Source organism: Idiotropiscis lumnitzeri, chromosome 1, assembly GCF_059441095.1.
Source record: "Idiotropiscis lumnitzeri isolate Australia: NSW breed Sydney's pygmy pipehorse chromosome 1, RoL_Ilum_1.0, whole genome shotgun sequence".
Classification (NCBI taxonomy): Eukaryota; Metazoa; Chordata; class Actinopteri; order Syngnathiformes; family Syngnathidae; genus Idiotropiscis; species Idiotropiscis lumnitzeri.
The window spans coordinates 3,505,595-3,627,490 of record NC_142391.1 but is presented as its reverse complement, the minus strand read 5'-3'; the positions used below and the strand labels follow the sequence as shown (position 1 = coordinate 3,627,490).

At 40.6% G+C, this 121,896-nt stretch overlaps 4 protein-coding genes across 23 annotated transcripts; all 4 read left to right on the top strand.

Moving 5' to 3' along the window:
• The first annotated feature begins 237 nt into the window (after positions 1 to 237).
• Positions 238 to 30,106, top strand: pld1a (phospholipase D1a). The gene is made up of 26 exons (XM_088310951.1): positions 238 to 385; positions 10,401 to 10,607; positions 10,867 to 11,036; positions 12,090 to 12,232; positions 13,492 to 13,603; positions 14,478 to 14,543; positions 14,697 to 14,755; positions 16,103 to 16,195; positions 16,937 to 17,089; positions 17,168 to 17,317; positions 18,524 to 18,607; positions 18,878 to 18,959; positions 19,829 to 19,939; positions 20,029 to 20,214; positions 21,118 to 21,331; positions 21,442 to 21,570; positions 21,852 to 21,970; positions 23,153 to 23,266; positions 23,782 to 23,892; positions 24,400 to 24,488; positions 24,742 to 24,855; positions 24,948 to 24,997; positions 25,419 to 25,553; positions 25,732 to 25,885; positions 26,248 to 26,365; positions 26,866 to 30,106. The coding sequence occupies exons 2-26, from the start codon at positions 10,436 to 10,438 to the stop codon at positions 27,088 to 27,090; spliced, it is 3,153 nt and encodes a 1,050-aa protein (XP_088167077.1). The 5' UTR covers positions 238 to 385; positions 10,401 to 10,435; the 3' UTR covers positions 27,091 to 30,106.
• Positions 30,107 to 30,932: 826 nt separating this feature from the next.
• tnika (TRAF2 and NCK interacting kinase a) lies at positions 30,933 to 90,816 on the top strand. 18 transcript variants are annotated; one of them, XM_088310821.1, is made up of 36 exons: positions 30,933 to 31,349; positions 44,487 to 44,552; positions 61,967 to 62,023; positions 63,059 to 63,184; positions 64,528 to 64,638; positions 65,217 to 65,307; positions 66,429 to 66,559; positions 66,639 to 66,693; positions 67,527 to 67,605; positions 67,846 to 68,021; positions 70,301 to 70,367; positions 70,458 to 70,656; positions 70,908 to 71,024; positions 72,161 to 72,247; positions 73,045 to 73,233; positions 74,393 to 74,899; positions 76,521 to 76,688; positions 77,885 to 78,136; positions 78,223 to 78,329; positions 78,753 to 78,868; positions 79,682 to 79,779; positions 79,888 to 79,911; positions 80,284 to 80,352; positions 81,139 to 81,245; positions 81,404 to 81,509; positions 81,581 to 81,727; positions 81,924 to 82,020; positions 82,108 to 82,278; positions 82,353 to 82,496; positions 83,172 to 83,306; positions 83,415 to 83,515; positions 84,699 to 84,848; positions 86,012 to 86,029; positions 87,347 to 87,506; positions 87,901 to 88,040; positions 88,892 to 90,816. In XM_088310821.1, the coding sequence occupies exons 1-36, from the start codon at positions 31,293 to 31,295 to the stop codon at positions 88,973 to 88,975; spliced, it is 4,509 nt and encodes a 1,502-aa protein (XP_088166947.1). In that variant the 5' UTR covers positions 30,933 to 31,292; the 3' UTR covers positions 88,976 to 90,816. The 18 variants fall into 18 exon arrangements, with proteins under 18 accessions (XP_088166947.1, XP_088166956.1, XP_088166909.1 ...); XM_088310830.1 differs by lacking the exon at positions 72,161 to 72,247; XM_088310783.1 differs by having other exon boundaries at positions 70,301 to 70,656.
• A 1,982-nt stretch (positions 90,817 to 92,798) lies between these two features.
• On the top strand, positions 92,799 to 105,122 carry slc2a2 (solute carrier family 2 member 2). Its single transcript, XM_088310770.1, has 13 exons — positions 92,799 to 92,916; positions 92,982 to 93,077; positions 93,718 to 93,926; positions 94,795 to 94,919; positions 96,200 to 96,315; positions 96,395 to 96,557; positions 98,880 to 98,986; positions 99,068 to 99,148; positions 99,490 to 99,594; positions 101,347 to 101,448; positions 101,515 to 101,718; positions 103,206 to 103,440; positions 103,524 to 105,122. The coding sequence occupies exons 1-12, from the start codon at positions 92,875 to 92,877 to the stop codon at positions 103,410 to 103,412; spliced, it is 1,557 nt and encodes a 518-aa protein (XP_088166896.1). The 5' UTR covers positions 92,799 to 92,874; the 3' UTR covers positions 103,413 to 103,440; positions 103,524 to 105,122.
• A 456-nt stretch (positions 105,123 to 105,578) lies between these two features.
• LOC148342692 (eukaryotic translation initiation factor 5A-1-like) lies at positions 105,579 to 112,115 on the top strand. 3 transcript variants are annotated; one of them, XM_088310757.1, is made up of 6 exons: positions 105,625 to 105,672; positions 107,209 to 107,356; positions 107,628 to 107,797; positions 107,902 to 108,006; positions 109,460 to 109,591; positions 109,762 to 112,115. In XM_088310757.1, exons 3-6 carry the CDS (start codon positions 107,636 to 107,638, stop codon positions 109,822 to 109,824), a joined length of 462 nt encoding a protein of 153 aa, XP_088166883.1. In that variant the 5' UTR covers positions 105,625 to 105,672; positions 107,209 to 107,356; positions 107,628 to 107,635; the 3' UTR covers positions 109,825 to 112,115. The 3 variants fall into 3 exon arrangements, with proteins under 3 accessions (XP_088166873.1, XP_088166863.1, XP_088166883.1); XM_088310747.1 differs by lacking the exon at positions 107,209 to 107,356 and having other exon boundaries at positions 105,579 to 105,672; XM_088310737.1 differs by lacking the exon at positions 107,209 to 107,356 and having other exon boundaries at positions 105,582 to 105,672; positions 107,625 to 107,797.
• The last annotated feature ends 9,781 nt before the right edge of the window (positions 112,116 to 121,896 follow it).

Sequence of the window (121,896 nt, the reverse complement as noted above, 5' to 3'; positions counted from 1 at the left end):
TAATCCCAAACTTTGTGGACAAAACAGACACGAGTTGAGGCTATGACGTAATTAAAGCGGGCCCAGTCTTCTTCTTTTCGATTGTCTCCTCCCAATTCCTCGGCATTTGACTCCCGGGAGGAATCACTCCTCTCTGATTGGCGGAGACTCGGGACGAGCCCGCCTTCCCGGCTCCGATTGGCTTGGAGTTTTTCGCCCCGCCCACATTGAGAAATCTCCCGGAGTTGACTCTTTGGTGCTTGCCACACATTTACAGTTACTGACGTTCACAAGTGGAGGAGCGACGTCGCTCTCGTTGATTTCTTTTTCGTTTTGCCTCGTCTCTTGTCAACAAGTGGACCGAACAAACGCAAACATGTGGACTTCACGTCCACTCAAAGAGCAGGTCGGTGACGTTTCGCTCGCTTTCTCATTCTGGCGGCGCTGTTCTATTTGTGTCTTTTTTTGGGGGTGTCACTACGAGCACTCAAAATGGACACCTTTGCAGCCCAAAATTTATGGTCATCATTGTTGAGTCGCCGCCGCCGCCGCCGCTGCTGCTGCTGTTGCTTTGAGATTGAAAGAAAGAAAGACAGTTGTGTAAGATTCCACAGGTGTTCGCTTCCCACCCACGCACGCACACACACACGCACGCACGCGTGCGCGCGTGCACTGGGGAAGTTAAGTTGCTGGAATGTCATGGGAAGGCTGGAATATTGTAGTAACACATTCTTAATTCACCCTCAGGCCTTTATATTTGTGTGCGTGTGACCGCGCGTGCGCGCGTGTCATTGCAAGTTTTAGCCCAATAGCATCACCCCCTGCTATTGCTTTTTTTTGTTTTTTTTTTCCAATTTCTAGGTAGGTGTCACAGTGAAAAAGTGGTGAGCACACAAGCCTCACATTTCCGAGGCTCAAGGTTCAAATCTGAGCTTCCTCTCTGCAGTTAGAGTCGTTTGGTTGCTTTTCTTCCTTCCTCGTCCCCCAAAAAATTCTTGTTAAGGTTAATTAAGTTACTGTAAAATCATGTGAATAACACACATCCATCTTTTTTTTTATATTATTCACAGGATTTTACAGTAAATCTCGATAGTTGTCTAAGGTTGTCTGTCTATATGTGCCCTACGATTGGCTGGCGACCAGTCAAAGGCGTCGAGCCAAATGAGGACAAACGCAAAAAAATAGGATGATCTGGAGACGTGCAACGCTGGCGTTTCTGTGAAGTTCATAAAGGCAACGTCAATGTATTCCAGATGTGCGACTGCAAACTCCGAGCTGCATGCGCAATAATTGAGAGAGCTGTTCGTCCCCCCAAAAAAAAAAAAAAAGACAAAAAAAAAGAGTTTTGGCTCCGCAAGGGAAGCTCGCCGCGACCCCAAAATGATTCGCTGGCGGTTTCTATCAAATTGTTTTGCAGCTGTGAGAACCAACGAGTTCACAAAGCGTCTTGAGAGTGTGAAGAGACGTTAATGAAATAAGGTTGGATTGTTTTGCCAGAATCTATCTTTCTAATATGACAAAATAAGACTAAAAAACAGCAAAACAACTCACCCTTAACATGGTTTCATGTAGCTTGAAAGACACAAATGGCGGAGATGTTTATATCTTTTCGCCCTGTAAAGGTTTGTGAGAACTGTAAAATTACATTAGACAATGTGGTTGCACAAGTCTACACACCCTCTTATAATTTGGCATGTGGCTGTCAGATGGGGGAATTGTTGTCACATGTACAAAACAGCTTGACCCGACCAGAAATTCCTGCAGCTCCTTTCTTGTTGTTGGCCTCATGGCAGCCTTCCTGACCGGTCCTGTTCTTGTCCTTTCATCCGTTTTTTTGGAAAGATTAATGATGGCCGTCTTCAAATTCTTTTCTAACCTTCCTCTGGCTGATGCCTTTGGAAAAATGAGTTCTCTCCCACGCCGTGGCAGCTCCTTGCGCACTTGTGTTCTAAGGTGTGACGGCACAAATGGCAAGAAAAGCCTCCTAGAACAGCTGAAGTTGATTTAGAGTTACGCAGAGGCACTTGAAATGGTTCTCATGTTTGAATGTGATTGGTTAATGCCCAGTTTTGAGGGTGTGCACACTTGTGCAACCCCATGATTATTTTTTTTTCTTTTAATTTCAGACTTGGAAAATATGTTTTGCCTTTTAGTGACTTTTTATTGAATCCAAGAGCTTTTCATACTCTTCGCCGTGTTGACGGTAACCAGGGAGGGCCCGTAAAGTGGTCAGGCTCTGAATTTTGGCTCCGGTCACGGTCACGATGACATAAGCGAGGACCACCACGGCGACCGAGAAGACGCCCCCCCCCCCCACTGGCACAATGGCGCCTTGTGTTTGCGGCGCTACGGTGACGAGCATGACTGCTCCCTCGTTGTCGCTGGCGCCTGCTGGAGCGTCCCTGTCACCCTGACACCCCCCCCCACCCCCACCCCCCCAAGCAAACCCTCCAACCCTCTTTTCCCGTGGATTAGATAATAGGCAGCTTTAGTGTGGGCAGAGAGAGCGAGGTGTCACAGACTTTCTCTCTTTCTTCCATCTTCTTCTTTTTGTACCATCTGCGCCACGAGGAGCTTGGCACGGCGCGCTCCGTTAATGCGACATTGACGAGCTGCGCATCGACTCAACATGCGTTTGTGCCGCTACGTAAAAAAAAAAAAAAAAAAAAAAAAGCACACTAAGGATCCTCTGTGTTCACGTTCTGAAGTCGTCCTACGCTTTGAAACACGCAGGTCGTCGTCATTTTAGCTCAAGTTTTCCGCCAAGCGAATCATCTTTGGCGGACAGCGGCGACGCTTGTTCGGCGTGGAAATTGTCCCGTTAAACCGCCGTTTGGTTTTGGTGAGTCAAGTCTAGGAAAGCGTACTGTACTTCGAGTCTCCAGCTGAGATCGTGTAAGTAACTAATTACATGATTCAGCGGAGGTCAAATGGGGTCATTGGGCAGTTTCACTTCGGGGTGTTCTCACTTTTGTTGCTCAGTGATGATTTCAAGAAATAGTTGGTCAAGCCCCCCTGGGGAGGTTTGTGATGCTGAGCGTTTGACCCTGGGGAACATGCTTTTTTTTTTTTTTTGCTGTACTGCAATAAAGTGTAATTGCACATCCACGCCAGTAGATGGCGGCGGCGCTCTCCTTCCTCATTGTGCGCAGCGAGTATTAACTTGACGGTGTAGATTTGTTTTGCAACAAAAATGCTGTTATTTAGAGTTGTGGCGGAAGAATGGGTGGTGGGGGGGAGGGTGCGAATTGTTTTCTTCTTGCTAGGGCGGCGAAACAGAAAATAATTGAGAAGCACTGAGTTAAACGCACAAACAGTCGTCATGTTGGTTTGATGATGATTTTTAGGGATATTGCCCCCCTCATTTTCAGAGGTCGTACCCAAAAAAACTCCTCTTGTGTAATCTATGCATTTGCCGCCAAATTTGAACAAAGTATTTGAGATAGAAGACAGTGTTCGAGAGAGATAGTCGACCCTGAATTGCGAAAGTTGTGGTCGTGTCACGATATGACGCCTCGATTGTTGGGCAAATATTTGCACGCGTGCGTATGATTAACACAGAAAAGAAACGAGGCCGTCAAACGCTGAAATAAAACCGATTTCAATTGGTCGTACTCGAACTAACTTTTTCCGAGGGAACGCGGCCGAATGAGCTGAAATGGGACACTCGACAGAAAAGCCATGATGCATTTCGAATCATTTCAGCCACCAAATGAAAATTTAGCCTTCAAGCCTGTTCAGTCAGGAACAACCCAAAAAAAAAAAAAATTCTCTAAAACACATACTCAGAAAGACATAACAAGCCTGTCATTTGGGCTAAAAGCGGCTCCCTTAAAAAACAAAAATTGGGCCGTGAGCTTTTGCCTAATTGTTGTTCTTTAGGACAACCAGAGCAACATATTTTGATTTTGTTGGCTTCGAAGTGAAATGACTCGGCACCCTCCAAACATCCAAGCGTCGGCAGAATGCCCTCAAGCAGAATCGCAAAGTTCAACTCCGTTGATATATCAACATTCTCCGCCCATCTCTTTTGCAAGAGAACAATCCCGCTGTTTCGCACTCCCAATTCTGGCCAGACTTCCGCTAAATATTTTTGATCGAGATGTACTTTTGTGTTTTGGAAAAGATAGCGTGCCATGTACACGAGTTAGCCACACTAGGGCGGCTCGATTATGAGGGCGGGGGGGAGATACACGAATCGCGATCATTTTAGTAATAATTGCAATCACGATTATTCAAACAATTATTGCTATTTTGGTGCAAAAAAAAACATCATAAATGGAAACAATATTAAGAAAAATGAAATGTATTTGATTTTGAAATAATAATTTTGAAAAAATAATTGCCGCAGAATTGTCGTAACATTTAAAAATTCTAAAATTTTAAAAAATATTTATATTATAATTATTAGATAATTATAATTTCAATAGAACGCTAAAATTTTGAACCCAAGTATTCTCACTGTGGTATTAAATATTGTAAAATGAGTACTATTTTAACGAGTTTATACATAAAAATACTCGATAGAATAATCACGTTTTTTTACGATGATGCCAATGTTGTCCCTGTTTAGTGTAATAATTGTAATCGTAATTGAATTTCAATTAATTGCAGAGCCCTAAGCCACACTCTAAAAAAAAAAAAAAAAAAAAAAACCTCAAAATTTCAAGGCAATAAAATTTTTATAATAATAAAATTGTTTTCAGCGCATTTCACAACAAATATGAAAGTACAAACAAGAAAAATAAATTGTTTTGGAACAAACTGCATGTGCCAACTAATCTTGTTGGCGTAAATGTCAGTAATTTTAATTTTTTTTAGTTTTAAAGTTGTTCCAACATAAATTATTGTTTTCGAAATTAAAAACAAAGCAGCATATTTTTTTCACAATTTAAAATGAAATAAAAGCAATTGTTACATTTTATTCTGACCTGCAGTCCATTTCCAAAAATGTCAAATGAAATTAAAAGTGTCCAACCGTCTCAATCCGTTTTAACCAATCAGAAGTCATTTCCTGAAAGGAAAATTAAAGGTCAAAATGTCCTCTTTAACTTATTAAATTTAGATTATTATTAAAATTGAAATTAAATGTCATGTCACGGAAGGGTTAGGTCTGGGGTGGGCAAACTTTTTGATTGGCGGGTCACAATGGGTTCAGATGGATGGAGTGTTTTGGTCACCTCACCTCATCGGTGAAAAAAAAATGAATCATTTTAAATAAAAGTGAACAAAAGTCATACAACAAAATATATATGTCTTTGAAAAAAACCCCCACCGTATTTAGAAAATAAAACATGAACAAGGTTGATTCATTTATTTTTTTTCAAGTTCGGCGGGCCGGATTAAAACATTTGACGGGCCGCATGTGGCCCCCGGGCCGTAGTTTGCCCACGCCTGGGTTAGATGGTTAGCTAATGGATGCTTGTAGTTCTGATTACAAAATATTTGTAGCCAATCAGGAGCCTGAAGAAAGTGATTTGGGGGAAAAGACCTGCCAAAATGTTGTAATTTTCACACGATATGCGTCCAAAAAGGTAATTATGGTCAGCATGACGTCATCGTGGTTCTATCGGTGTTTGTGTAGCAATATGTTTGAAAGGCTCTGCAGTGCACGGCGAGAGAAAAAGCTTCATTGCTGGCGTGCGGCCATCCTCCACACGTCTTCTTCACCCACACAACACACTTTTTTTTTTTTTTTTTTTGTTTGTTTTTCTCCCTCCTCTCCTGCTTGGAGGATTTCCACCGCGTGTGCATTTCAACTAAATGACATTTAAGAAGTTTTGTTAGTTTTCATATGTCAAGCTGCTTGGCCGCTCTTTAAACATCACCAAGACAACGGGGGACAGGAAGCAGGAAGTCACGGAAGGGAGCGACAACTCGCATTTATCTCCACCGCCAGGTTGCACGGCGGCATTTTTAGATTTTTTTAAAATGTTATTTATTTAATTTTTTTTTATGTGTGCGTATAAACACTGAGACGTCTTGCGGCATTCTAGCAATCTTAAAGAAAGCTAAAGCGATCGACCCCTGCTTCGTCCTGGTTAAGCCACGCAAGTTATGCGCTCTCTCGTCCTTCGAGTTATTCAGTTACACACGTGTTACTCTTTAATCTTTACTTGCTTCGTTGTTCTCCTGCACAAAAATATTGAGGAATTGGAGCAGCCTCTCTTGTCCGGCTTTGTAATCAACTCCCGATTGTGATTATTTCACGGCTGACGGGGAGGCGTTTTTTGGGGAAAGGCCATAAAAAGACGGAAACAATACAACGAACAAAGAACACTTGATGCAGCGACCAGGACTTCTGCGATCAACATCGACCCAAATTTACGAGCGCGTACAAACAACAAACGCTCCTAACAATTGCAAATGAGCGCTAACAAGAACTACTAACACACGCTAGCAACCGCTAACAACTTGTTACACTGTTAACAACAACAACAAATTCCATTGTTTTAACAATTGCTCACAAATTGAGGCTAATATGACCTGCTCCTATTAACAATTGCAAACAATGACTTCCAATAACTACAAATACCAACATCAACACGCAATTAACAGCATTTCAAGCTAGCTACGAAGTACGAAAAACAGATGCTAACAACTGCAACGACATTAAGCGCTAACAGTTGCTAACAACGACTTACAACACGTTCCAGCTACTGTTAACAATGCCATCAGTAACCGCTCACTAAAGCTAACTACAGCTAACTAACTGCCAACGACTGTTGCTACGCTAACTGCTAACTACTACAAACAATTACTAACAACTACTACCACCTGCCAACAACTGCTAAGAAGGACCGCTACTGTAATAACTGCTGACAAAAGCTACAATAGGGCTGTGACGATAATTCGATATCAACATGTATCGCGATAGTTGGGTGATTGATATCAATAGAAAATGGTATCAATAAATTATCGATCAAAAATAAATAAATAACGGAGCAGATTCGACCTATCACGGCCCAACTCGTCACAAACTCCCTCCCATTTAGGAAATACAACCTGAGGCTTACGCATGCGCCGCTGAGCTAGCGGGACTCAAAACAAACAACAAAGCGGCGAAAGGTCGACTTACCGGCCGACTTGACTAAACGGCCCGTAGCTCCAGCCCACGATAGCTCCGGAGAAGCGAGGCCATCGTACGTAGCAGTTAAGCCGCTAACAAGCGCCCTCCGCGTACGCGCATCGCGTGCGTTTGACTTTTTTTCGAGTTCATTTTGAAGGTTGTATTAAAAATAATAATAATTCGATGTATATTGATATAGATAAACGCTAGTTTATTTTCTCTCTCTCTCTCTCTCTCTTTCTCTCCCTCTGTGCTGTGCTCGTGGCCCTGCCTGCAGAAGCAAATTGTCCCGCCCACAGGTTCCTTGTAGCAGCCAATCAGCAGTAAGCGGCCTGTTTGCTTTTTTACCTCGAGTCACACACACTACGGGGGAGGTACCTCGGGCATAGGAAGCAAAAATGTCAGTCTCCTACAACTCACAACGAATAGAAAACTTTTTGCCGGAGTCAACTTAAAAGAAATGTTTGTTTTCATCGAACTACAAGACATGCAGTTGAGCTTTTGGAGCTCTGTGCACTTTTTGTTAGACTTAAAACTATGTTGTCTATTGTTTACCAAAAATTCTTTTTAATAAATACCCGCTTAAAGGCATTTAAACTAAGTCAAGTTTTGGAGTTTTTATCTTTCAAAATGTTGTAATGTTTTACCCCTTTTTTTTTCCAGCAAATGAATATCGGCTTCAAATATCGGTTATCAGCCTCCATGACTACTTATAATCTTTGAATAGACCGAGTGGTTGAACGAAAACGCTGCACATGCCAGACTTGTTAACTCTTCAAACAGTCGCCGTCGACGTGCCCGAACGTGTCCGGAAGTCTGGAATGTTTCCTGTCAAGCTGTTTTCTCTCATGTGACATTCACTGGTATATATTATTATTTTTTTTACCAGTTCTCCGCCTATTTGCTTTGGAATGGCCCGAAAAGGAATATGAATTACGTGGCCGCTTTTCAGGTCATTCACGACAGATTTCCAACGTGGAAATGAATATGTGTCGTTACAAACATCACTCCTTGCCTCTCCCCTTCCCTTCGCATTTAAAAGACTTCACCCTCCTTTGTCTCGTTTGTTCCCGTCAATGACACTGACACTTAATATCCTCCCATATTCCTGCTACTTTTCCCATGAATCTCACGTGTTGAAATGGCGGTTGGTGCACATTTCACAGACAGAACTTATGGAGGTCGGCACGGTGGACGACTGGTTAGCACGATGGCCTCACAGTGCAGAGGTCGTGGGTTCGATTCCTGTGTGGAGTTTGCATGTTCTCCCCGTGCCTGCGTGGGTTTCCTCCGGGTACTCCGGTTTCCTCCCACATTCTAAAAACATGCATGGCAGGCCGATTGGACACTCCAAACTGCCGCTAGGTATGAGTGTGAGCGCGAATGGTTGTTCGTCTTTGTGTGCCCTGTGATTGGCTGGCGACCCGTTCAGGGTGTCCCCCCGCCTACTGCCCAAAGACAGCTGGGATAGACTCCAGCACCCCCCGCGACCCTTGCGAGGACAAGTGGTAGAAGATAATGGATTACTTATTGAAACACTCCTTCTGAATCAATTCATAGTGAGAGTTTTCATCCAATCAGAATGCAGCTAGCTCGTGTTGCCAGGCAGATTTCATAATGCCAGGAGCACGCTCTATTCGTCCGAGGCCTTCAGATACAATCATGCGGCGTCTGTTCTGTGTCTCAAGGGGGCGTTTACAGGTGACAGACAGTTGCGAGAGCCAATCAGATCACAAGTTGGTTTCAGTGAGGCCTTCTCGCTGGTCTTACGCTGAAGTTGATGAACGTGTCTTGTGATTGGTTACTCACTCGTGAGGGGGCAGCGCGATGCGGAATCAACACACCCGTAAGTCGTAACTGGCGACCGTTTGAAAATCTAAAATATATTCTTGATCTTTTTTTTTTTTTTTTAAACAACAATGGCCAAAGGAGGGAAAAGTGTGGATTTAATTAAATAAATAAACAAGTACAAGTAACGATGCGCAATGAAAGCCACACACCGTCATACGTATGTGCGGAAAGTGACTGATGCATGAAGACTTGAAAAGCGTCGCATGTGAATTGCAGTAACGATTGTCCTGAAGAAATACTTGCTTATTCTTTTCTGGAAGTATTTTTTTTTCCCCTCCTGCTGAGTCAACTGCTTTTCCTTCTTTTATTAATGGAGCGACGCCAACACGGGGTTGTCTTGGATGACTGTGCATGTTGGATTCTGTAATGCGGGTTTCTTTTGAAGGTATTAAAGAGAGAGAGAGAAAGAAAAATCAGGTTGAGCAAGTTGGAGATACTGTTTGATGTAATTGGTGTCAGCGTGTTTGCTAATATGAAAATGAACGGAAGCTCTGTTCAGGTTGTGTTCGTGTCTTTTGAGTGCCTTTGAAATGTCAGCGACAGCGTCAGCAGTTTTCAAGTGTCAAAGTGACGACCTTATTGATATTGAATGTCATTATTTTAGATTTTATGGCCATTTTCTTGCACGGGAGACCAATTTTGAAAGCAGGAGAATGGAGAGTATTCATATTGTTTTTTAATTTTGAAAAAAAAAAAAAATAAATTCTTAAAAAATTGTGTCAGAAAAAAATAATAAAACTCAATCACTTTGGAATGATTTGTTTTTAAAGTAAAACAAAAAAAAAATGAAGTCAGGACAATCTAGTTCTTTGGGATGAAAATTTCAAAAATATTTAAAAAATGCTAAAAAAAAAAATAATAAAAAAGTCGACAGGAGATCTTAAAAATCAGTGAAAATTAAAAAAAAGATTTAAAAAAAAAAAAATAGAAAATAAAAGAAAATCAGGAAGGAAGGCTGTCTTTGGACAAAGAAAAATAAACAAGAATTCACAATTCCTGTCAGTAAAAAGGCAACATTGATTGCTTAAAACAAATATTTAAAGGAATTTTAAAATCAATTCAATTTTTTTTTCTTTTTTTTTTTAAAATTGTGGTCTTAAAATAAAATACAATTAAAAAAAAAATACGTCTTCCGTGGCTTGAAAAAGAAAAAAAAAAAGAAAAAAGAACATTGCTCTGTCATTATGTTTTTAGCAATGCCATTAAAACAACAAAGGCAGTGTCATCCTAACACTGCCCAGTGTCAACACACACTGCAAATAGATCCTCGTACCGTATCGACAACACACACGTGGGAGAACAAGGCGGTAACACTGGGCGTCTGTTAGCTTGTTGATGACTCCGAGCCATCAGCGTGCACATGATGTCGCCCCAATGACTCATTTGGGTGCAGCCCTCAAACACGCTAGATGACAAATCCTTAAAACGTGTCGATTCATCTTCAAATTGTTATTTATAAGTTTTTGGGGTCACCGTCATGTCCGTTCTCGGCTCTTCTCAGGCGCGTCCTGCTCCGGACGCTAACGGTTGCTGAGCATGCTGGCCAAGGCTCCGCCTACGACCAGCAGACTTGATCTGGTGAACGCCGAAAGTTCGGACGCCGCAGTGGCTGAGGGAATCAAAATGGCCGACCTGGTGGAGAGCTTGGATACCCGAGAGCTGGACATCGACGACGGGGAGGACGTGGACTACGACGGACACTGCCTAGGTACACTATGCGAAAGAATATTTGTAGAGTCAGTAGTATCGGTGTTGTAGTATCTGAGCATTTTCTTTCAGTCCGTGTATGTATGAAAACTGTAAAAAAAGAAAAAAAAGTACATTTATCCGCAACAGAAGCACAGAAATTTGGAGATCAACTAAATGTTGGAAGGAAAGCGAAGATTCTCCAGCGTGGCATCCCACTCGTTGTTCGCCTCCCACCAGCACGACTCTCACCCTTGCCACCGCCCTCTTTCTGCTCGCAGGGGATTGCCGCATTCCGTTCTCGGCCGTGTACGGCACGGTGGGCTTCAAGGAGGCCAGCGCCAAGGTCTTCCTTCCCACGGTGCCCATCACCGCCCGCATCCTGGAGGTGGAGCGCTTCACCACGGCGCAGGATCGCTTCAACCTGTCGCAGCACAGGAGCGTCAATAAGGTATATACACGCCGACTTTTGGATTAGTTACACGTGTATCGTTTCGTCCCCGTCGGAGAGGAAATATTTTTTTTTCAACTACCGTATTTTCCAGACTATAAGCCACTACTTTTTTTCCTCGATTTGCAACCATGCGGCTAATACAACAGTGCGGCTTTTCTGTGGATTTTTCTTTCACCACTAGGGGCGCTCTAGAGTTGAGAAAATACACAAAATAAATCTCGTTTTTTTTTTTTTTCTTTTTTCTTTTGGGTCAAAGTTGTTGCCGTCTTCAAAGGCATTGTTTTAACAATCTGTTTATGTGCATTCAGAGTACAAAATTGTTCTGTTCATGCAGTAAACAGCTCATTTTTCAACATAGAAAACGGCGGCTTATAGTCTGTTATGGCTTGTATATCTTTTTTTTCCCCCCCAAAAAAACAGTTGCTGTGGCTTATATACGGGTGTGCCTTATAGTCCGGAAAATACAGTATTCCAAATTTCTGGATTAGATTTAATTTTTGAAAGAGAATGAATAAAATAAAAAGTTTCCCAGTTTAATAGGAATGTAACGATTAATTGAAAATGATTGAAATATGCATCAAGGTAAAAAAAAAATAAAATAAAAGAATCGATATGCAAATTTTTATCGCAAAAAGGATTTGTAATGATTACCGTGGAATCTATTGTGGATTTATTCATTTTAATTTTGAGTTCGAGCACAAACAAAACATAATAATGGAGTTAAACAGTCAGATTCATTTATTTAAATTTTTTGGGGAGTTACAAAAACTCTTTGTAACAAGGAAAAAATGCAGATGTTACAATGAAAACATATTTAAGTTGAAAAAAATAAATCAAAGTGAATTGAAATCAGGAACTGAAAATCGAATGGAATCTGCTTGCGTGAATCGTTACATCAATTACACTTTAACCTTTAATGGAATATTTCTAATGCAGTTGTCCCTTACGTTTTGCAAATGTTTCGTCCCTTTTTCAGTTAATTCCCATCCAATCCCGCAAAAAAAAAAAAAAGAAGCGTGTAATGAATTGCTATCAATTGCCTCGTCGCAGTCTCTGCCCGCCATGTTCAAGATCGAGATGAAGCACGGCGAGTTCACGTGGATGGTGAAGAGGAAGGAGAAGCACTTTATGGAGCTGCACCGAGAGCTGCGCACGTACAAGACCTTCATGAGGATACCGCTGCCGTCGCGCAGGTCGGCCACGCCCACCTCATTTGCATATGGCAACTGAAACGCTAAACGGGACTGGGTCTGGAGTTATTTTTAACTCATTCAATCCATAAGACGTATATATGCGTTTTCAAAATTGTAGTCCCCGCCTCCCAAAGACGTATTTTTACGTCTTAGCCTTTAGCATCAGAGCTCCATGTTTTTATATCTTTAGAATACAATATTCCGTAGGCCTTGCAAAATCAGTCAAAAGCCATAAAAAAGCGCAGTGATGGAGGTGTTTCCTCTTGCGAAAACGTTTGGGAGTAAATGAGTTTTAATTAAGCTTTTTATTCTTTTGTAAGACGCATCCAAACGGGGGGTCTTTTTTTTGTTTTAAATAGATTTTATGCATTTTAATCAGCATATTATTAAATAACATCTTGCGTGTATGTTGAAAAACATCAAACAAAAGAAAATATTTTCTTAGTAGGAGGCTGTAGTACAGAGCGGCATTAAAAAAAATATTTATCAAATTGCTAGTCATTGTTATGCAATATATAAAGGGTAATAAAAATCAAAATATTTACACGAAACAAAATAAAATTTTAAATACACGTAGAAGCAGTATTTGTTCATATTTGGAATAGTTCTCTTTCATTGCAGAGGTGCACTTGAAAATATTGTTTTTTTTTATTTGCATACTGTTCTTTCTTAAATTATAGAATTTAATGCAAATTTAAAATAACATATAAAACTCAAATGATTCTTTTAATAATGCATGTGGAGCCACGATTTTGGTTACATTTTTAATCTAAAATCCATATTAGTGACATTCTGGATGACTTTTCTCACATCCCGTTCTATTTGAAGAGCATGCTAATGCTAACCTGTATTTATTCATAATTATAGACTTGATTTAACAAACTGGCCAAACTTGCTTTTCCAATTGCCGACGCTTTCCGATGGTGTCATTACATTTATGTACAGTAGATCCACATGTGCTGTTCTTTATTTATTTATTTATTTTTTAAGGCAGCCGAAATGTGCACACTTACCACGACACCTTTCCGCAGTTTTCCATCCCACTAGCTCCAAAAAAAAATAAATAATAATGTTAAAGACTTTATTGCATCGGTGTCACAGTGTGACAAAACATTTACATACGCAACGCTACCTTCAAGACTGACTCACCCCGCAGTCAATTTATTCTCGCTAACCACATTAGCCTGCGTAAACAGCTGCGGGGCCGGGCAGTGCACCGCAACAATGTTTTGAATGAGCAAATATAATTGTTGTCACAGCCACACGGTGAAGAGGAGGACGGTGAGGAAGAGCGAGGTGAGGGAGATGCCTTCGCTGCCCCGAGGCGGAGGCGACGAGCTGGTGCGTGACGAGCAGGTGTCCAGCCGGCGGGTAAGGCGCGTCGCATGATAATCACACACTCCTTTTTTTTTTTATTTATTTATTTTTTTTGTGGTGATTAGACGCAAACTTCGTCAGAATATTAGGAACACCAGCATGGTCCAATGCAGGGGTGAGCAAAGCATTGCACATTTTTTTTTTGTCTGATACGGCCTACTGAGCGGAAGCTGTGTGTGCGCGGGTGTGTGTGTGTGTGTGTGTGTGGTTTGGGGGGGGGATGTACATTAAAACAACAGGAAAAAAGGCCCACCTCTACTTCGCGTAAATGTAACCTATCACTTGCGAAAAATAATAATATAAAAATAATTTAAAAAATAATAAAATAAAAAATAATAATTAAATACATAAAAAGAATTATCAAACAATTTTTAATAAAAAAAAGTGGCCAAGTGCATGCAAAAAGAGATTTATTGAGCGTATTTTCTGAACTATAGACCGCCCCTAGTGGTGAAAGAAAAATCCACAGAAAAGCTGCACCGTTGTATTAGCCGCATGGTTCAAAATCGAGGAAAAAAAATAGTGGCTTATAGTCCGGAAAATACGTTACAATAGATACGAGAAGAACAGTTCTTAAAAACCTTGAAACAACGGATATTTGATCATAAGGTGTAGCAACACATGTAGACAGACAAGATACCAATACTCATGCATACATTCTTTATCCTCTGCAAAAGAACGACAGGTTTACTTGTACGTCTTTGTGTATTATACTGCCGCCTGGTGGCCAAGGTGCGCCTAACAAAAGATTGCTCACGTTATTACTAGGGCCCGTCTCATTTATCAGCCTGGCAATTTTTTTAAAAATGTTCTTTTCCACATGAACACATTTCCCAATAAGACAAAGTTTGCACGTGTGTTCATCCAGAGACAATTGGAGGACTATTTGAACAAGCTGCTGAAGATGGCTTTGTACCGCAAATATCACCACACGGTGAGTATCCCGTGGCGCCAGCAAGCGGCCGCCGTCGCTTATGCTTTTGTAATGTGATGAGCACATTTATGGCGACATCAGGAGCCTCGTCTCGCCTAAGCGGGACGCAAATGGTCACACGGTGTGACGCTGTCGTCTGCTGTCGTTTCTCAGATGGAGTTCATTGACGTCAGCCAGCTGTCGTTCATTCACGACCTGGGCCCCAAAGGACTGTGAGCGCTTGCTTTTTCGTCACTCCAATGCACTGTTGAATCACATTTTTATGATTATTTTTTGTTTTAATGTACTAATTAAATTTTTATTCATATTTCAAATTATATCCATAATTTTTCTTTTTAAAAAAAAAGAAATATTATTATTATTGTTAAAATAGCTATTTTTCCCCTGCGTGCCAAAGATGTTTTAATAAATAAATGAAAAATGAAAAAAATTAAAATAAATAAAATAAATTGATTAAATTGACTAATGGTTTTAATATTTTTTTATTTGCTCAAGTTAATTAAATAATTAATTACAATTTTTATTTGCTCACGTTTTTGAGATGTTTGCTCATTTGTGTTTTTACAATTTACGATGTGATCGTTACTAAAAGTAGTTTGGAATATGACGTCACCTGTTTTTTTTGTTTTACAAAAGATTGTTGTTTGCCGCTAATTTTTCCACGCAATTTTTGCTTGAGTTTCACATGAAACGTGATTCGTCTATAGAAAGTACACGTAGATCAGCCTTGACGTCTTTCACCATATCGAAATCAAAAATGAAAAAGGTTGCAGCATAAGGAGGATACCGTTGCCCTAACTTGTGTATAAGTAGAATTTGGAATATGGAATATGTCACAAACTAGAGCCAATCCAAAATATGTCATCATAATTTTTGGATTCAGATGCATGAAAATATCCTAAAACCGTCAACATTTTCCTGGCACCACAACTTGCGTTGCACAGCATTCTTTGTTTTTTATGTTGTGTTTTTACGTATTAATTTACATTTTTTTTTGTCATTTTTACCCAGCTGTTATATTTTCTTCGCTTTTTAGGCGCACTCTTATTTTTGTCTTTTTTTTTTTTTATTCATTAATTCATCCATTTTGTTTTGATTTCTTTGACTTTAAATTTACTTTTTACTTTCTTCCGTGTTATTTTCAATTGTATTAATTTTTTTTCCCCGTCAATATGTGCATAATTTTTTTATTTTCTTTTTATTTGGGTTATATCTTCATACTTTATGAGGATATATTTTGGTTTTGTGACTTATTTTTACTCTTAACATTTGAGACATATTTGCATTCCTAGATGTACCGTATTTATATCCATTTTGATTGATATTTAATATTAATTTCCAGATGTATTTATATTTATTTTATATTTATTTATATATATAATTTTTTAATTTTTTCTTTTTTATTGATCCATTTTGAGCAGTATACCTTAAAGGTAATGATCCAAACCAACTGTGCGTTGACGTCTCTTTACACTGTTTGTATAGTTATTAGAATGTGTGTTGTTCTTATCGTGCGTTTGCGTGTGTGTGTGTGCGTGTGTGTTTGTGTTTGTGCGCAGGGAAGGGATGATCTACAAGCGCTCCGGGGGTCATCGCATCCCCGGCATGAACTGCTGCGGTCACACCCAAGCCTGCTACCGCTGGTCCAAACGGTTTGTGCGCTTTTTCGTAGCTAGTTAGTTAGCATGATGACGCAACATCAGCATTTTTGTCGTTCTTTTAGCGTGACCATCTCAGGAGCCATGCGTTTTTTTGAACAAATCCACCCCGTCAGCATGTATTGCTCCTCCAGTGCTTCGCAATCATTTTATGTTCCGCCCCCCCCCCCCACCTAAAAGAAAACAACCCCCCCCCACCCGGTCAACCCGACCACGCCCACCACCGCCCACTCTCCGTCACAACTATAAATAATAGCATTTTGGTTGCAAAACAAACCGACACCGTAGAGTTAATACTCGCTGCGCACAATGGGCAAGGAGTGCGCCACTGCCACCTACTGGTGTGGAAGGTCAATTACACTTCACGTCTGAAAAAAATTTTTTTTTGAAGAAGCACTACTTTGCAATGATTGTCTGTTTTTCAGTGTTTTTCTTTGGTGCCTCCTACAATGTTTTTGTGTGCGTGTGTGTGTGTGTATTCACGCTGCCTCCTTCTCTTTATCACAGCCAAGTGATTATATGAGCATTTTTACAATGTATTGCGAGAACACACGCACTCATGCACAAACAATCCCACACATTTGGAAGGCTCCGTCAAGCCACCTACGGCTCCGTGATGATTTGCTTCCCACAGTCCAAAAAAAAAAAAACACGCGACATAAAGGATGATCACATGTTGATGCCAATCCACACGTGATGATGATGATGATGATGAATGTTTGTGTTATGTATTAGGTGGCTGGTGGTGAAGGACTCGTTCCTGCTGTACATGAAGCCCGACTCGGGCGCCATCTCGTTTGTGCTGCTGGTGGACAAAGAGTTCAGCATCAAGATGGACTCCAAAGACACGGAGACCAAGCACGGGGTCAGGATTAACAGTCTTTCCAGGTGTGTGTGTGTGTGTGTGTGTGAGCTTGTTATTTTTATTTTTTTTTCTGTTCCTCATGTGACGTCATGTGCGCGCAGGACGCTGGTGTTCAAATGCAGCAGCTACAGACACGCCCGCTGGTGGGGTCAGAGCATCGAGAGCTTTGTCAAGAATCACGGCAAGGCCTTCCTGCGCGAGCACCGCTTTGGCTCCTTTGCGCAGGAGCAGGAGAACATTCCTGCCAAATGGTCAGTGCAAGCATGCAAAGTGGATGCGTTTTTTTTTTTTTTTTTTTTTGGGAGGCATGCATTGGTTTGAAAAAAGCACGACTCAAGTCCTTGCTTGGACATTTTTTTTTTAATTTATATTTTTATCTGTTGGGTTAGATTTTTATGTCGATTAAAACTAAAAGTGGCATGCAGATTCCAAAATTTTTCCTCTGCGCATCATTTTTTTTTTCTCCACAGCTTATCATCCTGATAAACAAAATTCCTACGATGAGCTTTAAGTAAGACTGTCGGAAGAAAAGCTGATTGCAATCGGACTCATTTGCATGCAATGTGACAATTTGTCCGTGCAGTGACAATTAAGATGGGTTGCTGAGAGGTGTGTGCGGCTCCCAATAGAAAGCTTGTATAGTAGGAATAAAGAGGGAAAGTGATTTATTTTTTTTTCTTGACCTTGTAAGTTTTAAGTTCTATTTTGTTTTATATTGTTTTAAAGCTTGCAACTTTTCCATTTTCGTGTATTATTTACAAATTTAAGATATTTAATTCCGTCCTTTTTAAGAAAACGGGAATCCGGTAGCTTATAAACTTGACGTGATAGAGAAATACTGTGATCAGTTTTGGACCCCGCACCCAAAAATGTGTTAAAAAATAGCCGTCAGACGTAACTCAACAAAAAAATTGTGTTCCCAAGTGTTTTTTTCTGCGACAAATGTGATCTCATCAGAATTATGATATATTTTTTTTTCCACAAAATGTGTTAGATTTCACACGATTTAGTTTTTTCCCTTCAACAAAATTTTAATTAATGAGAATGCCATGCAATTTTTTCTCTCCCAAAGTTCTACTTTAATTGAATTTAACACAGTGACACAAAAGAAGTGAATGAAACAAGTCCGTTCTTTCTGACGCGGCTGACGATTCACTCAGGGTCTCAATCTGCCGCAGTATCGCAACAACTCTGCAGCGGCGGACTTACTCGACATCAGTTTTATTTATTTTTTGCCTTAAGTATTGATGGCTGCTATCGGCAGCCTCCACGAGTACCCAATATTTTAGAATTAGGCTGGTATCGTTTCCGATACCAATTCCCTTGGATTTGCTATTCGCCCATCCCTAATAATAATTCAAAGATAATAAAACTTCATTTGTATGGAATCTTTCCCAAATATAGTCAAGTACAGCAGAAAAAAAAATAAAAATAACTCTCGTAACTCTGCCACACAGGTATGTGAATGGAAAGACGTACATGGAGGACGTAGCGGATGCCTTGGAGGAGGCCAGAGAGGAAATCTTCATTACCGACTGGTGGTGAGTGTCGTGGGCTCCTAAAAACCAACACGGCAGCTCGCAGGGATGCTAACGCTAAAATCAAAAGAAACTTGCCAATGTCACAACTCACCGTGCTTACGGACTTGGCGGTTTTTTGAAAAATGTAAACATGAGCCAGCAGAATTTGACACGAGAGCAAATGCCAGCATGAGTCTTAGACGGTGACGGGCCACGATGTTAGCAACATGCTACGTTTAGCAAAAATTCCGAAGGAATATGAAGTCTAATAAATGGCGTGTATCGGTACAGGCTGAGTCCAGAGATCTTCCTGAAGAGGCCCGTGGTGGAGGGAAACCGCTGGAGACTGGACTGCATCCTCAGGCGGAAAGCGGTAAGTGAGGATGCAATCGCTTGCCAACAATGGAACACGTTTTCACAACTGCTCGTTTCTAGGTGCACTTCATAGGGCACGTGCTAATCGGACGAGAATAATGTTGCATTTTGTTGAGAAAAGGGATGCGTTTTGTAAAGGAAAATGTAAAAAAATTAAAAAAATCTATTTATGCAGGTTATGAAAATTATTCTTCAAATGGTCAGACTTTTTACAAGAATATCATATTTTTCAATAAAAGTCTGAAGATCAATGTAGTTTTGTATTTTTTTGTATCTTTTTTTGTATTTATTTATTTTTTTCCGCACTGATCAGTTTTAAAAAAATATTATTTTGATCTCAAGGAAGATTTTTTTTTTCTTTGAGAGTGTTGTTTTTTTTGACAAAAAAGGCATATTTTTAGGAGGAAAAAAATCGCTTTACCAAATGAAGAATTCATATTTTTAAGGAAAAAGAAAGAAAGAAAAATTCCCATTTTAGAAAAGTAATGTTTTGGATAAAACAGTACTGCAAACAGTAATTTCCTAATTTTCTTAATTTTTTCAGAATTGAGCATTTTCTATTTTTTTTTTAAGAAAAGAAACTCATTTCACGAGAAATAATTTTTGTTTTTCTTGAAGAAAATGGCAGCCTTTTGAGGGCAGTGCTGCGTTTTTTTCAACAGTTCCGTATTCATTTTGAGAAAAGAAAAAAGCTGATGTAGATGCGCTGACTATTTAATTTTTCTCGAGTATAACGTGACAAGATCCTGGACAAGACTTTTTTTTCCCTCCCTTCATAAATGAATGTTATTCTTGTAATATTACACTTTGATTTCCTCAAAAACAATGCAACATTATTAAGATCTTGATCTGCGTGTGTGCCGGTAGCAACAAGGAGTGCGCGTCTTTGTGATGCTGTACAAGGAGGTGGAGCTGGCTTTGGGCATCAACTCAGGCTACAGCAAGAGAACCCTCATGCACTTGCACCCCAACATCAAAGTAAGATCAGCCATGCGCCGTACCTAATGATATGGCCGGTGAGTGTGTTGCATCTACAGCGTCATCTGTGTGTGTGTGCACGTGGTCAGGTGATGCGCCATCCAGACCACGTGTCCTCCTCCGTCTACCTGTGGGCGCATCACGAGAAGATCGTCGTCGTCGACCAATCGGTGGCCTTCGTGGGCGGGATCGACCTGGCGTACGGTCGCTGGGACGACAGGGAGCACCGGCTGACGGACGTCGGCAGCGTGACGCGCTCCGTGGCGCTCGAACAGGTCAGACACACACGAGTCATGCAAATGGTATGTTCTGGGGACTTTTTCAGTTTCTTGCTCTTCTTAAATGATACAACTAAAAGCACAGGTTTTTTTTCGACAAATATAAGGAGGTCAACAAATATTTTAAGATTTTCTATTGTTTTCTTGTGAGGACAACTAATAACGACTCATTGTACAACCAAAAACTTGGCTTAGACTTTCCAAATTGTCTTGACTGTCTCTTAGGCACACGATACACTTTAAGCATTAAAAATAAATAAATAATACATCACATAATTGAAGGTTTATGCTGTTGGTTGCGAAAAATAAGAATCTAGATCGTCATAAATTGATTTGTCAGGCTTTTCAGGATCTGTGATTGGCCAAAATATTGTGATTTGTGCAACCCTGAAAAAAAATATTGTAGATTGTCGTTTTCCTGTGAAAAACATGAGTAAAATTTTACATATTTTTTTATTTTTATGTTAATAGGGTTTCCACATTAGACATCTTTTAATTTATTTATTTGATTTATTTTATATTTATTTGATTTTCATTTTATTTTTTTTATTTTTATTTTTATTTTTATTTTTATTTTTATTTTTATTTTTATTTTTATTTTATTATTTAAATTTGCACTGGCCAGGGGAGGCGCTCTAATCTCGTTGTACACTGACTACAATGACAAAAAAGGGCATTCTGATTCGGATTCAGATGGAAAAAAAAAAAAAAGACCAAAATGTCCATGCATATTTTCACAGGACCGCAATAAGATATATATTTAAAGTATATTTTTGGAAATAGTCAAACTCTGGCCTCCTTTTTAAAACTACAAATATCAAAAATAAGTTAACCATTGGAAAACGTCTTCATTTTCACCTGCCCGCTCCGAAACATATCAGCAGTGGTTTTGTCCTTCAGACCGCTTCAGCCAACGCTCAGTCTATTAAGGCGGCCCCGGCTGTCGACGGCGTGTCACAGAGCAACGGACGGGGGACGCCCACCGGAGACCCCGCCGACCTGCCCAAGCTGAAGGGCGTCGGCCGCAGCCGGCGCGCTCGCTTCAGCTTGTATCGGCACCTGCACAAGCACACCTTGCAGCACGCAGACAGCGTCAGCAGCGTGGACAGCTCGGGTGCGATGCAAACGTTCAATCGCCCCCCCCCCCCCCCCCCCCCCACGACCCGTTTGTCCATTTTTTTGGCGCTTTTTGCCTGAGTGTGTCGTGTATTTGTGCGTTGACAGGGAGTGGCTCTGTGCAAAGCCTCAAAACGGGCGTGGGGGAGTTGCAGGGAAACACTCGCTTCTGGCACGGAAAAGACTACTGCAACTTTGTCTACCGGGACTGGATCCAGCTGGAAAAACCTTTTGATGGTGTTTATCAGTTATTAAATATGAACCAATAATGACGGCAAGGAAAAATACAGCGAGAGAAAACAAATGAAATGTTATTGAAATGGACACGTTTTCATTTGTTCCTTGGCAGATGTTTTTGCCCCCTTCTGAACTTTTAAAATGAAGTTCATATTTTTTGGGGCGACAGAAATCATAATCTGACAAAAATAGAGTCGTTATTACCAGTCATAAAAGCGTCTATTTTTTCTGAGAGAAAAGTTGTCATCTAATCCGTTTTCCCCTCCTTGTGCTCTGTGCAGACTTCATCGACCGGTACACCACTCCCAGGATGCCGTGGCATGACATCGCCTCGGTGGTGCACGGCAGAGCCGCTCGCGACGTGGCGCGCCACTTCATTCAGCGTTGGAACTTCACCAAGGCAAATAAAGCATTCATGTTCGAATATTAAAAAAAAAATGAACATGACATCTTTTTTGTTTTAAAAATTGATACAGTATTCACTTAATCTTATTTAATAATATAAATTAAATTAAATGTGTTATTATTGTTAAATATAATTTCATTATAAAATGTCAACGCAGTTTTAAAAAAAGGCAAAGAATATTTTGATTATTTTGACGTTTATACAATTTAATAAAAATATGTGTACAATGTTTACATTATATCTTAACTCATTTAATCACAGCCGTTTTCGCAAGAGAAAACACTTCAATCACAGTGCTTTTTTTGGGGCTTTTGACTGATTTTTGCAAGGCCTACGGAATATTGAGTTTTAAAGATTTAAAAACATGGAGCTCTGACGCAAAACGCTAAGACGTATAAATACGTCTTTGGGAGGCGGGGACTACAATTTTGAAAACGTATATATATATACGTTTTATGGATTGAATGAGTTTGAATAAATTTTAATTTAATATTCATGAATTTGTAGGCAAATAAAAAAATAAAAATAGAGAAAAAAAATCATGTTTATATTATATTACTACTTAGCAGGTCAATTTTGTTTGTCAAAGAGAATTTCAAGTTGAGTATTCAAACAAAAACACAAACTACCTAGCATAATGCTAACACACAATGCGAAACACCACAGACTGGCTAACGAATAGCGTCAGTGTATTTCAACACAAGCAGTGCAGCAACACACAAAATTCAGAGGCATATATTTTTTGTCCTCTGCTTATTCATGTATTATCCGTCTTATACCTCCCCCTGGTGGTCAAGACACGTACAGCAGAAACATGAATCACAAATCCACAAACTGATTAAATATTTACATTTTATTAGATCATCTTATGACAGTACGTGTGGCATCTCATTTTCAATTTGCTTTGTGACCAACACGCGGGTTCGAGCAGCAACAATTCTTTAATAATTCGATTGATTTTTTTTTTTTTTTCTGCCTTACTCATTGTGCTGGAATGTTTGTGTGCGGCGATAATCATTGACGAGCGTTCACATGGCATCATTTCGTGCCAGGCTGCACACATGCGGCTCAATAAACACTCTCTGGTCTAAATTCAAGGAAATGCTTCACTCATGCTTTCGGCTGCAACGTGAGGTCACACCTTCTCACCTCCTCCTCCTCCTCCTCCTCCTTTAGATCATGAAGCCAAAGTACCGCTCTCTGTCTTATCCATTCCTGCTGCCAAAATCTCACTCCAGCGCCACTGAGCTCCGATACCAAGTGCCCGACTGTGTGCATGCCAGAGTGCAGGTAAGAGAATCTTGCGACTCCGGAAAGAAAAAAAAAATACAAAATGTAATAATATCAAGTATGATCCTGCTGGAAGGACACAAAAGGGAGCCCGTGGGCCAAAAACAACATTACGTAACTACTAAAAAAAAGCAACACAGCCTTGTTTTTTTTTGTTTTTATTCTTTGGTGCCAGTTAGGAAATGTCATTGGACACATGAAGCCATATTTTGGTAGTTTATTTAACTCATTCATTACCATTGATGGCTAAAGACGTCAAAGATCCTTTTTTAAAAAAAAAAATTTTTATTATTTATTTTTTTTCTTTTTTGGCCGGGAGTGAATGAGTTTATTAGGCAGGCGCGAGGACGGTATTTTAATCTTTTTTTTTTTATTTTTAAATGAATAAGCGTCAATCTCACTCAAGGATTTTTGATGCAGCTTTTGTATTGTGTTACTAATTGTGTACCTGTGAGTGTATATTGATTCAAGAGGATCAAATGTTTTTTTATTTTTTTTTTTCCCTCCCCTGTAAGGTTTTGCGGTCAGCGGACGATTGGTCGGCCGGCATAAAGTACCACGAGGAGTCCATCCACAACGCATACGTCCAAGTCATTGCCAAGAGTAAACACTACATCTACATCGAGGTAAAAAAAATAAAAAATACTGTCATGTGAGGATTTCATTTTTTAAAGTTGATTTAAAGCGTAGGAAAGGAATAATCAATGTAGAATTCACATCTTTATTTATTTCACTGACATATGATGTTTTTTAATCCTACGTCTACTTCAATTATTTTCATTGGTCAATTTTTTTAATTACATTTTTATTGAATTAAATTTCCTCATGAATTTACGAGTGCATTTTTTTTTTCATTTTAAAATAAATCATCATTTTTAATTTTGTAAAGAGTAATGTGCTTCAAGGTAAACAATACAAAGAAGCTGATACGAATCCAAAAATAAGTACTGCGCTGTGAAATTATTATTTTTAAAATTTTACTTCTCATTCATTCGAAAGGCTTGTTCATTGCGATGTCATTTCTGCAACCACCTTATTGTCAACTCGTAAATCCACAATGCACGATATTTGTACAAACCAGGCACCATTACTCATCGTCTTCAACTCAACAAAATCTCATCTTGTCCTCTCAGAACCAGTTCTTCATCAGCTGCGCCGACAACCGGACGGTGTACAACAAGATCGGCGACGCCATCATCGAGAGGATCCTCAGAGCGCACAAGTAGTTGAATTAGCCGCTTTAGATTGTGTCGACGAGCTAGCTTCACTTTTCAAAGATTTTGTTATGAAGTGAACAAGATGCTGATTATTGTGGCGTCGAATTGCCCGACGTGGCGTCATGTCCGTTTGTTGGGCAGCAAGCGATAAGAGAAACGTCATTTGGTGTACCTAATGAAGCGGCCAGTCTTGATGGATGTGACATGTGATGTCTGTGTGTGTGTTTGTGTGGGTTTTTTTGCGGGTTTTTTTGACAGGGAGGGCAAGAAGTATCGCGTGTATGTCGTAACCCCTCTGCTTCCCGGCTTCGAGGGAGACATCACCACAGGCGGGGGAAACGCCATCCAGGCCGTCATGCATTTCAATTACAGGTGAAGCACGCGGATGATTTTATTTAATTTTTTTTTTTAAAGTAGAAAGCGTTGGAACTGACTAATTTTCCTCTTTTTTTTTCTTTTTAAAGAACCATGATCCGAGGGGACTACTCCATCATCTCTCAGCTTAGGAAAGAAAGTCAGTATGCGATCAAGGCAATTTATTCCGTTTGTGTGTAGCAAAACAGCTAAATGCTGCTTCACCGTGTTTGCTTGATCCAGCTGTTAATTTGTCCAAGTTTTTGTGGGACACATATTTAGTCGCTCTTCAAACGAACTGTCAACGATTCTTGTGGGAGAAAAAAACGATTGAAATTTTCGATGTGACCATATAATCTGTTTCCTAATTCTCTTGAAAGACAATTTTCTTGACCGAATATGGATCCCAATGAGAAGCCGGGACACTCTTCCCTTTTTTCTTTCTCTCTACAACTGAAGGCTATCTGTCATCGAGTGGTCAACTCTCTCATTGGAATTTAAAACTACTCAGCCGGGCCACCGTTTGCACGTCTGCCTTCGAGTCTAATATGTGGTTTGCCCCCCCCGCTCCTCCCCTGCAGTGGACGACCATTGGATGAACTACATCTCCTTCGCCGGCCTTCGGACGCACGCCGAGCTGGAAGGCCGCCTAGTGACGGAGCTCATCTACGTGCACAGCAAGATGCTCATCGCTGACGACAATACCGTCATCATCGGTGCGTCGCCACTATTTTCGGCACGCTGGACGCCTTCTGAGTGTGACCAGTCGAGAAATCTGTTACCGGTTGCATAAGTGCAAGACCTCAAGATTTGCTCTCTTATGCCCCCTGCTGGATAGAAAGCACCCGGATGTTGTCACGGTCTGATTATTTCAATCGATCCACGCTCTTTCAGGCTCGGCCAACATCAACGACAGGAGCATGCTGGGTAAGCGCGACAGTGAGGTGGCGGTCGTGGTGGAAGACACGGAGAAGGTGGCCTCGGTGATGGACGGACGCGAGTTCCAGGCCGGCCCGTATGCGCTCGCGCTGCGTCTGGAGTGCTTTAGGTGAGAGGTTTACGCATTTCATTTGACTGTTTTTCACTTTGTTGGATCTTCTGGAGCCAATTTTAGCTGAACGGGTGTTTTGAGAGTCTGTTCTTCCATTTGATCGTTTATGTGTTTAGTTATTACATTTTTCCGCTGGTCTTCTATTTTGATGGCCTCACAAAAAAGACACAGTTAAAATCCGACCACATTTGTGGAGTTAATCCTGTAGATTAGCCGTGAGCAAACTACGGCCCGGGGGCCACATGCAGCCCGTTAAACGTTTTAATCCAGCCCGCCATACTTGAAAAAATTTAAATGAATAAACCTTGTTAATGTTTTATTTTCTAAATATTTAAATAATTATAATTTTTTTTTTCCAGGACGATCCTCGGCGGGCACAACGACACAGCCATCGATCTCGCCGACCCCATCAGCGACCGCTTCTACAAGGAGGTGTGGATGACCACGGCCGGACGGAACGCTACCATTTACGAGAAGGTATGAGCGATCACAACATACCGGTAATTTTCCAACAACAAATTCATTATTTGGTGGTTTTGCATCTTATGATGTCGCGACATACAACCAGAATTTAGTTCAAAACGCGCCGTAATCTAGCAATAATTTCAAATGCTGTAAGCAACTCATAAATACAGTCAATATTTGCATGAAAAACACTTTGATGCCGTGAATGCGCCCGTATCGATTAATCGGACGGCCAATTTAATCTGATGATATTTGCTTGTTTAACTCATTCACTGCCATTGACGGCTAAAGACGTCAAAAATCTTTTTTTTTTTTAACTTGGCGGGAAGTAAATGAGTGAAAATTTAAAAAAAATAATAATAAAAAAAATAAATATATATATATATATATATATATATATATATATATATATATAATAACATAATAATCTATTTTCGCCTTTTTTATTTATTTATTTTTTTTTATTTTAAAAATCCAAACACTTAAGCCTCTTTGCATATGTTCCTCCGCAGGTATTCCGTTGCCTTCCCTCCTCGCTGGTGCGTAACATGTCCGAGCTGGAGCAGTACCAGTCCAAGCCCGGCCTGGCCCAGACCGACTTAGCTCGCGCTCAGGACGAGCTGCGCAAGATCCGCGGCTTCCTGGTGCAGTTTCCTTTGGACTTCCTGTCGGAGCACAACCTCATGCCCTCGGTCGGGACAAAGGAAGCCATGGTGCCCACCGAGATATGGACGTAGGACTTTTAAAAGCCGGATTCTGGGACACTATCTCGCAGTTGCAGCGTTATGAAGGTGGAACACTCGCCAAAAGCATGATGGGATGCCGCTTCCTGACAAGCTATGTTTCCACAAAGGGACCAGGATGTTTGTTTAAATGCAACCCGTTTTAGGTAGAGATGGCAATGCATGCGTGCGTGTTTGTAAGTGCGTCAGCTGCACGGGGTTGCGCATGTGCTGCTTGACACTAGGGGTGGCAACCCTGAGGCTGAGGTCATTTAGGCCCAACCCTTTAGTTTATATGGTTTATATTTGGTAGCAAAATCTCGAAGACTAGTTTGCTTTTGAAGGAGTCCCGGAAACGACCAAAATGACCTTAAAATGGCCGCCTTAAAACAAAATGGCAGACTTTCTTTGTCTTTTCCGACATGAGTTCATCTGAATTTTTTGTGGGTCTACTAAGGATAGACTTGCCTACCAAGTTTCATGTTGCTAAGTCAAACAAGATTTGGCGGCTGAATTTTTCAAAACATTTGAAAAGGAGTGCAATCAAGCGATTATGACCACTTTGAACCAAAATGGAAAACTTTGTGTGCCTATTTGGGCATGGGCTCTTGAGATTTTTTTGTGGGTCTACTCATGATGGCAAGGCCTTCCAAGTTTCATGTTGCTAAGTCAAACAAGATTTGGCAGCTGAATTTTTAAAAACCTTCTTACAAGTGCAATCAAGCAAATTTGGCCTCTTTGAACTGAAATTGTGTGCCTATTTGGGGGCGCTTGTGATTTTTTTTTGTGGGTCTCCTCATGGTGGACATGCCTAAAAATGCCCATGTCACTAAGTAGCCTTTGGTACCTGAATTGGTTCTGAAGGACTCCTAGAACTGCCTAATGTAACCATAAAAGGCCAAATTCTCATGTCTTTTCATCATTGGTTCATTTAAGTTTTTTTGTGGGTCTTTTCATGATGGAGATGCCTTCCAAGTTTCATGTTGCTAAGTCAAACAAGATTTGGCAGCGGAATTCTTAAAAACCTTCTTACAAGTGCAATCAAGCAAATTTGGCCTCTTTGAACTGAAATTGTGTGCCTGTTTGGGCATGGGCGCTTGTGATTTTTTTTGTGGGTCTCCTCATGGTGGACATGCCTAAAAATGCCCATGTCACTAAGTAGGCTTTGGTACCTGAATTGGTTCTGAAGGACTCCTAGAACTGCCTAATGTAACCATAAAAGGCCAAATTCTCATGTCTTTTCATCATTGGTTCATTTAATTTTTTTTGTGGGTCTTTTCATGATGGAGATGCCTTCCAAGTTTCATGTTGCTAAGTCAAACAAGATTTGGCAGCTGAATTTTTAAAAACCTTCTTACAAGTGCAATCAAGCAAATTTGGCCTCCTTGAACTGAAATTGTGTGCCTGTTTGGGCATGGGCGCTTGTGATTTTTTTGTGGGTCTCCTCATGATGGACATGCCTAAAAATGCCCATGTCACTAAGTAGGCGTCGGCACCTGAATTGGTTCTGAAGGACTCCTAGAACTGCCTAATGTAACCATAAAAGGCCAACTTCTAGTGTCTTTTCATCATTGGTTCTTGTAAGTTTTTTTTGTGGGTCTACTCATGATGGAGATGCCTATCAATCTTCTTGTCATTATCTAAAATTGTCTTTGGTGCCTGAATTGGTTCTGAAGGTCTCCTCGAACTGTCTAAAACAACCTTAAAATGTCTGCTTCAAAGCGCAAACCAAAATGGCCAACATCTCGTCTCTTTTCAGCATGGGTGCTTTTTGAGTTTTTTTTGTGGGTCTACTCATGATAAACATGCCCACCAAATGTCATGTTTTTAAGTGAAACTGTCTTTCGGGGGCTGACGTTTGCTTTGTAGGACTCAAGAAATGTAAAAATGATCCTGAAAAAGGCTCTTAATTTGTTTTCAGGCATCGGTTCTCAAAATATACGTACCGACCAAATTTCATTGCGAAGTGAAATTGGCTTCGGTGCCTGAATTGGTTTTGAAGGAGTCCTAAAAATGGCCGATTCAAAGCAAATTGGCCAACTGTGTGTGTTTTCACGCATGGGTTCTTGAGATGCTATTCTGCGGCTTTCTCATGATAGACACGCCCACCAAATTTCATGTTGCAAAGTGAAACCGGCACTGCGGGCAGAATATTTAAAAAACTTTCACAGAGTACTGCAGGGTAGAGACCCTCAAAAGATTTGAACACATTACTACGCCAATGGAGCCACTGTAACAACAAGGCTTTATGTATCGTTCCCTCTTTTATGACGTCATAGCTATTCACGTCATCATGCTGAAATGGAGCTGAACGGAAAAGTAGGAACCTAGTCAGAAGACAATCTTTCCTCATGTAATTCCACATTTTACCCGGCAGGTGGTGCTGGTTTCTTACAAGTACAGCTTGTACTTTTTTTTTTTTTTTTAGGTCAAACTGCCCCTTTTGACCTTTTTTCTCATTCTAGCCCCAAAAAATGTGTCCCTTTTAATTGACATATTTTATTGTTATTAATGTATTTTAATGATGCTAAAGGTAATTTTGTATTGAAACATACCATTTCATACCTGAACGATCCCCACCTGCCCTCCTTCCAATGTGAATGTTAAGAACCACTTGTTATTTTCCAATGTTAAATATATACGATGTAGATGTGTGAAACAATAATGTCACGCTTTGACAGTGCTGGAAAGATGACATCATTTTTCGTACAAGTAGTAATAACATACACTAATCATTTCTCGACTGGGACCATGGACTTTTAAATGTTCCAACTTTCAGTTTTGCCTTCTACATTTTTAACCCGTACTGTACTCTTAACTTTATTGACATATAACAGTAATAATCGGTCTTTATGGTCAGTCAGCTACTTGGTATTGTTTAGTTTCTGTGATACAAAAGCCACAACTGTGTCCAACTTTGATCTATCCACTATTCTTAATGGTTTTGTACAGTCACTTGTCAATTCTGCTCAGTTCACTGGATTTACTTTAAATGGCAAACCAATAAAAATGATCACTTGTTCACACCAAAGACACTTGGCGTGTGTGTCGCTGGAAATTGTCCCAAAAACAACAATTTGATTGTTCACAATTCTATTTGAAATTTAATATTACAGAAATGTACAAAAGGTTTCTACAAAAAGCAGAAAATTAGAGGAAGATAATTACATAAGATGAATTCTTAGCTAAAAAATAAATATTGGAAATAAAACTAAATATTTTCCAAAGAATGTTCAGTATGTAGATAATTTATTTACATTTAACAAAGAAAGATATCTGGTGATAATTAAAAAGAAATAAAATGCTCTTAAAATGTCATTTTAATATTTCAATTAAATGTATGAATTTACATTTTATTGAATATGAATTTAAACAAAAAAACAAAAAATTAAGAACGTACATTTAAACAAATATTTCCATTTTTTTTAACTAAACTAAATTATATTCTTAATTGTAATTGTGATGTTCCCAGCTGTTCGTAAACAAAAATACAAATTAACACCCTGATTAAATTCTGATTTAATATTTAAATACAACAAAATCAACGTATTTAATAATAATTGCAATTTTCTGAACTGATTAAAAAAAACTGAATTATACTATTAGTAATATGGAATTCCTTTTAAAAATATTAAACAGTATTTTTGATAAATTAAGAAAAAAAAAAAATTTTCATTTTTACACCACCTGTCCTTCACATTTCCCATTATGATTATGATGATTATCATTATTATCACCATATATGTAGTATAGAATTTTTTTATGACGGGCAAGTCACATGACACGTTCAAAGCGCGGGACTCCCTGCCGCGCGCCTGCCTCCCCCCCTCCCCTCCGCCCATCCACTTTTTTAGCCCCGCCCTTTCCGCCTTACATCCGCTGTCTGTCTGTCACCTCACACGGAGCGGCGGCGGCTGCGGTGGCGCTGGCGGAGGCTCACTCTCAGATACTCACGCCGACCCGCGAGGCAACACAGCCGGCTTTGCTTTCGCCTCCACCCCGCCGAGATGGACCGGGCAGCGGTCGCCTACGTCCTCCGGTCGCTTTAGCCGGAGGGAGGCGACTCACAGGCGCTGCGAGCAAAGACAGTCAACGCCAGGAACACCAGCACTACCTTGGACGTTAAGATTTTTTTTTTGTTTGTTTTGTGGCTTTTATTCTTTTTTTTTTTTTCTTTTTTTTTTTTTTTCCTTTAGTGTGACTTGAGTCCTCCCGTCATGGCGAGTGACTCCCCTGCTCGGAGTCTGGATGAAATCGACCTGTCTGCTTTGAGGGTGAGCCAACCTACATTCTACTTTTACTACTTGGGTGCACCTGACACTGGAACAAGCAGGTGCAATAAGCCAATAGTGAATAATAGTGTTTCTGCTGACCCACAATGACAACCCCAACCCCCCCCCCCCCACACACACGCATGAATATAATCATAAACCCACCCAAATTCGATTTACGTTGTACGCTATAATATTTTTTAAAATAAAAACCTGTATAAAAGTGTAAAGAATCAAAAAAATGTCATCAACATTTCATGCTTCACTTCAATTCATGGCGCTGACCCTCCTGTTGTGCCCACGGTGGCCACCGGAGGGCGGCAAAATACAGAAACGCAGACGCGAATGACGGCAAGTATCATTACAGTGACTCAGCAAGCTAATGGAATATGAGTTGTTTTTTGCAGAGGATAAAGAATATACACGTGTGTGATATTTTCAGACTGCATTTGTTACTCTGTCGTTTATTCTTCTCTTTGTTTATTTTTTGTTTTATTTTGTTTTTTTATATCGTGGAATAATTCTCGCGAGGAGCCGAACCGTTACAATTCAATTTATTATCTTTATTTGTATTGCGCAAGGTAGTGGTTAGCATTCCTAGCAAATTACTATGAGCAGCTATCGTATTAATAATATGGCACGTAAATTATCCCCAAGTGTCCCGGGTATTTATTTATTTTTTTAATTTGTGTGATATTGAATCATTGTATTTATTTCTATTGTACCAGTTGGCATGAATAGCTTGCTAGTGGAACCATGACATTAATTTGATAACATGTAATGGTATCTTAAACATTTGCTTGTATTTGTTACAGATTGTGTGAAAAGGCGAGATTTTTGGTTGTTAGCGTAAAACTTCCTAAGTAGGCGAATTTGTGGGAGTTCACTGTAATGATGCTAGACGCCAACATTAGCATCCCATGTTAGCTTCAATATTAACGCGTGTTAGGACGTTACGGAACACGTGAAAAAATATTTTTAGTTGTTAGCATTATTCTATAGAAAACTTTACGAGTCGGCGAATAGATGGCAGTCCACTGTGACGATCATAGCTATGGAAGATTAGCTCCGATTGTAGCTTCCAATGTTAGTTTTAACATGATACCCAACATTTGTTTCCAATGTGAGTACGGTGTTTTCCTGACAGAAAACGCAAAAGGTCAGTTTTCTAGTTATTAGCATGAGTCTACTGAAATATTTGCGAGTTGGCCAATCAGTGTAACGCCAAAAGTTTTGAAAGACGGACATTCGCTTCTGACGTTAGCTAGAATGTTAGGTTAGCATTAGCATATTATGCTTCTGAAGTTGGTTGGGTGTTTGCGTGTTGCCTTAGATTGTTTAAGGAGACATTTCTTTTTTCTGTTTAGATAGTATAATTCTACAGAAAAAAATCCGCTAGTCGGCAAATCCGTGGGGGGTTCACTGTAATGCTTAAAGCAAAATGCAAACGCAGTGACGAGCAGCTGTGCGTAAATAAGCCGCGCAAGCTAAGGACAGAAAGTCGGACGTTTGGCTCGGACACATATGCTCGCTTTTTAAACCCAAATAACAACAACAACAACCCCCCCCCCCCCCTTCCATTTATACACACGCTGTCAGATGAGTGTACAGTCATCCACTGACTAGACAGGAAGTAGGTCAGCTGGGTCTGACGAGGGGGGGTTGGCGGGTAGCTTGTGATGGGAAGGGGGTTGCGTGGTTTTTGTTTCTGTCTGTGCTCAAAGATGCAAAGAAATCGAGTGGGAGGCACAAGTGGATTCTGGTGTTTGCTGTCGCTGGCGTTTTCATTTTCCCGTTTTTATTTCTTTCTTTCTTTTTTAATGAATAGAATTTTTATGGCACAGCTGAGGTTCCGGGTTTGAATCCCAGCCCTGGTTTTCGTATGTGTGCGTGCTTATTTCTAAGGGACCGACAAATAATGGGTTATTCTAAGGCAGATTCCAACATTTGGCAGAATGGAATTCTGATAATCCATTAATTGGATGATGAATTTTTAAATTACATAATGATTATAATAATTCCTTTTTGGGTCACTTTCTGCGTACAACAGTGAAGGTGTGAATTACAAGCAAAACTTTTGACTGTCTCACAATACTGTGTCCTTGACTCTATGTTTCACTTAACAACACAAACAGAAACTGGCAAAAATAGTATTTATTTTTTGGGGGCGTGGGCAGAATTTTTTTTCGAATTTTTTTAATGCCATTATCTTTTTTGTGTTGTTATGTGCTAATATGTACACATAATGGCAATCTGCAAAAAAAAAAAAGGGTAAATTTTTTTTCCCGATTGTGAAAGCCCTAACATCGTAAAATCAGCCAGCCGGTCGGGCATTTATACATCAGTGTGTCCGAGCGGTTAGCACATCTATATCTTTGCTGCTGTAACACTTCAAATTTCCCCATTGTGGGACTAATAAAGGACATCTTTATCTTTAGGACATCTTTATCTGCCTTCCAGTTCTGAGGTTCTGGTCTGGATTCAAATTTGGCTTGGTTCCCCTTTGTGTTTTTTGGCATATCCGATTTTTTTATTTTTTATTTTTTTTATTACTTTTATGTGTAATGTATTTTTCTTTAAGTGTGTTTTTTGTGTGTGTGGATTCGTACGTCAAGGTGCACTACTTCAGTTTTACGGTCCTGGGTTTGAATCTCAGCTCAGGCCTTTTTCTGCTTTTTTGTGTTTTTATGAGTTTGATTGTGCGTCCTTTTTTTTTTTTTTTTTTTTTTTTTTTTTTTTTTTTTTTTTAGACGTTTTTCCTTGCACATGCAAATGTTGGTCTTTGTATGTCTTGCGATGGACTGGTGGTTAGTTTGTTGACGTAACCATGTGTCACAAACACAAAGTACAATGTTTTAAGTGCTATCTCCACAAAAGAATAATTGAATCTTGGCTTGTGGATGTCGAGCATGAACCCGTGCCGGTGGTTTTCTTCTCCATGTGCATTCGAGGCGTTTAATTGAAGCGCGCCTCGCTGCAACAGATGGCCCAGCGGTGGGCGGCGGGCGGGTGCATGTGCGGCACACTTGGCACACTCTCAGGTGATGAAATGTGACCAGCAACTCAAAAAGTCCAAGGCGAAATAATCCACAATACAGAATACATTTGGGGATTATTTTTAGGGCTGAAGAATGTTGAAGAAAAAAAATCGAATTGTTCCTGTTGGCCAAAAAAGTGCACACTAGAAGGAGCCGCTATGAATTAATAATGATGCTGGGGCTGTCACCATCAAATCTCTTTTGAATCAATTATCCAATCGATTATTCAGTGGCGTAATCGGATCAAATTTTTAATGAACGATAAAACCCACTACTCCGAACTTTCTGCGCCTGCATGAGAAGTAGTACCACTCCACGCCATCAGGAGGCGATAGTCAATACGTAGCCTTTGACGGTAATGTCGGATAACGGCGGTCGGTCTTTTGTGAATGCGAATGTTCACTTCGTCTTTGTGCTCTCCAGGCAGCCGTTACGTCCCAAGAGGAGATGTGAAAAATGCGCAAAGTTGATTCACTTCTTGAGGGATAGCTTCAATTTTGTCCGTTTGTCCGCTTTCGTCACTTCCCGTACTTATCCAGTGCACTGATTCGCAAGCGAACAGCCAATCACAGTGCTCATTTGACCCAACAGCCCGACCCGATTCTATATGTTGAATCTGCCAAACGCCCCCCTTCCAGCCCACCCCCACACACGCCCGACTACGGCTAAGACTTTACGATGTTGCTTTCTGCACCAAACAGACGTCGTGTCCCGACTTTCCGAAGCTCCAACATCGGATTGGTGCGTCGAGGCCTTAAAGATTGACAATGTGACCGGAGACTAAAGTAGTCCCAAGTCCAACGTCCGTCGGGACCCCCGCCCAGCCCACCCCCACAATCGCCCTCTCAATGCCTGCTGCCCACTGAGTTTGCATTCCTCGGCCCCTCGCACCGCAGACGCCATGGTAACGGGGCCACGGCAGCGCCCCGGGGGCTTACACAAGGCTTATTCATGAATAGTCGATATACTGTATGGAAGTCTGTCCTCCCTCCTCTACACTCGGCCCATCTCCACTTGACCCATTTCGAACCCCCTCCCACCACTCCGTGACGGACCACCAGATTCAGAAGCCGTAACGTGGCCTGTAAATTGAAATAAGAAGAATAGGTCACCAGTATTGACGGTTGTTGCGCTATTTTCCCTAATTTGCATTTCGTTACCGCTGATCCCGTTCAGGGTCGCGGGTGAGCTGGAGTACAGCCTGGAATGGTTGCCAGTTAAGCACAGACGGCTTTTTCTCGCTGACCTCGATGTTGAGTTTAACCAAGGTAGATTATTTCTAGTTACTGTCTTTTATGAACAGTGGGAGTTATTTAAAAAAGAAAAATGCCGTTGTGTTGGTGTCATTGGACACGCCCCTTTTCTTGGATCATTTCTTGTCATTTTGTTGATTTTGATTCGTGCACATTGTTGGTCATAAATAACGATTAATGTCTTGATTAATTGATGAATCGGGGGGGAAATAAACTCCCATCCATTTATTCCAAAAGAGAAGATTATTTCAAATTGAAAATCCACCGATAATGAGTCAGCTCGTGACGTCTATCAGAAAATCTGCAAAAATTGTTTTTTAAAGTAAAATCATTTGTTTGTAAATGTTTTGTTGCGATTCAACACAAAGATGTTAAACCCGCTCTCAGAAATCGGATTAATTTTTCTATAACTGCAACAATTAATCGATAATCAATTATCAAATTGATTCCTAATTATCTTTTATAGTTGATTAATCGTTTGGAAGCCTTGCTTCAATTCAAATGTAAATATTCTCAGATTTCCTGCTAGTTCCATAAAAGCAGAATTACTATTTTTGTGCTGAATCAAAAGAAAACAAAACTTTTACTTTGGAAAACAATGATATTTGTACAAATTTTTTTTTTTTTAACTTTGTGAATTATTTTACATGTTACTGACTAAGCCAGTAACTGAATCTTAATGAGTTTGTGCGTTTTCTGCATTGTCAATTTGAACCAATGTCCTGTTTTTGAATAAAGTGATGGGGAGAAAAAACAAATCCAATTTGTTGATGAAATGCCGAAATAATCGAAAGATTAATTGATTATTAATATAATTGTTAGTTGGAGCCCAATTATTTTATTTCATCAGAAATTTTGTGGATTGTAACAATTGTAAAGCAATCAAGGTCTCGTAACGATTAATCAATTATCCAACTAATTATCAATTAACTTGATCAATTACTTCTCGATTTGATAAATGAATCGTTGCACCTTTGTGCAAAATTGTCTTACAATTTGCCTGTGAAGCATTTCTGCCTAGCAACAAGTGACATCACCGTTTAAAAAAACAACCAACAACGAGTGTGGGCTAATTTTTTAAAGATTTTTTTTTTGCGGCCCCCCCTCCTCCCGGCAACTTTTCCTCGCTTTCCCACGATTGCTGCAATGAAACGACGTACGCTCTGATTTCCTCACATTTCCATCTTAAACGAAAACGGCTCGTTCAACTTCAGAAAGGAGTCAGTCAGTAACTGGCGGGGATCTCGCTGCTTTCTCTCACGCTCCAGCGCGCATTTGATCTGCGTTGCTCGTGGGCGTCAATGACACGTAAACAAGCCCGTTGTCGCTCGCAAGAGACAAACAACTGGTGAGGGGAAGACGGTCCCGTCCAAAAGTATTGGAACGGCAAAGTCAAATGCTTTTTTTTTTTTTGGTGTGTGGTGAATTTGAAATTCTTTTCCAAGCCTTTACTGCAGCCTCTTTCAGTTTTTGATTCTTTCTGGCGGTTTCTCTCTTCAGTCTCCTTTTACAGGAGGTAAAATGCATGCTCGATTGGGTTAAGGTCTGGTGATTGACTTGTTTGTGTTGGCAGTTTGGTTTGGGTCCTTGTCTTGTTGCATGATGACGCTTCTCCCGATTTGGTTTGGATGCATTTTCCCGTGAATTGCCTGACGGAATGGTATTGTAGACTTGAGTATTTATTCCGCTGCTTTCAGCCTGAGTTGTATCTTCAATAAAGACTCGCGAAGCCGTTCCGGAAGCGGCCATGCAAGTGGCCTGTGGAAATTGGCGGGGACGTCACTGTCGGTTGTCTTTACGTGTTTCTTCTCAGCCCCCAAAAATGTTTGACATCAACGAGGGCTGAGTGTGGATTCAAATTTCCCAAATTGATTCAATTCGATACTCAAGAACCGATGTTGCAATTTGTACAAACTGCTTGCTGTCGCTCGGTGCATTTTTTCGGGTCGTGACGAGATCTCGCGTGACGGGTGAAGTCATGTCATTTTATGGGGAAAAAGACGTTATTAAAAGTATCGATATTTGCTTTTATGAGTCGATATCGGGCTTTAAAAAGGGAAATTGATATATCGATTTATTTTAAAACCAAGCACCATCATCAATTGATGTTTGACAGCATTGACCAACCTGTCCGACGTCTGTTGCTCAATACGCCACCACATTCTTTTTTTGGTTCGGGACGTTCCAACTTGTTACATTAGATATGCCCAATGGTTTATGATCATTTTTTTCTTCTTTCCCCTCTTTTGTCGGCTTCAAAATGCTTTTCTCCCGCAGACAGCTTTCTGATTCTGATTCTGAAAATGCATTTTTCACATGTGAAACCCAAAGCAAAAAAAAAACAAAACAAGCCCTGTCCAATGTTAAGCAATCACTCGAAAAGGCAAACACCTGAGCAACTCATAATACTTTTGCTCACTTGAAAAGTGGGTCGCTTCAAACAGAAGGTGATCCGTTCTGAGTTTTTTTTAACAAATGTGAAAGATCATGGAATAAAAGGGGAAATTCTCAACTTTTTTTTTTTTTTCAACCCAAATGTCTTGAGTTTGCGACAAAAACAAAGGAATTGACATTCCAAAACTATTAGAGGCGACTTTAATTTTTCTTTCATTTTTTAAAAATGAAGTCAGATTATCCCCCAATTTCTGATTTAACAATCATCTGCTTAAAATTGGATTCATCGCCCATGTTAGATGAAGCGCCCGAAAGGAAACTGTGAATCAGGCACGCAAACTGTCTCTCATGCCACGTTTTCTTGCAAATGTGTGATTAAGACTTTGACTCCCGCGTGATGAATAATGCAGCGGCGAGGTGTGGGCGGGATGTGCTGGGAATTTAGACTCGTGCCTCATCACTTTTGTGTTCCCATTACCCCCCGTGACTGCCCCCACCCTCTCAAGGGTCTCTAATTTAATCCGCCCCACTTGTGTGCAATTCACTTTCCGGAGACCAACAAGTCGATACGACAGGAGGACAATGCTGAAAAGAGACGAGAGGAGTTTTTAAAATAGTGTCGATTCGACTTCCGGTGATGTTTCTAATGTGTAAACGGATTGTTCAGAAGCACTCAAACTAGCTAGTATGCTTTCCTACTTCCGGAGACAGATTTTTGTCGTTTAACACAAAGCATTCTGGGAAGTGATAATTATTATTATTTTTTTTTTAATATAATACATTTACAGTTGACCCCTGTTATTGGCGAACCAGACCGGCCCGCAAATTACAATAATTTGTGTATAATTTATGCCCATTGGAGGAAAGAAAAGTTATATCATTTTTAATTTTTTTTTTATTAATCGGCCTGTTGATCGGTAATCTGTATTTTTTTATCTGCCAAAAATCTGGATCAGCATTGGCCTAAAAAAAAAAAAAATCAACATGGCTCTTCGGAATACTCTCTTCTTAATGTAGCAAAGTGCTTCTCAAATAATAAGGTGGGCCCCCCTGGGGGGGCGCCTGTGACACTGGGGAATTTGCTTTTTTCCGCCGTACTACAATAAAGTGTAATTGCACATCCACTCCACTAGTTGGCAGTGGCGCTCTCCTTGCCCATTGTGTGCAGCGAGTATTAACTCTACGGTGTAGGTTTGTTTTGCAATGAAAATGCGATTATTTAGAGTTGGGGGGGCGAATTATTTTCTTCTTGCTCGGGGGGGGTGGGGGGAGTAACGGAAAATAATTGAAGCATTGCTGTAGCGACATACGTGTGTACAGGTTACATTAATGGTAGAAAACGGCATCTGAGCCAGGGGTGTGTAGACTTTTTATATCCACTCTACAGCACACACAAAAAAGTCTGAAGGGCCCCTTGCCCAAAATGGCTTTGGTGACCTGTTTTGGTTTTAGGCGAAATCTTAAATTCTTGGCTTAGGTAAGAGTCGCTGAGGAGGGATTAAGGTTCTGTTGAGGAATGAAACACACACACACACACACACACACACACACACACGTAACGTAACGTAACGTGGCTTTGGCAAGAACGGCAGGCCTGCACTCTAAAAGCCATTATTCATAATGGCCTCTCAACTAATTCCTCCCCGGGACAAATCGAGGATATTTGAGTTAAAGAAGCCCGTTCAGGGACTTGCGGCGCTTGGTTGCGTCCCTAACGTAAGGTTCAAGCTCACGGTAATGCAAGTCGCTCACGTTTTATTCGACAAAAGCTGCCTTTTGACTTTGAACTTTCTATTGTAGACTTTGATGTAAGATTCAACGTCGATATTTTGCAGGGACTTTTGATTGAGTCTTTTTCCTGAGAAATTGTGCAAGCTTACTTAAGTTTTTGGGTCAACTTTAGAAACATTTTTTGAAGATGTTGGCCAATTTGGCTCTCTTTTTTTTGCAACTTTTCAGATGTTGTTTCCCTGAAAAATGTTGGTCAAATTCCAAATTGTCCACTTTATGTTGTTTTATAGGGCTTGACCGATTGGCTTTTCTTTTTTTTTTTTTCTTTTTTTTTTAATAGGTCGTTGCTGATACCGATATTTAGCAGGGTAAAATTCAGATTATTATTAATCAGCCGTTTTGGCACCAGGTTGTTTTGGACGGCTACATAATTAATTATTTTAATTTCATTTCTTGGAACATAGACCTCATAGTTAAGACATAGTATTTCCTTAAAAAATGTTGGTCAAGGGCGTTTTTAATTTTCACACTTACGTACTCTTTGATGTAAGACTTGACATATTTGTATCATTTTACAACTTTTGAGAAATATTTTTTTCCTGAAAAATTTGTCAACAATTAGTGAAAATGTTTTATGTCCGAGGGCCTTCGATTCTTGAGTCGTCGTCATGCTGAATGCTTCATAATGAGGCTTGATACAAACTACACCTACGACATTCCAGGAATCATGATATGGAAATTGGAGTCAGTTTGGCTGACAACTTTCTGCAACTCTACAGGCATTTTTACCAAAAACAGTTGGTCATATTATGAATTGTTCAACCTCAGGAGCGTTTGACTTTCAAGTTTACTTTGTACTCGTCCGTATAAGACTTGAAACATAAATGATCTCATTTTTTAAATCTTTTTCATGAGGACAATTTTCCACAAAAAACAAAAAAAATCTGAATTAATTGGCGTTTTTTTACATTTATGGTTTGCTTCTCCTGTTGTTCTTAAAAAAAAAAAAAAAAAAAAGCCATAGTACAAACAGACCACTGTATTCATAAATAGTTTTCGTTTAATTTTCTCCAAAATCGATACCTGAATTGCAAGTTGTGTAGTGTGTTGCAATTTTAATCTTTTGATGTATTTGAGCCTCGCTCTCATTTCTTTTGTTGTCCCTCAGTATTCACTTTGTGTTGTTTTCCGACTTCTAATTCAAGCATTATTCAGCGTGTGTGATTCACTGGCGGCCGTGGAGGTCATGTGACCGGTCATGTGACACCGGGGGAATGCACAATGAGAAACGGGGGAAGGCGGTGGGGGTCTTCCAAAGTGAGAGACCATTTCTGCGAGGGGCCTATGAAAGATGAATGACGCCCGGGATGTATTTTTATCAGCAAGCCCAAGGACACGTTTGAAGTGGAGCAGCATAATATAAAATAAAAAAGCAAAAAAAAAAAAAAAAAAAGCACTCTCTTACTGCACTCATTCTGATTCGCCCACCCCCCTACATGGCAGGCGTTATATTCCAGACCTCCCCCCGAAATATGTGAAATCCGCGATGCATAATTTAAATGCAGTAGACCCCGCAAATTCCCGATTGACCACATTCGCTGATATTGCTTTATTTCAATATTTTTTCACATTTGTTTATTTTATTTAATTAATGAATTAATGTTTATTTCCCCATTTAGCTTTTGGGTGGAAAAATGCATATTTAATGGTGATAGGCATTAAAAAAAAATTGTTTTTTTTTTTCTTTTACTTTTTTCTTGCATAAAAATTCCTATCCAAAAATGCAAAACCCCCCTTTTTTTTGCATGTTTACCCAAAAATCAACTCAGCAAAAGATCTTAATATTTTCAACTATAACATTGTCATCAGTCACGAGCCGCTCCTCCGCGATTGTCACACTTTTAAGCATTGAACACAAATATGTTTTTGAACGGCAAATGTAATAACTCCTCATGCACTTCAAACGAACTGTCAACGGTTCTTGTGGGGCGAAAAAGTGATTGCTGTTGTCGTAGCCACTTAGGTTGAAATCTTAATCTGCTCCCTTTTTGAACTTAAACACACCATTTGATTTTGTTGATCTCACGCAGGTCTTGACAGGAGCCTTGATCAACCATTGGGGAACAAAACTTTTGTTGAGTTGTGTTTTTTTTAACAAATTTTGAGGTGGGGAAACCAAAACTGGTTAAGTTTTTGGGCTACAGAATTCCCGTTTTCTTAAAAAAATAATGACAATGGTAAAGAAAAGCCAGCAACATGCTCGCTTTCCGTTTGCAGATAGCACTGACCTATTGGGAGCCGCACACACCTCTCACCGCGCTGTCTCAATTATCACTGCACAGACAATTTTTCACAAAGCTGTCGATGAGTCCAATCAAGGATAAGAAAAAAATGCCGTCGTCTCGCATCGTCCTGTTTGCTTCGACGTCCGTTTTGTGCTCGTTTGAATGTTCCGAGCCGTCGTGTGGGTGTGCGCCGCCAGACAGAGGGAGGGATGTACTTGAGACCCGCTAGCTCGTCTTTTTTTGCTTTAAGGACGATGTGTAGAGGAGACGGGGGGGGGGGAGAAGAAGAAGAAGAAGAAGGTCCTTGACAGCTTGACAGCTGTGCTGAGGCCGGCACAAACCCATCGAGACAAAAGTGAGAAGAGGCGCAAACGAGGACAGGCAGTAAATCGTTCAAATCAACACGTGCAGATGCAAACGAATGGCATCCAAAACAACTGTCGATAATTTAATTTATTTAACTCGTTCACTACCTGCCGAGTAAAAAAAAAAAAAAAAAGAAAATGTATCTCTGACGTCTTTAGCCATCAATGGCAGTAAATGAGTTAATTTTTATTACTATTTTCAGTCATAAGAGCATCTCAAATTATTTTTGACAATAAAATTCAGTACAATACAACTTTATTCAAGTCTACTTTTTGTAAGCCCACACACAAAACTTGTTCTGATTTTTTTGTTTTTGCTTTCACTTTTTGAAAACACAAACAATGACATTGTTCAGAATACGTCATCATGGAAATATTTTTTTTGTTTTTGTTTGCTTTTATTTAACCGTCTTATAAACCTGCTGACTTATTTCGTGCCGTTAAGTTGATTTATTTTGACTTTTAGAGTCGCATTATTTCCAGTTTGCCAATCGACGTCAGAGCTCCCGTTGTACTTGCTAAAATCATCCTGCGGCGTTTACGTGGCGACGCACCAGCGCTGTTGACTTTACGAGAATGATTAAAAAAAAAAAACACTTTGACTTGACAACCCTCGTGAATGAGAGCCTTAGATGGACTTGAGAAGGAAGCGGAGGCCGAATGCCAGCTATTGTTGGAATGCCGTAGCAACTTGCGCCAGATTGGAAGGGGGGAGGTGTGTGTGTGCGCGCGTGTGCGTGTGTGTGTGTGAAGGGGGTCGAATGGGTTCGTTCGTCATACTGTTGAGTCCAGTCTTGGCAACCGCTTGGTTGTGTTTTTAAGCCCTGGTAGCAGCGTGTCATCTTTATTAAAAATGTGTACTAGTTTGCCAAGAATATATATGACGCTTGAGTGAAATCTGCAGCGGCTCGGTTAACACGCTCCGAGCAACCTTTGTGAATATGTCCCGGCCTTGATTAAAAATAAAAAATAAAAAAAAATTCCTTTAGCTTAGCGTGTTGCCGTGCAAGTGTTTGGCTAATTAACTGGGAACTCCGGAGAAGCTGTCAAGACTCTTGGGCAAGGGGGGTTGGGTGTCAATCGGGGTCTCTCTCTGGTCGTAAAGCAGGAATGTGAAATGTCTTCATGTTCTTGCGGAACTTGATGAGAACCCAAAGACGATTCGGTTTGACGTCCCAGCTGGGTCACGAGTGAGTCAAAATGTAAAAGAAACTCCTTAGTTTGGACCTGAATGACCACCAATCGGCTCTATGACATGGCCATGCTCTACGTATGCTAATGTTAGCTTGTGCTCACCTTAGTTTGCGCTAAATTGGCATCAGCCCACGACTACCTACTCTTCGATGAGGTGACTTGATCTTGGCCTTTGCGTTTTTCCTTCTGGTTTGGCATCTTAACAATGGCACCCTTGGCACACGTCTAGTTGAAATCAGTTAAGACTGTCGAGTCGCATGGGCTAAGGGAGAGTCTCCCACCCTGTGGGAGGCCATCCAAGGGAGTATAAAGTATATGAACCATTTTGGACTGGTTAGACCTTCTTCGGCAATCTCGCAGAAGAAGGTTCCTCGGATGTGCATCGATCTTTCTGGCATACATTCAAGAACTGAGAATATGCAGTCTTCTGGTAATTACGAGTAGGAGAGCGCTTTAAAGGTACTAGAATGGAACCTTTCACTGCTCTTTTGTTGTGAGAACTAACACAAATGTGCTACTGTAAATTTACAGTGCACACATTTACTTCTGGACGGACCTTAGTTTGCCCTCAATCACCAACAATCACCTCGGCGCCACTAATCTCATTTTATGCCTTGCAACAGCAAAAAGAAACACACATGCTAATGTTTGAAAAATTCGAGGAGAGACCACCTCACCGCCAATCATCTCTTTTTCACGACTTCCTTCTTCTGTGCCTTCGCTCTGGATGGTCGGACCTTAATCACCACCAGTTGCCTCTTTTTCCACGGCTAACTACTCTGTTATTGTTGGAAATGAAAAGAAAACGACTCTCTAAATTTTGAGAGCGCCAGTTCTAACGATCCGCAGAGTGACACAATGTTCTTATCTGTCTTCTCAGGACCCCGCTGGCATCTTTGAGCTTGTGGAGCTGGTAGGAAATGGCACTTACGGGCAAGTGTACAAGGTAAGACGATGTCCCTCGTGTGTGTGTGTGTGTGTGTGTGTGTGTGTGTCAGGATGAGTTGGCTGAAAGGGGAAGTGTGTGCGCAACACAGGAAGTGGCTGCGCTCAGCTGTTAGCGTGTCGCAACGTCGCGGCGGTTCAAATCTGCTGCATGGTTGAAAGTCGTAGTTCATTTACTGGCTGACATTGAGCGCCGATGCATTAGCCAGAGCGCCTATGGCAACAGCCTGTTAGCCTCGTGTCCTCGCCGCCTCGCCATTGGCTGTCTCGTGCTGTACCGTAACCACGCCCAGAGTCAATATTGGACCAAACTGTAAATTGGAATTTTTTTCATCCACAATCCAGTAGATTCAATTTTTGTCCCCCCAAAAGAAGACCCAAAAAAGTATTTTTAATATCTATTTTATATTATAGAAAACAAATTTCGTCATTTTAGTCATTTAAACCTTTTGAACTCAATTGTGAAAACAAGTGGCCGCAACACATGTAGACAGACAATTTGGGCTTCTCCATTGTATGCGTCTCTACAATATATGATACTCCCCCTGGTGGCCAAGACGTGCAATCATGATGCACAAACTTGAATTCTGTACAGTGTACATACTCTTAAATAATGCTATTGCTGTTAGTTCATATATTATTCAAAATACACATAAAAATTGATTTATGGCTTTTTCCATTCATTTCTATGGAGAACAATTATTTGAGTTAGTAAAAAAAAATCGTATTTTATTTTTGTTCAAATTATAATTCTGTTCTTTCCCCTCCAAATGTAATTTTTTTTTTTTTTTAGTCATTCTTGTAGAACCCTTATATCACCTTTCCACTACTTTCCGTGCTTGATTGTTTAAATGACTTGCACAAACAGGCTGAGCTGTTCATCATGCAGATACTGTATAAATAAATAAATAGAAGCAGTGCTACACTGGAGCCTCAAAAAAAAAAAAAAAAAAAAAGCCTTCTATTTTAAAAACGCTTACAGGGATCCGTCTCGGCTTCCATAAGCCCAAAGAGGATCATCATCCTGTGAGCAGCTCAATCGGAGAGTGTGAGAAGATAAATTGACCTTCAGTCTGGCGGGTATTAGGCGAGTGAAACGCCGCCGCCGCCGCCGCTGCTGCTTCTGCTGAACCATTTTTAGACGCTTTGTGTGTGAGAAAAGAAATATACTGGACTTAATCATCTCCACGGAGATGAATGAAATGTCGAAGTTGATGGAGGAGTCTTTCATTGACCGGAAACGCTCGAAAATATGTGCCTACTAAATGATGTTTTGCAGCTGATCATTGAAGGATCAAATTCTAATGTGATTAATCGATTCATCATTTGTTACGAATCGTGGCGCTCGTTGATTATCTGTGGATTGAAACCATTTGGGCAGAATGAAAACATGCATAAACATAAACGTTTCTTTCTTGGAAAAAAACTGCTTCTTTTTTTGTCCTAGTCAGTGTCATGACTTTGTTTTTGAAAAATATTTATTCCAGATAAGATTTTTTTTATCAGCACATTTTGTCATGGAAAAAGAAGTTTAAAATAAAAGGTCTTCTTGTACCATTTAAACTTTTTGTTCCCTTGGAACAAGTGCAACTAATTATCGTAAAATTGACTTTATACCTAAAAAAAAAAAAATCGTAATATTCCGAAAGAACAAAAAAAGAAACAAAAATGATTTTATTCATCCTTACTCTTCAGAATTTTTTTTATAATTCTTTTTAAAGATGAACTTAGTCTCAGAACAGTACACATTAATTTTTAAAAAATTATTCTCAATACCTTAATAATTCACCTTTTCTCATGATATTTTTTTCCTAAAAAGAAATTCAACTATATTTACATAACTTCAATTTGATACTTTTGTACAATTACAGCTTTATTCACCCCCAAAAAATAAGTAATTAGTTAGCATAACTTTGTCTTTATTCCCAAAAAAAAATATTTATTTTCTCGGAATATTACCATTTATTTTAGTTTCATAACCTTACACTGTTATTTTTGAAAGTTCTTTTAATTTTTTTTTCCTTCTGCAACATAGATAAGTGTCTCAGATTTTCTTGTAACGTCAGTGTTAAAAAAAAAAAAATGCATTTTTCATTTGTTTACAATCGCAAATATTTAGACGCTCAGCTGGAGCCATTAAGAGTTGTGCATCTCTGTTCTCATTTTAGGAAGCGACTTTTCCTATCTTTAGAGTGCTACGCTTTTAAATGTCCCCATTTATTTTTTGGGGGTAAATATTGGATTTTTAGTTTTGTGAAGCACATTGAGTTACCTGGTGCATGAAATGTCCTTTAAAAATAAAGCTGCTTTGCCTTGCCAATGGAAGACATTTTTTTTTTAAATCCACACCGATTGTCCAATTTCAGATTCAGCTTTTTATTCCACCCCTCGTAGCCATTTTTAGTATTATAAGGGCAGTTTCAGCTTTTACGCGACATTTAATGGAGGCCCGTTAATGCGGCGTATAGCTGCCGTTATTCGCGTGAGTGTCGTTCAAAGATCCACATCTGCTCCTTTGCGTTTGTCGCACCCCCCCCGCAAACGTCTGATGTGAGATCATTTGAGCTTTCCTTCCTCATCCCATTCATCCCCGCTATCAATAAGTAATCACAATTTCTTTTTTTTTTTCTTTCATCACTTTTGGGGGGGGCCGCAACCTCCCTTGTGAGCAGTTCTTGAGGGAGCAGCCTGCAGGGCCTCGCGGTGTGAATGCATACACTGTATAGATATGGATGCTCTAAAAGGCCCATAAATAGAGAACACGGGTAATGCTGAATAATTAAACGCTTTCTCCATCTTCGGCTCTCCCGCTCGTACTTTCTCATCTAATTTCTGCCGCAACACCTCGTAGTCGATACGTTCTCACAAGAAAGGGAAGCGAGCAAATGTTTTGTCTTGAAACGAGCATTGATGTATTGTGAAAGTGGAGAAGCTGCCGTTTTCAATACAAATGTTATTTGGAGTATTAAAGAAAAATGTGTAAGCTTGTAAGGTTATTTTCAAGATTTTTTTTAAAGGTACAAATTGAGAAAATAGAGCACTACAAAAATCTTTTGGTTCAGATTTTTAAAAAAAATATTTTTCACGAGTAATCATTCTGTTGTTGTAAAGGTTATTTTGTTGATCTTTTCAGAAAACTATTATTTTAATAGTGAAAATACATTTTAATTGAAAATGGTAAACTCATATGAGCGCCTTTCAAGACCCTCAAGGAGACTGATCGTGAAATCAGACAAAAGAATAAAGTAGTAAAAAAATTGGGTATGCAGTTTTATTGTGAAACGGGATATTTTAGGCGAGAAAATGGTAATTTTATTTTTGCCCCCCCAAAAAAGTCATTTATATTTAGTTTTTAGTAATCATTTATTTTTTAATTTTATTTTATTTTTTATAAAATTGTCTTTTTTCTGATTGGTGTATTTTTTCCACAGTTTTTGCGAAAATTTACATATTCTGTTACAAAAAACTATTTATTCGACAAAGGTTTTTATTAATTTTTCTGGGGGTAAGGGGGAAAATTGTGAACTAATATTTTTAGAAAATAGTCTTTTAAAGTAAAGTAAATATATTTTTAAAGAAGATTGTTACATTTAGAATTTTAATAAAATGTGTACTTTTCCCCGTTTTTGAGAATCTTTTTTATGGAAAGTAATCAGAATTTTTTTTTTTTTTTTTTTGAGAAAATAGTCTGAAGATTAAAGTCTATATTTTTTTTCAATATTGAGAGAGAATAAAGTTGAAACATATTGATTTAAAAAAAAAAAAATATATATATATATATATGAGAAAAAAATAATTCCTTTTTTTCCCAAATTTAAAAGTCTCAATATATCAACAACAAAAAAATGGATTATGATGCCATGCAGATTGTAGGAAATCATCACACAATTTTGTCTCCTTATACATTTTGTAAAAAGACCAAAATGCCTTGCTGCGGCGACTGCCCGAAATGCAGTGCGACTCCCCTGGCAAGACGACTCATTGATCGGCTAATTGATTAATTGCCCTGCCTGGTCATTCCTGCGGGGAAAGTCATCTTTCTCACTTGAAGGCCTCAAGGACGAGTGGCGAGCGCGTCCAATCACGATCGACTGGCGTAAAGGATACCGTCTCGCCGGCCGGCTACGTTCCGCTCGCCTTGAACCGTGCGTGGAAACATTTCAGTGTTTAAATATTCCGTGTTCGCAAACAAATACTGGAACAGGAATGAAGAAGAAAGAGGAATGAAGGCAAAGCTACAGCAGCAAAAGTAACAGGCATCAAAAATGGAACACTCGCGTAAAAGGAACAGCGGGGAATAAGTTACATCAGAAAAATGAACCGTGGCGAAGTCATAACGGTAGCAAAAAAGTAACATCTCGTGATGGGAAAATGAAACTTCAAATTTGCTTCATGAACCAGTTGTTGTATTTTTGAGTCCTGTAGATGGCACTGTTGGTTTAAATAAAGGGTTTAAAAAATGGAAAGTCGAACAGAGACTGCCATCTACTGGAGTCCAAAAATACTACAAGTGGTTCATGAAGCAGATTTCAAGCTTCGTTTACCCATCACTACTTTGAACCCGTCTTTAATGTGACGCGGTTTATTTTGGAATGTTAACTTTCTACGAGCCTCAAGCCGCTAAAAGATTTACCGATTCTCTCATTACAGCTGACAGATGAAATTACTCAACGCGTCACAGTGGGCCGATGAACCTGTCCGAGTCCACAGACAAATAACAAATAGCCATCATGAAACAGTAGCGAAGAAGTTACAATAACAGAGTAAGAACAATCGCAACGGTAACGAAGAAGTAACAGTCATGAGGAAGTAACGGTAATCGCAATCTAACGGCAGCGGAGAAGTAACAATCGCGAAAAAGGAACAGCAGCAACAAAGTTTGACATTGTGACTGATGCATTCAATGCGCGTGTTTATTTACTTCCACTTTCGGTTATTGGATAATCACATCTGAGTTCTACTTTTTGTACTTCCTCGACACGCATTCGACAATACACGCCTAGGAAAAACGGATCCGTAAATAACACTTCGCAATTAGATGCTGTCACGGAGACGTATTGTCGACAACAATCGTAGCCGTCCACTTTTTGAAGTCGAGTGGCACCGTGTCGTTTGCCCCGCCCCCGCCGTCGTGTTTGTGCTGTTTTTCCGCACGTCGGCACACGCATGAACACGCGCTTCAATCTCGGGAGTCCTTAGGAATGAGCCCTGAACCGTGACCGAGGTGGATGCTGCTTGTTACCGTGGGAACAGCAGATGTGCCCGTTCTGCTGCGACACGCACGCACACACACAACACGCCCGCACCTGGCAGCGCATTCATTAGCCTACATCCTCTCCGGCGCTGTCTTACCCAAGGCCACGCGGCCCACTTACCCACAATGCACTGCGCTGCCGTCACCCAGCCAATTAGCCGTGTCTGATGTCAATAACGTCTCATTGCCTCTTGTTATTCTTGATACACACACACACGTCCGCAGACACACACACATTTTGAAATTGGTGCTACTCACTGTTCAAGTGATGGCCCCTTTTTTATATATTTATTTATGTAGGATTTATTTATTATTCGAGGCTGACTTAATTTTGAAAAGCAACCGTCTTCTCGCCATTACATCCGTCCGCATCAGGCGTGGGCAAACTACGGCCCGGGGGCCACATGCGGCCCGTTAAACGTTTCAATCCGGCCCGCTGAACTTGAAAAAAATGTAATGAATAATGTTAATGTTTTATTTTCTAAATAATGTTTTGTGTCAAACACAGATATTTTGTTCTAATGCTTTTTTTCATTTTCATTTAAAATTGAATGTACTTTGTTTTTTCTCCGATGAGGTGAGGTTACCAAAACGCTCCATCCATCTGCTCCTGGTCCGAAGAATCCATTGTGGCCCGCCAATCAAAAAGTTTGCCCACCCCTGCACTAGTTCAAACACGATTTGCGTTAGTCTTGCTGATGTGGAATATAAATTAAACAGCAACCCCCCCCCTCCCCATCTCAGGGGGCGGCCATTTTGTCACTTGTTGTCGAGTGAAAATGACATCACAGTTCCTCAGGGCTCACCTGTTTGAGGGCTGATTTTAGCAATAATTTTGGCCGAGCATGGACCAGCCGTTCAGGAGCTCTCCCGAACTTCCCGATGGCCCTCCCTCGTTCCATCTTCACTACTCCTACTTCTTCCCTGTAATGGCCACGTAACAGTCCATACAACACTTCCAGCTTTCTTCCCCCGCTTCACCAATCGCGTCGCCAGCCGACCTCTCGGCTTGACCTCTAGCGCCAAGGCAGCGTGACGCCTGGGCGCCGAATTCGCTTGGCTCGCTCGCCGCCTCCCTCCTCGTCTTCCGTTTGCTCTCCTCTCGTTTTTCTTTAGTCCCGTCTGCCGCCGACGTGGGCGTCGGAGAAAGCGTTTGTCATTTTCTCCGAGTGCGGCATAAGTGGATAAGTGGATGGGTCACTTACTAAGTGAGTGAATTAGCGAGAGAGTGCACTTGTGACCTAGTCTGTGTAAACGAGTTAGCGAGTCACTGATGTAAAACCTCGGTGGAACTTCCCTGGGAAAACATGGTGATAATATCTTGAAGCTCACACACAAGGTGAAGCAGACAAAAAAAAATGGAAGAACGCTACTACTGCTGCTAGTGTTACATCTGTGCGAGTGTTACCTCTTTGCTAGTTACGTAGTCGCTAAAAATACGCCTTAGCTAATGTTACGCCGGCTTGCTAATTATCTTGTCGTAGTGCGAGTGGGCAGGAGAGGGGGGGGGCGAAACAAGCGGGTTGGTGACAGATGACATTTTCAGGAGGCTTAAGAAGATAACACACTCAACGTATGCCGATTGTCTCGTCGCACATCGAGCCACACCTGTAGCCGTCAATAAAAAATAAATTAATTAAAAAAAAAAAAACCTCCGGAACGCTTTTATGCGCCGTGGCTCTCGTCTTCCTTCCAAGAGTCTTCTGTTCTTCCATATTGTCGAAGCTCTCCTTTTTGAACGTGTCTCTTTACCTCTCCTTCCTGTGAGCCGCCTCGGGCTGCCTCCTGTGTTTCCTTGGCAGTATTAGATTGGAATGGAGGTCTTTGTCACTTTTATTTACTGCTTCACTGATTCCACAGCAGCGTGCGTGCATGTGTGTGTGTGTGTGTGCGTGTGTGCGTGTGACTGCGTGTTTACGGCCTGTGTGTGTTGTTGGGGAGATTGCAAGTGTCTTTAACTGCGGCGAGGTGTGCTTGCCACTTTGATTGCTCCCTTATTTCTTTGTGTTCCGCAAGGCAGAACTGTGTTTTTGGGCCATTCGTTTGCCGAAAGTGGCTGTAATTCCCAGCACCTGCTGCAGAGCATGATGGGAGTGAAGGTCAACGGAGTTCAGTATTGACGCTCCGGGGGGTGAAGGCTGAAACATTGCTGTCACATCTCGGTTACGCTCAGATGAGTTTTCTTGTCTAAAAATCTGATGGAAGTCCGAAAACCGATTCTGCTTTTCCACCGACGAGAGTCCACACCGCTAGGTGGTGTTTCTGTCATCTGGTGGGCCCAGGTTTCAAGACTTTTGAGAATACACGGCTTCAAAAAATGACAGAAATAAATCACATATTTTGGTGCAGCACTTAAATAAAACGTAAATTGTCTTAAACGTCAGTTTGTCATTTTCCTCTTCTTTTTGATACCTTTATGGCTACTCAAGTTGGCGCAGTGGTGGGCGGTCGAGGCCTTCAAGACCTTCTCTGCTGGCCGAACATAATGAAGAAATCATGATCCTATTCTTCACATTGATGTCTTATTATATCCTAGTGTTGAATTTTTAGGTGAGAGTTTTTATCCAATCAGAATTCAGCTAACTTGTGTTGCCGGGCAGATTTCATAACACCAGTAGCACGCACTATTCGTCCGAGGACTTCAACCACAATCGTGCGGGCGTCCGTTTGTGTGAGTAAGGTGACCTTTACAGTTGATAGTTGCAATAGCCAATCAGATCACGAGTTGGTTACAGTGAGCCTTCTCGCTGTTCTTACGTTGAAGGTGATGAACGCGTTTTGTGATTGGATACTCACTCGTGAGGGGGCTGTGCTATTAGAATTAGATTAGAAATCCCTTTATTGTCATTGTACTAACTGGTGACCGTTCGAAAATCTAAAATATATTCTTGCAACTAGCCAATGCCGCTCTTTCCAACGACATTTATTTGAACCCAAAGAATAACGTCATAGATTTTTAAAAAATGTTAAGTTTTTTTTTTTTGCATCCAAATGCTAATAATTTCCTAATCCGCAAAGATTCCCATGACTACAGGCTCTGCGTTTAAATGGCGTTGATCAATATTGCTCTCATGTTTTTATTTGTATGTGTGGATTACCGGGATAGCACGCATTAGGATTAGGATTAGGGCGTAACCCACTTCCTCTTCTTGACAAAGAGTTACTCGCTGACAGTTTAGCGATCGCAAGTGTGTTCATTCATGTTTTTCCTTTTCTGGGTCATCATGTTTTAGAATTAAGCACCCCTGAACGTTGAAGCTTAGCGTATCTCTTGGGAATCTAATGTGTTTTGCTTTGTTTTTGTGTTGTTGGGGACTTCCTTGCCCACATTTGGCTGTTAGAAATGTTCATTGTGACAGATGTGTCATATTTCCATAATTTTGCCTGAATAAAAATACACATTTTAGTCCGTGAATCATGCAGAAGTGACCATTCCTCCATCCTTTATATTACTGTTATTTAAAATGATTCCACGATAAGTAGTACTTTGGCAAATGGTGAACAATTCAACCAAAAATTTGCAGTCAAACTATTATAATGTCACTGCCGGGTGGTTTACTGTCAAATTAAACATCAAACCAAGAGGCTGACATTTTTATTTAAAGAAACCAAACAATGTAGGCAAGCCACCACCTTAATGTACACATCAACTAAAACGCCATTGAAATGTTAATGCTAACAGTTAGCATCGATGGTCGGGGTGTTTGGAAGCAACACACACAAACGGTGGAGCAACACATGTAGACCGATAATATAAGAATTCTCACAGGCGTATATGCTTCATCCTGTGCAAAAAAAAAAAGTACGAACATTACGGCATCAACAACAGGTTTTAAGAGGTGGCTTTGTGTGCCTTAACATCGTTTTTAAATAATGTCTTTAGTATTTTTTTCCTGCACGTTAAGTAACTTTGACCTGTGAAAGCTTGCACCATATGGATTTTACCATGCATTGTAATTTATACGCTATGACATTTCTTGAAAAAAATTCCACTTGTTGCTCATCCTTCTCCTTGATAAACGGATATACTGGAGCGGCAAAAAAAATAATTTTGTCTAAAAAAAAAAAAAATGTAACAAATTATTACATGACAAATGAATGAATCCCAGGATGGGAATAAACAAGTCAAACTTTCTCGTTCTACAAAAGTCAACTCCCGTGCTTCCTCTTCTGTCGCCTTCCTTCCTGTCCTCCTGCCTCACCTCACCTCCTATCCTGTGTGAGGACACACACTGATCTTTCATGCAAAGTACTCACCCGCTTTCCTCTCTTTGTGCGCGTGCGCTTAAGTTTCATGCACCGCCAACACTGTTGCTAAGCTACCACAGGAAGTGTCCTGCATAGTAAATGTGTCCTGGTGTGTGTGTGTGTGTTTCACGGACTTGGCAAGGGCACGGACGGTCGTGCACATCAACAATCAAAACACACACACACACACACACACACACACGCACTCCAGCAGCAGGTTATATTAAGGCAGTGGCAGGCCTCCCAGTCCCACTGAAGTCAAGCCGCAAATGATGAAGGAGTCGTTCGTTCTGCAGCTAACGGTGCGTGTGTGCGTGTGTGCGTGTGTGGGGGTGTGGGTGTGTGTGTGCGTGTGTGCGTGCGTGTGCGCGCGTGTGCTATCCTTCACCTTCAGCTCCCTTTGGTAGCAGGGCACATCGTAAAAGTGAATCATCACACACACACACCGAAGTCTATTTTACGCATCCCATGGTGCCTTTACACACACACCCACACACACACACCGGCACACCTAATCATTGTGATGGTTTCATGTACTTCTTTACAGTGGGCAGTTGGTGGAGAAATTATTGATCCAATTGATAGAAGCGGAAGTACATGCAACATATTGTGCGGTATATGTACCAAAATATCTTGAAATAGTGTAAAAATTCAGCCCTTTATCGTTTTACCGTTACGTCTAGTTTACCATGTTGGGAATTTTGCAGATGGTGCCTCTCTGGGCGTTCTGTCACTCAGAGGTTTTTTTTTTTTTTTAAATATTATTATATGCCCATGGCGCATCGGTGACAGAAAGTCGACTGGAATTTAGACCAGCTAAAAGCAGGTCTAAGTTGTGGCACAGGTGGTGTTTGTTGTATGTGTTGTCGTTCTATAAAAGACACAGGAGGCTTCGATGTGACACTGACTTGTTTGCTTTACTCCAGCACTTTCTACAATACCTTCTACTCTCGCCAGTACTCCCTTTATTTCTAATTTCCTGCACTGGCGCCCCTTAGTGGGCACTTATGCCATTACACTGAGCATTAGTACAGTGTTATGTGATTTTGGTGGTTTTGATTGAAGTGCTTCGTGGATGTGTGTGGTGCCAAGAGGCTTTGATGTTAGTTTTGAGGAGTGGAGTTTTAGAAATCAGAAAGCCCTTTATTGTCATTGTACTCAGTCTCCAACGAGATTAGAGAAAATAAAAAAACTTTGAAATCAATGTATAGTCAAGTATTATTTTTTTTTCCATCATCAGCCAGCCTGAATTGGATGCCAAACGAGCCAGATCTGTTCTCTCCCACCACGGCGCAAACGCCCATTTCTACCCACGCCCAGTTGCCCAAATACCAAAAGAAAGAAAACCGCTTTGCATGAGACTTGCGCTAAAATTGTAACGTAACTCCACACGACCAGAGGCCGTTTCTCTTGACATCCGAAAAGACGTGAAGACCCGCTATTGCGTGTGGGCGGAGCATGGCGGAAGAATAGCTCTATTTATTCTTCGACTCCCGCGGTATCGACTTCTTGGCTATCAGTTTGCTGTCAGCTTCACAAGCGCGGCCAACCGAGCGGAACGCACATTTCCAATTGGCTGCGTTATCGCGCTCGTACACCTGGCCCGCTAGCCCGACCACTGCTTTCGGGCGGCTCGTGATCAACAAGAACATGAATGGATTCGAGAATGGGAGTCGCTGTTGCGACTGCCGCGAAGTTGCTGATGATGACGCCGCTGGAGGGCGGAAGCGGCTGCGTGCCTTTTTCGTTTTGCTCGTCCGCACCTGAGCAGTCACAATAGGAGATGGACGCCTGGCCTCGGCTGGCCTCACCTCGCGTCACATCTGCTGGTCGCGCTCTGAGCCCAAGGTTGTTTTGCATGGAATTAGCGCCCGCGTACGACGAGACGTCGCCTGTGAGCTGGGACACAACAAGAGAGGCTGGAAATACGAGCGAAGCATTTTCGGGGGATGGAAAGCTAGCGATCATGAAAGGCATAAAGAGGGGTTAAGAGGGTTGGATAATGAGAGGGAATCAGTGGGATAAGAGCGAGCGAGGGGGGGGGGGGGACTGCAGATTTAGGTCAGAGAGTCACAAACGGGCGCAGGACGGGGAGGAGCATCAAAGCCACTTGCACTGAATGGGACCAAAAGTGGCCAAGATTAAAACTGCGTTGTATCCGGTGGTTTTCCGGGGTTACGTCCCAATTTCGGCATAGATTCTGCGTTTCATTTTGAAATGGACAAACATTCTGATGAATTTAACCTGACAAAAACACAACTTTGGTCCTCGAGGGTTTCTATCCTTCTTGTTTTCGATGCTTCCCTCCTCCAACATGCCTATCAGGTGTCTCCAGAGCATTCTGATGAGCTGATCATTTGAATCAGGTGTGTTGGAAGGGACGAGACATCTAAAACTGGCTGGATAGGCGGCTCTTGAGGACGCATGTTGCCCACCCCTGTTTTAGAGTTAATATTTCTCTTCTATACATTTTTCTTTTCAGACCAATTTAATGAAATTGGAGAATTGGGATGTTCTCATACTCATTTACTGCCATTGACGGCTAAAGACGTCCAAAATCCATTTTATTTACTCGACTGGTCGTGAAGGAGTTACGATTCTTTTGTGAAAATACAATCCCGAAAATGGCTGCTTCAAACCAATCATGTCCGACCTCCTGTTCAATTTCATGCAAACCATGTAGGAATCTTAAAAAAAGAAGTCCTTTGCCGGCATGTACAGTTGGTGCGTTTGTATGAAAGGGGACAATTTGGTGGCCATCCAAATTAAGATCATTCGGCCTTGGCGGAGGCCTGCGCCCCGCCGAGTATCATTCTTGTTCCATCTGGCACCAAGAGATGTGAATTTCAAGCCAGGCAACGCTGGCAGCAGATCATTCGCGTGCCAGCTTTTGATTTTGCAGGTCTGAAGGTCACGCAGAGGACACGTCCATGTCAAGAGATTTGGACGGATACAGATTCTTTTTTTTTGGGAGTTTTACTCACTGGAACTCATAAATTGTCGTTGCCAAATTGTCTTCGTTTACTCAACGTTTTCTTTGAAGATTGACTTTTTTTTTCCGTGTTTGCCAAAATTGTCAAAAACTATTGAATGGTAGCACAAATTTATATTAGGTTCATCAAAGACATAATTATGTCTTCAAGACTGGATGTTGTCTTCAGTGTCCCCCAAAAAACTTGGTCCTGACTATGAATTTTTTTATTTTTTTTTTTTTTTTTAGTGATTCCTACGTTTGGAAGAATTTAATTCAGATAACCCATTCATTGGCCGATTATTTGAAAAATAAAAAATAAATAGAGGTAATGAATGAAAGGACTATTTTTTGGGGACTTTTAACGTTTGCAACAATAAAGAATTACAGGCAGAACATTTAACTGTTGCAATACTTTGTCCTATCGTGTTAGTTCATCTTTTCAACAGAGTAAAAGATGGCAAAAATGTCCCAATTTTATTTATTTATTTTTTTTTTTTAGGGAGGTGTTTTGTTGTCTTAATCTTACATTATGTCAGAATGAGTTAAAAGAAAATAATCTGTAAATTTGGGGAAAAATGTCAGATTTATTTATTTTTTCTTATTTTAAAAAACCTCATAGAGGCCAATTAAATCGGGCCCCAACAAAGAAATGTCCGTTATGTTCTTCAAAACGTTAATTGTCCTCAATGTTTTAAAAAAGTCATGACCTCTATTTTCCTTACCCCCCAAAAAACCCTCGTCTAAATTCTTTTCAGACAAAACTTTATTTCATGTTCACCGAAAAATATAATTTAGGTTCACTAAAGACTGTAAATTGTCTTCATTGACTTCATTCATGACGAACGCCGTCATAAAGAAACGCCGTCGATCTTGGTTGGGTACGAGGCGAGCGAGATGCGGCTGCTAAGAGGCGGCGATTCCTTTTGTCGGCCATCAACAAAGCCGGCCCTTGTGCCCGTGGAATTGGGGCAGTCGGATCCTAATGAGCAATTCCTGCTCACATTTTCCTCTTTGCAGATTCTTTCAGCGTGAGAACGAGACCCATCCAAAATCCTGCGCTGTTCTTTCTGACAATGCGTCGTCATACTCAAATCTTGACTGCCAGTTTAGACCCGTCACAGATTACACAGACACCAACGGAATCCGGATTTGGTTTTCCGTTTTCGGTGGAACGCAGAACAGATACGTGGACAATATTGTTGGATTGACAAGTAGTCACTGTGCTGTTTGGTGACATGGCGTGGAAACGCACTGAACATGCTTCAGATGAAGCGAAGGAGCGAGTTGTCTCAGGAGATTAGAAAGAAAATGATGCTATTGTTGCTGACCGATATTTAACACATTGAAAAATTATAGATAATAATGCGTCAAGCAGTGACCGGCCGTGCACTTCACACGGAGGCCTTCAGTGAAGTCCTACTTCGTCCGACTTGTCTAAATCCCTCTCATATTATTTTTTATTATTATTTATGACAACACGGCTGGAGAAATAATGAACAGAAAGACACTTAGGCACCAATGGGTGTTCAGCTTCTCTTGAAAGGTCCGTCTTGAAAATGGCCTTGCAAGCGCATCTGCAATTAAATCCACACTTTTTCCCTCCTTCGGCCATTGTGGTTTAAAAAAAGCAAGAATAGATTTGACATTTTTGAACGGTCGCCAGTTATGACTTCCAGGTGGGTTGATTCCGCATAGTGCGCAGCCCCCTCACGAGTGAGTATCCAATCACAAAACGCGTTCATTACCTTCAGCATAAGGCCAGCGAGTAGGCGCACTTTAACCAACTCGTGATCTGATTGGCTATCGCAACTGTCTTTCAACTGTGAGCGCCCCCTTGAGGCACAGAACAGATGCCAGCACGATTATATCTGAAGGCCTCGAACGAATGAAGCGTGCTACTGGCATTATGAAATCTGCCCGGCAACACGAGCTAGCTGAATTCTGATTGGATAAAAACTCTAACCTAAAAATTCAACACTAGAATATAATATGACATCAATGTGAAGAATATGATCATGATTTCGTGATTGTGAGACCAGCTGAGAAGGCCTTGAAGGCCTTAACCGACCACCACTGGCACCAAGTGGCTAGCAAAGTTGAAGCCAGAAAAGTGCCAAGTCGACCCCTTTTCCATTTTGCTTTCCAAGTTTTGGAAAAACTAGAACAACGCCACCTTTTCGAGACAACGTCATAATCAAATGTCCTCGTTTATTTATGAATGAGTGGCTATGCATCAGAACCTTGCAACATGCCGCTCTTTTAACTGGAGCAGCCCCCTCTGCTTTGGCTCGTTATCACCGTGACCCTTTGGTGGAATCCCCCAGGAGGCGCTTTGGAGTCAGACCCCCACAATGCCATCTGCTTTACAGCAAATCCTCCAGGACCCGTCCACTAGATCATGCATGAATTGGGCCCCTGCAATATAGTTTTTGTTGTTGTTGTTGTTGTTTTTTATTACATTCAACAGTTTGTTTATGAATTTGATTTCTAAAGTGTGCCAAGTAATAATGGCAATGCGCTTGTCAGCTGTTTGTTGAATCCCTGGATACAATAAGCACGCACGCACGCACGCGGCTGCTGTTTGCCACAACTCACGCCCAAACACTCACACACATTTGTGCTTGTTGTTGAAATACATAAGTGTGTTTAAAACTAATGGTTCTCAAACTTTTACTGCAACTTTGGCTGCCAGGATGGCCGAGTGGTCTAAGGCGCCGCGTTCAGTACCCAGTCTCCCCAGGGGGCCTGGGTTCGAATCTCGAATTTCCCCATTGTGGGACTAATAAAGGGAATATTATTATTATTATTATTATTAAGTAGCACTTCAAAAAAAAAATAGAAAAAATTAATAAATAAAATACAAACTTAATGCCCAACATTAAAACGCAGTCACGTAGTAAATTAAAAAATTTTCTAAGCCACAGTAACTTTATGCCCAGTCTGAACATTTTAATCGCCTTTTAATTGTAGCTTTTTAGTACGGCAAAAATGTTTTTTAATGTCTTTCTGTGTTGCAGATTTGGCCAATATTTTGATTTTTTTTTTTTTAGTTTTTTTGTTGCTGTTTTTTTTTCCATCAAATTAAACCCAAGACAAAGATAATGAAATGCAAACATTACCCCCCCCTAAAAAACCCCCACAAATAGCCTTCTGATTTTTTTTGTTGATTTTAAAAGACCTAATATTTGTCGATTGAACGAGCTGGCGACGACAGTGAACCAAATACAAAATGACAAAGTACTGGAAAACAATCAAATGTTCTGCCGGCAGCATGAAAGAACCACTAATATTTAATCCATAATATATTTTTGTCTTTAATTGGCCGGTTTTCGTAATTTTATTTTGCCAAATATCAGAATCAGTATTGGCTTAAAAAGAAAAAAAAAATCCATATCAGCCAAGCCTTAGTTCATTAAAGTGCACTGTCCACTATTATATGTAAACGGTATTACATGCCAAAACAAAACCGACATATTAATGCTAATCAATTCAATCCAGACGAGTTGAAGTGAGGCAATTTGTGGCCTTTCGCGTCCTTAGCCTCGTTAGCTTCATCAACGATGAACCCCTTCATCTTGCAGCACCCCCCCGAGGCTTTTGGGTAGCCTCGATAAGGCGCCGTGATACCGCTGGCGCAGTTCTTCCAGTCATTTTCTGACGGACTGACTGAGCAAATCAAATGGGAATTGTCATAACTTGGATGTCCCGTTGACCTCGGAGCACTGAGCACACTGTCGAGTCAGCATCCGTGCGTGCTGGGGAAATTATTTGGGTTTTTACAGGTTTGGCACACTCACGAAAATTTGATGAGCATTTCATGGGTTTTCTGTGAAAATGCGGATGGAAAAAAAATGTCATCGTTATAATTTGATGAACTTGGCGATGAACAGGAAGTCTCTCGTTTTGGTTTAAAGAATCCATTGTTTTACAAACATCCCCAATCATAAATAATGATGAAGATTGGAACTGTTGTCATCTACGATCATGCTTGTGTACCGAGGCCCGACTGATTTAATCGACTGATTATGGCCGATCTCCCAAAATCATCAGCCATTTATTTCCTGATTATTTTTTCCTTTCTGTACTCTCATCATTTACACCAGTTGGCCACAACTAACGTTAGTCTATGGATTTTGTTTTAATATATATATATATATATATATATATATATATATATATAAATATATTAGGGCTGTTAAAATTAAAGCATTAACTCAGGTGATTAATCCAAAATTTTTTAACTCAGTTAAATATTTTAACTCGATTAAGTCAGTTTGATTTACTTAAAAAATAATTTGCATACTTTGCAATTATTGCGCCATTTTAGCTGTACATCTTTAGCAAGTCTCAGAACAAGACACTGTGTTCAAGTTACCACTGTGCCTTGCAAACTAACACTGCTGGAGTGTGGCGCTTGTGGGCAGTTTTGAGAAATGTTTCGAAGAAAAATGCTTGCAAAGATGTTGCCGTTTAGATCGTATTCAAGAATCCAAGAAAGCTATTAGAACAGTCTTTGAATTAAATACCCTTCATATTCTGTGATTTTGCATCAATTCCAAGATATCATTCAAGTAAATGTCTGTTATGCGCTTCGCAAAAAATAGTAGTTGAAAAATGTGATTAATCGCGATTAATCATGGAATTTTTTGGTGATTAATTAGTTAAAAAAAATGAATCACTTGACAGCACTAATATATATATATATATATATATATATATATATATATATATATATATATATATATATATATATATATATATATATTATTATTTATTTTATTTTTTTCATGAATCGCCTGATTAATCGGTAATCTGTATTTTATCCTGCGAAAAATCGCAATCATTGTCAAAACAATCCATAACAGTTGAGCCCTGATTTGTACTTTTCTTCGAACGTCTTCGTTTGTTTATATTTTTTTGGCTTCATGTCTTTCCGCAGGGCCGCCATGTTAAGACAGGGCAGCTGGCAGCCATCAAGGTCATGGATGTCACCGGGGTAAGCGACACACTCCCACTCGCACACGCTCTCTCGCGTCAACCGCCAAGTCCCACGATTCTACCACCGTGTCATCTAATTAAGAGCGATGAGTCAGTGGCAACGAGGAAAATGAGGACAGGCCTATCGCCATGGTAATATTAGCTGCTGCTATCAGGGCAGCAGTGTGGTCTCAAGCGTGTCTGCAAAGCAAGAGAACGGCATCTCGGTTATATTTAGAGACTACACCCACTAATCAGCGCAACAATGAAGCAGCGAAGGCGGGAATGAATGAGGGGCTCTTTTTTTTTTCCCACACAGGGAGCCTGTGAAATTTGCCGGATCAGAACTGTAACTTAATTCTTTTGACGCCATTGACGGCTAAAGACGTCAAATTTTTGATTTATTTATTTATTTTTATTTTTAACTTTGCTGGTAGTGAATTAGTTAATTCATTTATTGCCATTGACGGCTAAAAATGTAAATGTAAAATGTATTGCCCATCCATGTCTGACATTACTAAGAAAGAGCATATACGGGTTAAAAAGCACCGGACCTAAAATTGAACTCTGGGGCACACCGCAAATGTTTGAGTATTGGAGAGGGTTGTCCAGTGATTACTTTCAACAAAACAGGGTGGGAGGAGTGAGTGAAGTCACACATTTTGTCATTCCAGAGGAGGAAAAAAAGGGAAAATACTTAAGCAAAGGTGTAAAATGGTATTAATACTTCCATTTCTTGCCGCTTTCATCCCACAAAATTGTCACTTCCCAGCAATAACTGTAGACCTGGTATTCATCCACTTGTGCCTTTTACACCAAACCCAGTGACGTCTGAGCTTCATTCGCACAGAAATCCTGCAAAATTGCTGCTCCACTCAGTGATATTGTCACCCGAAAATGTCAAAATTATACTTTGGAGTACTGCAAATGCATAAGTAAAAAGTCGTGGTATTCCAGGGTTGTTCGCTGGCCAACTGTTGTTTGCTACTGTAAAAAGCTAATTTGTTGCTTTTGCTTTTGTTTACGTGTGTGCGTGTGCGTGTTCACGTCTCAGGATGAGGAAGAAGAGATCAAAGCGGAAATCAACATGCTGAAGAAGTACAGCCACCATCGCAACATCGCCACCTACTACGGAGCGTTCATCAAGAAGAACCCCCCGGGGATCGACGACCAACTATGGGTGCAGTGTTGTTACTCAACTGCAGATGGCAGGAGGGATGGGGGCGGGGGGTGGTCTCAGTGCAAGACCAAAAGGTGTACAGTGGAGAGGAAGGAAGGAAGGAAGCAAGGAAAGTAGGGAAACAAGGATATTAGGAAAGGAAGGATGGAGGCAAAGACGGACAGAATAAATGAAGAAAGGGAGGAAACAAGGATAGTATGAAAGGAAGGCTGGACAAATAACAAGTACAGTATGAAAGGGAAGCAGGCGTGGAAGGGAGAAAGGACAGAAGAAAGGAAATGAAGGGAAGGATTTAAGGAAGGAAACAAGGAAATTATGAAATGAAGGAAGGATGAATAATTTGTCATCCGTCCATTTTGGAATTATTAGGAAAAAATATATATTTTATTTGCGGGAGGTGTTTATCCCCCCTGTCCCCCCCCGCTGACGAATGGATGAACAGCATTGCTATTGAAGGAAAAATGTTCTAAGATGCTATACTGAACGTGTTCCCACGCCACTTGAGGCTCAGGATCAGTGTGTGTGTGTAAACAAGGCAAGTCATGAGCCGTTAATGCCAACAAAAATGTGACGGCAAACTCGTCAAATTAGTTGGAAAAACAACGGCGGCCTGTTGTCCTCAATCACTTCATGACCTACTGAGAAAATCTGAGTGCGCTTCAATTGAGGTTGCGGGTAAAATTGAGAAGGCATCCGTCTTTTTATGTGGCATGCTAATGTTAGCCGCTAGCTGGATGACGGAATTTTTTTACTTGGCATAATGTTAACTGCTAGCTGGAGAACCTTTTTATTTTTTAATCCGTCACGCTAACATTGCCGTCTGGCTGGATTAACTAAATTTTTGTCTAGCATGCTAAAGTTAACTGCTAACTGGATAACCTTTTTATTTTTTAATCTGCCACGCTAACATTAGCATCTGGCTGGATGACAGAATTTTTGTCTAGCATGCTAAAGTTAACGGTTAGCTGGATATCCAAATTTTTGTCTAGCTTGCTCAGTTAACTGCTAGCTCGATAACCTTTTTATTTTTTAATCTGTCACGCTAACATTAGCTTCTGGCTGGATGACAGAATTTTTGTCTAGCATGCTAAAGTTAACTGCTAGCTGGAAAACCAAATTTTTGGCTAGCATGCTAACATTAACTGCTAGCTGACAAACTGAATTTAGGTGTTGTTGGTAACGTACGGGAGATAATTAAAAAAAATAATAATTAAATATTTTATGATAGATTCAGCTGGATGTGTTTCAAATGTGACCATGGCTAGTTTGTGTTTCCTGCTATTGTTATTTCATTCTGTCATGAATAAAGTGACGGCAGTAATGCACGTTGTTATTCTACGCAGCTGGTCATGGAGTTCTGCGGCGCCGGCTCGGTGACGGATCTGATCAAGAACACCAAGGGCAACTCTCTGAAAGAAGAGTGGACGGCCTACATCTGCCGAGAGATCCTCAGGGTGAGCCTCATTCATATTTCATTCCCGGCCTCTCGTAATTGACGGCGAGCGGCGCGTATCCCGCGACGCCCTGTTGCTCATCTCACCCGTTTGTGCTGAGGCCAGCGCTATCGCCGCCGCATCTCGTCTGCTATCTGGGCTCCGACACCGACCTTTTTCTTTCTTTTCTTCCTCGCATGTTTCCACTTGTCATATTTCGCTTTCGCTTCTTCCGCCCCCCCCCCATTGATGCCTCCCAATTTAAAATGTATTTTCTTCCTTCTGCATTGTATTTTTTTTCCCTGTGACCCATGCCATGTGTGCTTAAAGGAAATTTGTGGTAAATTATAGTTTGGGATTACTACTTTCCTTTTTTTTGATGCGACAACATTTTCCAAATCGCTCATGAAGTGATTAAAAAAAAACAAAAAACAAGCTTTTATCGAAGTGCCGGTCGACGACACAAGGACATGAGGTCCTCTTGAAAATGAGCCTTTCGTTCCATCCTGGTAATCATCTCCACTTGGCTCGTGGCTCTGGCGTCCTTCACTGAGTGGGGGTGTGTGTGTGTGTGTGTGTGTGTGTGTGTGTGTTTTCAGGGCCTGACTCATCTCCATCAGCACAAGGTCATCCACCGAGACATAAAGGGACAGAACGTCCTGCTGACGGAGAACGCCGAGGTCAAACTAGGTGGGTGCTGTCACGTAAAAGCCACTCTGCGAAACGGCTTTGCCGATTGGATGGGCCTGAGGTGTGTCCGTGTGGTTCGGGGTGGGGGTGTGCGTGGGGGTGTGTGTGTGTGTGTGTGCGTCTATACCTGCCAACGTCTGGCATATGGCCATTTACGATGCACGTTTGCAACAACAGTCGGCACACTCTTTCATTTTTACTTCCCCACTGTAAAAAGCACACAAAAAGTTAAACAGGCATCAAGGGTTGAGTAGTTAATCGATTTAATTGATTCTTTCGAGGTCATGAGTCAGATTTTTTTTTTTTTTGGTCTGTTTGTTGTAATAAAATTTTTATTTTTTCTTTTATTTTTTTGCACTTCGGTGGTTCAAAGCATGTGTACAACTTCAAACTTTATTTTTTTTTTTTAAGCATTTCTGAGTTGCAAGTGATTTGTCCACATTTAGGACATTTTTGACCCGAGGTATGTGCTTTTAAACGATAAAAATTAGCAGAGATTTTTCATTATAGTTAGTTTTTACTTTTTTTTTTTATTAGTTTTTAGAGCAGGTTTGTTATTTTGCTTTGTTTTAGTTAAGATTTTATTAGTTTTAGTATTAGTTCTTTATTATTTTTTATTGGTTGAATGTAGGAAGAAAAAAAATTGCCAAGTGCTGTGTAATAAAGCAAACTACAATTTTCAAACGACTGTCCATCGCGCTTGAAAAGCCACACAGCAGTACCAAAATAAATATCTTTAAAATAGACCCCGAAAAACTCATGTTTGAAAAACAAAGCACATTTCCGCTATAATTATAGTTACTTTTATAAATGCAAGCTGTAGTTTCAGTTAGTTTTCGTCTTAAAAAAAAACAAAACATTTTCATATTTCTTTTAATGAATTTGTTTTTTTCTAATTTATTTGTTATTTTGTTAGTTTCATTAACTATAATAACCTTGATGTCGATTTACCTCACGTGTGCAACCGAATATGAGACCAGCCGTGCCATTCTGTTTTTTGATGGCTCATTTTATGTTCAGTTTTTGAACATTTAAATGTCATTTATTAAAGATGGAGTTTGCATCGATGTTTTGACAAAATTTCTAATTCTCATACGCTGACGGGTGCCTTCTCCCTGTAGTGGACTTCGGCGTTTCGGCCCAGTTGGATCGCACAGTGGGAAGGAGGAACACGTTTATCGGGACGCCATATTGGATGGCGCCAGAGGTGATCGCCTGCGACGAGAATCCTGATGCAACTTACGACTTCAAGGTGCTTAAACAACCTCACGTGGGACGTGTTTCGTGCCCTGGGGAGCACCTTCCCGACTAATGTATTGGTCTCATTGCAGAGCGATTTATGGTCTCTGGGCATTACGGCCATTGAGATGGCTGAAGGAGCTCCACGTAAGCCATTTTTCTGTTTTTCCTTTGTAGACTAATCTTTTTATTTTTATTTGTTTTTTATTATTATTATTATTTTTTTAAAAATTGTAGTTTTGGCACACACACAAAAAGATTACACAACACACTGTTGCAGTCCGGAATGAAAAGAAAGCTCTAAAAATCAGTCATTTGCTAAAAGGAAATGTCTGGAAAAAGGAGACTAGCGAGAGATGTGTTTTTTTTTCACGGCTGATACAGATGACGAGTCGTCAGTATTTAGAGCCAATGTTGATTTTTCAGGAAAAGGAAAAAATATTGGTGCCAAGATTAAAAATTAAAAAAAATAGTCCAAATCTTTGCTGAAATAGGAATTTTTAATGGAAGTCTAAAATGAAATGATTCTAAAAAATAATTTTCTAAAGGGAGTCTTTAATGAGAAGATTACTCTGAACTCAGTCATTTGCGAAAAGGAATCAGGAATATGAAGATTGTTTTGAAGTCAGTGTATTTTGTAAGTGATTCTGAAACGAGATTATTGAAATATTTCTGAAAGGGAATCTGTCATGAGATTGCTCTAACATCAGGTATTTTTAAAGGAAGTCTTGAATGAGATTGCGCTAAAATTCAAAAGTCAGCCTCCTCCTAAAAAATTATTTGAAATGACATTGCTCTAAAATCTATTTTTTTTTAATGTGATCTTGGCGTAAGATCACGCCCAAATAATTTTCTGAAAGGAAACGAGATCATGCTATAAAATAAGTCAAATTCTAAAGGGACCCAGGAATGAAATTATTATTTATTTTTTTTGCAAAAATTGAGTCTGCTTTCTGCTCTTTTATGTGTGACCGCCGCAGCGCTGTGCGACATGCACCCCATGAGAGCCCTCTTCCTCATCCCGCGAAACCCTGCGCCGAGACTCAAGTCGAAGAAATGGTGAGAAATGAATTGAACAAGTGCAATACGCTTGGAGCCACTTCCGATAGTTTGTCTTAGGAAACCAAATGACTGTAATAACGATCCACTTAATTGAATCGCATTCAACGATCGTCTATGATCCACAAAACACATTCAAATTATTTTTCCTCTGAATCTTGGCTGTAATCCTGTGCAATGGGCATGCTAATACTCCAGAGCGTTTGAGCATTAAAAAAAACAAAAAAAAAACTTTGTCAGGTCGAAGAAGTTCCAGCTGTTCATCGAGAGCTGCCTGGTAAAGAGCCACGGGCAGCGGCCCAGCACGGAGCAGCTCCTCAAACACCCGTTCATCAGGGACCTGCCCAACGAGAGGCAGGTCCGCATCCAGCTCAAGGACCACATCGACCGCACCAAGAAGAAGCGAGGCGAGCGGGGTGAGATTCCGCTTCGGGTTAGGATAGTGCAACACTTCTTTTTATGGAATTAGCATGATGGCTCAAAGATCTTTTTGTTTTCTTAAGGCGGTCCGCAATGAGGAATCTGAAAGGATGAAATGAAAAAGTCACTTTTTAAAAAGATGTTGGTGTGCAATTACTCTTAACTCATTTACTGACATTGACGGTTTAAGACGTCAATGGCAGTCAGAGTAACCCCTTTTGTTTTTTTTTTGTTTTTTTTTTAACTCAGCTGGTTGTGAATGAGTTAAAAGTGGTCACCTTTTCAAGCCGGTCCCGAAATCCGTCATTGTTTTTTCAAGGTAGTCCGTCCGGAATGAGATTCCACTAAAATCAGTCATTTTTAAAGCAATTCCAGAATGAGAAGATTGCTCTAAAATTTGTCATTTCCTAAAAGGTCTCATCTTAAATTGACTCACGAAATGAATCCATTCAAAAAGTAGCCAAGAAAGAGGCGCTTCTTCTAAAATCAATCCGTTTCAAAAGAGAATTCTAAAGCAGTGAGGCGCCATGAACCACATGAGTAGCCCGCAGCACTATTCGACAAGTAGCTCAGCAGTAATGGGACATTGTGATTTTCTTGGGCTGTTGCAGAAGCGATCCTTTGAAAATGTGAACGCTGGCGGAGATGCGTCAAGATAGTGTTGTCCATTGATAATTATTGCTTTCTTCACATGAATTGTCGTGAATTATTATTAACTAGTGCAGACAAGCCATTACATTTTTTTGGCACTTATTAATTGCAAAAAAAATCCCGCAATTAATTGAGATTAATCACATTTTTCAAGTCCTATTTTTTTGTGACGCTTGTAACAGGTATTGACTTGAATAGTATCTTGGAATTAATCACCAAATATGAAGAAATATGAAGAATAGCTTTCTTTGATCCATGAATAAAACATTTTATCTTAGAAGCAATTCCCCAAACTTCTACAATACATTTAGTTCTGGTGGTAAAGTATGCAAATTATTTTTGAAATAAATAAAATAAAGTTGACTGAGTTCAAATATTAAATGGCCTGAAATTCTTTTGAAATGAATCTCCGGTTTTAAAGCTTTAATTTTGATAGCCAGAGCAAAAAGACTCATCGTTTGCCAGCGGTCCCAAAATGCTTTAGTCTTGTTTTTCAAGCAAGCTTGTTTTTAAGAGTCTTTGCAGCACCGCCGCCCCGAGGACGACGTTGCGCATTCCAACTTTGTCACACAGTAAACAACCAGTGACAGACCTCAGTTCCGCTTTCAACGCGCCGAATGATGCGTCGTTACCAAGCAGATTAATCGCTTCACGACACAAACGCCGCAGGCCGGCTGATGATGTATAGAAATCTTTTTTTTTTTTTTTTTTTTGCAGTCATTTCTTTTCCCCTCACATCCCTGCTTTTGCTGCAGCCTCAGTTTTGACTGAAATGCGTTCAAGCGCCTGCTCCCCGCCACTGAAATGAAAGAATTTTGTCATCACAAAGTGGGCTAAAAATACCAAACTATTAGCAGGAATCTATCCAAAAGTATTAGATGAAAAACATGTAAACGTTGGGTTGAATCTCTCCCCATGCAAAAAGCCATTGGAAAAAAACTACAAAAAAATAAAACATCTTCCCAAACTCAAAGATCTCAAGCTACGAGTTAATATTTAATTCATGTTCATTTTTTTATTATCTGCAACGAAGCATCACATGGATCGATATTAAACAAACGAGCCAACTTAATGCAGCAAATTTGACAATTTTTAATGGAAATTGTCTAAAATAAAAACATTTTTTAAAAAAGCCAGACATTAAATTGAGGCGACAATTACGCCACACAGCTGCTGCGGATCGAGAAAATTGAAGTAGTGATTTTGATTGATTTGATTTGTGGACAAAAAAAAAATATTTTGACCATATTCGGACATGCGATGAGTCTGCCGGAAAGGGACGAATATTTTGCTAAATATTTTTAACCTGGATTTCTCCTGCTGGGCTGACTTCACTTAGATGAAAAATCGTCGGATATTAGCGGAAAATCCAGATCAACTTTGTGTTGCGTGATGTCGACATTTGTGCGTCTGCTGTCTCTGTCCTCTGCTCTTCACGCTTCCAAATTTGAGCTTTGTACTCCCAATGTGGCTCAAAGTGGAATCGAACGGTTGAGTTGAGTGAGGAGACGATTTGGCAACATCAGAAGCATGCGGCGTTACAACGACGAGCGCGTGAAGAGGAAGACGCCTTTGATCTCTGCAGGTGACTCATTATATTCCACATGTGTTTCTAACATATCAGACGAGACCGAGTACGAGTACAGCGGCAGCGAGGAGGAGGACGAGGAACGAGAGACGGGTGAACCCAGGTCAGCGCCGGCCGACGAACAAACGCACCGACGCGCTTCCTTTCGCCTTCCCCGCCATTTCATCTCCTTGTCTTCTTCTGCTTCCCGAAGTTCCATCATCAACATCCCTGGCGAGTCGACCCTGCGGCGCGATTTCCTGCGCCTGCAGCTGGCCAATAAGGAGCGCTCGGAGGCTCAGCGGCGACAGCAGCTGGAGCAGCAGCAGAACGAGGAGCACAAGCGCCTGCTACTGGCCGAGCGGCAGAAGCGCATCGAGGAGCAGAAGGAGCAGCGACGGCGGCTGGAGGAGGTTAGTTAGCATCGCGAGCACGAGTAGGAGTTTAGTCGACTAGTCGACTTTAATGCGACTGTTGCGGCTTGAAGTCGATTAATCGACAAACAAATGTGTCACCACTACTCGCTGGGGCAAAAATCCACGTATAATTCATGCCCATTATTCATGTTAAGGCCTAACTTTTCGGAATTTTTCTTAAGCCATTGCCGATTACAATTTCTGATTTCCCCCCCCCCCCCCCCTCCGCCCCCCAACTACAACAACAGCAGCAGCAACGCGAGCGCGAGCTGAGGAAGCAGCACGAAAGGGAGCAGAGGAGGCGCTACGAGGAAATGGAGCAGCTCCGTAGAGAGGAGGAGCGGCGGCACGCGGAACGAGAACAGGTCGATATGAGCTCCATTCTGCCGAAATGTAGAAATTATATCCCTCAACTTTGCGGTCCGTGTAGTGATTTTTATTTTATTATTTTTTTTATGTAACTTATTTTGTTCTGCCACACATTCATTTGTGGTGTAATTCCACTGTCGGCCACTAGACGGTGGCACACTATGCAGGGCTTCACACTAAATTTTGCACTAGTGGCACCAGTGCTTACAACGTGTTCAGTTGGTTGCACCAGCACAAGATTCGGTCGCACTCTTTTTTGGGGGAAACCTTATTGGTGGTCGTCATCTTAATTGGCATATCGTAGTTCCTGTGATGTCACGATTGTGAGTCGCTCAAGATCTATTTTGAAAATATTTTGCTGAAACAAAAACTTTGCTTGCAACAAACAGCAGCTAAAAAAAATTGGTAAAGGATTTTGCATCGTTTTAAAAGGTAACGATACCTCGGCAAAAACATAAAAACGTTATAAAGTGGTGAAATAATAGCTGAACACTAAACGACTACAAATTTGTTATATTTGTATAAGTTCAACCAAATATTATAAAAATACTAAGTCAGTTTTTTCCCAATGCACTCGTGTTGGTGGGATGGGATGTAAAATTTTATCAGCACACCCTAAAATGTTTGCGAGCTTCTTGGTCGCAGTGTCGATCCCTGCTTTGTTATTTGCCACACTAAATTCGAACAAAGAGTGAAAACAGGAAGTATTTCAAGCTCAGTTTAGTTAGTTTTTTTCCAGGAGATTATTATCAGTGAAATGCTCTGTAATCCTGCTTTTTATGCCTACAAAATGCGACGGCCAAAGTTTCCTTTTATAATGTACATCTTTGGGCATGATTATTGATGTATCTGAGATGATAAATTCATTTTGTTGCTTTTGCTCTCTCAATTCATTGTTTTAAAATATGTTTGTATGATTTTAAAAATGTGTTTCAAGACCTAAAAAAAGTGATGTAAATGCTATAAAACAAAAATGCCCTGGAGCGCCAAACTTTAACCCCCCCCCTATCCCTGGTCCACACCATCTTTCCGTCCTCCTCTCACCACCTTCGCTGTCTGCATCTAGATGTCACTAACGCTTTCTCAACCTTGCTGCTCTTTCCCCCCCACCCCTCCCTCGCACGCTGCTCAGGAGTATATCCGTAGGCAGCTGGAAGAGGAGCAGAGGCAGTTAGAGATTCTCCAGCAGCAGCTTCTACAGGAACAGGCGCTACTGCTGGTAACCTGGCTCAATGTTTACACGTCCAGTGCAGCATCCTTCCGAGGGTTTCCCACCATCTAGTTTTTTTTTTTTTTTATTGTTTTATTTTTGCCTGCTTCCTGAGTGCCTCCACCTAGAGACCAAGCATATTATTACAGGGATATGCAGTAGTGCCATACGGTTTCCCTTCATCCCGTCACCGTTCGCCTTGTGTTCATTTCACACCGAACACAAGTAAGACGGCGATTCCCAACCGCCGTGGGGAATGATCCCCTCGCACTTAATTGGTCCGAAAATGTGGATTACCTCAAGTAATGTATTGTTGTTCATCAAGTCTAGTGATGAGCATAACAATGAAATGCTCTTCCAATTAGGTTGACCTGAACAGGCGCAGATTTGGCGAGGGTCCGCCGTGCTTTGTATTCCCTGAAAATTTCGTTAATTTACAGTTTATCCTCAGGTCAAAGCAAGCCATTGCTTTGGCGCCATCTTGTGGAATCATGTCGTTAGTCTTCCCGTAAAACTCCGTGAAGATTATTCAAGAGCCCGTAAAAATTGTGTACTTTTCTATTTTAATTTTTTTTTAAATATTTTTATATTTATGAATAACTTGAGGTGGTAAAACTAAAGCAAGATGCGCACCTTAAACCTTGAATACCGCCCATCCATTTGTACAGAATGTGTCAATCTGCTTTTGACCTCAGTTGGCTTTTGCTTCCTCCTCCTTTGTGCCTTCTTTCATCCACTCATCCCCCCTTCTGAATTGTGCGCGTTTGATATGTCTTAACATTTCCTCTGGTTTTGTTCCCTCCAAGGAGTACAAGCGCAAGCAGGTGGAAGAGCAGCGGCAGGCGGAGCGTCTGCAGAGGCAACTCCAGCAGGAGAGGGCCTACCTGGTGTCGCTGCAGCAACAGCAGCAGGAGGGTCGGCAGGCGGAGAAGAAACAGCTCTACCACTACAAAGACATCATTAATCCAAATGACAAGCCGGCCTGGGCCAAAGAGGTATGTATATTTTCAATTATTATTCATTTGTCCTAATTCACTATGATTATGAAGGATACCAGAATTTGGAATTTACCGTGCTATACACAAGTACAGAGAAGAAAAAAATGAAATGTGATTTTTGGGCGGGATTGGGATTATACACACGTGTGCTATTTATTGGATTTTATGGTAAACTAAAAACTATACAAAAAAAAAACACTATAATAAACCGAGGAATTAGGTGGGTTTTAAATGTGGACAATGAAAGGGCAAGTCAAAAACTGTCAGGAGCTTGAGTAGCATTTGGAAGAGCCAATACGCTGCCAGGTCACGCTGCAGTGAGAAAGCAGTCCACGGTTTAACCAGGAGTCAGAATATATTAGTGAACTCATTCACTGCCTTCCCAGTCAATATGGATCTTCTTTGACGTCTATAGCCGTCGATGGCAGTGAATGAGTTAAAAAAATATATTATTTAACTCATTCACTGCCAGCCCACTCAATATGGATCTTTGACGTCTGTAGCCGTCGATGACAGTGAATGAGTGAAAAAAAAAACTGTCAGGAGCATCAGGAGAGTAGGAAGAGCCATACATGGTCACAGCACACCCTGATGGAGGTAGGACTTTGCATGTCTCAACCAGGAATTCAATTAATTCTTTTCAAGCCCTCTGGAGCATGTCAAGCACATTGCTGGGCTACAATTAGGGCTGCACGATATTGAAAAAAAAATCACATTGCGATTTTTGGGGAGGCTGCGATGTACATTGCGATATTGAAACTAGAAAAAAATTCACCAGATGACTCAAATATCTCTGTTTGGGAAGACTTTGCTTTGTTTATTATACAGCTCTGGGATGGCCACTTGATAGCAATAAGTCCGCCACGGCATTTTATACCTTTTGTCGAGCGTGCGGATAATTTTTTTAAACCTCTCTTTCGGGACGACGTTGAGTTGCTTTCGCCCCGTGATAAGTTATTGCATTCGTGATTTGTCGATGCTGTTTTGACTTCTTATCATAAGGTGTTATCATAAAGGCGTCTGTCATTGCTTTTGAGTAGATGATTTATAGCCTTCATCAACAGGAAAACCTTTGGGATTGTCAGGAGACTGGGACAAAAGCCCTGAATTGTGTTTGCGTTCTTGTTCATGTTCTTGCTGTGACTTTGACTCCCAGGTACCGCCGCAAGCACAGGTTCAGCGTGGTAACCCGCCGCGCTCTAACCTGCGCCATCATCAGTCCTTCAACCAACCACCTTCGTCCTCGTCCCCGGCCTCCCACGGCCAACCCCGAGCTCAAACCCCTAGACGCACACCGTCCGTCGGTGCCCAGATCCTCTCCAGCCAGGTCCCCCAGATCCGCATTGCGCTAGACCCTGGCGAGCCCCTCGACCCGGGGCTAAAGCAGGAGATAAGTCAGCAAGTCAGAGAATTGAGAGCTCAGAATCTCAGTCAGAGGAAGCACAGCCCGACAGCCGTCAAGGAAGACAGTAAAGCGGCTCGTAAGGAGCCTCGTAACGCCGAGAAAGAACCTTCGGGTCCCGTGCCGGTCAGACAGTCGAAACCTGCCGCAGTCCCTCGAGACCGCCAGAAAGAGAAGTCCCCAGGCAGGCCCCTCTCTGCGCCCAATCACGCGGACATCTCCGATGTTGTTACTAAGGCCCCCGCGCAGGTCCAAAAACTGGTTAGTGCACGCCGCCGCCGCAGCTCGTACGCCGGCCGTAGAATAGAGGTAGACGTAGAACTACGACGTCGTCAAGATCTTGCTGATTCTTCTTCTTGCAAACGTCTCTTTTCAAAGATAAACCGATTAGGCCATGTTACTTTTCTTTAAAGTTGGTTCGTCTAGTGTCATTTCGCGTGAGTGAAGTCTCAAGTTAGTGACAGGAAAGTAGTAGTAGTGAGACCCCTTTTCCCAAAACCCCGGACTCCCGCTCTTTCGGCTATCTTGTGTCTGATGTTTTCTCATCTTTTCGAGAGGAAAAAAATCTTTTGGGTACCCGGCCAGGAAAACGTACCCAAACGATTTGTCCTTATGCGCACTTATAAAAACGTTCTCTTCCCTCTTGTAGGTGACGATGCTAACGTTTGTTTGCCTCCACAGAAACTAAACCAAAAGCTGTGACTTTGTTTCCCCCTTGTAGTTCCTTCCTCATGACTACTAACAATCCGTCTTCTCAGGGCTTGTTCCCTGCTTCCGTCGCTGTAGTTGTGACTCATGAATAAAGCCGCATGCATGCTGTAGTTGTGACGACCCGAGTCATAATCTTGAATAATCCCCCAATAGATTATGAGCTCATGAGGATTTGCAAATAAAAAAAAAATCCTCCAAAGGGGATCGTTCACGCAACGCATGCAACATGACCCAGGGGGGAGTCGAAAAGAAACGGCAAAGTCATGACTCAAAAATTTGGAGGTCTGAAAGGGTTCCTTGGGGGCTTCTATCGATAACATTTGCATCGATGTCTCGCAGTTAGCAGCACCCGTCGTGGTGAAAGTTTTAGCAGTTGGTCAAAATCTTGATCTCGCGATCTGTCGTTGGTTTTGAAGGAAATAGCCACTTTGACCCAAAATGGGATTGATGTGGCGACTACATTTCTTGATGCTGAGTGAAATTGACTAAATTGAGATTTGGGTTTGATGGTCAGTCATGAGAGTTTATAGCTATGTTCTGGCCAGATGCAATTATCAAAAACTGTTTTGTATTTTAGCATGGTAAATCGTAAATAGTGTAAATCCAATTTGGTAGCATTTTAACAAAAATTGTCTGATGAAATTCTTTTTAATGGAACCCAGGTAATGCCAAAAAAATAAAATAGCCTCTTTGAACCAAAATTGCTGACCTTGTGATTTTTTTGTGGGTCTACTCATGATCGACATGCCTGTCAAAGGTCCTGTTGCTAGGGGCAACTTGCCTCGATGGTGGGATTAGTTTTTTGAAGTACCCTCAGGAAAGACCCAAATTACCCTAAAATGGCCGCTTCACACCAAAATGGCCGACTTCCTGTATTTTTTTGTTTTTTTTCAGCAGCAGGTTTTTGAGACTTCGGCTGGGTCTGCTCATGATGCGACTAAATTTCATGTAGCCGAGTGAAACGCTACGTGTTAATTGAGTGTAATTATTTGGCAAGTTAGCATTGTACTTATGTCGAGTTTTTGTGGGACCACAAATTTGATGTTGCTACTTTGCTAACTGAAACTGGCTTCAGTTTCCCCCCCAAAATTTCATTTCTCTGGCATTACCACTGCTGGGCTTGGAGTGACGCGAGTGTGTGTGGGCGTGTGCGTGTGTGTGTATGTGTCAGGTGGAGGAGAGGTCTAAGATGAACAAACAGAGCTCTCCGGCACTGCAGACCAAAGTGTCAAACCGGATCTCCGACCCTTCCCTCCCTCCCCGATCCGAGTCCTTCAGCAGTAGCGGGGGCATGCAGGCCGCCCGAACTCCACCCGTCCACCGTCCTGTCGAACCCCAGGTGTGTGCGTGTGTGTGTGTGCGGGCGTGTGTCGGGGTGTGTGTGTGCCAAAGGAACACTTGTGCCTTCTAATTTAACCTTACTACATTTTTTAAGCAGGACTGTCCGGAATATTTACATTGTTGTTGTGTATTCATGGTCTGCCTTTACCTCATCCAGCCCGTAGTGTCACCTTGGATCAAATTTGTTTCCTAATGTCGATGTGAAACAAACCGTCCGCTCACTCGTTACCCTGTTGCTGTGCCTTACCGCTGGATGCAACTACATTAACCTCCACAGTCTCTACGTTGCTGCATCACTCCATTTTCTCTCAGCCCTTAGTGTCGTACCAGATAAAATGTGGTACCTTTTGTTGAGATAAAGCACAACTGGATATGGACCAGATATCCTTGTATGTTTCTGTGCCTTAACCTTGGATGGATGCTGCAGTTTTATACTCCACAGTCTCCACTTTGCTGTAGCACTCCGTGCCCTCAGTCTCCTCTCAGATAAAAAATGCTGCATAGAAAAAATAATGGAGAAGACTCTTTGTAAGCATAGACTTAAACTGTCATTGTTCCTGACTCGGAACTTTAGCAAAGTTCTTGTTCCTGTCACTTTAGTGAAATCATTGTTCTTTGACAGGTGACTGGAAGTTCTTGTTCCTGTAGGATACTTTTTGCATATCTTTTGCTCCTGACACTTGAGCGAAGTCATCGTTTCTGTCAGGTGACTTACCTGAAATTCTTGCTCATGGACTTTACAGTAGCAAAGATTTTGTTCCTGACACAGTTGTTCCTGAGGGGTGACTTCATTGTTCCTAAGTCCTGACTGGTGACTTTAGCAAAGTTTTTGTTCTTGACAGTGACTTGTCCAAGGTTCTTGTTCCTGAAGGTTATGTTAGCAAGGTTATTGTTCCTGCGAGGTGACTTGAACAAAGTTCTTGTTCCTGACACTTTAACAAAGTCATTGTTTTCCTGATAGCTGACTTGAGTTAAGTCGTTTTTCCTCACTGGTGATTTAAGCAAAATATCTTATTCCTTACTGGTCATTTTAGCAAAGTTTTTGCTCCTGATTGGTGACTTGAACAACGTTCTTGTTCCTGACAGGTGACTTCAGTATTGTTCCTGTATATGGTCGCCGTCCTTTTATGCCTTACTGTATAGTCGTCTGTATTTCCTTCTTCCTTATCCCCGGCTTCTTCGTCCATGCCTCAGATGGCCCACCTGGTTCCCGTCAAGACGCACTCCAGCTCCATGTCGGGTTCTCAGTCCCTGCAGGACCAGACGGGATCTGCTCTGAGCGAGAGCTTGGGCTCCTCCAGGCCCGACATCCCCCGCCAGAACTCCGACCCGACTTCCGACAACCAAACTCCGCCGCTCCGCGTCGCTGATCGGGACCACGACCGGGACAGGAGCGCCTGGCTGAGAGAGGAAGACTTGCCACCCAAGGTCCGAGAATCCCAATCGGTATGACCTTAATACTTTCTCCGTGTTAATTATTTTCTTTGTAATTCTTTCAATGTATTAACTATGAGGATTAATTCTGTTTTCAGATCTCTCAGAGGACCACCGCCATCTCCCCGGCCTTGGTCAGGAAGAACTCCCGCAATGGAGGCGTCGTTTTGGGGCCTCGAACAGGCTCCCAGCTTATACGAGCAAGGTGAGTTTTGTTCTTAGGCTTTGTTTCGGATGTTGCAGTTTTCTAGTCCATAGTCTCCACTTTGCTGCGTCATCTCGAGTGGATACTAACAATCTTACATTATCTTTGCTTCTTGCTATGTCCAAGATCTGTACACTGCTGCTTTTTATACCCCACAATCCCTACTTCACTGCAACCGCCTATTTCCATGCTGCCCTTATTCTCCGCATGGATAAAACTTGCCACATTATGTGACACAAACCACAGATGCTAATATGCTCCACAATCTCCACTTTGTTAAAGTGGCCTGTTTTTTTTTTGTTTTTTTTTGCTTCCCTCAACCTCCTCTTGAATAGAAATTGACATCTCGTGAAAAATTCTTTGCTGTCCTCACTTTCCTCTTAAATACATTTTCCTCCTCCTTTTTTTTTTTTTTAAATTTAGTAACCCAGACCTGCGCCGTTCCGAGCTTTCTCTGGACGCCATGCCCCAGAGAACCTCCTCCAACTCTTCATCCTCCTCCTCGCCCTCGTCTCAGGGAGGCTCGGTCGAGAGGAGAGGTACGTTTTCTCGTCCTGTCGTTGTAATGGCCGAGTGTCCCAAAACATTTGTCCAAACACTCTTGGCATGTCAAGGTGGTTTTCCGAGGCCATCCTTTAGTTCTGCTCGGATCAACCTGTCCGACATGGCCTGTTACAGTCAGTCAGCCTCCAGGGAGGAAACGGGAGACGGCGAAATAAGAGAAGAAAAAGATGGATGGAAGCATAGGGGGAAATGTCAAACAAAAGGCTACCTGGATATGTTAAAATATGCGTGGATTGCCTTCTGAAAAGACACAGAGTGAGATTGCAGAGGTTTCCCGGCATCTTTTCAGTAGAATTTTGAACTAAAAGTCTAGCACTTGGAATTTGTTTTATGTTATAATAGAGACTTTCACGGCGAGATCTTGGAACTATGACAAAAAAAAACATAATTTTGTTGTCCAGTGAAATTAATTGCACATTTGACTTTTTTTTTTAAATCTCAAATGAAACAAAAAACATTTTTTGGTACATTTTTTTAAATTTATTAAATTAATAAAAGTCCTCTAGCCTGATGTTAACGCTATTTTCCATTTATGTTGCGGTGCATTAACCCTTGGATTGAACACAAACGATGCAACTAAAAAGTGAAATTGAATTTAAAAATGCTTAAAAGGCTTTTATCAAAGGTGTGGCGGGCAAAAGCATAGTTTTTAAGCATTCATACTTGAAACAGACTTCACTTCAGTTGCCAGTTCTAATGGATTGCAATGTAAGCGAGTTTTATTTTCTCCCCCGTTTATGCTCGTGTCAATGCTGCTTAAGTCAGCGCAAATGTTCTTGCTCCAACAGGTCAGAGCAAACAGGAAGCATCGTCATTGGGAGCCAATCAGGAGGCCAAACCCAAACAGGAAGAGGGCCGTGAATCAAGCCGACCCAGCAGGCCTGCAGTGAGTCCCAACGCACGATCGCTCTCCAAACCATTTGACTCAAGTGTAGGAAATTCCGAGCGCGAAACCTGTTCTCTGCCTCTCTGTCTGTCTCCTTCCGTCCTTCAGAGCTATAAGAAAGCCATAGATGAGGTTAGTGATTCTTTCCTCAGCCCTGAAGGACCCCACAACACCCAACCGATGTCACACAACATTGGAGATGAATGTTTGTGTGTGCTTGTGTCACATCAAGCTCCTGAGCATCTGTGAATAGCTTGCAAACCGTCGTCATGGTTACCGGTCAGGTGGCAGGCACGTTAGCGCCATCATTCATGGCCCGGTTTAGCCGTCAAAGAACACCCTCCCCCCCCAACCACCACCACCGTCATCTCCCCTTGTTGTCTTTAAACTATTAACAGAAGCCAAAAAAATAAGATAAAATGCTTTGACGAGCGCCTCCCGGGCCCAAATGTTTGCAAACTTATGTGGCGATCAACTTGAGTGTTTTTGATGGTCTCCTTTCAGGACCTCAGCGCTCTGGCTAAGGAACTGCGAGAGTTGAGGGTCGAGGAAGGGAGCCGGCCTCCAGTTAAGGTGGGGCTGTCAACATCATGGCTTCGATGTTGTTTGAGTGGTCAAATTGTTATTTATTTTGGTGTGTGTGTGTGTGTGTGTGTGTGTGTGTGTGTGCATCTTAAAATAAATATAAACACGAGAGAGAGAGAGAATCTTTGGTCTTATTTTAATTTTTTTTAATTAAAAAATATTTTTATTGTATAATGTAAAGTTAGATTTATGAAATATTGCCATAGTATTTTAATTGAAACTGATTGTTACCATATAGGACACGATTAAATGTGTTTAATGTTAAGATACCACACACTATTTTGATTAGAAAAGTTTAGCTTTCCCCTTTTTTCAAATTTATAAATATTTCTAATGAATGTAAAAGAAGTTCAATGAAAACGTGTCATATTTAAATTGTAAATGCGTGTGAATTTTACAACACTTTTTTAACAGAAATGTTACTCGACATCACACCTTTTAAATGTATTTTTTTATCATGCAAATTATTAACACTTTGCTTTACACAAATAACTTCATAATTATTGTTTTCATTCATTCATTCTTTAATCATGGAATTAAATAAATCAGATAAATAAATAAATGCACCATTAAATGATTAAATAAAAGTGTCATTAATTAAATGTTTCATTTATTAATTATATGTGGAATTAAATAAATCAATGTCATTAATTAATGAAATTGATATTTTAAAAATGTAATAAAAAATGTTTAAAAAAAAAAAAAAAATATATATATATATATATATATTTATTTATTTATTTTTTAATAACGAGTATTTTCCTGGGGATGTAGGTGACGGACTACTCGTCGTCCAGCGAGGAGTCTGAGAGCAGCGACGAGGATGGCGAGACAGTGGGACACGACGGCACCGTGGCCGTTAGCGACATCCCTCGCATCATGTGAGCTGGCCCAGTTCTAACGCTGCGTGCTTGCGTGTGTGCGTGCGTGCCTGCATGTACTCATGCCAAACAAGTGCACGAGTGACCATGACGGGATATGTATCACCGCCAATATTTTTGGCTTGTCCGCTTGTGTCTGTCTCCATGTTATGCTGCAGGCCAGCCGTGCAAAGCAACAGCAGCGAGTCATACGGAGGACTGAGTGAGGGCTCCCTCGGCGAGCCCTACAGCAACTCCAAGGACGGCACGCTGGTCATGAGAGAGGTGACGGTCGACGTAACGCGTCGAGGCTAACACCACGACAACCGCTGACCGCCTGCCTTTGTCTTCTTCAGGCCGAGGAGAAGAGGCGAGGCGGCCACGCCGAGAGCAACGGCTTTGGGAATCACGGTAACCACGGCAACCTGCCCGACCTGGTGCGACAGAGCAGCTCGCCCACGGCCACGCCCACCGCCCTGCAGGAACTGGGAGACATGCCCGAGGTCCGTGAAACGTATCCATGGTCAATTTTTGTGCTGATAATAGTTGCAATCATATTAATGCAATCCGACATTTTTCAAGGAATTGAATTACCTAAACAATGTTGAACATTGAAATGAGTACACATATTCTGAATAACTTCCCAACAACAACAACAACAAATTGGATTCATTCTTATGATTTGTTTCCGTCTTGCAGTTTGGTCTGGGCGGCTCCAAAGCATCCTTCACCCCGTTTGTGGACCCTCGCGTCTACCAGACGTCCCCGAGCGACGAAAACGAGAATTCGGCAGCTGGTGAGCGTGGCGCTTTCAACTCGTTAGGGAGGCCTTCATCTCCTAGTTGACCGTTCTGAAGTGCGCACGTCATCTTTGCCGCGGCAGCCATGTTCGCCGACGAGCTGCTGCGGCAGGAGCAGGCCCGACTCAACGAAGCCAGGAAGATCTCGGTGGTCAACGTGAACCCCACCAACATCCGACCGCACAGCGACACGCCCGAGATCCGCAAGTACAAGAAGCGGTTCAACTCGGAGATCCTTTGCGCCGCGCTCTGGGGTACGTCGAGACACTTAAGCTCCGCCCCCTCCCTATAGTTGGCTCCTTTATGTATGTGATATGCTCGCGTTCAGGCGTGAATCTGCTGGTGGGGACGGAGAACGGCCTCATGCTGCTTGACCGAAGCGGCCAGGGAAAAGTTTACAACCTGATCACCCGGCGCCGTTTCCTTCAGATGGACGTGCTGGAGGGCCTCAACGTGCTCGTCACCATATCGGGTAGGTCGCATATTAATTTTGTGTTAATACTCAAGATGAGCATAATGTTACTGTGTTTTTGACTTTTATTTTTTGAATCCAGTACAGTACAGTTGAGTTGAATTGAACTTTTTACTATGATGCATTTGTGCATTTTTGTTAAAACTCATTCGCTACCATTGACGGATATAGACGTCAAAAAGTCCATTCATTTTACCTGGGCTGGCAGTTCATGAGTTTCATATTTTTTTACGAGCCTGGCTTGCGTACTCGCAAGATGCGGCCAGTCTTCCGTCCAGTCTTCTGACACACGCAGCATGCATAAATGTCAAATTTGTTCTCAACCACCAAAGAGGCATAATTCGGCGAAGTCTAAGGTTGGCTCTAATTCCCGGATCGTGGATGTGAATTCCAAAGACATCCATTTTGAAAATATGATTTGTGACGTTCATGCGGCTCATCTAAAAGGCGAATTTAAATTTTCATTTTGTAGTTTAGCAGTAAAAATACAATATTTTGAGGACCATCGGAGTAAAAAAAAATCAAGAAAATCATCAAAAACCAGAAAAAAAAAGTTGCACTGGGCTATAAATTGCAAATTTTGGGGAACTCTTTTTAAAAAATCAAGACCAATAACAGGAGATCTTTTTACGCGTGCCTTCAAACCGAGCTCTCTCTTTTTGTGGCTACTCTCAGGGAAAAAGAACAAGCTGCGCGTTTACTACCTGTCGTGGCTGAGGAACAGAATACTGCACAACGACCCAGAAGTGGAGAAGAAGCAAGGCTGGATCACCGTCGGGGAGCTGGAAGGATGCGTGCATTATAAAGTCGGTAAGCGAGAGCTACTTGGAGGCGCAGCCTTGTCGTGTCGTGTCGTGTCGTTTCGTCACTGCGCATGGAAACTTGAGAATGTTTATCACGCGTGTGTGGCGCTTCCAGTGAAGTACGAGAGGATCAAATTCCTGGTGATCGCTCTGAAGAACTCGGTGGAGATCTACGCCTGGGCCCCCAAGCCCTACCACAAGTTCATGGCCTTTAAGGTACGTCACATGAGTGATTCTCAACGTGTGCTACAAGCTCCCTCTAGTGGTAGGCCAAGAAATAACTGAATTCTTTTTTTCAAACTACATTTTTTTTTTAAATCCAGTTCCAAACATTTTTTAAATACAATTCAGTTGTATTTAGCTTTCAGGTCCAATGCATTTGCAATGAATCATCAGCTACATTTTTATTTAATTTTTAGGTGCAATCCTTATTGAAATCCACTTTTTATTTTGCTATATTCAAAATCAAGCACATGTAGGTAAGCTTTAAGAAGTATTTGAGTATATCTATGAGTATTTAGCGGGAAAGTAACTTTCTGGGAGTATTTCAGTGGATTTAAGAGTTGATGTTGAATGAGTATTTCAGTATATTTAAGAGTATTTGGGTAACTGTTGAGGAGAATGTGGTAGGTTTAATCGTATTTAGGTAACGTTTAGAAAGTATTTGAGTACGTCTAACAGTATTAAGATTTCTTTTAGGGATTTTGTTCGGTAGATTTAAAAGTATTGAGGTTATTTTGGGATTATCTCCATAAATCTATCATTTAGGAGTATTAAATAACTTTTAGGACGTATTTGAGTATACGCAGGAGTATATAGGGAATATTTCAGTAGGTTTAAAATGAGTTATTTTCCCTCTAGAGGTATTAAATAACGTAGAAAGTGTTTTAGTGCATTTCGGAGTATTTATATTACCTTTAGGCAATATTTCAGTAGATTTAATGTTAATCTAAGGGAGTACTTTCATACATCTAATATTTAGATATTTTAGGAAGTATTTTCGGAGTATTTAGATTATTTTAGGTAATACTTCAGTAGATTTAATAAAAAGATGGATTATTTTAGGGGTTATTTTCATACATCTTGGAGTATAAAATAGCTTTTAGGAGTATTTAAATTTCTTTTCGGGAATATTTACTTTGAGAGAATACTCTCGAATTTTGAGTATTTGAGTACCTCTAAGAGCATTTTTATCCAGGAGTGTTTAGGGCATGTACATAAACACTTTGGTCTGCTAATTTTATTGTCGGTCATTACGGCAGCAGTTGAAGTATTTTTTTTGCCGTGGCACTTGGTGTTGTTCAAACGTCCCGGGATTCCGGACAAACAACAACTCTCAGCTTGCTTGCTAGTGTGTTGAACAGACTTGCTCAATTTGCCTCCTTTTCTTGGATGGCAGTCGTTTGCCGAGCTGCAGCACCGTCCTCAGCTCGTCGACCTGACGGTGGAGGAAGGCCAGCGGCTGAAGGTCATTTACGGCTCCAGCGTGGGCTTCCACGTCATCGACGTCGACTCGGGCAACCCGTACGACATCTACATCCCGTCGCACGTAAGTAGACTAGTTGGAGGCGCGTACTGTCGAAAATGTTATTACAAAGAACCTTTCGGAGTTGAGATAACTCCTTCCACCCCCAAGTGCGCCGCATTACGAGAGGAAAAAGCTGCAGTGGCTGTCAGCTGTCCCGCAGCTTCATGTTTTGGTGTCTCTTTGCCGTTAGGCCAGCGCGAGAGCAATCGCTCTTAAATAGTTGTCAGTCCATCACTGGTCACATGCGGCGAGCTTATCCGGTGTTAAAGCTTGCTCGCTGATTGGCTCTTATTTAGAAAAAAAATATATATATATATTTTGAACACATCCATTTGACCGACTTTGATGATTCAAGCCATAAAATAGATTGTGACATGTTTATTATATATTTCTTTCGAATGATACAAAAAGATGACTTCAAATGTACAGAAAATAATTTTAAGTTTTTAAAAAAAAAAAAAAATCACATTACGAGTTTCATGCCGACTCGATATTTTTATTTTCGTTCATTTTAAATAGGTTTTTTTATTTAAAAAAACATACAATGTTATTTTAAGGTTTTCATTATTATAAGTTTGTTTATTGACATTTTTAGGATTTCAAAAGACTGTGCAAAGCGCCATTTTTACATTTTTCTTTCATTAAAAGAACAATATATTATTAAAGTATTCATGATAAAACTACTTAAAATCCCATTTTGTATTTCACGTTGATTAATATTGTATATTTTATCTTATTAGTATTGTTTATAAAAAATATATGATTGTGACTGTTTTATTTAAGGAAAATGTATAAAAATCAATATATTAAATCATATTTTGTCTTTCACGTCAAGGGTTATTGTGATTGTCTAATAAAAGAAAAAGTTATTATTACATTTTGTGAAATAAAATGAACTTAAAAATAGTCTTAAACATTTAAAAGCATTTTGATTTTGCATTTTATTTATTTTTCAAAACATGTTAAAACCTATTTAGTTACAAACAATACACAATGTGAACATTTTTTTTTTTAAAAATACAACTTGAATGTTTTTTTTTAATTTGTAAAACCACATGTTGAGTTTCACACCGTGGGTTATAGTTTTCGCTTCAATAAAAAACACAAACAAAACATGAGCGATGCAATTGCCAATGCACAATTCAAATCCCTGCCCCAATTTATTTTTTTTTGTTGTCTTTCAGTGTGCCAAAGAGAGCAAGGTGACGCGCTGCCCTCTTCCATCCACCTCTTGTGTTGTAGACGTCCCGATAGTTGTGTTACCGTGTAGATGTGTAGCGCCTTAGTCGAAACGCGCAACGTTGTGCGACCACGTGTCCATGTGCGTACAGTAGCAGTCTAGCAGAACGGATGTGATCAAACTCATCTCAGCGCAAGACAAGAATTCGGGCTCTGTGCACCCAGAAAAGAATCAGCTCGAAATAGATGACAATATAACAAAATAAAATATAATTACATTTGAGGTGCTTGAAAGGTTTGCAACATTTTCTATTAAAAAAATATTGTGGGGGTTTTTTCGGTGTATCGTGGCACCCCTAATTATTCTTATGACTTCATTTTCATGAGGAAACATTTAAGCTATTTTCAAAATGGTCATTTTTTTTATATATGAATATAATACACTCTAATCAAATGTAACCAAACAAATGAAACAATGATTTCATACAAATCATACAGGTGCAGTGAAATCTGTTTTTGACTATTATTTTCCATGCTCGTTTCCTGCTTCTCTTTTGAAGTATTTTCTGTATGAATTATAATATGTTGTGAATAATACAAAGTATGTCATGAGGGCTGAGATGAGTTTTGTCACCGTACTGTCACTTAGTAGCGTGTCGTATTAATTTTGTCTTTTTTTTTTGTTTCCTATTCTACTAATTCCTCCGGTGTTTTTTATTTGTATAATATTATCTACACTCATTTCTGCATTGGGGCAGTTTTCATACCTGCCATATTTTCATTTGAGAGGGAAAAAAATGAACCTTAAATTTGTATTAAAATCGAATTTCTAGATTTGCATCTACCAAAAAAAAATATTGGTTAAGCATTTGCTGTAATGTTTTGATAAAATACAATTTTATTAAATGATAAAATGCTACTTAAAATCTTTTTGACTTTTTTTGCCTGCCTCAAATAATATTTTTAATTTTTTGGGGGGGAATTTATGGAGGAAACATCTGCAAAAAAAAAAAAAGAAACGAGCAAAAAAACATTTTTGGGTGTCGATCCCAAACTGTGGGTAACATCTGCAAATAAAAAAAAATTTTTTAATTATTTTTGGTGTCAAACCCAAACTGGGGGAAACATCTACAAATCAAAAAGAAACATTTTTGGTGTCAAACCCAAACGTATTACAGGAAGCTTTTAACTGCGCTTATGCTTTAGCGTCAACAAACACGCTTACAGTGGATTAAGCCAAAAAACATCGCTTTAAATACCCCACTGGGATATTTTAATCGGATCGGGATTACGATTACATTTGACAGGTTTTAATATCTTCAAACGTGTGTGTGTGTTAGATTCAGAGCCAGGTGACGCCGCACGCCATCGTGGTGTTGCCCAAGACGGACGGCATGGAGATGCTGCTGTGCTACGAGGACGAGGGCGTCTACGTCAACACCTACGGCAGGATCACCAAAGACGTCGTGCTGCAGTGGGGGGAGATGCCCACCTCTGTTGGTAAGCGCGCGAGCCAGTGTCAGATTTGCTGCTGAAATCAAAACAATTTACAAGCCCCAGACGAGGAAGGCCTGCCATCCGGCCCTTGATGGAGTGCCAGATAGGGAATTGTGAGAGTGTAGGTTGGTGAGTGTGTGCGTGTGTGTGTGTGCGTGTACACGATTAATAATTTACACGTCTCATGAGGGAAATTACAGATTCTAAAATTAAAAATATGGAGTGTAAAAAACTAAGGAAGCTAAAGTGGGAAAAAAACTGAAGGAGACCATTCAGACTTTTTGAAAGGAATGGAAAAGATTTATAAAAAATAAAGGAAAAAATTAATACTGGTTGAATGTAAAACGATTAAATGGCTTTTTGGTTGAATGATCTTTGTTGAACTGTTTTGCTGCAGCCTACATCCACTCCAATCAAATCATGGGCTGGGGCGAGAAAGCCATCGAGATCCGCTCGGTGGAGACGGGCCACCTGGATGGAGTCTTCATGCACAAGAGGGCCCAGAGACTCAAGTTCCTGTGCGAGCGAAACGACAAAGTACGCATGCGCATGCACACATTCACAAATACTGCTAGTTGGAATAAGAATGGAACTGCCAAATTATGTCCATTACGGGAGCGCCTTCATTTCTGTGCATTTATAATAAACAATCCGGAGGTCAGGAACAATAACTTTGCTAAAGTAAGCTGACAGGAAGACAAACTTCAATACCGATGCTGTTCAGGAAAGCAAAAGTAACCTGCAGGAAAAAAAAAACTTTGCCTACTTGGAACAAAAACTTTGCGAAATGAACATATCAGGAACAAGAACCCTTTTGTGTCAGGAAAAGGAACTTGGCTAACGTTGCTGCTCCGAACATTGACTTTGCTAAAGTAACCTGCAGGAACAAGAACTTTGCTAAATGAACTCACCAGGAGCAAGAATCAAGCTGAAGTCACCTGTCAGGAAAAAAAAATTGCTTACATTGCTGCTCAGGAATAACGACTTTGCAGAAGTAACGTGCAGGAACAAGACCTTTCTGGAACAAGAATTTGCCACTCGGATACCATGTCTTTTGCTAAAGTCTCCAGTCAGGAACAAGAACTTTGCAAATTGAACACATCAGGAATAATGACTTTGCAAAAGTAATACAATATGAAGGAACACATATACTACCAAAGTCACTTGTCTGGAACAAGAACTGTTGTTGTTGCCGTTTAGCAACAATTACTTAAAGTATTGTACAGAAAGGCAAACTTTGCTGAAGTCATCAGTCATGAAGTACTCAATTAACTTCAATTGCATCGCCGGAGCAATGTCTGTGCCACGGTAACCTGCAGGAACAGGAACTTTGTTGAAGTCACCTGGTACTACTTGCCAATAATTTCTCTTTTTCTGTCTCTCCTCAGGTGTTCTTCGCATCAGTGCGCTCGGGGGGCAGCAGCCAAGTGTTCTTCATGACCCTCAACAGGAACTCCATGATGAACTGGTGATGGCTCCGCCCCCTTGGTCCAGCCTCGCTCTCCCATTGGCTGTTGCCGTCTTCCTCCTTTTTGCACACTTTGCCTCCTCCTCTTCCTCTTCCTTTTGCGCCGCCCTCATGACTTGAAACAAACACACCAGGGCAGCGGAGGGACCACTTGATCTCCTTCCTCCTCCTCCTCCTCCTCCCGCCAATTCAAAAGATGACGTCCGCGTCCCTTTAAGAGAAAATCGCACACTTCCAACCTCTTTCACGCTCTCCCTCTCCTCTTTGTCGTCCTTCCACTCTTTAAAGGTGCTGTATCAGACATGAGCTGTCAATCAACAAGAGCGTTTGTGAAACTTTACAGCACACGCCTGTCACCGGAGAAAAAAATTGTATGTGCTGTGCATGTGTGCTAGACCCATTCCAAGATTGAAATCTCAGTGAGGGGAATAAGTCAGTGGTGTACGTCCATGTGCAGGTTTTTGTTTTGAACAGGAAGTTGACGTAACACAAGTAGACAAAAGTGACTCTTGCTACAATTGTATCCCACTGCCACAGAGGGGTTTCATTATTATTCCTTGGCGATAGATTATCGTTTTGTTGTTTCAGGAACAGGAACATTGGGAAAGTGACCTGTCAGGAGTAAGAACCTTCCTAAAGTTCACCTGGGAAGAAGAAAATCTTTGCTATAGTAACATGTCAGGAAGAAGAACATTGGGAGAGTTGCTGTCAGGGACTATAAATTTGCTAAAGTCGCCTGTCAGGAACAAGAGCATTGCAAATGTCACGTGTGAAGAAGAAATGCTTAGCTCAGGTAAGTAGTCAGGTACAAGAACTTTCGGAAAAACTAATATCAAGAACGTCAGAACTCCAATCTCGTTGTACGCTGCTGTACAATGACAACATGGGGAGTCTGATTCTGATTCTTTCAGAAAGACACTTGTCGGAAAAAATAACTTTAGGAAAGGCACTTATCAGGAACAAAAACTTTAGGAAAGGCCCTTATATATAACAGGATTCATTAATGTCACCCTTCAGGAACAAGAACTTTAGGAAAGACACTTCTAAAGAATAAGTGTTTTGGTAAAATAACCTGTCAGGAACAAGAACATTGCTAAAGTCACCAGGAACAAGAACTTTGCTGACGTTGCTTGTGAGAGACAAAATCATTTGTAACGTATCTTATTAGGAACATGTAAAATTTCAAGTCAACTGTGAGAAACAATTACTTTCCTGTCAGGAACAAAAACGATGTAAGAAGCGTGCAGGAATAACAACTTGGCTATAGTGTCTGGAACAGGAACTTGTGTCAAAATCACCTACCAGGGTAATGATCTTAGGAAGGTCACCAGTCAACAATAAGTCGAGGAACAGCATCCGTCTTTAGCGTTATGAAATCAGGAACAAGAACATTAGTAAAATCTGTCACAAGGAATTTGCTGGCAAGAACCAGAGCTATGGAAAAGTCACTTTGGGAAACAAGAACCTCAGGAAAGTCACTTGCCAGGAACGGGCACTCTGCAAAAGTAACCAACAGCAGCAAAAACTTTGTTGTCAGGAACAATATCTTTGCTCACATCCCTTGTGACTGTGTTCTTTTTCTGAAACTCACACAAAAGAACAAAAAAAACCCCCGAATGATCGGCAGTTTAAAAAAAAAAAGAAAACACGCCAGATGATATGTGGTGGGATACATTGTGGGTGCGCTACAAATTGTTTTGAGTTGTGTTGGCTTTGCTCCGACACGCTAACACGTTTCAAATTGTTTTGTTCATTATCGCTAGTGAAGATGAGCTAACCAACACCTCAACCATGTCGTCGTGTACTGTACTAAAAATGGCTGTAGATGCACAACAAGCTAACAGTTTAGCAATAAAGAGCCCAGCTGTCTTCCCAGTGTGCGCCTGCGCCTGCGCGTGCGCGTGTACCGTACGTGTGTGTTGTCCGTTCCGGTCATTACACATTACAGGACTCGCAAACAAAACTACTGTACTGTTTTTCTTTGCTGTCTTTTAATTTTTCTTCTTCCTGCTAAATTTTGAAAAGACTAATCATCCTGTTTGAGGATTTGTTTTGTTTTGTAAAACAGACACTGGAAGAGAAATAAATGCAAGAGTAGAGCCATTTTACTACCGTGTGTATGTTCTTGAGTTGTGTTTTTGAATTGTTGTTATTGCAAACATGTGAAAATCACGTCAGAAACAATTTATTTGTTGAAGTAACTTTACTGAAATCATGATTAAAAACGAGAACTTTGCTGCTACTAATTTAATACAATCGCCTTGTAAAGGAAACTTGTCTGGGTCCTCTAAAATAGTTCAGGTCCTACTTGGAGGAGCTATTTTGTGGCCATGACATGTGGGGTTCCTCAAAGCGCCGTACTTGGACTCTTTTTGTTCAGCCTGCAGATCATAGCTGTCGACTGAAATCCTCGTACTGTCAAAATGGCATTTGCAGCAACAGGTGACCCACAGGAACAAGAACCTTTCTAAGGTAACCTCTTTGGAACAATCACGTCTGTGTGTGTGTGTGTGTGTGGGCGTGGTCTGGTGTGTGTTTGTCCATTCGGGTCATTACACTGAGAACTCAAATGTGAGTACAGCCATGCTGCTCCAGTGTTTTTCGCAAGCGTCAGACTTTGGTCACCTTGTGAGTGTATCATTAACCAGAAAGAGTGATTGTGTCAGCTACTGATGACCTTTATTTTTTTTTTGCAAGCTTTTAGTTGATTAAAACCTGAACAAACACAGAACTTGGCAAAAGCAACTTGTCAGGAACAATTTGTTAAAGTTGCCACTCGAAAACGAGAGTTTTGTGAAGGTGACCATCAGGAACGAGAATTTTGCTAGCTTCTGTTTTCAGGGACAAAAAACTTTGAAAAAAATCACGAACAAGAACCATTTTAGCTCTTAACACATTTGCTGCCATTGACGGCTAAAGACGTCCAAGATCCTTTTTTTAATATATTTTTTTTCATTATTTTTCAAAATAATTATCTTGCACACGTTTATACAGAACCACTTTTTTAGAGCGTCCACCTTCAGATTGACCCGCGGAGCCTCCGCGGAAACACATCCAGCAGAGAGTGAGGCGCTTTAAGTGGCCTGACCAACTGCCGAGCTCCGGTCAAGGCGCAGATGATTTATTTATTTTTTTTTAAACCGTAATCAATAAACAGATTGATTAGGCAAGATAACGAACGATTCTTCTGAATTAAATCACCAGCAGTCAGCACTGGTTCTCAAAAAGATTCCCATCCCTAAAGCGGGCAACGCATGCAAAATGTGATTGGCGTATCGATTCCGTGCTGTTTGATATCGATCGATTCTCTCATGTCGATCAATTTAAGTATTTGCTTTCATGTCAGGACATTTATTATGATCAATAATGCCGGTTACAAAAGGAAGGATTCTTTTGACAAAGTTAAGTATTAGATTATTTCATTAAATTCATACTGTATGCATTATTTTTGTCCTTAAATGTATTTTTGAGGATTCTTCAAACGTCTTTACTTTATTTCCTAACACATCAGCTTTTTGAGATATTTTTATTTTTCGAGTTTGACTTGACGATGCAGATTTTACCACGTGTTGTCGTTTATAGCCATAACATTTCAAGAAAAAAAAATCAACCTCTTTCTGAATTGAAAAAAAAAATACTATTATATTGCATTTTTTTATTTATTTATTTTTTAAGCCTGATTTGTGCTGCAGAAAAAAATTTGTACAGATTCGGAATCAGTGCAAAAAAAAATAAAAGTGTTTTTGTGTTCCAAAAAAAAAGTGAACATGATGACTTTTGTGTCTTGTGCTTGCACTACCTGTCCTTTGTGTGTTTATCCGTGTGTGCGTGGGCGTGTGTGTGTGTGTGTGAGTGGTCAATGGACATTGATCATTAGCTCTCTCCCCCCCTGCCTGGGCTGCCATGCTCGACTCTTTTGGACTCTTGATCATGGAGCCGGGAAAGGTAAGCGTGCATTTGTGAGTCGGCGTCAAAATGGATTTTGGTTTCCCTTTCATCAATTGCTGCAGGAACTGACGGCCACGTTGGCGTTGGCCGTCTTCACGGCGGTGTTGGGTTCTCTGCAGTACGGTTACAGCCTGGGAGTCATAAACGCCCCGCAACAGGTGAGTTTTGCAGCCCTCGTCTTGTGCGCCAGCTGTGATGAGCTTGCGTATGATTCGCGCGTACAAGGTCAAATGTGGACTTTGTCTGTGTTTTATCTCGATCAGGCTTTCAAAATATTTCATTTTTAGTAAGTAAGCCAGCCGGTTTTGACCCGTGTCTTAAATGAGGCATTAAAATATCCTCAAAATCATGAATTCGTCCTCCAATATGTTTCTTGCGTGAATTCTAATTTGATTCTCTAGGTTGTCGTTCGATTCATTCGATATTGATAAAATGCTTTCTCGATCCAGCATGATGCCTTGTGTGTGTCGCCTCACATTTTTGCGGAATAAAACGTGAAAATGAAAACTTGGCAATGCAAGGCCGTTGTATTTGTAACATATTTCAAAGTTTTCGTTCAGAAATGTTGGGGCGACTGGATGGCTCAGTGGCTAACACCGCACATTAATTTTGGAACGTGAATTTGGGTTCAAATTTAGCTCAAACCGTTTTTTTTTTTTTTTTTTGCTTGATCTACAATTGTAAATAATTTCGGATGGCTCAGTTGAACTCAGTATTGTATTTTTTGTTTATTTGGTGTTCACGTAGCAATGTGCCGCTGTAGTTTTCATGTGTGACTTTGCGTTTTTTGCGCGGTAGGTAATCGAGAGGCACTATGAGCGCTCGCTGGGCGTGTGGCCCCAGGAAGCCGACCCAATGTCGCCAAACGGCAGCCGTATGGCAGACACTGCGCAGGAACAGGTCCATCCGTCCGTGGTCATGTACTGGTCCCTGTCGGTGGCCATCTTCTCGGTCGGTGGCGTGCTCTCATCCTTCCTGGTGGGATTTGTGGGAGACCTCAGAGGCAGGTGAGAGCCACGAACAAGAACTTTGCAAAAAAACTTTAACACTTGTCCGGAGCATGTTTCTAAAGTGACCCATCAGGAATAATTGAGAGTGTCAGGAACAGCTTTAATAACTTCTGGTAAGGAACATGAATTTTGCTAAAGTGGGAAATAGTCAGGAAAAAAATCCTTACAAAAATCAATTTTTGTTCAAGTCAGTGTGCAGGAACAAGAACATTGCTCAAGTCATTTTCTCAGGAACAATAACTTTGTTAAACACATTTGTGAGGAACATGAACTTTGCCAAAGTTAATTATCAGGAACAAGAACTATTTGAACGTCACGTTTCCGGAATAAGAACGTTGCTCAAGTCACTTGTCAAGAACAACAACTATGCAAAAATGAAACTTTTCCCAAGCCGCCTGTCAGGAATAAGAACTATGTGAAAGTCATTTGTCAGGATCAAGACATTTGAAAGGGAATCCAAAATGAGCAAAAACGTTGCGAAAGTTGTTCGGAAGAAGAAATTTCCTCAAATCGGAACACAAACTTTGCCAGAGTCAAGAGTCAGGAACAACAACTTTGCAGAAGTAACCGGTCAGGAATAAGAACATTGCTCAAGTCACTTGTCAGGAATAAGAACTATGTGGAATCCATTTGTCAGGATCCAGAAATTTGTTATGGTGACAGGAACAAAAACTTGATAAAAGTTCCATCTCAGGAACAATAACTTTGCTTAAAAGTAAAAACTCACCAGCCAGAACAAGAACTTAACTTAAGTCTCTTGACCGGAACAAGAACATTACAGAGGTCACCTGTGTGTGAGGATAAAAAACTGTTGAGTTTTTGCTTGGCACACGTTTGTCTAAGAAGTGAGTGTCTGTGGCGGCAGGGTGAAGGGCATGTTGGCGATCAACGTGCTGGCGGTGGCTGGCGGCCTCCTGATGGGACTTTGCAAGATGTGGCGGCCTCACATCATGGTCATCGCCGGCCGCGCCATCATGGGCTTCTACTCCGGTGAGAGCGCCCAACGGGCCATCTTTTGTTGTCAGGAAACGAGCAACAATGGAACGCACACCTTCGCGTTACATTGTGACTTATTCTCGTGGTGTTTTTGTTCAACTTTTAAACTTTGTAAAATTATTTTATTTTAGTTATTATAACTTAAGTTATTTTTTATTTTTTTATTTTAGTTTATTATTTTTATATTGTCATTAAATGACATTTAGCTTGTGATGTGACTATTTTTTTGTTTTACCTTGAAAAAAATATTTTCTTGTAGTTTTTAGTATAACTTAATAATAACCTTTTTTTCTCATAATAAAACTGCTTAATTACAGTATTTTTTAACTGGTTTTCACCACCAATAATAAAACTTTGAACTATTTATTCCCGGCATCACAATTTTATTCTTATATAAATGTAACTTATTCTCATGAATAAAGTTGTATTGTATCATATTACAACTTTATTCTTGGTACGGAATAATTTCTTCATTTTTGAAATTAAAAGAATTGTTCTCATAAGACTGCAATTTTTTTTTCTTGTAACACCGTACTACATCTTTATTCAATTCATTTGACAACTTTTTCCACCCTTTCTTGTAATAGTATGACTTTTTTTCTCTGAAAATTACTCAAACTATAAACTCCTTTATGCCAATAACAGTTATAATGTCTATTCTTTTAATATTACATTAAAACATTTTAAAAAACACAACAGCTCGGACTGGCCGCGCCTCGACTTGAGGTCTGTAAAAACTGTAAAGGTTTGTAAACAATGAGATGAATACATAATACTTTAATCTTGTAGAAATTGATTTTTCTTCTTGCGGTATATTGATATTTTTAAGTGCAATTTTTTAAAATCAGAATATGACTGCATTATTCTCATAATGTCATTTTTTATCGTAAATTACCACTTTATTCTCATAGCACTCCATTTTATTTATGATAAAAGTCCAACTTTTTCTGAGCATATCCCAACTTTATTCACGTGATAGACTTTTTCCCTCATAGTCGAGCGACTTTGTTCTTGTAATATTGCAACTTCATTCACAAAAAAGTATCATTTTTTTCTTATGTTAACTAACTTTATTCTCGTAACATTAAATAATTTTAATTTTTCCATTAATATTGCACATATTCCCACAAGAATGATGATTTTTTTTTTTTTTTCATTCCCTGTTAAATTGTGACTGACTAAATCGGGCATTTATCAGATCAGTCATCCTATTCCACACCCGTTTTCCGTGTGTTTCAGTTCAAAATTGGATTGTGTATTGTGTGTGTTTTCAGGCTTGACGTCCGGCCTGGTGCCCATGTACATCGGCGAGATTGCGCCCAAAGCTTACCGAGGTGCCCTGGGGACTTTACACCAGCTGGCTATTGTCATCGGCATCCTCATCAGCCAGGTGGGGGATTCGAGGGGGGGGGGGGGGCCGCACACACAGATAACGTCTCCTTGGCGTAACATGCGCCTGTCGTCGGCAGGTGATCGGCTTGGACTTCATTCTGGGTAATGACGACATGTGGCCCCTCCTGCTGGGACTCTCGGGGACCCCCGCCGTGTTGCAGTCTCTCCTGCTGCCGCTGTGCCCCGAAAGCCCGCGCTACCTATACATCCTTCTGGGAAAGGAACAAGAGGCTCAGGAAAGTACGGAAAGAACACGTGAAGAGGTTTTGAACAAATAAATGCCTTACCTCAAGTAGATTCCCCAAAGTCAAAAGTGCACCCGTTTAATTTCCTCCCAACAGGATTGGAACAAATGAAATCCTTAAATCGACACATCAGCCTCGACTCAAATGGCTCCCTCCGTCCCAAATTAACTAGAATTTATATTGAACAAACGAATGCCTCACCTTGAATAGATACCTCGACTCAAATAAACCGCCAATGTTTTTCTTTCTTTGTATATTGATGTTAGATTGTCAATAAAATATCCCTTAACAAAGCTAAATTGATTAGAAATATAATTTTGAGAACTATTATTGTGAGGATCTCGAAACTCAGTACGCTGTTGTGCAAATATTGATGAGGTGATAAATATTGAGTCAAGTCAAGTCAATTTTATTTGTATAGCCCTTAATCACAGACAGTCTCAAAGGGCTTTACATAGCCACAATCGACATCCCCGATCTTAACCCCCAGGAGGGCAAGGAAAAACTCACAAAACCTCATTAGGGGAAAAGTGAGAAACCTTGAGAAGGGACCACAGATGAGGGAATCCCCCTTCCAGGATGACCAGGCTGCAATGGATGCCAACTGGGCAACATTTGACACATACAATGATGCTATGAGATAATATAAGAGTCAATTGAATGAAGTGCTGCAGGAAGATGACTTCAGTGGAGCGGGTCCTCATCCAGGGCCATAATATCCATGGCAGCATATCCGAAGATGAGCCTTCGATCTTGTACCGGTCAGTTGGTGTAAATTCAGTACAGCCACTTCCAAGTGAATCGCCATCACCTAATTCGGGGAATTGGGAACAGAAAAGAAAGAACAGAAATAGCAAACAGGCCAACAAGTAGTTCAATGAAGTGCTGAAATATCAGGAAATCAGAAAAGGCGCTGCATGAAGACGACTTCGGCAGAGCAGGTCCCTTCCCGGTTCGTCAGTGCCGTAATCTTCAAAGCATGTCCCCATCACCTAATTCCCAAGCAGGGGAAGGAGGGGGCAGAAAAGAGAAGAAGCGGCAGTATTGACTACGTATACGTTTTTTTAACTTTATTAACATTAACAAACCAAACAGTTATTAATACGTACATAATATAGAAAAGACAAAAAGAAGAGCCAGGGGGATTTAAAATAAAAAAATCTATATAAATAACATAAAGCAAGAGTTTTAATATGTTTACGATACGTTCTTTAATTTTTTTTATGGTTACTATACGTTTGACATCGATCCTCTTCGTCGTGATGACGTCATCCATTTCCGTTTTTTTTTTATTTTGTTTCGATACGTAATGGTTGCAATGCAACATTTCTGTTCATAGCTGCTGGCTCTCCGCCCAAACGCGGGTCGAGTCAGACTTCTGTTCAAAGTTTTTTTTTTTTTTTTTTTTTTTGACTTCTGTTCAAAGTCGAACGTACATCGAAGCACTTATTACTCTGTAATTCATTTTAGCGATTAGCGCGCTTAGCGCCTCTTTGCTCGCCTCCTCGTTTAGAACGCAACTTGTTAGTGGAGTCGTTTATTTACTATCACGTAGCTTGTTGCTGCTGCTGTGCGCAGACTTACATATAAGTCTGCATTTAAGTAGCGGCGAAAGAAATCACTTCCGGGTCAACGAGCGACAGGGCGATGCTTTTTTTTTTTAAACCACAGGGGGGCGCGCCCCACTATTTGAGAATCACTGGCTTAGCTCAAATAGACAACTCAGAAGTTTCATTACACAGAGAAAGCAGGAATAAAAAAAAATAAATGCCTCTCCTCAAATAGAACAACCCAAATAAAAGCCTCCTTCTTCTCTCAAAAGGGTTTGAACAAATAATGTTTTTGGACCTATGAACAGCGAACCTCAAAAAATTGCCTCAACTCAAGTAAATGCCCCCCGAAAAGGTTGTAAACAATTAAACATCTGATCGATGTAGTTAGACGTCGCAAGTCAGCGCCTCCTATCCTCACTAACAGGATTTAAACAAATAAATATTTTGCGCAAATAAACACATCACCTCATATACTGCATATATTTAAAAAAACAAAATCCCAATTTTCTCTGATTTTACAAAATAAACGCCTCATCTCATATTAGTTGCCTGAGCTCAAATCAATTCCTCCTTATTACCCATCATTGTGAAAAGTTTTTACGCAAGTAAGCACTGAGCAGCTCACTTCAAAAAGGCAGCACAGCTCAAATAAATGCCTCATTTTCCCTCCCGACACCTCACCTGAACTTTATGAAATTCCTTCCTCTTCTTTGTTTTGACTAAATAAATAAATGATTATCATATGTTGGCGTGTTCTGCGGCAGGTCTGCTTCGCCTGAAGGGGGCGTACGACGCGTCCGTCGATCTGGACGAGATGAGGCGGGAGAAGGAGGAGGCAGACAAGGTGCCTCGGATCTCCATCTCGTCTCTGGTTGGTTTCCCGCGCTAGAATTTTTACACGTGCACTTTTTCCGCATAGCTCGACACGGATGTCGTGTGTTTCTGTCCCAAGATTTGCTCGTCGGTGTACAGGCGGCAGCTTTTTGTCGCCCTCATGATGCACCTGTCGCAGCAGTTGTCGGGCATCAACGCGGTGAGTCTCGGTGAATGGCGTCAATTTTGACTTTTGTTTTTTTTAATTATTTTTGTAGCTTCTTGTGACATACGTTTTTTTTTCATTATTATTTTAAACAAAAGTGCTTGAGTATTGAAGCGTGGAGCTCTCACTGTGGAGTCAAATATTTTGACTGGGGAATACGTTTGAACGTATTTACAGGTACGTTTCAGCGTACCAACAATTACGTTTGAACGTCCTCACAAATACGTTTGAACAAACTTGTCGGCTAAATGCTACAAATGTAGCTTTTTTTTTTTCCAACAAAATATCACGGGTGTATGTCATATCAATAAGTGTCCATTTTTCTCTTGCTCAAGATCTTTTACTACTCCACGGCAATCTTCAGTCGGGCCGGCGTCAGTCAGCCCGTCTATGCCACCATTGGCGTCGGCGCCGTTAACACCATCTTCACTCTGGTGTCTGTGAGTCGCTTTTGTTAGCTTTACAGCCTTTTTCCAAAATTAATAATTTTTTTCCCCCCTCAAAATTCTAAACACAACATCTCACCAAAACATTGTGAAGAATTAGCGAAGTGCAATGGGCAAAATTAGCCACAGGCAGTTGATTGTGGCCTCGTATTCAAAAAGCAGAGGCTAACACAAAACGACTTGACACGAACACGGATACTACTCAATAATATAAAAAAACCCTCAATAATAAGAAAAAATACACAATAACACAAACACTACTTCATACTAACACAAAGACTACTCGTTAACATCAAATGAATAATATAACAGAAAAATGAAATGCTTGCTTCTTTTATCTCAGACCGACTAAAAGTTTAGTCACTTGCCTGACGTGTTTAGAATGTCACGTGATGTCGTCTCGTCAGTTGTCTTTATCACCTGATGTTCAATGAAGGCGTGTTCGCCACGCGTGGGTCACGCCCTCCGCTGTCCGTTCGACCCCTCCCAAGGGAAATGTCAGTCTGACATAAAACAACCAAACATTTCAAATTGAAATAAGAGACACAATGAACTTTATTCATTCATTACAAAAAATGAATTGATAGTAACATGAAAACGACTTGATTAGAATTTTTTTTTTAAAAATACTCAGCGATATCACAAAAACACTCCGATATATAAACTACTCAGTATCAGCATAAATGTTACTGCAACATAAAGTCTACTCGTTAAGAAAACAAAACTACTCAATACTTACACAAATACTACTCGATAACAAAAATACTCAATAATGCAAATACTGCTCGATAAATGAATTAATGGCAATGCAAAAACTTCTCGGTGATCACAAAAATGACTCGAACCCAAAACTACTCAATATCAATCAAAATAGTTCTCTGCACAAAAACTACTCAATAATATCAACGCGACAACTACTACAGACGCTACTCGATCAGAGAAATACTATTCAAGAAAACACAAAAGTTACTCCGTAGTGATGCAAAAAAACAACCTTTTGCGTAAAATCTCCTGGATAGTAGCACAAATACTACTCGAAAGCAAAAAGGAACTTAATTCGAATGCAAATTCTACTTGATAAACAATAACTACTCGACTGACTCTAGCACGAATACTATTCGAAAACATAAAAACAATTCAATAATAAGGCAAATACTACTTGACAAACTAATTCATAGTAATGTAAGAACTGGTCACTAATTACACCAAAATTACTCAAGTACAAACTAACACAAATACTAATCAATATTATCAACGCAAAAACTAGTCGATACTAACCCAGATACTCCTTGTTAACACAAATACTATTCAGTAACACAAAAGCACAATTCTCTCTGTGTCTGTCTAGAAATTACTCATACGCAAAGACTACTCAATAATAATGTAAAAACTAGTCATTAAAAAACTTAATAATTATAATTATATATAATTATATATATATATATGTATGTATATATCTACATATATATATATAAAATTATAAAATATCATATCAATCATTAAAAACTACTTGATAGCAGAGAAGAAAGTATTTGATAATAATGCAAATAGTACTCAACACAAATATGACAAAAACAACCTGAAAACCGCACTACCCGTATAAACATGAGTTCTTATTTTTTGATAAATGAGCACACATTTTTCCAAGTCATCATTATGGGATGTTGCGTGTAGAAATTGGTGGCGAAAATGACTGGGTGAAAGAATGTAACTTGGCATGAAAGTAACACTACTTGAGTGTTCCAGGTGGCGCTGGTGGACCGGGCCGGAAGGCGCACGCTGACGCTAGCCGGCCTGGGCGGCATGTTCTTCTGCGCCGTCGCCATGACGGTCGGCCTCAAGTTCCAGGTTTGTCCAAATCATGTCCGAGAAAGGAGATAGGAAAACCACTCGGATTGCCGTCTTCCCCTGCAGAGTTCGTACAGCTGGATGAGCTACGTTAGCATGTCGGCCATCTTCCTCTTTGTGGCCTTCTTTGAGATCGGGCCCGGTCCCATTCCGTGGTTCATCGTGGCCGAGTTGTTCAGTCAGGGCCCCCGGCCGGCGGCCATCGCCCTCGCCGGCTGCTGCAACTGGACCAGCAACTTCATCATAGGCATGACCTTTTTCTACATTCAGGTAGGGTTATCCATATTGCGTTGTCTCGCAGCTCCATGTTGATTTATTAATTTATTTATTTAGTTATTTATTTTAAAAATTATAAGATGCCATTCATTGTGATGTACGATGGACGCTGAAGGCTCCAGCAACCTCGTGACAGGATGATGACACGTGACACAATCCAATACAACTTTATTTATATAATTTGGCTCATCGGGAGCATTTTATTTATTTATTTTTTTTAAAGGGACTCTGAGCTGCCAAATGCCACTCCCAATCAAAGTTAACTGTCAAACTAAACAATCCACAAAAGAGAATTACACCTTCTGGATAAAAAACAACCACAAACAATTGCCTAAAGGCTGTATTAGCTTAGCGCTAACATAACCATGGATCACGTCATTGTTCCACTCATGATTTGCATCGCTAGTTGCGGTTGTAGAATACTTTAAACAATAGATATTTTGAACACAAATGCAATTGCTCACCTGCATATATTATTTATCATCACGAAAAATTTGTAGTACACCAGCTTGCTATGAAACTGTTGCTCTTTGTTTGTCACTGCATGACTTGCATTATACCGCCCCCAGGTGGCCAAAGCAGCACACGAAAAAGGAGTGGCACAGTCAGTTGAGTTCCAACATTCCGAAATGATTTGCGATTTGAGTGTTTTTGAGTTGCAACCGTGCTCAGGGGATGAATTCAAAGTACTTGCGTTATGCCTGAAATAATGGTACGCTACCGTTAGCTCGTTGATGGATGAAGCTATGCGGCCATCTACTTGAAAAAAAAAAAAATGAAACCGACTGACTGAGGCACACACCTGATCAGGAGAGGTTGAAGGGGGTAAGTCGATGTGCTTGTCCACAAACCTGAAGTAATTTTAAACTAAGTGTTTCTGAGTCAATAAGAAAAATACCAGTGAATTGAATATTATGAATTGAATATTGAATTCATAACTGTATTTTCGTCTAACTCTGGATTTGTATTGGGTGTGATTCCGATGTCAAGCACAAGATGGCAGCACACTTATTTACTTCGAGATGGTAGAAATCGAAAAGAAGAGGCAGGAAGAATTCCAGCACATCCTCGTTTTTATTTGTTGAAAATTATTCAAGGTCGTCTGCAGAAATCCTGCTTTTAATGCCTACAGAAAGTGACGCCCGTAGGTTCATTTTACAATCTTGGGGCATGATTGTTGATGTGCATGGTGAGCTGATAAGTTTGGAAAATATTATAATTCTAATAATTAAAAAAAACAAAACAACTAATAATTATATTTATTTATTGTGAACCTGAAGAAGCTATCCTTTTATCTTGAACTCTCTCTATGATTTGTATAAATATGTTTATATTATTTTAAAAGTGTCATGAATCATATTTTCATAAATTCTATAAAAAATATGCCCTGAGTACAATTCAAAAGCTTATTTTTATATGACAGATTTCAATGATGGCAGCGGCAGTCTGGAATGTAACGGTGCCCCATTTTGACTCCTCAGAACTGGCTGGACGCGTACGTCTTCCTCTTGTTTGCCGCGCTGCTTTTCGGCTTTACCGCTTTCACGTATCTACGAGTGCCGGAGACCAAGGGCAAGAGCTTCGAGGAGATCTCTGACCTTTTCCGAAAGGGTGGCAAAAAGGCGCCGGCCAACGCCAAGAGCGACGACGTCGAATTGCAGCAGCTCAAAACAGCCACGCATGCTTGAGGGCCCCCAACCGCAAGTGAGTCATTTGGTGAGTCACGCTTCGCTTCAAGTGTATTCAAGTCCAAAAATGCAAATGCGACTGCAAAGTGTCATGTATTTGTTCAAACACAGAAATCAATTCCTGTATTCTTGGGGAAAGCTGAACAACTGAAAGAGCTGTGGCATGAATTCATGTGGAAAAAATAATGACCGTCAAGACTTGAAAAAGAAAGCTCCACTTAAATGGCCAAGGTGTGTTTTTAAAATGTCCATTTATTGGGGAATTTTGTCATGGAACATGTTCACTAAAGAAAAAGGGGAAAAAAATGTCCTGAATGAGTTGAAGACAAAATGGTTTGGATTGCTTGAGAAATGATTTGGGAATATCGTGGGAAATGAGGAAAACTTTGGGGGGGGAATTGGTTGATGATTTTCAAGATGAATTTGGTAAATATGTTGAAGTTTGAATAGCTTAGCCTGAATGAAAAATGTGGAAGGATTAGTTCAATTTGGAAAATGCCTCAATGGGTTTAATTTTCATGAACATGGACGCTAAAGCTGTAATGCGTGAAAATAATTCCTAACATGTTGTTGATTTTGTGAATATTTTAAATCGGAATGGTCGGTTGAGAAATTGGGAAACTGCCTCATTCGTTTCAATATTTTCTTGGCAATTGTGGAATTATTAGACGGGTTGGAAATTTGGAAACGCGCTCAAACGATTCCCGAGATGTCCTAAATTTTGAGACTATTTCAAAGTTGGAGAAATTTGGGCCGGTTGAGAATTGTGGAACTGCCGAGATCGATAATAATTATAAGTGTGAATAATTTTCGAGGCAGAGTAACATACAACAACGCACCATTATTTGTACACCTGCTGTGGTCCCTCCAGCGCCCCCTTGAGGTGAACATTTGATGTTTTGAGATGAGCCTCTCACAGTTCACCTCCAGCTCGTCAGTATTATTGTCTTGGGTTTTAAAAGGAATTAGCATAAAGCACGAATGTAAAAGGAAGTATTAGGGCCGCACAGAAAAACGGGGGGGTTACAATTACAACAATAAAGTTGTATTTGTTATCATTTATTCATAGTATTGCATCTTTTTTTGTCCACCGTGTAATATTACACATGACTTGAACTTGCAAAATCTTCTCATAATCTTGTGGCTTTATGCTATTAATATAATAATTTGACATAATTGAGTTTATTCTTGTAACAATGCAACATTTGTCTTCACAATTTTGACAATAATTTGACTTTTTTTTTGTTGTATTTTTTAATGTTTTTTTTTCTCATAACAGTCTGACTGTTTCGTCATTACAATTTCTCGTTATACTACTTGTACTTATTCTCATAATGTTTTGTTTTGTTTCTTGTAACGTATTTTTTGGTCTCTCAAGATTACTCCTCTATCCTTGTAATATTTTGAATTCCCAAGTGAATTTCAAAAGGCTCGTCTTGCCCATTGCAATTTGTACTTCTTGTAGATTGGGACTTTATTCTTGTGTTTTTGTTTTTGTGAGTGTTGTACTGTAATGTTGCTGAACTCTTTTATGCCAATGCATTTTTTTCTAATTACCTGCTGTAATTATGTCGTTACTACCTCATTGTGACATTATTTTGGCCATGATCTCAGTTTCCTTGTCTTGTGTTGTTTAATGCACACAGACAAATGTTTTGAAAATAATTTTATACGAAAAATTAAAAAGAAAATAAATAATTGCCTCTGAAATGTGCAAAATATTTTTTTCTGAAAAAAATTATATATTTTTTAATTTTTATATACAGGTAATTCAAACTGAATTTATCAATCAATTCTTTATTCAATATATCATATTTTTGAATGTATATTCAGTTTTTATTTTATTATACAAGGAATGTTAAAAAAATGTTATGAGAATAAAGGCTAAATACTCACATACAAAACGGGTTTGTATGAATGCAATAGTTTATTTCAACAAATATTTATTCGCATTTTAATTTAATTATTTTGAATATAGTTAACATTTAATTTGAAATATTACGGGGGTGTCAATTAATGAAATGAGCGAGGAGTACAAAAAAAACTACATTTAAACTCAGCTAAAACTTAGTAACATAAACGCCATGATATTTGTCACTTGCCCAAATATGGTCAGGAGCTCTCCCGAAAGCGGTGAGGTGATTGGCTCCGCCCCTCACACACAGATCACGTGAGCGCTTACCTGTACTTCCGCCATACAAAACTTTTGCTCAGGCGATTCGGGTTCCCTTTTTGTTTTTGACGTCAGCGGATCGTCAAGGTAAGGTCACATTTTTTTTTTATAACTGGAGTCACTCGGAAAGTGAAGGTACTCGTGCTTATCTGCGAATTTAAAACGAGATAGCGATCCCGCGCGGGTTGTTAATGAGTAACTTGGCCCGGAAGGGGCTCCATTTTGACATAGCTGGCTGTGGCTAATATTTAGCAACTCGTGTCACGTCTTTTGGGTGTGGGCCACCGCAGCAAGGCAGTGAATGTTAGTTATTAAAAAAAAAACACATACTTGCCATTCATAGACAGTTTTTATTTTAAATGTTCCTCAATCGCCCCGTGATATCACAATGAGAAAACAAATACACATGTTAAATATTTGAAAATGACGGCTATCAATGCACGTTGCGATGAGGACCATCGACGGACGGCGGTGTCGGGTTACGCATCTTTACCAATTTGAAAATAATTCAAATAACAATGAAACACTTGTTGCTTTTGGCACATCAACACGTGTATGGGCAGTTTAATACGACTGTGCGCAAATTATGCCTCTTCCAGTGAAAAACGACACTCCTGTGTCAAGTTGGTGTTGGAATATTGTCACAACTATTATAGACTATGACTTCATACAATGTGAAGTATAAAATTTATTTGCGATACATTCCAACCTAATTATCGCAATTTATTATTTTCTTTTGGGTGTTTATTTATTTTTTTATCGCCATTTTACTGTAACTTTGTGTGGAAAAAGCTAAATGTTGAAAGTTGTGCGAGGACAATTGTGCATTTGCGTCGATAAGTGTCACGTTGGTTCGCGGTGGAGCTGCTGACGTTACAAAATGGACGCGGCGGCCATTTTGACAGTCGGCACACTGACAAGCTAAAGGAGATTGTCTCCAAATAGCAAAGAAACTACATATTTCAAGCGAAGAAAAAATAACACTTTCACTAAAACTTTCTTCTCCTCCATACTGCTCATGGGTGAAAAGTAAGGCCGGTTATTGAAAATAAAAATAAAAAATTGGGGTGGATTTCATGTATGTATTTTTATAGATAAAAGTATCAAGAATGTGTGTTAATGAACATGACATGGGGTGGGGGGCCTTTTACGGAAATACCATGCAAAACAATTTTTGCGCAAATAGAGCTGTTGAGCAATTTAGCAAATTACCTGTGGTATGAATGTTCCCAGAAGGCATTAACAACTTTGCAGTCATAAAATAAGTGTTCAGTTGTTTCAGTTTGTCGTCACAAAATAACCAGTAGTGCATCGTAGATGTGAACGTTGCTAGTAGTTAGAACACGTCCCTTTTGAGTTGCGTGCCTATGGCCATGCTAAGGTAGCTTGGGGCAAATGCTTCAGTGCATTCCATTTACGTGGAAAGCAAAGAAAGAAAAACTAAATCGAAAGTTGCTGTCACATTATGCTGCATTAACCTGCTATTGCCTATTTGTTTGATTTTTAACAGTCCGTTTTAATTCCATTTAAAGTCCCTGGAAATAAAATAAAAAATGTCTTCTAAACAGCACACTGCAGCAAAGTGTGTCAAGATAAATGGAGCCAATCTCTCTCTCTCTCCAGTGCTGTGGGCGTGCCTTTGTCATGCGCTGAAACGGCAACCCTGTCAGTCATATCCCACTGGTCCGATCTGAAAAATAAATGGTCCTCCATCCCTAAAAGTTTGAGCCACCACAGAAGGAAGACACTGACCTACGTCAGTTCCTCTCAGGCATGGAACAGAATTTTTCATTTCGTATGAGATTATCTTAAACTATTTTTAGCCACCTCAAGATTGTTAAACGTATTTTGCCACTATATTTAATCTAAAATCAAAATAAAACATGCACCCAAATCAATAAATCGCCCAAGGCCTTGCCTTTGAAACTTGCAACTTTTCAGATTTCTCAAATCATTACAGAAGTCAGGCTCTGATACACTTTACTGTTTTGTTTTTGCTTTGACCTGTCTTGAAAAGATCACCCTTCATGTTCCCAAAGCAGGATTAACCATGGCGGATGAAAATTTTGCTTCCGGGGATTCTGGGGCATCTGAGACTTTCCCCATGCAGGCTTCCGCCCTGAGGAAGAACGGCCATGTCATGATTAAAGGGCGTCCCTGTAAGATTGTTGACATGTCTACCTCCAAGACTGGCAAGCACGGGCATGCCAAGGTAAACAAACAAATTCAAATGTGAGCTGTTCCACTGTAATGAGGTGACCCCACAATGCTTGCAACAATTCACCTGATTTAATAAATAAATGGTGTTTTTCTTAGGTCCACCTTGTGGGAATTGACATTTTCACTGGCAAGAAGTATGAAGATCTTTGTCCATCAACTCATAACATGAACGTTCCCAATGTGAAGAGGAAAGACTACCAGGTGAGTTGCTGGCTATGTTCGATGTTCTGCCACCGCTAATCAAACGCAAAGTATTGAGAATTGAACAGCAGACTTCATCCGTGTCAGCTGGGCCGCCATGTTGGGCGATGTTACCCTCTGCTGGCGACCAACGTTAACGTCGCAACTTGCCAACATTTTGAATGTCATGCGACCAAACCCACAAAACAGGTTTGCGGACTCCCTGTGCATGATGCGGGTGGACCACGTGACTGTTCGGACCTCAACTTGCTAAAATGTTCAAATCAAATGCCGACGTGGATAAATAGCGCAAATGGAATATAATTCATGAGAAGAGTTGTGTGGGCGACAGGTCTACTCAAATAATTTGTTTTAGTTTATCTACTTTAGTACTCAGTTTTGTTTTTTTGGCGGGGGAATTAGCCTCTGAAATGTTTTTTTTTTTTAAAGAAAATTCCACAAAGATGGCAGTGACTCATCTCGCTCGCTTGCTCGCTACCTATGGACATATTCTAAGACAGTTTTTTTTTTTCTCCTTCTCTTCTTTTTTTTTGCCTTGTTTAAATTGGGCACACTTGCCTTGTTCCTAACAGGGTGTGTCACACCTGTGGGAGAATGCAATGTACAGGTTTGGGAAACCTGCTCGGCGGGTTCCCTCTTGGCCAACAAGCCTGACTGACGGGTTCTTTTTGGGCAATAAATTACAGGAAGAAAAGAAAGATATAAATAGGCCAATTTTTTAAATTTATTTATTTATTTTCAAAATGGGCTCAGCTATGTTTCATCCGCACGGGATAATTTGATGCATTTTAAATGTACGTAGGATTAAATATCGTCTGTCAGGAGGAACCCGTAAATCCATCTCTGGTCAAATTCATTATTTTTTTTTCACTAATCCATACTATTGGTCTATCCCCACATCTTCTTTTATTATTTAAACATTAACCCATTTTAAGTCTTAAATGGATTGAGAAAACAAATCCTAATTGTGATAACTTTTCGACCCATCACCATCCAGCCCTTGCTGAGGTTCGAGGGACTTTGGGGAGAGAAAGAGACGCACGCCTTTTAAAGGCACAACACACAAATTTACTTGTGTGCTTGCAGCTTTTTGCATAATTACTCCTTATTAAAACATTTTGTTTCTTTCCATTCTCTTCTTTTAGGTTTTACTTTGCGTTTAATAAAAAACATGTTTTTGGTAGTGACTGGAACGAAGTAGTTGCATTTCTGTTCATGTTGACGGGAAATAATATTTTGAGAAAATTGATTTTTTTTCTTCTTCGTGGTCGGATTCATTGTAATGTTGCGTGTATACTTCTCATGTCCCGTACTTGTGTGGGGGGGGGGACGTCGTTGTTGTAATAATGCAAGAAAGTTTGATACAACCTTTTTTTTTTGTGGTGATGATGCCTTTTGTTTGAGTATCCATGATCGCCACATTAATTGTGTGCTTGTGCTTTGGTTAATTTAGGTCATAGATTATAATGAGGGTTTTTTGAGCCTGATGGACGACAGCGCCGAGACCAGAGAAGACCTTAAAGTGCCGGATGGCGATTTGGGCAAAGACATTGAGAAGAAAATAGACGCAGATGAAACGTTTTTTGTAAGTTTTGTCATCTTTTTACGTTTTGCATGTCTTCTTGGAAAGAAGCTACAACGTGTTGGTGACATTGCCGTTATCGTCAAGTCTCGTGTAAATGAGTCGTTGAATGCTGCAAAGCCTGGATGTCATCTCCATCTGCTTTTTTTTTTTTTAATTCTCTCCCCTTCTAGGTGACTGTGTTGACGGCTATCGGTGAGGAGCAAGTCGTGGGCATCAAGTCTCAGGTCAATTAAGCTGAGCTCTTCTTTTTTGCTGCTACGCCGCCTGCCTCCGCCGCACATTTCCGCTACAAGTGTCCGTGCTGCGTCACCTCACACGTGGAGCCGGATCGGGGCAGGTTGCGTCCTTTTTTTTTTTTTTTTAATTTTTAAACCCTGCTACTTGCTCTCCAGCGACTGGCAGTCAATGAAGTTAGCATAACATTTCGCCGAAAGTATGGGTTTTTATTATGTAACCCCCACGCCCTCCCTAAAAAAAAAAAAAAGGACCACAGACTGTTCATAGACATGTATGGACTATTCATACACACACACACACACATAAGTGAACAAGTCAAAATTAAAAAAAAAAAAAAGGAGTCTTAAAAATTTCTTTAAAAATTGCAAGCTCTCCCTTGAATAATAATTTCAAAGTTAGACATCGTAACAAATCAACGCGCCATTAGCATCTATTCGTTGGTAAAAACTGCCAAGTTGTTTAAATGTTAACCGTTGTCTAACCAGCAGACTAATTTCATGCAGATTAGCTTGCTTTTAACTTAAGAGCTTCTTTTTTTTGACAAGTCATTATATTCTTACTTTCTCATTTTGAAACGTTAATGGAACACCGTCAACAAAGTGTGGAGGTGTTTATTTAAAAAAATAATAATAATAATTTTTAAGTCATTTTATCTCGTGGGTGGAGGGAAAGTGCTTCATATTGTGCGTAGAATATTTTTTTTTGGGGGGGGTGGTCAGTTGGATGCTTTTAGTGCATTTTTGAACCGTTCTTGTGGTGTGTTGCATGGTTTTTGGACCTTGGCTGAATGTTTACTTTTCCATGCCGGAAGCAACTGGGAAAATGTGTTCACGCTTTTGACGACCAACTGCGAATATTCTTAACTCGTGTTGTGTGTCAAATGGATTGTATTGAAAGTCCAAAAAGTCCTTTTTCACTATGAAACTTCTGTTCAGTTTGATAAGTGTAATCGGCTATGCATTGGTTCATTTCCCGTTTGAAAGAAGAGTTCTAATAATAATGAGATGTTTATAGAGTTTTTTTTTTTGTTTTTTTTTGGTTTGAGACGCAAATTGACCCAAGGATCATTTTTGCTTTTCTTGAGAAACAACCTAATAGGAGGGTGACAGCCTAGCCTTTATTGCGTTTTTATTTATTATTTTTATTTTTGCAACGGCAGGGCATTTCAGATGAGTCAAATCGGTGTAGAATGGACGACCATAGCTGCGTAAATAGTACGGCAAAAATAAAAAATTGACGCAAGACCATAACGTGGTACCAAGAGGATGAGCGGCATTGTCGATAGCCCGCCTTCAAAAGAGTACCCCAGCGTGCTACTCAAAGGCAAAGTGGCTGAGGTCGTATCGTTTTCATACTCATGACAAAAGGAAATGCCATAATCGAACAAAGAAAATTTTTTAAAAACATGCGTCAACCTCTTCGTGATTTTTGTCCGGCGCGTTGCTTGTCTGCATTGAAAACAAACAAAAAAATTCAAGTCCCCGTCAAGCGAAATTTTATATCTTCTAAATTCAACACGTGAAAGTATCGTTCACAACCCAGCCAAATTTGAATGAATTAAAACAAAAATCCGCAAATATATGAAATGATTTTTCACGTGACGTAGCCACACGCTAGCTTGCGAGCTAACACGTTTGGGCCTCGTTATCATCCCCACGAAATTAGCAAATTGCTCCAAATTCCCACTGATGAGATGGAGTGATCATTCGCACCCTCTAATTCGGGCAAAGGGCTATCTTTGTGTGAGGAGGCAAAATGAATCCGTTAATCGACAATTATTTGAGCATCAAACTCAACGATAACCTCTTTTGATGATTGATTAATCGTTAAGAGCGCAGGTGTCAAACTCGGGTCCTCGAGGGCCACAATCTTGCACGTTTTAGATTGGGGTGTGATACGGGTGGTTTACAGCCATTTTGTTTACCTTTTTTTTATTTTTTTCTGAAACGTCATAGCCTTAATTAAATTCCAAGTCAGGATAAAGTCCTTAGCGCCTGAGCTTCTATGAGTCAAACTTAAAAAGAACAAAAAAAAAAAAATGCAAATATCTCAAAACCTGATTTGCTCTTTCAAAAATACATTGAGGGGCGCACACATTTTCTGTTGACTTGTTTTATCAGATCACAACACGCACAATACAACTATTATTGTTAAATGCACATTTTTTTTTGTAATATTCATGTTTGAGGTCTGTCACATATATATAAAAAAAATATATATAAATTTTGAGAAATCCCCAAAATAAGGCCAGCTTAAATCCCCACAATTGAGTACTACAGAGTTCTTCGTCACTTGACAAGGGCTTTCATTGGTCCAAAAGAAGTCCTTGATGGTCTTCCACTAGATGGCGGAAGTTACTTTTAAACAAAAATGAAGCTCTGCAACAAGCCTTTGTTGGATAATTTTTCTCTCAACTTGGGCACTTGTTCTGGTCTTGCTGCTTCAGTTGAAGCGCAACCTGATCTCGACTCGTCTCAAGGCCGCGAGTCTCCCCAGTTAAAGATGACAACTGTTTTTATGCAAATTAGGAAAAACCACGGAGCAATTCTCACGTTTATTTAAGCTGTTAAAAACAAAAAAAGGTTTACATTTAGTCAGGATCAGTAACTTTAGAGAAGATCTTTTTTTTTCCTCAGGGTTTAATGTTTGATAATTTGTCAGGCGGCTACTGTCAAAACATTTTTTGGGTTTGTTTGTTTTCCCAAAGTTTCCAAAGCATTGATCTTTTCAGTGCTGCTGCTTTTTTTTTTTTTTTTTCTTCTCTTCCTCTGACTGTACTTTTACTAGTGAGACGTTCCAAAAACTGTTTTTTACCTGCATGCAGTGTGCATCTGTTGTTTGGACCACGTTTTCTTCCAACTGTGTAATTGGTCATCATGGTTTTTCTCTGGAAATGTGACTGAGTGTTAAAAAAAATCTCAACTGTCCGTCATACTGGGAAATATAAAGCTTAATAATAAAAGTTGTTGTTTTTTTCTGACAACCGGGCACTTTTCTGTTGAGCTTGTTGAAGAAAAACGAAGTGCAATTACATAGCTGTACGCTAGGTGGCAGCGAAATGCTTTTAGCCTCGTACGATGACGTAAATGTCCTTCAGACCTTAAACACAAATGTAACAAAAGCATGAATTTATCTCCCTCACATACAACTAAACATGTTTCAATCTCCTGAACGCACCTGTGAGCCCCTTCATGACCGATTAAGGAGAACTCCGCCTTTTTTTTTTTTTAATTTCCGCTGAGATCAGAAGCAAGTCTTTTATTGTCACGTACATTGATGGGCTTTTTTTTTTATTGATACAAGCAACCAGTTTTTCTCTCGACCGGGAGAAAATGCACATTTCCCGCCTCCGACATTGTTTGCTAATCATTTGCTGGGAACAGGAGTAGGAGGAGGAGGGGACACCTTGAAACTTCCCTGCGCATTCCTCCGCACATCAAGTGAGCGGGAGGCTTTTTGATGTTTCGCAACCGTTTGACTGGAAGCTCGATTATGTTTCATTTTGCACGAGTTGGCGACAGTTTTGTAACTTTGACATCAAAGTGCTGAAAGTCATAAAAAGCAAGATTGTCGCCGCACTACAGCACCTGTCTGCTAAAATACACAACATAAAAATGTTACTTGATTCTGTTTTATGAAAGTGCTTTATCAATAGTTTTTCTTTTTTGAAAAGAAAGTCCAAGTTTATTAATATCTTGTGTTTTGCTTTTGTATAATTTCAGCTTTTTCAACTTTTTTCTTGTCTGAGTCTCTTTCATAAAAGAGAGATCTTACACAGTATTTCGGTGTTTTTTGTTAAAATTACGAGTGGAAACAATATTGTGATTAATGCAAGAACGATAAGCATTAATTTACTCAATTTTGTTCATCACGAGGACATTTCATCCACTACAGTTTGCGCGTGCGCATTTGTGTGCGTCCCCCCTCGCTCTTCAGGATTCATTGGTAGACTGGGAGTGGTCGGAATGTCCTAAGTTGGTGTCCCACATGTGGAGGGGGGAAGGGAGAGCCCTTCCTCTTGAATTAAGAACTGATGGAAGGGAGCTCGTTGGGTTCTTTATGCTTTAAAGGCAAAAACAAAATGACTATGATAATAAATCAGTGACAGCGTCTGCAGTCAATCAGAGTTACACGCTTGCAGCAGATGTGACGCATAATACAATCGAAATAAATATATATTAGTTACAAAGTCCCAATCACTCAATTCAATAATCCAATATTGCATCTCCGGTAAATGACGTAAAACCTTGTGTCATTCGCAATGTTACAGTTAAATATACGATATACATCAATGAAACTTTTAATGTTTGTCCACCTGCAAATTACAAACTGTCCTGCAATCTGAGACGGCAGAAATAAAAGTTATTAGCAAGCACGTACAGGAGTGCAGCTTGTCATGTCTCATTCATTTCAAGGTTTTGAATGTTGGATTATTGGAATTGTATTTCCTTCGTATGAGTTTTACATTTAAGGAGGCTGAGTGCCAAGCTGAGGTATTAGTATTCTGTTAGTTTGTGTTTTTCATTTTGCAAGTGTGTGTGAAAACTTCCACTTGACCTTGACCGAGTGACGTCATGGCAGGTGTGAAGAGAACTGCACCATCGGCACTTTGAGGACAAGTTATTTATGTAAGAGGTTAAATAGCAATCATTGTCTGGCTAGTCTCGATTGTGGTCCGGCTAGCGTTGGTAAAGTTCCAGCTGACAGTATTTTTGACCGACAAGTAAGACCAGCTAGCAAAGGTGCTGGCCGAGCTCGCAGTGATGTTAGCCCGGCAAGCAGAAGTGGATTCCCAGCGGCCTGTCGTGTTAGCTTGGCTCGACAAGGTGGAGGCCAGGCTGGAAGTCGCTTTAGCTCAGCTAGCAAAGGTGGTGAACGAGCCAGAAGTGGTGTTGGGCGTGCTAGAGGAGGTGAAAGTCCAAATGATAGTTGTGTTAGCCCTGTCAGCAGAGATGGCGAACCAGCCGGCATTGGTGTTAGCCATGCTTAAGGAGGTTGTGGTCCAACTGGCAAAGTTGTTAGCCCGGAAGGCAGAAATGGCGGCCCAGCTGGTAAAGTTGTTAGCCTAGCTAGCAGAGGTTGAGGGCCACCCGGCAATGGTGTTAGCCAGGCTAGCACAGGTGTTAGCCAGGCTAGCAGAGATTGAAGGCCACCAGGCAATGGTGTTAGCTAGGCTAGCACAGGTGTTAGCCAGGCTAGCAGAGATTGAAGGCCACCAGGCAATGGTGTTAGCCCAGCTCGGCTAACAGAGTTGGCAGTCTGCCTGGCAATGGTGTTAGGCTGGCTATTAGAGGAAGTGGTCCAGCTGACAAGTGTGTTAGCCAGGCTAGCAGAGGTTGAGGGCCACCTGGCAATTGTGTTAGTCTGGCTAGCACAGGTGTTAGCCAGGCTAGCAGAGGTTGAGGGCCACCTGGCAATGGTGTTAGGCTGGCTATTAGAGGAAGTGGTCCAGCTGACAAGTGTGTTAGCCAGGCTAGCAGAGGTTGAGGGCCACCTGGCAATTGTGTTAGTCTGGCTAGCACAGGTGTTAGCCAGGCTAGCAGAGATTGAGGGCCACCCAATAAAGGTGTTAGCCTAGCACGGCTAGCAGAGGTTGAGGGCCAGCTGGAATAGGTGTTAGCCAGGCTAGCAGAAATTGAAAGCCACCTGGCAAAGGTGTTAGCCCAGCTGGGCTAGCCGAGGTCACAGCCCAGCTAGTAATGGTGTTAGCCAGGCTAGTAGCGTTTGAGGGCCACCTGGCAAGGGTGTTGTCAGTCCAGCTACAAGAAAATAAAACATTATTCTGATAATATTGGAAGCTTATTTTCAACTATATTTTCTTTTTCAGAATACTTTTACTACAAAAAGAACCACATAAGCATCTAAAGAATATAATAAAAACATGCTTTACTTTATATCTTCCTATCCCGATGAGCACTCTGAAATTACAGTGCAGGACAATATTGACTAAAGTGCAAATATTTCATGATTTTACTTTGTGCCCTCAAGTCTGTTTACTGTGGCCTTTTCACAACTTCTGTCTGTTTTGATCCCAACCGGTACAAATATGTTACATTTCATCTTTTAATTTGCATTTCCCCCCCAAAAACAAAAATCATGCGAGTGGTGAGGAAATGCTTGACGTGCCGTTGTCATCGTCTTCCAAAAAGGCATCTAGTCAGCGTTCCTCCCACACTTTCCAGTATCGGACCGCATGACCATCGCACAATTGATACACTCATCTCCTGGAAACTGTTTGAAAAAAAGCGTTATCGTCCCTCCAAAAGATGTTGTTTGAAACTTTGAGATAAAAAAAACGTCAAGGACGCGCTGATCCAGACACTCTGGCGTCGAGGTTGCTTTGTCGCAACGGAGACCAAAGTTCCGTCTTTTGGCCTGCGAAAACCACTTTAGCTTTGCAATCCAAACTTTTCTTTTCCTATCAACGGTCTCTTAATGGTGAGCTGGCCACGAACGGAACACGATGTACGACGTAACGATACAATGTGTACATCAAAGAATGTGTCCACATCAAAGAACATAAAAGAGCACAGCACAGTTTAAAAAAAAAACTAACAGAAGCCTATGATCCCATCAGAATGGAAACACAACAAATGATCAATGCTAGCTATGCTATGCTAGCATGCGAGAGAGCAAAGAGGCCAGTTAGAGTCGAGCCATCGCAGACTTTTCGCACAGTCCTCGCACGGACGTTACTGCCCGATCTGAGATTCCCGCCATTTTGAATCCTCACAAATTTAGCGCAGAAATAACGTAGAACCTGAACAAAAGTAACATCAAAGTCTAGCGGTATTGCAGCCTGCGTGTAGCAAGTGAAGACCAACCGACTGTGATTCTGACTACATTCTGAGTTTGTAAATAAATCCCACAACACGATATACCGAATGGAGTTAAGCTAGCGCAGTGGAACAAGCTAATCCTTGAATTGTCCCAAAAACCGAATTGTGACAAAAAGACGGCTGAACTCATTCACTACCAGTCAAGTTAAAAAAAAAAATTAAAAAATTTATATTTGACGTCTTTAGCCGTCAATGGCAGTAAATGAGTTGACCAGCATTTTTCGGAATTTTTCTCTATAAAAGAAACCGATGGTGAAATTGAGTGTCTCCATTAATTCATGAACATTATTTGTAAAATCCACATTGTTGTCTAGCGAGATGCTAACGTATTTATTCATCCAACAACTCCTTGCTGCTGGAAAGGAAGGCTACAAAATTAACTTTGTTTAAACGTAGATACATATTGGGATAAATTAAAAGGATCACAAATGTGCTTGAAATGTTCAGAATCACTCAACTGGTCTTTGATGGCCGACAGAGGCCCCCGTTTTAAGTTTCAAGATTTCCAATTTATGCGGAATGGAAAGTGAGCGGAGGGCAGCAACTTGTAACTACTCCGAGTCATGTTGTTCTCTAATCTTGACAAAACATTGTGTCCATCTTTATTAATAACATTTTCAAAGAGTTTCCGCCACGTCTCAGAAACATCAATAGGCTTGCTCAGCAAAAAAAAAAAAAGTGTGCTGAAAATATCTGGCTTAGGGGTCAAGGCTCCTGGCAAATCTTTTTGGAGAGCAAATTAGCAAATTCTAAAGGAGTCGGAAAGTGAGACAAATGAGCAATATTAACGGAAATTAGGGAGCGACAAGAGACATTTGAAGTCAAGCATGTTCAAAATGCTCAAACTAAAAGAAAAAAAAATCATGGTAGGATATGACGCAAAGACCCAAAAAGGAAATAGAAAAAAAAAAAGAGCCATTGTTGTCACCCAACCAAACCAGTTCAGACCTGATCAAAGATGCCACTTCAAAATCAAAGATGACTTTGTGACGCGAACCACACTTGCGTGGGCATGCAGCCTCAGTGTCACGTGCACAGGCACAGGAGAGCGTCATGAGGCCAGCCATCCCAAATCCCGGTCCAGGTGAAGCGAGTCACTTTGTCCGAGCGGAGGCAGCCGACCTCGAGGCCCGCGGTGGAAACGACCCAGCGTTGAATGCTTCGGCGAGCCAAGACGGATGATGAGGACGGTGGTTCCGGCTCAGGAGCTGCAGATGGCGCGACGGAATCATGACGGCGGCTCCGTCTTTGGGGAAAGGTGATTCGGGATCAGGCAGGAGGAGTGAAGCAGCAGACCGACCGACCCTGGTAAGCGGCCGGAGTCAACTCCCGATGGATCACCGAGTGAGTTTAAAAAGGATCAAAAGACGGCAAAATAACACACAAAACAGTTTAAAATCACACCACCACTAATTAGAGGGGGACAACTTAGTTTTTGACAAAAAGATGTGATATAGTTCAAAGAAAATGATGATTACATTGTGTGTGATATATATATTGTATGTATATATTATATATATATATATATTAAGACGGTCAAAATGAAAGCATTAATTTAAAGAAAATTCACCCGATTAATTATTTTAACTCAGTGAACACAATTTTATAAACATTTCTTGCAAAGCCAAATTCAAACATTTGACCAAATTAGCCGTACAGCTTTAACACATCATCGCAGAACTAAACAATCTGTTTAAGTTACCACTGGGCCTTGAGAACCAACACTGCTGGAGTGTGGTGCTTTCGGGCAGAACTAGAATTAATTTTGAGAAATGTTTCAAAGAAAAATGCCTGCAAAGATGACTCCATTTTAGATCATATTCAAAGATCAAAGAAAGCTATCAGAACATTCTTTCATTTAAACTACACTTCATATTTGGGGATTTGAGGTAAATATCTGTTAAAAGCTTCACAAAAATTAGTAGTTGATTAATCGCAATTAATTACATAATTTCTTTGCGATTAATTAGTTTAAAAAATGTAATCACTTGAAAGCACTTATATATATATTTTATATATAAAATGTACAATTGCATTTCATCATATGTGGGCTATAATAATCAAAAGATTGAGAGAGTCTGGTTGAAAATTTTTTTTTATATTGGATGCCTGTGACCTTTGACCCCTCAGGTGACCCTCCATTAAAAACGGGCATCCACAAATGCAAGTTGAAACCGCCCCGTTGCGAAAAAAGCGACACCCAGAAGGCCTGCTGGCTTAGCTGCGGTCTGAAGTGTACATATTTCAATTTATTTTTTATTTTTTTTAAACATTGACATTACAAGCCAAAGAGAAAAAGGAGCTTGCAGATTGTTATCAGCGTGTTATCAACACATGGACAATGCTAGATTATAATTTTTTTTCTTTGGTCTGTAAAGCATGATGTCTCTTTGGTGATAATTCAAACGATGACAAAACAAAAAAAAAAACAGGGGATGCTAGGTTTCAGTTCCGGCTCATTTTTCCTGATTCTTAAACTCGTAAGACAGTTGAGCGTGTTCATTTCCAGTTTTCAGATGGGCTTGACCATCCTTAAGATGGTGACGATTTATTTATTTATTTTTTGTGCGGGGGCGGACGTAATGCGGCGCATATGTTCGGCGAGTGTGTTTGTGGATGCTGGAGGGCTGGGAGCGGCTATGAAAACAACGTGGGCCCGGGTCCGCTCAAGGGGGGGGGGGGGGGGTTGTGGGATTGGCTCGGCTCGCTGCGGGGGGGGAGCGCGTGAACCCGACGCTGACTCCCAGTGCAACGACGCTGTCGTTAGCCGATTTCTTAGTCATTTAAACCTCAATTTTCGATAACGTTCACCTTGGTGGCCTTCTGACGAATGTTTCTGTTTTACGTTCTTTCATCTTCTGCTTTCCAAAACTTAACAGCATTTATTTGCAAGTGTTCACATCTGGGAAACACCTGTCACGCTGAGGTGTCCAGTTGTCTCCCCGCGAAGCTCCGACATCCCGCTTGCCCGTTTTATGAAGTCTAAATATTGACCAGCGTGAGATCAAGTGTGGGAGACTGAACACGAATTGGCGCTCATCGATTGCTTTATTGGGAACACGTTTCGTTTATTAAGCTACAAGGGGGGGGGGGGGGTGCGCCCCATGTTGATGTTGTAATAAAATAGTTATTACAGTGGCTTTTATAAAAGCAGACATGGCATCTGGAAAGCTATTGTTTGAAATTGATATTATTTGACTGAAGGACAATTAAGGAAAAAGAAAAGTCAAATTACTCCAATAAATGTGTGATGTTATGAGTCAAAAAAAATTAGATTTTTAAAAAGCTTTTTTTAACAATAAAAATATAAATCTGTTTTTGGAAAAATACGTGCCCCCCAAGGATCACACAAATAGCCAGCAGGCCTGCTTACAAAAATAGCCCACCAGTGATGGGACATTGTGATTTCCAAGGAATTTGTTATCATTTGACATGCATAAAGAGTTGCATATTGATATTTATGTATTTCCTAATTATTGTGCGACGTGTCTTCACACAAATGAACATCATCAATTATAAATAATATGATCAAAGGTAATTTGAGCAAAGGTTTAAGTTCAGAAGTGTGTATCAAACTGACGCACCTTTGCATTAATCAGAACCCAAGAAGTCAATCTCACTTTCAAAAAGGTCGGTGACCCCAATTGAAAATTCACAATTCAGAAAAATCCTTAAACCTTTCTAACCACGCCATTAGTGTCTACAATTACCTTCACAGAAGCAGACATGCCACCTGTAAAGCTGACATTTAAAAATGGGTTTGCTATTCACTGAGCAGCCTGTTAACGTTCGAGAAAATAAAATGCAAGTTGAATTTGTAGAACAGCAAGCGTGTGCGTGAATGTGCGCGTCTGTATCAGGAAGTCATTTGACCTCCCATTCAAATTGAAAACATGTTTTTCACTACTGTGTGTCTGAGAGGGAACGCGCTTAGCACAGGGAGCACAAGCGCATGCGCAACAGCGGTCTTTGCTTTTCTTGGCCCGATGTCTGTTTTGCAGCCCTTCATCCATCTGTCCCGCCTGGATGCCTCTTCTATCAAAGTTCAAAGGCTAAAACGCACACCGCCTTGTCCACTTATTTGCAACACACTTTTTTGCTGCTCCCATTTTCCCAAAATATTTTTTATCCAAAGATAGAGAAAATCTGGTGGTCAATGTCGCTCCTGAATACCAAAACGTTGTTCACCTGCAAAACTATGGGGAGAAAATTGTCTCAAAATGATTCACACAAATACATCCGCGATTTTTGCAGTGTTTTTCAGATCCACAAATATATTAGCGATTCAAAAGTTGGCAACAATTACTTGTTGAAAGGTCATCCCTTCTCCATACACTTGGGGGCAGTGTTGCCGTCTCCTTTGAACAGGAACACACTATCTCCCGTTTTTCATTCAAAATAGGACATTGAAAAAGGAAAATTTAGATTTTTATCTGACTTATAATTATGTTTATTTCACTCCACTTGATCGAGATTTGTTTCCCTTGAGCTGTTTCTGCTTTATTACGAAGACCTCGTCCTCCTCCTTCTTCTTCATTTTCTCTTTGTCTTCTGCTGGAGCAGCGTAGAAGAAGAAAGAAGGGACGAAGAAGAAAAAGGTCTTTCGTGTCAAGGCAAAACAGGCTCGAAGGAAACAAAATTATGGTCGCATTTGCTTTTATTTCTTGTGTTAAATCAACAAATAAAAAAAGATCAGCAAAAAGCTTGTTTTGTGTTTTTTCATTTGCGATTGTAGTGGACGGCATCAACAACTTTGCTGCGTTTGCGCCTACACATTTTGTCCGCAGTGCGCATGCGCACTAGGCATTGGTAGGACGTCTCGATGGGTACGAAGGAATTTGTTGGGCTTGAAATGGAGAAAGTCCTTTTGAGGGTCTTTGATATACCATACGTCATTTAAAAAACATCTTCAAAGAGGCCTGCTTGTTTGAAAGAAGTGTAAAATAAGCCATTGTCTCATTCCAACAGGTAGTCCGTCAGTCGTCAGGATGGTCTCCCTTCACCACCAACAACAACCCTATTCTGGTCCCCAAACCTCTTTGGGGTCATATCCACCAGAGACTAAAATAGAGAGATTGCACACTGAAAAAAATGATTTGGTAGATTCAATATTCTGCCTTGGGTGGGTTCCATGTAAAATACAAATTTGCACAATGGCCCTCAATTATTTGAGACTAAAAATGTTTAAGTTGTTTGAAGTTGTCATAACAGTCTTCACCACTAGATGAC

Excerpts from the sequence above, each read along its gene's own strand:
- LOC148342692 (XM_088310747.1), top strand. The coding sequence starts at position 107,636 with ATGGCGGATGAAAATTTTGCTTCCGGGGATTCTGGGGCATCTGAGACT. Across the intron at positions 107,798-107,901 it reads GCAAGCACGGGCATGCCAAG|GTCCACCTTGTGGGAATTGA; the intron begins GTAAACAAACAA and ends TGTTTTTCTTAG. Across the intron at positions 108,007-109,459 it reads TGAAGAGGAAAGACTACCAG|GTCATAGATTATAATGAGGG; the intron begins GTGAGTTGCTGG and ends TGGTTAATTTAG.
- slc2a2 (XM_088310770.1), top strand. The coding sequence starts at position 92,875 with ATGCTCGACTCTTTTGGACTCTTGATCATGGAGCCGGGAAAG. Across the intron at positions 92,917-92,981 it reads TGATCATGGAGCCGGGAAAG|GAACTGACGGCCACGTTGGC; the intron begins GTAAGCGTGCAT and ends CAATTGCTGCAG. Across the intron at positions 96,316-96,394 it reads TCGGCATCCTCATCAGCCAG|GTGATCGGCTTGGACTTCAT; the intron begins GTGGGGGATTCG and ends TGTCGTCGGCAG.
- pld1a (XM_088310951.1), top strand. The coding sequence starts at position 10,436 with ATGCTGGCCAAGGCTCCGCCTACGACCAGCAGACTTGATCTGGTGAAC. Across the intron at positions 18,608-18,877 it reads ATCTTCATTACCGACTGGTG|GCTGAGTCCAGAGATCTTCC; the intron begins GTGAGTGTCGTG and ends GTATCGGTACAG. Across the intron at positions 21,571-21,851 it reads GCTGGAAAAACCTTTTGATG|ACTTCATCGACCGGTACACC; the intron begins GTGTTTATCAGT and ends TGCTCTGTGCAG.
- tnika (XM_088310783.1), top strand. The coding sequence starts at position 31,293 with ATGGCGAGTGACTCCCCTGCTCGGAGTCTGGATGAAATCGACCTGTCT. Across the intron at positions 67,606-67,845 it reads AGACTCAAGTCGAAGAAATG|GTCGAAGAAGTTCCAGCTGT; the intron begins GTGAGAAATGAA and ends AAACTTTGTCAG. Across the intron at positions 83,516-84,698 it reads ACAAGTTCATGGCCTTTAAG|TCGTTTGCCGAGCTGCAGCA; the intron begins GTACGTCACATG and ends CTTGGATGGCAG.